The sequence below is a fragment of the Mustela nivalis genome, assembly GCF_964662115.1.
Source record: "Mustela nivalis genome assembly, chromosome: 2".
Taxonomy (NCBI): Eukaryota; Metazoa; Chordata; class Mammalia; order Carnivora; family Mustelidae; genus Mustela; species Mustela nivalis.
Window position 1 is genome coordinate 37502355 of NC_139021.1, and position 129539 is coordinate 37631893.

Below are 129539 nucleotides of genomic sequence, written 5' to 3' on the forward strand. Positions count from 1 at the left end.
ATTGAGTATCCTAAATTTTTTTAATACAAAGGCTATACTGTCAGTGCCGATCTTCACCAAAGTCAGTCATTTCTTTCTAGCCTAGATTCTTTCTGTTACATGGAGATTTCAGAGCTTGCCCATTTGGGGTCAGTGACATGTCAGTTGGTTATTTTTATCTTTACCTGCAGGCAGAAGTGAGTTTACCCTACAAAGAAAACAAAGCAGAAGACGTGCAGTATTGGGCATCGCTGGCTCTGCTCAGAGATGCCCTCTGACAGCAGCTCTGCAGCCAAACTTGGGAACAGACTTCCCTTCCCAGGGAAGTCTGGGTCCTCCAGAGTAATGCCAGGACTATGACCTGGGCTTTGGGTCATTCATAACTTAAGGACTTGCAGAGGGATGAGCCAGAATAAAGCTTCATCTCCTACACAGAATATGCAAATACACAAGAACCAAGAGCTTCTCTTCCATTGTGTCAGGACATCTGGAATTTTATGAGATGACTTTCCAGGTTATGGCTGGATGAAGCACTAAATACCCTTCACAGGACCAGCTGGTAAGCGAACACCACCCAAAGATGGCACCCTAAACTCTGTGAACCTCCCCAGCAGAAAGCAATAAATAATACCTGTGAAATCCTGGGAAATTGCTTTTCTTCCCACTCCCCCTGTTTAAACATGTTCTCCAAGCACCCAAGAACAAAATGGTGGCCATTAGTCCGTGAGTGTTTATTCAACAAGTGCTTGGTGTCCTTAGGAACCTCTCTGTTTGATCTTTTCAGGGCTGGCTCCAAGCTGGCCCCACAAAGGATCTTATTATTTTTCCAAAGCAATGGGGATCATCATTTATACATCATAATAAAATTATTTGGTTAAAAACAAACAAAGCTAACTGGTGAGAAAAGAGGTTCATTTCTCATTGCTCCTTCTGTCTGTAAGTCTGCTTCAGAATTTAGAAGTGAGTTGGGGGAATTCAGAGGGGGAGACAAACCATGAGAGACTGTGGACTCTGAGAAACAGAGGGTTGGGGGGGTGGTTGGGTGAGCCTGGTGGCTCATTACAGAGGCACATATTGCATGGAGCACTGGGTGTGGTACATAAACAATGAATTTTGGAACACTGAAAAAAAATTAAATTAAAAAAAAAAAAAGAATGTAGTACCACTGAAACAAGATGAAACCAGAGAGGGAGACAAGCCATAAGAAACTCTTAATCTCAGAAAACAAACTGAGGGTTGCTGGAGGGGAGGGCACTGGAAGGGATGGGGTGGCTGGGTGATGGACATTGGGGAGGTCATGTGCTATGGTAAATGCTGTGAATTGTGTAAGACTGATGAATCACAGACCTGTACCCTTAAAGCAAATAACATATTTCATGTTAATTTTTAAAAAATAGTTGAGTACCGCGTAAGTCTGTTTAAGACCCATGTTGAATAAACAAGACAGAATTTTAAAATATGTCCATTTTTTTTAACCCTAAAGTTATCAATGAATATCAACCTCATATATCTTGATAATAAAATCATCAGGGTATAGGCATTCTTGTTCTTCTTCTCTTTCTCTTCTGTTTTTGAAATGCTGTTTTAAATTAGAGAAGACAAATGCGGGTCAGCAGAGCTACAGAGTGAGAATAGGACATCTGGAGAACTGAGCCAAAATGAGGGTTCAGAGTCCACCTTCCCTCTTCATCCAAACTAACTCGGGAGCACACAGAAGCCTGGTGACCAACCATATCCACGGCTCATAACTGTGCTTAAAACCACTTTCACTGTAGTCCTTGCTAACAGCTTTTTATATTTCATTTCCTTGATAATATATGAACTGACCTTCTCAGGGGATTTACAAGTTTCAAGAAAAAGCAAACCTGTGATTTAGTTAAGATATCGAGTGTGTGGAACAATCAGGAATAAAAGAGAGAGAAAACTCTAGGACATTCTTGGTTGGTTGTGAGGACTCTGTTCAAACATAACCCAGTGCATTGGCACTGAGATTTGTATTCAGTTCTATTAGCGCTCATCATGTAATTGTGGATAAGTAACTTAAACAGAAACATCTTAGATTGGACAGGACATGCTTTCTGGAATCGGACAGATCTGATTCTAAATCTTGGCTTTGCTATTTAACTCAATAGTGACCTTGGGTACATTAAGCAAGAGCTCTGAACCACTTTCCTCATCAATCCGATGGAGAAGGTGATCCTTACCTCACACTGTTTTATGAAGAACAAATGAAATTTTTGTGTAAAATGGCTTCCACTTTCTCTTGTTTTTTCGTTTTTTTAATCCAGCTTTAAATGAAGAATTATACCTGTGCCTGCTTGTCTAATGATTTGGGGGAAGAATTAGTTAAGATTAGGTAATCCCTAGAAACCTAAAATAAATTAGTTTATAAAAAAACCATTATTATTTAGAATTAAGTAGTGCACATGCCCAGGGGCCTGAGGAGTGGGTGGAATTCACTAGCCAACTCTCACCTACGAGGCCCTAGGCAAGTTACTCCTCTGGGCATCAGTATCCCCCAGAGCACAGTGAGGCTGGATGGAGCAGCAGATTATAGGATCCCTGTATGAACAGGAAAGTCCTCCCAGCTGTCAAGATCTTTGTTTCAATCAATGAGTAACTTTGCAGTTTGTACAATGTATTCCTATAGGAGAACATTCAAGGAGAAGTAAGAATTGTCTTAGAGTAACTTCTATAGCGTCTTCCTTCTGTGCAATTAGATACAATTTTCTGATTTTGAAGGCTTTGTGATGGTACATGAATCCAGATATTCAAACACAATAACTTGGTGAGTTGATTCATGAAATATATGTCACCAAGTTAAAATTCCCTATTTGACAGTATCCAATAGTGAGTCCTCAGCTGTTTGTTTCAATAACTTCTATGCACCAGAGAAGTAATACACGTGCATATGCATTTCGGGGGAGAGGGAGCTCTTTTTGCAGTGAATTTCATAAACATTTTAACATCAGAGGAGATAAGCTTTGAAAAAAATCAGTTATGTTCTCATGAACGAAACTGCAGGAATATCAATGCTTTTATAATAGAGTCCAGGGGTGCCTGGGTGGCTCAGTTGGTTAAGCATCTCCTTTGGCTCAGGTCATGATTCTGGGGTCCTGGGATCGATTCCTGCACCAGGCTCTTTGCTCAGCGGGGAGCCTGCTTCTCCCTCTCCCTCTGACTGTACCTCCCCCTTCTTGTGCTCTCTCTCTCTGTCAAATAAATAAATAAAGTCTTAAGAAAAAAAAAAAAGGAAGAAGCAGAGTCCAAAAGATTCTGTCAAACTTAACTTCCTCCTGTCATAAATGACAAGACTATAACAATTTTTCTCACATTAAACATTCATATTTCAAAGGATTTCTTTCCAAGGGTAAAGCCTACAGCAGTATCAATTTCTGGGATAAAGGAGGACACTTTCATTCCTAAGATAAAATGTGCACTGTTCATTATTCAGCCGGAAGCCTGGAGCTCTCTCACAATGCTGTCCCCAGGGACCATGCCCGGGATGATGCCACAATGAGACTTTATAATGCGAAGTTTCATCATGGACCTCGTTCATGCAAAATTCATTCTTTTCTGAAAACACAGCAAAATGCCAAGGACTTCAAACATTTCTAGGGCTTACAGTTATCAAAATGCACATGCATTTCACAATTAAAGATACAATGTTAAATAGCGTTTAAAAGTTTACCCTTACTGCTCACGGAAAACCCTCCCCCGTCTATCTTGTTGAAGAATGGAGCAGTTGTTGTTTAATAACCACCTACACATTAAAAATCTGACCAGCTTACCAAACCTTTACATTTTTGACCACCAACATCACTTTTGTTATCTGAAATAACATCTCGGAAAGGGGTGGGTGCTCAGTTTAGGTCCTTCCTCATGTCAAAAAAGAAACGCATGTTAAACTCTGAACTTTCTTTCTCAACTTTTTATTGTTTTAATAAGATAATACAGGTAAAAGTCCTAGGACTAATCTACAGTAAAAGTTATCTTCTCCATGAATAAAAAGCCCCTTTATCTCGCTGATAACTCCTTTAAACAGCAAACGCCAGTAAGACATTTCCTTAATGGAGAAGTCAGGTCAATAGGCGAGGGAAAACACAGGAGAGGTCCAGAGTTGCTTGGCGGCGGCTGTGCTGAGTTCCTGTTCTTCAAAATGCTGCTTGAGCTCTCTGACCACACATCGTTTTCGGAGTAGGGCATTCCTACTTTTAAGATCTGCAGTGCTGAGATTTATTGGGAACTTGGGAATTTGGATCTAAACTGAGGGGCCTCTACCATAACATAGTTGATGTTGAGGAACAGGATTTATAATCCTCTTGAGAGCCTTAATTATTTGGCCACTACCCCCCTTTCATTAACTAGAATGAAAACTCTGGATGGCTTTGAGAACTCCGTGGTAATCATACAGGATATACTGACATCTGGTGGCATCGATTAAGCAAATACTCATGAATTAATAAGCAGGGTTGTGATGAAAATTATTGACCACATTGCTTTTAAATACCCAGAACTCCTTCAGAACTTTTCCAAACTCTGTTTTCAAAGGCTTTGTTTTTCCTCCCATAATATTTATCATCTGGCCACTCCATTCATTTAAGCCTTCAGTAAAAAGTTATGCTTTAACTCAAGGTTAATTGATCCTAGATTAATGATGATTGGTGTGAACTGTTGACTAATTTAGGACTTCAGCTTTAATAATAAGGTCTAAATTGTAATCAATTTTTATGGAGTTATTTGGTTTGAAGGAATACTTTAACATGGAATAAATGTGATCTTTCTAGTTTCCTCCTTAGAAGCCAAGAGTGGAGAGCTGCCCACAGTAAAAATAGGGTGTGGTGTGTACAATTTCATGCTACTAAATCATTTGACCTTTTAAAAATACATCTAATCAAATCGAGGAGAGAATTACCACTGTCTCCTTATTAGCATGATTCTCTCCAGAGTTGTCCATCAAAAGAAGTAAAACAATAGTTTCCACCCTGCTTTTCAGAGTAAAAAATGAAGACAGATTTTGACTTGTCCAAAGTCAGTGACGAATCCATGAATAGAATCCGGGAGTTGCTAAGTCTTGGTTCTTGCCACCTTTTGATGTGTGTTTCCATTTAAGATGAGTGACATGTCGTCAGTTGTCATGGTTTTTAAAAGAGCTCTGTTAAGGTCTGGCTTTTGCATCAGATTCTGGACTAAAATCATGTTTAAATTGTGTTTCCTCTCATCTTTTCCTGGTTCTGATTATTTTTTAAGAGTAGTTGATGGTCTCATGACATGAGCCTTCTATTTTGTATTTTGTGTCTCGTGTTTTGAATTTTATGTGAAATTGTGGGTTTGATCTTTGACCTCTGTTTACTATAATACTGATTTGCCACTAATTTGATAGCAAGCCAAAGGGATCTATTGTAAACACGCTGCTCACTTTACACAGCTCTGTTTTACTCTTAAGTGAAGAAATATGTGTGTAGAATATAATTGAGAGGCTCTTGCAGAAGTAATAAAAACCACATAAGTTTTCAACTTCCCAGGTAGCACGCAGATTAACATAATCACTTTCTGTGATAGAAGGATCTGGTAAATTGAGAGGAAGTCATCAATGTAAAGAGGTATAACTTCACATTTAGTTTTACCCGGTCTAGGCTCTCATCCCGAAATGGGGGAGATGTGGCATAGACCCCACAGCCCTACCTAGCTCACTGGGGCTCTGAACCCACAGGTGTGGTCAGCAGAGAAGGTAAGATTAAGCCTAAATCATTATGTGCACTAATTCTGGGGTGGAGAGAGCAACTAAGCAGGAAATACACAACACAGAGACATAGGGGGAAAAGCATTGCCTACGAGTGAAAAGGGCAGAGAGTGGACATCATTAAGGCTTAGTCAAGCCTCACAAACCGGGAAGGTGATACTTTCATGAATTTTATGTCCCATTTATCAGCTTTCCAAAGGCAACCATGTTTAGTTCTTAATCCGACAACCAAAGAGAGATGAGAAGACTTTGGCAAAGCTCCAAGGATGGTTCATCTTGTAGCTGCAACCCTGGGCCCCATCCAGGAAACCATAGGGCAGCATCGGCCTCCAGACGGTAGAGATATGGCAAGGTCAACATTTTGGGAGGAAAACACTATCTTTTCTCTTTCCTATTATGGCAACTACCTGGAGTTGCTGGCCTAAAGAAGAAAAAAGTACAAAAGTGTTGTCATATCAGTGTATATTCCAAGTTTTAATTCCTTCATGGGCTGGTTTACATTATGCCCAGTTTAAGATCACTCAGCCCTTAAGACTCTCCAGGCATCAACTAAACATGGCGCATCAGTGGCTGTCCTTGGAAAGTCCTTAGAATACTTTCATTCAATAGAAAAGAATTTGCTATTAAAAACACATTTGTGATATTCAACCCGATCTCCTTTTTTCAGTTTCATCTCTTTTCTCTTAATCATATTCAGAGATAGCATGAGAATGCAATCATTTGTTTGTCCGACAAATATCTATTGGGCCCTGCCTTCTTTACGCGCCATGCAAGGCATGGTGGAGGAGAAAAGAAATACAGGCACTCCACAGATGGTCCCTCAAAAAAAGCATACCTTTTTTTGAGACATGGGGCAGTCAATTGTGCAAAGCTAAAGAATCGAGAATCTCACTCTACCATGAAAATATCTAATAAGGCAAGAGGCACCACAAAGGCATGGTGGGATTCTGAGGAAAAGCAACAGTTGTCTACAAAAAGCGTGTGGGTTCAGAGAAGGAGAAAGAGAACACTAAATACTAGAGCTCAGGAAAGGTTTGCTGGCAGAGACATAAAAGGAACTAGAAACCAAAAGGTGGCATTCCACAGGGAGCCATTCCACGAGCCAGGAGCAAAGACAAGGTAGGCAAGCACAGAGCATGTTTCGGGAACAAGTCTAACGTAGAGGAAAGGATTCAAGAATATGCTGCATGTGCACCATGCATGGAGACCCGGGTTCCAGCCCTAACTCAGCCCCTTGCTGCTGGGTGACCTCCGGCCCATCTGCTGAGCCAGCTCTCCCAAAGCCTGTTTATCCAAAAACTGAAAACTACCTCCTCCCTTGAAGGGCGTCAGGGGTCCTACACAGATCAAATGAAATAGGCATGAAAATACATTGTGATACCAGCATAAGGGACAGATTAGAATGCCTGAAATGCCAGCCAGCCTTGACTTTAATCCTTTAAGTAATAAGAAGTCACTGAACATCTTTGAAGAAGGGAGTGAATGACATGATGAACAAGGTGTAAGGAAGCTAATTCCTTCTCCACCTCCCTCCCGCAGCCGGGCAATCAGTCTCTCTTCTCTGCTGACAATTTTCTGTGATGTCAATTCAACATCTCCTGCAGGTGCAGAGATGAAAATCCATCCCAGCTCTTGGGAAGGGCTGTGCACGTCTTGAAACAATCATGCTGTGTAAATCAAAGGCCTTGCTGCAGCTGAGTCTTCCCATTCACTTGAGCATATCTATTGTTTTTGGAACTTCATCCAATTTATTCACATTTCAAGATGCTTCATACTGTGTACAGAGCATTCTTGTCCTGTATCACCAACAAGCATCCTTGTTTTACGATGTGCTGTCTCTGGCGAGGCAGCTCTAAAGATCATTAGCCCTTTTCCCCCATTTCTCTGCCTTGCTAAATCCAAACACATTCCTGAGCTCCTATAATCTTTTTAATATTATCCACCTCTGGGAGAGGAATGGATTTGCTTTTTCTTTTATTTGAATATCACTTGAAATGCTGCTAAAATTCATGATATTACTGAGTTTAACTTAGGGATGAGTCATTTTGTAGCAACAAATTAGAAAAGTATTACATTTCCAAGATATCAATCAAATGCAGTTAACTTTAAAAAAAAATACTATCCAACTTAGTTTTTCCTTTCTTTGTTGGAAACAACTAAAAGGTTTGAAGAAAATTAAAAGGCAATATCTATAGCCCTTTTTAACCCCCCCCATGAGTGTTTCTATGATTTTTAGTTCTTACCTGTTTAGATGAATGAATGAATGAATGAATGGGAATCGTTAGATCTGGAAAAATGTATTTCTTTTTATATCATTTCAGCTCATTTAGGAGTCAGTAAAGATTTCTTATAAATCTTTTCAGGTTTGTGGGCTTGGTGGTCTTTGCCACAACTAATCGATTCTGCCACTGTAGCATGAAAGCAGTCACAGACAATACAAAAATGATGGGTGTATTTTGCACTGTTGGTGGGAATGCAAACTGGTATAGCCACTCTGAAAACAGTACAGAGTTTCCTACAAAGAATTAAAAAGAGAGCTTCCCTATGACCCAGCAATTGTACTATTCAGTATTTATCCAGAAGATATAAAAATTTTCATTTGAAGGGACACATGCACCCCAATGTTTATAGCACTATCCACAATAGACAAATTATGGAAAGAGCCCAAATATCCATTCACTGATAAATGGATAAAGAAGATGTGGGGTGTGTGTGTGTGTGTGTGTGTGTGTGTGTGTGTGTGTGAATATATATAATGGAATATTACTCAGCCATCAAAAAGAATGAACTCTTGCCTTTTGCAACAATGTGGATAGAACCAGAAGGTATTATGCTACATGAAACAAGTCAGTCAGAGAAAGTCAAGTATCATATGATCTCATTCATATGTGGAATTTAAGAAACAAGAAACAAGACAGGTGAACGCAGGGGAAGGAAAGGAATGATAAAGTAAGATAAAAACACAGAAAGAGGCAAACCGTAAGAGATGGAAGCTTGCTGGAGGCTTCTTGGAGCGGGATAGTGGGTGGTGATGGCCTAGGTGGGTGGTGGGCATTAAGGAGGGCACTTGTTGGGATGAGCACTGGGTGTTGTATGTGGGTGAGGGATCTCTGGACTCTACTCCTGAAACAAGTACTACACTATATGTTAACTAACTTGAATTTAAATTAAAAAAAAAGAGATAAATTGAAAAAAAATAATGAGTGTGGCTGTATTCCAATAAAATGTTAGCTACAAAAACAGGCAGTGGACATATGTGGCCTTTGGGCTGGTGTCCTTTATTTGTTTTCAAACTATGTGCATCAGGATAACCTGAGTGCCTTGTGACCAAAGAAGGAGGAGGAGGAGAAGGGGAAGGAGAGGGGGAAGAAGAAGGAGAAGAAGAAGAAGAAATAAAAAAGAAAAGAAAAGATGCCCAGACCCCAGATGCTGCTTCCATGGGTTCAGGCTCAGTTTCCCCAGGTTATTCTGAAGTCCCAAAGTTAGAGAACCCCTGTTCCTTTTCCTTAAGAAATGCAGCTCCAAAATGTTATGTTACTACCAAAATTTTGATAAGAAACTCATAAGAGACTCATAAAAGAAAGGTTTAGACAAGAGAATCAAAGTTGGCCCAATGAAGATTAGTATATTTTAAATTGAAAAAAAGACCAATTTCTGCATTTCTAGAAATTTTACATACCAGTAATTTTGATCCATAATTCTAGTTCACATCATTTTCTATATATCATCTAAATGGTGGCATTCAGTAAGTTATGGAACTGTAGCTATAGCCAAATAATATTTTGGATTTAGTCCTTAGGGTGTAAATTGAATTTAAACAATTTCCACTGATTTTAAAAGATTCATCATCAGCCTTCCAGCCTCTCAAATAGTTTACTACTACTATTATTAAAATTATCACAACCAAAAAATTATTCAATAATAAGAGCTTTACAGCCCATAAAATACCCCCATTGTTCTAGCATAGCATCAGCTGATACTTTATAAATCTGGATCCAGACTTTTTCCAAAAGCTTGTTGAAAGCTACTCAGCAAAGCAATGAAAAGATAGAAAATATTTTTTTCCATATAGAAATTGAGAGGAGCATGGATCCCGCCCTGCACAAAAGCATACAAAGAAAAGACACTCAAATTATAAACAGATGGCCAATCATATGACAATCAATTAAAATATATCAGGTGAGGTCTGGTTCCAAATTTGAATTCCATTTTTGTTGGCTAATGCCAAGAGTTTCCTTCACAGTGGGATGAACTGCTATGTGGAGCTGTAGGATCTGGCCACTCCCTGTCCTCCCTCCCTGAATGGCAAGGACAGCCTGCTACATAAGCGGAGAACTTGGCATTGGTGATGGCTTGCATTGAGCCCATCTGCCAGCTGGTGGTGATGGATAGGGGAGTGAACAAGAGCCCTTCTTGGCTAGTGGATGAGTTTCCATTTGGTGCTCTTTTGTTATTCAACTCAAAGCTAATAATTTTTATTATCTTATTATTTTCCTTCTTTTTTCTTTACAGTATGCTCTCTGCCTGACATACTGTACAAATATTCACCGGGTTTAAAAAAAAAAAATCAGAGTTCAATTCTTGAATTCTAACACTGGATTGATGACTATATATGTACAAATTACCTCATTTCCCCACGCTCCGATTTTGACAAAGGAGAAAATTACACTTTTTAATATATTTAATAACACCATTAACAGGTTAATCTTGCTGGAAGGCCGTTGGGTATTAGAACAGTGAAAATTCAATCATCTGATATTTTAAGTTGTTTTTATAAGTGATACCAAGCTGTTTTAAATATGTGGTTAATGATGCAAGACTTTAATGCCTGTATAATTAAGAAATGATTTTTATATTTGCATTTGGCAAATATAAACTAACTTATAAATGCTTAATAACATAGTAATGATCTCTGTATGTGTCCAAATCCTCTTAAACCCAAAGCACCCCCTCCCAATGATGACACATTTAGTACTCTATGATTTTTATTTTTGAAAAGCTGCTAATCCTCAGCTTGTCCTCGCTGAAGTGAATGCCGGTGATCTCATTGGTTTCGTTCAAACCAAGGTGAACCTCACTGAAACCCTTTCTGAAGCCTCTGGTAATGCCTAACAAAAACTCTCAGCCATGAGCGATTGTATGTCACACACCGTAACTGCCACTCCGGTTCCAGGGCATGGTCAATAAAACCCATCGTATTCTGGAACTGATTCTTAGAGGTCAAACTTGTAACCATATTTTCCCCAAAGTTAGTGGAATAAAATGTCTTTATGTTTGCTTGATTGAATTTTCCCCCCAAAGAACCAGCATCATGGCTCAAGAATGTTGGTTTACTACCAAAATGATATTTTATCTTAAAGTCACAATACTCTTAAACTATTTATCCCTCTGGGCTGTATTCCCTGTGTCTCTCTTCAGTTTGAAATCAACCCCTGTACTTCTCTCGTCTTGTGATCCAAGAAGACGTACATTCATATCACATCTAATATACATCTCCCAGACCTCCACTGTATGACTTTCCCTTTTGATCTCTAAATTAAACAATGAGTTGCTTATTCACACCTCCTACTTGTAAAGTGGAGGGATCTTGGAGTGGTTTCTTAACTTTCTACATAAAGTGCTACAACCTCCTTAAGAATAACATTCTTTTGTTTGTTGAAAACTTTCAGGGTATTTTTTTTTCCCAAAGATTTTATTTTATTTATTTGATAGAGAGAGAGAGAGAGCACGAGCAGGGGGAAAGGGCAGAGGGAGAAGGAGAAGCAGGATCCCCACTGAGCAGGGAGTCCAATGTGGGGCTCGTTCCCAGGACCCTGAGATCATGACCTGAAGTGAAGGCAGGGGCTTAACCCACTGAACCATCCAGGCTGAACCATCATTTTTAAAGTCAAATATTCTCTCTCTACATAGTGTCTCCTGAAACCCTGTTCATCCTCCAACACTTGACTCAAGTCCTATACACTCGGAAGTGTTCTCTAACTTCCTCAAACCAGGCAGCTACACTCTTTCTATCCTGGTCTATTTCTGACAGTATATTAGCTGCAGACTAGCCTTCAGTTGTCTTCTCGTGCTTTCATACTGTGCTTTGTGGCTTGCCCAGTCACATAACTAGTAAGCTCCTCTAAGAATATGAGACGCCATGGCTGCCACTCCAAGTTCTAGGACCTTTCTCTCCACATCATGCCTCTCCTTGAACATTGTCACTCTTTACTCAGAAGAAGGAAGAGGTTGTTCTCTCCCCCAAAGGACTGTAACTTGGTATTTTGTGTTTCGTCAAAGTACTTTGTCTCCACAGGTTGTACTCTTCCAACGGGTTCTCTACTCCTTGGATTTCTCCTTCTCTGTCTCCTTCAGGGACTTGTCATCTTCTTATTGCTCTTTCCAATCTTGAAGTTCCCCAAAGTTTATGTTCAGAGTCACCTTTTCCTTTCGTGTTCTCTACATTAGTGACTACACTTACACCCGTGAGTTCAGCGACTGCTCAAATGTAGATTACTTAGTTCGAGTCTCTAGCCCTATAATCTCTCAGATTCCACTACTATATTTTCTGGTACCAGTTTAACATCTGCAGCGTGTTGTTATTATTTTTAAATGATCTCATCAGTTTTCCTTTCACAGCTCTTCTGCCTATCCTACCAAGTTCTCCCCAGAGAGAATCCCAAAGTTCTCTTTTCTTTCTCCTACATCCCTGCTCCAATCTCTAAACAAATCATAGAGGTCTGTCCTCCTCTTCCATTTCTAGTGGCATCTCCTTAATGAGGGCCTCTTCATCCTGCTTCTGAACAAGTACAACAGATACCCAACTCTTCTTCTCACTTCCTATCTCCCCGCTGGGATAAAGCCATGGGATAAAGGATGCCAAAGCAGAGAGGCACCCCTAGACAAGTACCTTGACCTGAAACAGATGGAAAACCAATATTTCAAGATCAAGGCAGGATAGATCAATAGGTCAATATTTTTAAACTACTGGAAAATAAAGGCAGAAGGAGAGAGAAACAGAGAGACAGAGACCCTGAAAGGATATCCTGAAAGGCAAATAGGAGAAGTAGGGAGGAGCCAAGTACCCAAGGGGTCAAAGAGGATATTTCATTATCTCTCATACATTCTACTTCCTTACCATCTATCTTCTTATCATATCCAACAGGAAATAATAATTTACATTACAATGTACATTAAAGCAAAATAAAACATTGATAGCCAGTTCATTTTAATTTTAACAATTAATTGCACCTGTCAGAATAATGAGTCGGAAGCGACTTGACAGAGTATGAAGTCAGAGTAGGAAGCTAGTATTAAACAGGATATAAACCTAGATCCTGGGAAAGTACCAAAGTGTTCTTTTTGTGGGAATAATTTTACAACTATATCAGTCTCAATACAATCTCCTTTATAAGGCTGTATTGTATAAATTTATCCACCAATGCTGAAGAAAAAGTTTTATTTAATTTATTTATTTATTTAAGCTCAGGTATACATTTAGACTTTATCAGAAAAAAATCAAGGAAGTCAAACACGTTGCATCTTTGAAACAAAGTGTTTCTCATTAGAAACAAAGTGTTTCTCCCACACCTTAAAATTATTTGCAACTGAATCAAGAAATGACAGAATAACCAATCATTAACAATGTCTGGATACCTTTAGTCTCCAAACAAAGTAATCAGCCCTGAGGAGGATTTCTAATGAAAGCATCTTTATTTGCCAATTGTGGTTTCCAACCCATTAGCGAGTTGTGAAACCAATTTAGTGGGCGTATGATCAGTATTTTTAAATTTATTTTTTATTTACTTTTTATCCTTTCCCCCAATTTTTAAAAATTTGTATTTAAATTCTAGTTAGTTAACATACAGTGTAATATTAGTTTCAGGAGTAGAATTCAGTGATTCATCACTTACATACAATACCCAGTGCTCTTCACAAGTGCCCTCCTTCATGCCCATCCCCCATACCCTGCATCCCCGCCCCCCATCTTCTCCGACCCACCTCTCCTCCATCACCTCCCAGGTTTTTTTCTATCCTTAAGAGTTTCCTATAGTTTATTTTCCCTCTTTTTTCCCCTTCCCACATATTCATCTGTTTTGTTTCTTAAATTCCACATATGAGTTAAATCAGATCAACACTTTTTTTAAAATATGAAACACAACAAAATAAAAATGTTAGAATGCATCACAAATTACAAGGATGTTGTTTCATGAAACTTTCGTTTCAGTGGGTATATTTGCATACATGTATGCACTAGGTTACAATGTAAACATCTTCTTGTGTGTTACAGTCGAAAAGGCTTGAAAAATTTAGGGCAGTAAAATATGCTTCCTGCTGCCTAAAATCAATAGCAGACAATTCCATCAGCTTATACTGCCTTCCATTATCCTAGCTAGTCCCAAAGACGCTGTTTTAAAACCCCTGCCCTCTGCCTGCCGCTCCCCCACCCTTTCTGGGTCTCTCTCTCTCTCTCTGGGTCAAACAAATAATAAAATAAATCTTAAAAAAAAAAAAAAATTCCTCTGACTCCTCAGCAACACCTTCAGTGCATTCTTACACATGTGATTCTCAAAGTGCTGTCCATGAGTGCCTGGTGGTCCCTGAGATCCTTTCAGAGAGTCTACAAGTTCAAAACTATTTCATTATAAGCTTCGGACATTATCTGCAACTTTTAAAGATATTTTATTTATTTGTTCACGAGAGACACAGAGAGAAGCACAGAGCAGGGACCCTGACGTAGGACTCAAACCCAGGGCCCTGGGCTCAGGACCTGAGCCAAAGGACAAAGCTTAACTGACTGAGCCACACAGGCGCCCTGAACGTGGTTTGCATTTTCAGTGTGTGGACACCTGCAATGGTGGAGCAAAGGCAGGACGGCTGACGCTTCTTGGAGCGCTAGCACCAGCCACCGCAGCGGCCCCAAATCGTGGCAACCTGTGTATATGGCACTGCCGTGCACTTGCAGATTTGTCTTAAAATGCCAATTTCACTTAACAGTGACCTTGATGAAGCAGTAAAAAGCATTCACTTTATTAAATGTTTACCCTTGAGCGCATACCATTTTAATCTTCTGTGTGAGGAAGTGGGAGGTGGTCACAAAGACCCGAACACAGACCGATTATGACGGTTGTGTCAAGGACAATCATTTGTGCGGTGAGCTGAACGAGCTGTTTGTCGGTGGAATGGCATTTTTACTTGAAAAAGCTATGCTTATTCAGATGTCGGTATTTGGCAGACAATGTCTCTAAAATGAACAAAGTGAGACTATCACTTCAAAGAAAACAACTCAAAGTATTTATTGCCAATAATAAAATTCCAGCTTTAGAGCAAAAATGAAAATTTTAGAAAGCTTGACAGTATACCAATATTTAAACAATTTTAGGATGAAGTCAGTGGTGATATTGATAAAAGTGAGTGAGTGATACTGTATCAGGAAATATTTGGAACATTCGGAAGATCTGCATAACTCAGTGAACCAATACTTTCCAAAGGACCAATGCGTGGATTCAAGTAGGAGATAGACCCTTGGATTTTAAAGTGATGGGATGCAAAAAGTCACCGATATGGTTTTAGAATGCACCAATGTTGAAGAAACTAAGCTTTAAGAACTATCACTTGCTGAGTTCTGGTGTCAAATCAAAAGGGAAAATCCAATTATCTAAAAGGGTTCTTAACATATTTCTCCCTCTTCCAGCTACATAGTTGTGTGAGGCCAAATTTTCTTCACCTCCTTCAACCAAAAACGATGTATCACATCAGATTGGACACAGAAGCAGATACAGAGCTACAACTGTTTTCCGTTTAGCTAGACATTAAAGAGGTTTTTAAGAATGCAAAACAATGCCACTCTTCTCACCTCTTCTCATTAAACGTCTCTTATCTATGTTACTCTGCAATGAACTTCTCCGTTTCAGTGAATAAAATAAATTTAACTTTTTTTCCTGGCTTCCATTTTTAAATACAATAAACACTGGTAAATATAACACACATAAACAAAGTTCTCTGGGGTCCTTAGTGATTTTTAAGAGGAGAAAGGACCCTGAGACCAAAATGTTTGAAAATCACTATCCTGGACCTTATTTGATTCCTCTTTCAAAAACCAGCAAATCCCAACAAATGAATGTATATTTGAGCTTCTGAGTCAATAATCAATTATACTGGGCACCTGGGTGGCTCAGTGGGTTAAGCCTCTGCCTTTGGCGCAGGTCATGATCTCAGGGTCCTGGGATTGAGTCCCACATCAGGCTCTCTGCTCAGTGGGGAGCCTGCTTCCTCCTCCTCCTCTCTCTCTCTCTCTCTCTGCCTGCCTCTCTGCCTACTTGTGATCTCTCTCTGTCAAATAAATAAATAAATTGTTTTGAAAAATAATCAATTATGCTGAAAAAAATAATAATCAATTATACTGCTCAAGACCAGCTTGCTAATAGGTAGGGACTGGGGGTATTGAAAGCCACTGCCAGATTTAAAAAATGAATTTCCTAATGGAAGAGTGTTTAATGTACATGTCAAATAGTAGGTAAGTTTCACATAGGACTTCCAAAAAAAACCCTTAATGTTCTCTCTCCTGCTGATCTTGATTTTAAAATGTTTGCTTTTAATTACTGCATTATCAAGCTGGGTATCATATAAAAACATAACCTTTATGCATTAGTAGAAGCCACAATTCTAATCTGGCACTTTAAATTCCTCATCTTACCTGAGCCGTGTGCAAAACACAATGCCAAATGCCTGTCACCAGGCTCCAGACACCATGCTCGAGAACCCATTCCCCCAAACGTCTCCAGAGCACTCCAGAACAGACGTTACCCTGCAATGAAGGTTTGTATGAAATCAACATGACTTAATTACACTCATCATACTGAAAATCAAATTCTATGCCAATGATACATGGCACTTGGAGCTTATTTTACAAACATTAACTAATTAATCTGCAAAACATCCCTGAGAAGCAAGGCATAATGATATATGAGCTGACAACCTAATTATGTCTAATTATTCATAAGATTTTCTCCCTTCCAAGTGTTTTCTATTGCCAGTTCAGAGAAGCAGGCCTGCTACGTGCTTAAATCAGTTGTGGAAATCAGCTATCACTTATTCCATCCAGAATACTCTTGCTACAGAGTGCCCATTTCCTTTTAGAACAGATCATCCTGCACCATTTTCCACTGGAACAGTTCGTAGAAACCCCAGAGCCCCCAAACATTAATCTAGGGCTGAACTCACAGTTCTAGGTTGTACATGGCAATCTTTGCTCCAGTCTTTCCCCCAGGCAATTTTGGTCATTATCCCAATTGCTCTGACTAGTTTTGCTTTACTGTCCTTTCTTCTCACGGCATCTTTTTCCACCTTGAAGGTACTCGGAGACGCGAGACCAATCATCCATGCAAATTTCCTCCAAATTTATTTCCTCCAGATTTCGTCAACAGAAAGCCAATGCGGACTTCTCTATCATTTCTGTCACCTGCTTGACTCGAACACTTGGGGTTTCCTCAAGCTCTCTGCATTCCCCCCCTTTCTCATCCCACTTGAAATTAGGCAACTTTGTTCTAGCTGATAATTCTACTTCGGCTTCTAAATTTTCTCTTTAACAGCAAGTTGGGTCTTGAAAGTCAATGCCATATGTTTAAAAACATTGCTAGAAGACATATTTGTGAAGTGGGTTGTTACGATGTGTGTGTGTGTGGGGGGGGAGGTATTATACAATTCTGAACATGCATAGATTATCTCAGGAGTGGGAAATAAATAACAATTCTTATGAGAGCTGTATTGGGGTTCTCCAGAGAAACAGAACCAACAGGATGTGTGTGTGTGTGTGTGTGTGTGTGTGTGTGTGTGTACAGAGAGAAGAGAGACTTATTTAAGGAGCTGGCTCACACGATCGTGGAAAGCAGTAAATCCAAAATCTGCAGGGTAGGCGGGCAGGCTGAAGATTCTAGCAAGAGCTGGTATTGCAGTCTTGAGTCTGGAAGCAGACTTTTCCTTTCTTGGGGGGATTTCCAATCTTTGCTCTCAAGGCCTTCAACCATTTGGATGAGGCTCATCCGCATTATGGAGGACACTTCTACACGACGTCTACTGATGTCAATGTTAATTGCATCTAAAAAAATACCTTCTCAGCCACATCTAGACTAGTCTTTGACCAGACAGCTGGGCATCATAGCTTAGCTGAGTTGACACATAAAATTAGCCTCACAAATGTTTCAGGAAGCATTTTAGGCAACTGTCTATATTTTTCATCTCCTTGACTTTACCAGCTACCAAAGTACCCCCTATACGAGGGGTTCACTATTCAGTAGCCAAGTAAATAAGTGTGTGTTGGGTTTGTGTTTCCAATAAAATTATAAACTTGAGGGATGATACTTATCTTACATTTCGTATAGCTATGGAAATCATTTGACCCAAATTTTCCAGGGTAGTAGTGATTTCAAATCTCTGTCCCCATTGTCACACCAGTGTCCTCATTTTTAATTATGGAAAACATGGTTAACATCCCTCGAACAAGTAGTTTCATGCAGAGCACGGTCCTTAAATCTAACTAAATACTGACTGATTAAAATGCAAATTCGAGTCAGTGGACATTTTGCTTAAAATATGACAAAATACAACTGAGGGAAATTATTATTTCTCTTCTCATTTATTCATAAGACACAAAGTGCAGTCTGGTTCTTGTGTTTTAAATTTTCCATGTCCAGTACAGGGTGTGGTTATAATGAATTGCCGAGCCAATATGAAGAAAGATGTTTGGTAATCAAGGGCAAGTTTAAACAGTATTAAACATTTTTCTAGGGTGAGTGAACATGCAGGTAATGTATCCAGGAAAGGGCTTGTGTGGAAAGGGAGGGACACAATTAGACAAATAAAAAACCCCTCTTTATGGATTCTCTGTGCGGGTAATACAACTTTACAACTTCAGAAGGAAGGTTGATGATTTTTTTTTAAGATATACGGAGACATTAGAATCAAAAAATAAATAAAACATTTTTTCCAATAAAAGTTGCTTGGGGCATTTCTGGACTGCAGGAATTATTTTCCTACTTTATAATCTGATGTGATTTTAAAAACTGCTGGTTTGTTCCAAAATGATATCTCAAAGGAGTACAAGTTATACCACTTGGAGTTTGGATAGCTCTGGTGAAAATTTAAAGCTATTATAGAAAAATGAGTGATGAATGATCTTCAAGGAAGCCAGAAAGTGCTTGAACCAAAAGCCTTCAGATATGCAGTCAAAAAATTAGTGAGTTTTAGTAATGGTTTGGGTACAGGGGTGAAGATATGGAAGGAAATGAGAGATGTCTCAGCTGTGGTGGGAGACTGGAACTATGCTGATCTCATTATGAGAGACAGAGAAATTAAGGGAGAGAACCGGCTTGGAATATTTAGCAGAGGAGTGAAGGTGATGAGTGATTTGGAGCATGCTGAATTTAAGGGGAACATGGAGATACCCCGTAAAGCAAGCAAGAAATCAGAACCAGAGCTGAGTTCCCAGGATCTTTACAATAGAATTTAAATAAAGCCCTCACTATTAACCATGGTTAATCCCTTGCCTCCTCGACATCTACCCAAGTCACAAATGTACCCTTCCATCCAGCTAGATGGGGTGATTTGCAGGCCCCCTACTTTGAACCTTCTGGGACATGGGATGGTTCTCTCCTTACCCGGAATGTTCTCTTTCTTTCTCCAGCTCCACTCCCACAACCCCCTACTCCAATTTTATCTCAAACTTCAGATTTTATTTTAGATGTTGCTTTCCTAATTGCCCCCTTACACACACACACACACACGCACACACACACACACACACACACTACTGTGTTAGGTTGTTTGCCCTCCTATGAGCTTCGAGCGTACTTAGTATTTATTTTCCCCATTACACCAGGTAGGATCCTGCTTATTCGCCCTCCCATCCCACTCAAGTTTAACGTTCCCAAGGGCAGGCACTGCATTTGTCCTGCCCCTTATAGCATTCCTAACTCCATTACATGTTGTAGGCCCTCGCTAAATTGAATGAACAAATGAATTACCGGAGAGGGTTAAGCATAGGGCAGATTGCAGTGGACAAAGCCCTCCAAACGCATGACTGAAAAAAGAGGATGATCGTGGATGGTCGGTGATAGTTGATATTTCAATACAAGCTTGGAAGTGCTTTGAACAATCAACTCCCTCTTGTATGTGTGCATCTCGTGGAATGGGTGTTGAGGTTATGGTGTTGTATTCTGATGTGGTCTTTCTAGTGAGACAGGGCACCCGTGTCAGGAATGGGTGTATCTTCCAAGAAGCCCGAACACTTTCCCTAGAGTACACACCTGGAAAATCAGAGGGTCCTCAGACAGGAAGTGGAACTGAGGGGTGGGCTTGAGGGTGGGCGGAAGGAGAGACTTGATCATGCTTTCTTGGTCTGGAGCCATACCTTCCAATATAGGGGCCCCTCTACTGGAACTGGATTCCTTGAGGCTGCTGAGCACTTGAAATATGCTATCTGAATTGAGATATGCAGCAAGTATAAAAAACACACTCGGTGTCACACTTAGTACCAAAAATATTGAATAATTTTGATTTTGATTTTGATTGCGTGTTGAAATGATCTTATTTTGGATGGAGTGGGTTAAATAAAGTACATTACTAAAATTAATTTCACTTTTTTTTTTTACTTTTTTTTTTTTTAACAAGGCTACTAAGACTTTTAAAATTCTGTATGCAGTTTACATTATATTTCTTTTGGACAGCGCTGGTCTAGAGTGAAGAGGAGGTCTCAACATCTCCAAATGTCCTCCTGGGTGGTGTTGTGAAGGCAGCAGATGGAATAGGTCTGAAGGCCTGAAAACTAAGCCAGGTCTTGTAAAAGCAGAACGATTTACAAGCATCTCTCTCTCTTGTTTCCACTCTCAGTAAAGGCTTTTTTTCTGGTGCCTGAATGTGCTGGACACCACGCTGGAGGATAAACCAGGTGGAGAGGGTCCTGCTCTCACGAAGCGTGCTGTCCAGCTACACGATTCATTCCATCTCCTCAGTCTGGAGATTTCCTTCCACTACTGCCGACCTCGACCTCAGAGGAAAGTCGGGGGGGGGGGCAGTGTGCGTGGGGGGGAGGGATGAAAGCACAGCAGTTATTATTACTTTTGTTTATTTGTGGTTGTGATTAAATTTGTTGAATGTTTACTCTCTCTTGTGCAGGCTAAATGAATGCCTTGTCTTGCTGAATCTTCCTTCAGAATTCTACAAAGCAGGAACCATTAGGATTCCCTGTAAAGAGGAAGAAACTGAGGCTTGAGGAAGTAGAATCGCTCACCCAAGGTACACGGCTGGTTAGAGACAGAGCCCAGACTGAAATTCAGATCTGCCTTGATTTGGTGCGTGCACCTCACCACCGCCCCCCCAACCCCCCCAGCCCTCTCACACCCCCCGCTAACCACCATAACACCACACTTCACCTCCTCTCGGCTACACAGATGACAGCCACACTGTGTCTCCAGCTTGTGGATATTTACTATGGGTAGGCACTGTCCTGAGGATTTGATACTTAACAGATTTAATCTTCATAGTTACCCTAAGGACTATGGTTGTTGTTGTTGTTGTTGTTGTTATTATTATTATTATTATTATTCTCATTCTACAGATGAAGAAACTGAGTCCCAGGAAAGTGAAGCATCTGCTTCAAGATCGTACAGCTACTAAACTGTGGCATTATTTGAATCTTAGTTCTCCTACATAGAAAGTTCTCTATGGGTTCCATCTCTCTAAAATGCCCGTAAGATACTTTTTTTTTTTTTTTTAATGTGTCTCAGAGTGGGATATTTTTTTAACATGTGTCTTAGGGTGGCTCAGTTGGTTGAGCCTCTAACTTGTGATTTAGTCACAGGTTGTGATCTCAGTCAGGGTTCTGCGATGGAGCCCTGCATGGGGCTCCATGCTCAGTGGGAAGTCTGCTGGAGATTCTCTCTCTCTCCTTCTCCCTGCATCCCTCCACCCTCCCCCTGCTTGTGCTTTCTCTCTCTCTCTCTCTCTCTCTCTCTCTCTCTGGCTCTCTTTCTCTCTCTCAAATACATAAATACATCTTTTTAAAAGATGCATCTGGTAGGTAAAGGCCAACGCTCTTTGATTAGACACCAATATCTCAAGACATTTTAGGGAGAGGAACTAGTACCTTCCAGAGTTGCCCTCTCCTCCCCTACGTAGCCAGGGGAGAAAAACACTGTCTGATATAATTCGAGGAAAATACAATTCCTCCTAGACTCAGGCTTCAGAGTTGAAACATGCCAGAAGGTCATCTACTCCAAACCTCTCATTTTACGAATGAGAAAATGAGCCCCAGGGGGGTGGGTTGTGGAGGGACTTGCCTACAGCCATCAGCTGGGTCATGGCAGAGCAGGACTGGAGCACATGGGTTTCTTACAGTGTTTCACTCTCAGTGACCTACACAACCTCCTGAGGACCAAGGAGGGTCTGGAACAACTGCGGGGAGGAAGGTGAGCTGCCCTACTTGCTGATGGGGGTGAAGCTTACACTGTCTCCTCACACACACAGGGTTTCCCTGTTGTCCCTAAAGCAAACCAAGCCCAACACTGAGCAGGGGCTATGGACCCAGATGAACAAGACAAACCATATAAAAATAGCATTCACTGCACGTGAAAACAGGTAGAGGCTTTTTCTATCGTTGCTTTTTTCTTTTTTTTTATTTAATCATATGCAAATCCAGCCTTTGCCAAGGGAATAAATAAAACTGGGAGAGTCAGGGATATCTGACCGGCTAGACAGGTTTACAAAGTTGTGCTTTGGGGGTGTGGGTAGGAGGGGGGCAGGGAGAGGGTGGTGGAGATGCCTCTCGGAGATGCAGATGACTCTCCCTGCTGATCCTGGAAAATTAAACGCACAGTGAAAAAGTTTTAATTTGCAACCTGGCCCTAAAGCTGTTCCTGGATGCTACTCTCCAAGTATCAAGCTGTTCGGTGGCTCAGGAAGGAGCCCACCCAGCCTCGCCCCGCTGTCTCTGCACAGTCACACTTTCCACGGTCATCCCGGGGGCTCTCCATCGTTCCTGACAGTCTCTCTCATTTTGGATACACCCTTCCCTCAGGCCCTGCCCAATGGTCACAGATGCCTTGAAGCTTTTCCAGACCACTCTGAGCCTACTAATCACTCCCTTTTTGTGACATCTGAAGATGAACGTCCTCCTGCACTTACCCCTAGTTAACTCGTTTACAGTCGGTTTGCATTTATTTATCTCTTTATGTGTCTGTTCTGTCTCCTAAACTATAATTAAGCCACTCAAAGCAAGGGACAGATCTAGTTTCCCATGTGAGTTCTGAATTCCTTCCTGGTACAGAGCCATGAGAGCAGAAGGCACCCGGTAAACCTCGGATGCTGTCGATGACGGCATGGTGGTAATGACGGCGGAGAGAGAGAGAGAGAGAAAGTAAATCCTATTCAAGTAAAGCGGTCATAGAAAACCTACAGCACAAATTGGATTAGAACAGAAACTAAACTCCAAGCTAAAGAAAAATGGTACAAATAATGAAATTCATGTCCGTGAAACTTCTGCCAGTCACATTTGTCACACCTGGTTCCATAGGCCATTTCATTGGTATTCAATGCAATACGGGACTTTGTATTTCCCTCTTTGAGGCACTCACTGTGATGGTTCATTCTGTATATCAGCCTGAGTGGGCCACAGGGCACACAGACATTCAGGGCACTCAGACACTATTCTGGGTGTTTCTGCCAGGGGGTTTCTGGACTCATCCCGAATCCAGAGTCTACCTAGTGCTTGCATCGGTAGACCCAGTAATGCAGACTGCCCTTCCTAATTTGGGGAGGCCTCCTCCAATCAGTTGAAGACCTGAATAAAATAAAAGATTGAGTAAGAAGGAACTCCTCATCGCCTGACCAATGAGCCGGAACACCAGTCTTTTGCTTCCTTCAGCCATGAACTGAAAAGCTGACCCTTCTTGGGTCTCAAGCCTTCTGACGTTGAGACTAGAACTTCCATCAGCTGTCCTGCATCTGTAACTTGCTGGCTACAGATCTTGGGACTTCTTAGTCTCCATCATTTCATGAGATCTGTGTTCATACCTACATCTACATCTCCTGTTGATTCTCTCTCTCTCTGGAGAACCTGGATTCATTCTCCCATGTAGCAAGACTTCTTAACAGAGCAGCAGAAGTCCCAATGCCACCTCAGGCCAGAGTGAACATTAGATGAGCACTTTAGCTTCCCTAAGCTGAAATCTTTTGGTTTTGTTTTTTGTTTTATTTTATTTTTTTAAAGATTTTATTTATTTATTTGACGTCACAAATAGGCAGAGAGGCAGGCGGCGGGGGGTGGGGGGAAGCAGACTCCCTGCTGAGCAGAGAGCCTGATGTGGGGCTCAATCCTAGGACCCTGAGATCATGACCTGAGCCAAAGGCAGAGGCTTAACCCACTGAGCCACCCAGGTGCCCCGGTTTTGTTTTTTAAAATGACTAATTTTTTAAATGCTTTTAAGAAACACAAATGCCTCACCTAATTCACAGAGCTTTTGTGAGGAACAAGTGAAAGAACAGATGTAAGCCTGGGGGAGATATGAACTGGAAGAAAAAGGTTAATGCTAGGATATGGGTAACTGTACCTTGACCTTGGTGGCCATTCAGCTAACCCTGTAATTCTCACATCAGGGCATTTTCATTTAGCAATTACATCTAAAATCTGTCATGTTGGGGCCTAAAATTAAATATTTTATTTCTAAAATTAGGGTTCTTTTTTTTAATTAAATTTATTTATTTTCAGCATAACAGTATTCATTATTTTTTCACCACCCCCAGTGCTCCATGCAATCCGTGCCCTCTATAATACCCACCACCTGGTACCCCGACCTCTTATTTAACTTCCCTCAATGCCTTCTCCAGTTTGGGACAAGCCTCATCAATGACAAACGTATTATGAGGTAAGATTTAAGAGGCAATTTTACACGCCCCGTTTCCATCTGTCCAATTCTTACTCCTTTGACAGAAATACTCCTTTGGGTTAAGACGTCAGGGTACAGGAGAGTCCATTTGGAAAGCAAATAATCACGGAAGAAGTTAATATCTTGGCATGGATCCATTCCCAGATGCCTCCTTGAGAGTGGGGAGCAAAGGAATGAGACATGAGACAATACAGTTTAAGAGGAGGCAGAGGGAATGATGTTGGGGGTACCGTCTGGGGAGGACCAGCCTGGGCGGGACACAGCCTTGGGAAGTCATACATTGTCAGACGTCAGTAAAGGCAGGCGGGATGGGGTGGGACATGTCCTCATTAGGGAGGTCAGGAAAGAGGACAGGGGCTAAGGAAAGGGGCCTGAAAGAAGTCAAGACAAGGTCAGAGTCCCAAAAAGGGGTGGGCACTAGATTAACCTTTTGCCAATTGGATACTTGTGCGATGGCTGGCTCAGATACTGTTTCTCTAGGCCTGAGACCAGATCTTCTTATCAGCTCTCTCCTCCCTTGGCCTCTCCCACCTCCCTCGTGACCTCTCACTAAACCCTGCTATTTTAATTTCCGCGTTGCTTGGATCCTGCCTTCACATCTGGTTCCCAAAGATACAATTCTGCGGCTGCAGGCCCTGAGGGTCACTCCAGGACTGTGCTCCACCTTTCACCCTGGTTCCCCCGCTTAAGGGCTGCATCTCCCCCTTCAAGAATCTTCTCCCTCTAGTGTAGATGACCCCAGCACCCCCTTTCCCAGGAAGCCTCCCATGGCTTCACAGTGCTTCGCTAATTAATGAAACTCCTGACCCCCAGCTTGCAGACCTCTAACCTGCTCCTAATCTAGGGTCCTTCTTAGGACTAGCTAATGCTCCCATAGTGAATTGGAGTTTATTGAAATATAATCTTCAACCATCATTTGGCGGGCGCCCCCAATACTCAGCTGGAACTGCTCAGGCAAAGATCACTAAAGACTTTTATTGTCATTATTGCCAAAGCACGCATGAACACCTTTCATTTATTGTCACGGTGTCCTCTTGGCCATCTGTGGCCCTTGCTCTTGCCTGTGTCCCTGGCACGACTCCCCACAGCGATGACTACTGCTTTGGTCTGCTCGGCCCGCCTCTCCTCGCCTTGGTAACTGCTCCCACCTCCTTCAACGAATGAGCACAGGATCCAAATCCCTCTGCCCTTGGTAACTGGTCCCGAGATGGGTTACACGTCCCCAGATCAGGCTAGTTTTCCACCAGGACTTTCTAAATGCAGCTGGCTGAGCACACCCTTAATCAACTGGTGTTGCTCTGTAACAGATACTCTCAAGATCTCAGTGGCTTATAACAACCAATACATATTTTCTCATCCATGAGTCCTCGGGCCAGAGGTGGCAAGGGTTGGCTTTAGGTGGGCTCTGCAGGTGTCTTCATTCTCTCTGGACCAGTGGCTACCTAAGGCCCCTCTTCTCAGGATAGAGCCCAAGTATACAGAGCAAGCAGAAACATGGGATACCTCTTGAGGTCTCGGCCCAGAACTATCACATTTCCAAAGCAAGTCATGTGACCAAACCCAGCATCACTGAGAGGCTGTCTCTGGTGGGAGGAACTGTAGTCATTTGGCAACTGGCTGGTAGGGGGTAGGAGGGTAGCGGGGAGGAGTTGGGGTGAATAATACATATATTCCTGCATTGGGGGTGGGGGGGCATGAAGACCTGGGAACAATAACCCACCTGTCACACTCTCTTTACCTTTCTGAACCCAGGCTCCAAGGACAGACACCAGGAGTTGCTGTGGCCATATCCCCACCAGGTGAAGCTGCCCTGAGGATGAAGCCCAAACCCAGAAATCAGGTTCCTGGATCTAGTGGTCTGGCTCCATCCCGGCCGTCCCAGGTTTTAGTTACGAGTTACTGAACTTTCTTCTGGTTTGGGACCTGTCGTTCATGTGCCAAGAGGCCTAGCAAACATACTCTCTTACCTCTCAAGTGGTCCTTGTTGGCCTTGGGTTCTGCATCAGCTCTTCTCTCTCTAGAAAAGGGGTCAGCAAACTATGGTCCGTGCCAGCCACCTGTTTTTGTAAATAAAGCTTTATTGGGACGCAGCCACGCACTAATTCACATGTGGTCTGCTGTTGCTTCTGCATTACAACAGCAGAGCTGAATCGTTATGGTAGGAGACCGTATGGTCCACAAAGCCTGAAATTTTTTTTTTAAGATTTTATTTATTTTTTTGACAGACGGCGATCACAAGTAGGCAGAGAGGCAGGCAGAGAGAGAGGAGGAAGCAGACTCCCTCCTGAGCAGAGAGCCCCACGCGGGACTCGATCCCAAGATCCTAGGATCATAAACCGAGCTGAAGGCAGAGGCTTTAACCCACTGAGCCACCCAGGCGCCCCCAAAGTCTGAAATATTTACTCTCTGGTCCTGTATAGAAAAAGTTTGCCTAGTCCTACTCCAAAAGACAGGGGCTGTCTGCTCTCCCTGGTCTGTCTCATCCACCTGCATGCTGGTGGCTCCCAAATCTCCCTGGCCCGGGACGTCACCCCTGCATCTTAAGATAATCCAGCACATGCTTTCTGCTCAGATGCCTCACCAGTTGCTCAAATTCAATGAGTCCTCAACTCAACTGAACTCACCCTCTTCCCCTAAATGCAATCCTCTTTCCTAGTCCCCGTGTTGGTAAGTGGTGCTGCCTTAGCACACATTAGTCCAAACTGAAACACAGCTTAGACCCTCTCTTCTCTCTGTCTCCCCTGCATCACACCTCCTCCCCCTCCTTTCCTCTCCCTTCCCTGCCCCATCCATGGGTTGTGCTGGCTTCACCTGGAAACATTTCTGAAATCTCTGCACTCTCTAGCCTTTGTCACGTGTCCTCACTTGAGCCATTGTTGGCTCTTGGCTTGGCTCTCCCTCTCTGGTATGGTTCCCACCTAAACCATCACTGCTCTTCGAACAGGAATCTTTTAAAGCATCTGTCCTGGGCACCTGGGTGGCTCAGTTGGTTGAGCAACTGTCTTGAGCTCAGGTCACGGTCCCGGAGTCACAAGATCGAGTCCCGCATCGGTCGCCTAGCTCCATGGGAAGTCTGCTTCTCACTCTGACCTTCTTGCCTCTCATGTTCTCTCTCACTGTCTCTCTCTCAAATAAATAAAATATTAAAATAAATAAATAAATAAAGCACCTATCCTGTATATTGGCTAATTGACCATAATAAATAAATAATAACACATCAACCCTGTCCTCCTGTTTCCTTATGTAAACTTGTTCAATGGCTCCCATTAAGAGTCAAGTCTGACCTTGATAACCCAGCACACAAATTTTCTTTTCCCTGGCCCTACTTGCCCTTCTGTCCTTATTCTCTGGTAGATCTCATCCCAGCCATGACTAACATAGAAACACGCACACTGCACTGTTTCTGGCCTCTGGCCTTGGTTTCTGCTCTTCCTTCAGTCAGCCCTACTCACTCCCACCTCCCTTCTGCCGTGCCTAACTCATCCTTTGGGATTCGGTACACTCAGCACCCATTTCTAGGTGGCCTTCACAGGCTGCATTGGCCTTTGCAAACTGAGCTGAAAACAACTAGCTTGTTGTCTCCCCACTCTCACGCTAAAGTCAGTTGGAGTCTACCCGTTTACCTGCCTGTCTGCTCAAGTCGGTGTGAGCCGCTGGGCTCAGAGCCTGGGCTTCATTCGTTCTGGTGCCTTCGGCTCCTGGCACCAAGTGCTTGGGGAACGGAGCTGAACGATAAAGTGTTTTTCACTCACATTACCCTGTAGTGAATGTTTACAACAGTTTTTGAAACAAAATTACTATTCCCAGCTTTATGAATTAGGAAACAAAATCTCAGAGAGTTTGTCTAAAGCCACGCAGCTGATAAGGAGCAGAAGACCAAACTTAAATCTGGGTTCTACCAACCTTGAAATTTCAGAAACTTTGACCACAAAACCTTGCATTTTATTCTTCATTAATCTTTTGTATTAGTTATAAAATACACTACACTTATAAAAATTATGTCATGTGAGACATAAATGCATATCTTTCATAATAATAATAATAAAATAAATGCCCACGTAGTCCATGACTCAGTTTAGGAAGTAGAATATTGCCAATACCTTTGAACCGCTATCCAAATTTTGTGTCTATCATCCCCTTGCTTTTCTTTAGATTTTCCTACATATGGATGTACAGTGTATTGTCTGATTGTGCATGCTTTTGAATCACACTGTATATAATCTGTGGACTTGCTTTTTTAACTCAATACTATGCCTAGTGTGGCAATTTCATTGTTGTTTAGTAGTTTATTGTACAAGAGTATCAAAGTTCACTTGCCCACTGTTTCTGTGGATGGACACTTGAGGTATTTTCAGTTTTTTTTTGTTGTTGTTTTGCTTTCACAAAGAGCAGTTATCCTTGAACGTCTCTCCTGCTATCCATGTTTCTCTGGGGCATATACCTAAGAGTGAAGTTCAGAGAAGCACTTTTAGCTTTACCAAATCATGTCAAACTGTTTCCAATATCAATAGCATCAACAGTGAAAAGAAATTCGTTACTCCACATCCTTACCAAAATTTGTATGTGCTGTGATCTGAATGTTTGTGTCACCCCAAAATTCATGTGTTAAAATCCAAATCTCCCCAAAGGCTGATGATATTAGTAGGTGAGGCCTTGGGAATTGGAGCCCTCATTAATAGGATTGGTAACTTATAAAAGAGCCTCCAGAGAGATCTCTAGCCTCTTTTACCACATGAGAACATTGCAGGAAGGTGCTGGCTGTGAATGAGGAAGAGGGCCTTCCTTGAATGTGGCCACGCTGGTGCCTTGATCTTGGACCTCCCAGCCTCAGAACTGTGAGCCATGAATTTCTATTGTGTATAAGCTACCCAGCCGGTAGTATTTGGGGAGAGCAGCCCAAATGAACTGAAACGATATATAAATTAAAAAAAAAAATTTTTTTTTTTTTTGCTAACTAGGTGGGTATACATTGATTCTCATTGGGCTTTTTAATTTGCCTCTTTCTGATTATTGGTGAGATGGAGACATTTTATATGTTTATCAGCCATTTATACTTTATTTAATGGAATATGTTTATTTATGTTTTTGCCCATTTTTCTGCTGGGCTATCTGGCATTTTCTTATTGACCTATGGGAGTTATTTACATATTTTGGATGTGAACCTTTGTCAGTTACATGTCGTGACAAATCATGTTCCCACTTTGTGACTTATCTTTTTATACTTTATGGTTGACTGATATGCGAAAACTCTTAATTTTATTGCAGTTGTGTGTATTAATCTTATCCTCTGTGCTTTGTACTTTAGTGTGTATTTGTTTGTTTAAAGAATTCTGCCCTCCCCATGGTCATCAATAGTGAAAGACAGCACTGACTGAGTACTTTCTATGTTTCAGTACTCATTAGCTCCCTTTCACAGAGGATGAATGCAAAGCACAGAGAAGTTATGCACCTTGATCAAAATCACGCAGCCAATCTGCAATGGAGTCAGGATTTAGCTTCAAGTGATGTGGCACCAAAATGGGATTCCTTGAATTAACTGTGGAACAGACCTCCACCATTTCAGCGCTCAAAACAGGCAGTTGATCAAAGGCTTTTGGCATCCTGTAAAGTGAACAGGATATCCCCTGAAGAAACCCCACAAGAGGCAGAGGCCGTCATAAAGCCCTGAACAGCCTCCAGCAACTCCTACGCTGCTGGGACCAAAATAGCTCACGCAGCATTCCTGCCGCCTCCTTGTGAACTGTGTGGAAAGGAACACTGGTCACGAATTCTTTGTTCCAGCCACCCCCACGCACGAGGACAGCCACAGGGACTGCGGTGGCATCTTGGAATCTGGAGAACAGCATGTCACAGGCTACACATCATACTTCTTCTGTACCAAGTGTTGTCTTCCTCCAAAATTAGAGGGTTTTAAACAAATGCAAAGAAACAGAAAATGGTCTTTTTAATTAAGAGATAAAATGAGAGTGATTTGAGCTTAGCAGAGTATGGGGGCCAGATCATAAAATATCTCATATGCCAAGCTTAAAAAGTTGTGAACTTTATTGTGTCTGTGGGGAGGTTTGGTAGTGTTTGAAACAGGAAGGTGACATGATCCACTTATTATCTTGCTTGTTAGAGACCATGTGACTAGTTACAATCTGGCTGATAGAATAGACTGAGGAGTGGCGGTGCCAGGCTCTGCTGATAGTACCCTCCCACCCCATCCTGGTTTCTTCTTTGCTGGTAGAACTCTCCTCCCACTCTGAAGGCTGGAGATGCCTGAGAGTCACTTTCCCTGCTTCCCTCACATGTAGAGCATGGATGAGCCTGTGACCCAGTCCTGGCTAGTGGGACCTGAAGGGGAGTCTGCTGGGGGATTCTGCAAAAGGTTTTCCTCCAATCAAAAGATGCATAAGAAGAAATCCCGCTTGGGCACCGGGGTGGCTCAGTCTGTTAAGCATCTGCCTTTGGACTCGGGTCATGATCCCAGGGTCCCTCCCGCTGAGTAGGGAGCCCACTTCTCCCTCTCCCTCTGGTTCTTCCCCTGCTTGTGCGCGTGCTCTCTCTCTCTCTGTAAATAAATAAATAACATATTTTTAAAAAGAAGAAAAAGAAATGCCTCATTCCCCCCCGCCCCCCCGCCCCCAGATGTTTACATGTAATGCCTGGAGCTGGCACCACGAAAAGGTAAAAGCCTGATGGTAGAGCAGAAAGATGGAAGTAATGACATCATTGAGCCACACAGAACAAAATTCCCTCCGGGGATAATAGATGCTTGTTTTCTACGCCACTTTTACTAGGATATTCTGTTACTGGTACCCTAAAGCCGCTCAGCTGAAGGAAGCATTAATAAAGTCACCAACACAAGTTAATGTGATATTATTAGAAGATATTTTAAAAGGCACTTTTCCTTCAGGTATTTATTTGAAATAAATGAGCCTCTTAAAATTACAAATAATTAGCTACCATATTAGCTGTTCATTATGCATTTTGGATGCTCAAGCAAGAAACTACACAGCTTCCCAGATAGCATGTCTTATTCTCTACTTAAAATGATATTTTTCTCATTGTCTTCTCGCATTCGCACGCTTCCCCTAGTAAACACTGAAAACTTTCTCCCAGTTTTTCACTAGGCGGCAATTCTCTTTTGGTGAAGGTCTCTCTGTAATAAAGTCCTGACGGTCAAAGTACATTATGTAAGGAGAATCTCGGCATTGTGTAAACAAAAGAACTGCAAGTTCCGGGGCTTCAGACAACAATATAGAATCACAGGATTCTCAAGGTCGGTGATACCTTACAAGCCATTTGTGTAGTAACAGTAGAATTTGAATATAGACAAAAACAAAACATCTAGAGTTCTCTGAGGCCATTAACAATGATCTCCCGTTCCAAAATCTGATATCCAGCAGCTGGCAACGTTTCAGCAATTCCTTCTGGTTCCACCTGAAGGAAACCCCGTTTCTGAAGGAGACGTTGGGGTCCTCCAGCTACCACCAGGAGATTCCTTCCTTCCTTGCGGGAATGATTTACTAAGGACCTATCAGTCCTTGACACTGAGATTTAGTGGATCCACCTTTGTTCTGGAGTTGCTTATGTTATTTTCGGGAACATGCAAACAACTTCGCAAATTCAAGTGATCGTGAGCTGGAACTGCCAGATCCAGACGGGGTGAAGGGGGCAGCTCTGGGCTAGACAGAGGGGGTTCTCTTCCATTCCCTTCAGTGCATACCGACCGAGCGCTCGGGGTGGGGTGGGGGGGCTGCAAGCGCCTTTGGAGGCCCCGCCCCCTCGCCCCAGCAGGTGCGGCCACCCGCGCGCACGGGAATCCGGTCTGGCCGGCGAGGACGCCGAGCGCCCAGGCCCCGCGGCCCCGAGGATGCGCCGCAAACCGGGCCGCCCCGGGAGGCCGCAGACGGCGGGGGTCCCCGCGGGTCGCTGGCGCGGGAGGAGCGGGGTCGCGCCGGGAAGGCCGGGGTGGCCGGCGAGGCCGGGGTGGGCGGGGCGTGCGGGCAGGCGGGAGCCGCACCTGCGGCCGCGCGGGGGCGGGAGCCAGGTGCCCGCGGCGATCCCGCCGGCCCGGGCGCGGAGCAGGAAGTGGCCTCGGCAGGGCGCGCCTCCTCCGCGGCGCCGGGCGGAGCGGAGGGGCCGGGAGGCAGCCGGAGCCTGAGCCCGCGCGCCGGGAGCGAGCCCCAATGGCCGCCGCCTCGCCTGCGGTGGACGAGCTGTCCCGGAACTTCACGTACTGGGCGCTGGGCGCCGCCAACGGCTCCCTGTCGGGCGCGTGGTACCGCAGGAACCAGGTAAGGGGCCGGCCGCCCCCGTCGCCCGCTGGGGACACGGGCGAGGCCGCGGCGCCTCCTGCTCCTCGGCCGCCCGCCGGCCGGCTCTCAGAGCTGACGTGACGTTTCCACACGTTCACTGAACCGCCCCTCATGTGCGAGAGCGCGGGGCCCCCTCCGCCGGCCTAACTCTCCCCGGCATCCGCCCCTGGGAGTGGGGCGCCTCCGACCTCTGCGGGGTCATTCCTGGGCCTCTGGGACCCGCACGATCCCGCCTCTCCGGCCTGAACCCGCCTTCTCCCCCGAAGGATTCTCGGAGTGTGGGGTGACTCCCCTCCACCCGTATTCAATCCCCCTCCATCCCGATCGTTTTACAGTGCAAATACGTGACACCCCGTTCTCGGAAGCAGGGAACTTGTTAAGGGCTCGCAGATGTCACCTCCGCGCTCCGCAGATGCTCTGCGCGCGCGTGTGTCCCCGCTGGCTCAGCAGGGCGCTTCCATTTCCGTGCAAAGAACACCCATATTCTTGGGGCTGCAACTGCATGACTCTCTCCTTCTGTTTCACGGATCGTCAGCCTAAACATTGCCAGTTTATGCTGGAAAGATACACCGAAGGGGAGATCAAAGGGGAGCGGAGCTGCCCATTTATTTTTGTCTTGGTTTAAGATCAGAAAAACGGCCCTGGCCAGCCCTTCCTCTAGCCGCCTGTATATTCTTTTAAGTGGGAGCTAGCGATCTGCATGGAGTGGACCCCGAGCCTCCTCCTGGGTGCATAAGTGTGTTACTTTTTTCTTGCTCTTTAATAAATCCGTGGGCCTTTTTGGTTCACAACAAACTAATAAAATATTTGTTACTGTTGAGCTAAGTCGTCTTTAACCAATAATCAAAGGTCTAGAATTCCTCTAAGAACACTTGAAAAGTGTTTTGAATGCTAATTTCTAAAACATTAAAATTTTGTTTTCAGAAATTTAACACAAAATTATTTATATAAAGACAAAATAAGCATGTGTCCACCTTATGCGTTTTCAGCAAAGGAGATGGTATTGCTTTAAGTCTGTTTTGCCACAAAACGCACTAACATAGGAAAAATGAGGGGACTCAGAGCCTCTTGGTGGCTGTGCGTAATCTAGTCCACCTCTTTCTTGACAGGATTTATGAAGAAAAGAATTGCTTCTTATGGAAAGCTCTTTGTCTATCTGTTAAATTATGTTTATGCTAGTATATATTATAAGCATGCTCTAATGTGCTCATGCTAGAAGCACTCCCAGGAAAGGTTTAAGAATGAACTTTTTATCTTTTGGTAAAGAAATTAGAGGCTTAGTAGTTGTGACTTAAAATGGCATCATCTGAAACAGGAGAAAACATTGTTCTCATAGTTGAAACTCCTGTAGTCAGTTTTCCTTGCTATTTCCTGGAATTCAAGATTGTCTTGGCTCTCTTAACATCAAAACAGATTACCACGTGACATAAATGTGGGGACCTAATTTGACGTTTGCAAGGCCTAACTTGCCTTTGACAGTGTATATTTGTACAGGTTTAAAAGGGTGTATCCAGAATATGCTAATTGAAATTACTCAGCGACATATAAACTACAGCTAGTTTGAGATGAGGTTGTATCAACTTTTCCCATTATTATGCAAATTTAGTTTCTTTTTTTTTCCCCCTGCCAAATGTAGATGACTGAAAATGGGAGCAGCTCCAGAAAAACTAAGTTTGAGGTATCAGCTTAGGACTCTTACACTCAAAATTAGCCTGGGATGCTGGGTAGTCATGGTTTAATCAGTTTTATCACAACTGAACTACTTGATGACAGTGTGTATTCACCCAGAACCCAGCTCTCTGGATCTTTCCACGTGAAACCATCAGACTGATAAATTAGCCTTACTCCTAGAGAAAGACCAATCCTCTCACATAACAGCTGGATATTTAACAGTAGTCTCTTCGAACCAACATTGTCCAAGGCAAACAGTAGTCTCTTCGAATCAACATTGTCTTCTATAGGAAGAAATCCTGAAGCAGATAGAAAGTGGGAAAAATGTTTTGGGAAGCCAGAGAAGTGAGTGAGGTCTTTGGCCCTTTATTGTTACTCAAGTGTCTGTCTATGGAAGCACAGGCACAGGGGAGTTCTGCCAGCATATTTTCTTCATGTTTGATCCACAAGTTTTCAGTATAAAAGGGTAACATTTCTGAGATAGTTGTCGAGTCCCCTGCCTAGTATGAAACACGGGTATACATTCACTCTTTTTTCCAGGAGTGTTATTAGATGGTTGGGTAAATGAGCTATGCTGCTACCTTCAAAATAAGGCAGTATGTTTTAAGTATCATGTGAGTGATATAAAGTCCTGTGGAAATTTGGAGCAAGGTGGCTTTGCACAGGGGCCATCAAGGATGTTTTGTGGAAAGGTGGTATTTCAGCTGTGCACTTACAGGTGGACAGAGTTTCACTCTGGGAGTGCACAGGTGGAGGAACGTCTGGAGACTAAGGATAACCCATGTGGCCTAGAGGTGACTTTCTGACTATTTTTGTATCTGATGTGGAAATTGGGCCATTCTGGTTGCAGTGGAGAATGGAGACTGTAAATTGGAAATATAATTTGTCTTAAGTGTCTTAAGTGTATGCATGGTTTGCCTTGAAGGACTGGTTAAGAAGTTTGGACTTTTATCTTGTAGGCAACAGGGAGCCCTTTTTGTTTTTTGTTTTTTGTTTTGTTTTGTTGTTGTTGTTGTTTTTGGCAAGCAGTGTGAGAATCAAATCAAATTAAATAAAAGAAACTTAACTTGGGGTTAGCAAAGCTGATTCAGAGGCCTCAAATTGGCTAAATCCGGCCCACAGATGTGTCCTGTTTGACCTGCAGAGAGGGTTAAAAAAATGTGTAATACATTGCCAGCATTTAAAAGCAAGTAGATCATATATAAAGTTTCAAGTGCCAGTGATGTCTTTAAATGTTAAAAGTTCTAGGAGCACTTGGCTCTCTCGCCCACGTGGTAACTGTGCTGAAGTTCAGTTTAGAACAGCTGTGCTCCCCACCTAAACCCCTCCCATGACTCTCCTCTCTAACCTACTAGCCTCTGTAGGCACTTAATTTGCAACCAGTGTTAGGAGCTGTTCTCTAGTCTCTGCTGTGAATTAGTGTGTGCTTGGGCTTCAGTTTTCTCTGCAGGAAAACAGGGTTGGAATAAAGGATCTCGGGTCTCCCTTTTGCTATCTGCTTGATTAAATAGTGCCAAACCAAGATTGTGGAGAGAACGGACAGGATAGGATGAACGTGGTAAATATTGTGAAGAAGGGGTTTTGTCCCTGGTTCTTAAAATTTAAGGATATTGCTAAGTACCTAAATTCACAAGCACATTGTCAAAATGGTTTATTCTGCATAGGGTAAAATGAAAATTTGGAATTTTTTATCTCCCTTATTTGAACTTTTGATTTTCAATGGTTTGAGTGTTTAAAGTCAAGGTATTTAGAACATTGATACAAACTTGGCCAGGAAGAGGCAAAGTCAAGAGACTGACATTTGTTATACATTTACTATGTAACACTTTGTAGCTATTATCTCAGTGGAGCCCCCAACAACACCTCTTGTAAGGTACATATTAGCCTCACTGTTCATGTAAGGAAACCCTAAATAATTTGCCCCAAGATCAAATAACAAGTAAGAGTAATTACACAGCTCTCCTTTTCCTAGGCCATTGCTTAGAAACTATGGCTTGAAAGAATGTGGTGGTGAGAGAAAGGAATGAGTGTAACTTACTTCATTGCACTAAAGAAAATCATACTGAGTTTTATATCGCCCTTTTATTGATTTTGCTTTGCTATGTTACTATCTATTTCTTTTCTGCTGGTAGCTGCATCTCTGTATCTTAAAGAAAGAAAGGTGCTAGGGGCGCCTGGGTGGCTCAGTGGGTTAAGCCACTGCCTTCGGCTCAGGTCATGATCTCAGGGTCCTGGGATCGAGTCCCATATCGGGCTCTCTGCTCAGCAGGGGGCCTGCTTCCCTTCCTCTCTATCTGCCTGCCTCTGTCTACTTGTGTTCTCTGTCTGTCAAATAAATAAATAAAATCTTAAAAAAAAAAAAAAAAAGAAAGGTGCCAAAATTTGCAGATAACCAATGTGCTGGGTAGAGATTGCTGGTCCTTTCCATTTCCTTTCCAAGGAAAAAATCCTTTTTTTGTTTCATTTATGCTTATTGATTTTTTTTTTTTTTTTTTTTTTTTTGCCTTCCTTATATATCCAACATGGCATTTTCCTATTACCAGATTTTCTACAAGATGTATGTATGGGGCAGCAAGAGGAAGGAAGAAACAGATTACCTCAAAACAACTATATCAAAGCTTTTCTAAAAACAAAATAAATCATCATCATCATCATCATCCCACAGTTTTTGTTAGAGGCAAAGAGTCTTACTGCTGCTGTGAATTTGGCAGACAAGATGTTTGCATTTCATCCTACCTGATCTCCTCCTTATGGCTTGATTTATACTAACTAGTTATAATATTTGTATTGATGCAATCAACAAAATTCAAGCCATGGGAAACTTTGCCATTTTACAGGTTGAAATGGCTCCATTTCTTTAGAAATCATTTTTACAAGAAAGAAAAGGGAGAGAATGGAGAGGTTGTAAATTAAGAGACCTAAAAAACCTATAGATTAAAAAAAAAAAAAAAAAGCCTTTAACTATAGTGTTGAAGGATGCCCACTTGGGTGATGAAACTATAAGAGAAGGCAAGAAAATGATTGCAATAAAGTTGAGCCAGTAGTTTCTTGTGGGAACGGAGCTGGTGTGATGAAATGGGGTGAAGGAAGGGCTTTGGGTAAGGGCTTCATTTCTTTTAGTGTCTTGATTTGGATGGTGTTATAAGGGTGTTTGCCTTATAATAATCCATTTTAGTGATTTATTGATCTGTATCATTCTCTTTGCAGTTGTTTATATCTATTTTCTATAATTTTTTTCATTTTATAAATATTATTAGCATTGCAATAACTGTTCAACTTGCATGTTTTACCCAGGTAGATAATGGTATATACCATATTCACCTTGTGGGAAGTCTGCTTAACCAAGCAATTGAGAATTACTTAAACAATTTCTTTTAAAAATGATGATGACTGTTCAAGTTGGCATTTGAGAGCTTTACCATGGAAGGGATGGTGTTTCCCCAAAGCCCTCCTTTCTGTTTTTGTAGAGTGCAGTTTTAAAACTCAGCCTTTTTACCAGAGGTGTTGAAAAGTTTCTTAATTTCTCCAAATCTTGGCTGTCTCTATTGAAACGGTAATAATAATAATACATACATACCTTGCAGAGTTGATGTAGGAATAGAATAATGTGACATATGTCTGAAAGTTAGCAAAGTGCCAGACACAAAGAAAGTGCTCCAATAAATACTAGCCATTATTACTAGTAATATTACAGTCAACCTAGTTTATAGGAAATGTCATAAAATAATATTTCTGATAATTAGTAAATATTGGATTTAGCTCATTGCAAATGGAAATAAGAGGAATCAAGTCAGATGTTTGATGTAACCTTTCTTTTTTTAACCTAAAGCTGTGATTTCTCTGTATCTAGCACCTTCCTCACTCCCTTTGGTGTTTCCCTCCCCGTCACTCTGCAAACACATTCACATTCCGGAGCACTTCTTAACTGCAGTACTTTCCTAATTGGAACACTGGTTATTTTGTAGTACTAAGGGAGGGATTCTTCCTCTGTCTTCTGCCACTTCCCAGACTACTGGGCTGGGGAGATGGGTGTGTGGCACTGGGAACCATGACAGAGAGCCTAGGTAGCAGTAGTGTGATCGTATTACAGACACTGATTGTAACTTAACCAGCAAGACCAGCACTCCCAGCTTGGGAGGGCTCAGATGCTATTAATGTTGAGATTTCCATGGCATTTTATTTTAGCTTGGGTTTGCCTGTTTGTTTATTTGGTTTTTTTTCTGAAGGTCCAGTATCACTCTATTCCAGTTACACCTCTTTATAACTCATCTCCCACTATGTTCCAGATAGACTTATATTTTTCCGTAAAGTCAGAGCTCATCTTCCAGTCCTTCCTGGTTCTCCAGAAAGCCCTGATGGCCTGGCTGCTGACAGATAACATTCCACTTTCCCTCACACAGTTCTTAACATATGCCTTCTCTTGTCACTTGCCCTGCCCTTGGTCATTCTTCCAATGGCCTCCTGTCATCTTTGGCACCTGTCAAGAGGTGTGGACTGTCTCCTTATGTAAATACAAGCTAACATATGCTTAGTCCTGAGTGCCACACCTCATCAAAGATTGTGTTTGTCCTGGCCGCACTCCTTCAGAGATCTTGGCCTTGACACATCCTCCCAAGGTCTGCCCGCCTGCAGCCTCAGCCCTGGTTTCCGAAGTCCCCCACCCCTCTTTCTTCATACCTCTCCAACTGGCTTCTTCTTGCAGTAATTTGGACCGCTGGCCAAACTAAGTTTCTATAGGAGTCTGTCTGTCTTCCAGCTTAACTTCGTTTCCCTAACCAAGAATGCTTTGTAATTAAGAGGCATTAGTGTGCAGGTCACAGAAAACCTGACACTAACTGGCTTACACAACGAAGGAAATTAACCAGCTTAACATGAAAATCCAGGAAAAAACCAGGTTCAACCAAAGCCTGACCCAGAGGTTCTGACGACATGGTGCAGGCCCAGTACCTCACTGTCCTCTTCACCTTTTGTTCCTTAGAGTTTGTTGTTTCCACTTTTAGAGACTCACCCCACTAGCCCACGTTCTTCCTTTCACTTCCAGGAGAGGAAGCTTGACTTTCTCCACCAATGAAAAGAAATGGGCGTTAGCCTGACTGGACAAGATTAGGTCCGTGGCCTTTCCCATACCAGTCACGAAGGCCAGAGTTACTGGGTTTAACCTCCCCAAAGAACACGGGCACCTTTAGGAAGGGCTCGCCAAAAGAGGGGTCCTGTAACTAAGAGAAGGGCATACTGTGTGGCCCTAACAACAATGTCCTCCTATGGATTATTGTCGACTTGGGCAACTCTCAAACTAACACCCTTCTCAGCTCATGTAGGACCTTCCCTTTTTGTCTCCTGCCTCACATGGGCAGCTCTGAGAAGTTGCCCACTATTTAGCCTGCCTACCTTTGTGGGTGAGACCAAACAGGATGATCTCCTTAAAAGCTCAGCTTATGGGATCAACTTCTGAAATATTTTTATTAGCATCATGTCAAGTAAGTGGTGACTTATTTCTAAATTCTAGATTTACCCCCTAAGATATCACCCAAAATAAATAAATGAAATAAATAAATAAGTAACCTGAAAAATAAAAACCAACAAGCAATCTTCAAAGAGTTCCTGTCTTTCCTACTGATGGAAAAGTCAAAGGAAGTCATCTGGCTGAGGTAGTATCCCTTGCTTTATCTCTACCTTGCCTATACTTGCTCAGAAATTTTTTTTATCATCAACCTCTTCAGTAACTTGGAAACTCCTAAAAGTTTAGTGGATTTAGATGGAAAAAGTATCGTGTATGAGTGCAATGCTATATGGGACCCTAGAAGCCGTGTTAGCATTTCCAATAGTTTATTCAAGTTTAAGGTGAATCCTGTGAATTCTGGGGTTGCGGGGGGGTCTTTATTTCTTCTTCAGCCTCTGGGCTTGCAAATCTCTGATTGTTCCAGGGATGTTAGGGACATAGCTGCACTGTGTCCCCTGTTGTCACAGCCCATGTTAAACTCGATCAGCAGATCAACAAATGAAGGCCTAAAATGCAGTCAGCATTTCAGACAATAAAAATCACAAGCAGAGAGCTGTTCTTAACAGATAGTGTTAGACAGTGATATCACAGAAATCAGAAAACACGGACTGTGTCCTCAAAATGTAGCTATATGTATGTGACATACATTGTGTGTGTGTGTGTGTGTGTGTGTGTGTGTGTGTGTGTGCGGGAGAGGGACAGGGAGAGAGAGAATTCTTTATAATTACTTGATAAACAATATTTGGAGGACTGGCATGAAGCTATACTATCTGATAGACTATTTCCATTAAGCTTCCAGACTAACAAAGCCCAGGTGTGTAATGGTAAATAAGAACACCAAAGCAGAAGAGGAAACTAAAATGCACCTTTGGATGTGGCTGGCTGAGTCACGGCAGTGGAGAAACGAGTGGTTCTTTGTGGGCAAGGTACAAGCAGACCTCGTGTTATAAGCAGCTGCTGCAGCCATAACGTTGAGAATAAAATCATGAGTTACATGTAGTGTTTTATTAATCTTTGGAACAACATTTGCACACCCAAATCACCGTCACCATCACTGGCCTGGAAGGAGGAGCTTGTGGATAGGGGAGATTATCTGGGCTACGAGGACTGGCCCTTTGGAGGCGATGGAGAGTGCAAGTCACAATACCTAAACGGTGTAGAAAACTTGATTCCTGCTTTGCTGTCAGAAAGATCTGGTCTAATGGGTGGCAAGGGCCGCAGGCGTCTTGGCAGAAGTCTATCAGAGAGCAGCAATGTCATTATCTCTCCCTCCTACTGAGGCAGAAACTCACCCATTGGCTGATGCCTGACATAGACCATAGAGTTCAATCTCCAGGGGGGATGGAGAGCTCAAGGCAGGCATCCCTCTTGAGAAGGACAGAGACTCCAGAAACCCAGGCAGGTGTGAAGGAAGGACTTAAAACTACAAGAATTCTCAGGTTCCCAGCTTTCGGGTAGGAAGCCTCTTTCAGCCTGGGCTAGCCCCACAGAAGGCAGAGTACAATCCTGCTTCTTCAAAAACAAGGGATTACAGAGTTTTTTAATTATTATGAATATGCTCTTCCAAAATTTGAAAGTTATGGGACCTTTGATCTATCTGGATAGAAAAATAGCATTCTTTGTGTTTGGCATGTCTGCCCTTGTTTCAAAATTCCCCTCACAACCTTCTAGGGGCTTGATTTGTTTTATAATAGAACCAAGTTTCAAGACTTCCTGAACCAGTATTTCACCTTTCTTGACAATTGTTGCTCTCCTTTTAACAAAGTGTTAAAGGTCCCCAAAGAATGTGTTGTTAAATATATTACTTTTCCCATAATTTTTTTCTACTGAAACTTAAATTTCTCAAAAGCAAAAGGTTTATCCTTAATGGAGTTTATAAAAATAATGAATGCACAATTATGTAAGTCAGTGTGTTCCCAAGCAAAAGACAAGATGTAATAGTTCTTAATTGTATGGGGAGGCAATATGTTGGGCTTTTTCTGCCTAGGTTTTAAGGTTGATTACAAACTGGCATGGAACCACTTGTAAGAATAGCAACAATAGACTGTGTTATGTAACCCAGATCTATTCTGTGGCTTTAAATCACCAGATTTGGATCCAGTGCCATGAGATTTTCTCAGGATGGAAAGGTAATAACCTTATAGCATACAACAACCGAGATAACGAATTAAAAATCTGTATCTGGACATTTTCTTTCTTTCTTTCTTTCTTTCTTTCTTTCTTTCTTTCTTTCTTTCTTTCTTTTTTCACATATGGTATTATGGTTTTAACTCAGTTTGGGTTAGTATTGCAGACAACTCAATTATCTGCAAAGGCAAAGGAAATTAGTGGTAAGAATAGCCAACCCATTCAGTAATCCAAAAAGCATTCCATGTTTCAGGTTGTCTCCAATGTTTAACCACGATGAATATGAATATTGATTCTCCATGGCCCTGTTGTAATTAACTCTCCCTTTGCCCCTACTTCTCTGAACTCCTGACATTGTCTCCCAAACGGTTTTCCTGTTCTCTGGTCTTGCTCCACGCCAGTCCATCCCTCACACTACAGCCAGGAGGAAACTTCTTCCAAGTCAAATCTGGATCTGTCCTCTAGTTTGGAGTCTTTTGTGCCCCTTATAGATTCATGGCAGATAACGGCTCCTGCCTGCCTCTCCGGTCCAGCTCTCCTGGCATCTTCTACTGGAAGGCCCTTCAGGTACCCTGTTGACTGCAGATGGGATTAAGTTAAAGATCTTGAGATCAGAAGACTATCCTTGATTATCTGGATGGACCATAAATGCCACTTTAATATAAGAGGGAGACAGGGAGATTTCATACCAAAAAAAAAAAAAAAAAAACAGACGGTGATGTGGCCATAGAGATAGAGATTAGAGTGATAGAACCGTAAACCAACGATAGGCCAGCAGCCACCAGAAAATGGGAAAGGCAAGAAACAAATTCTCCTCTAGAGCCTTCAGAGGGAATGTAGCTCTGCCATCTTGATTTCAGCCCAGCGAAATTGATTCTGGGTTTCTCGCTTCCCAAACTGTGAAAGTATACATTTCTGTTACTTTAAGCCACCGAGTTTGTGGTAATTTGTCATCACAGCCACGCCTGTGACTAATATACGCTCCAAGCTAGGCAGATTCGCACTCTCCGCCCCTTCCATTCCCATGGGTTCTGTAAAGCATCTACCTCTGTGACAGATTTAACAGGTGGTAGTCTGTTATCAGGTGCTTTTTCTTCTTCTGAGCTCCTTGAGGATCCTTTGCATCCTCAGGTCCTGACATAGAACCCAATATTGGGCCGTTTGCCAAATAAACCCCAACTGGATGCATGACCGAATGAATACCTCCTTTGTGAGCATCCTCGTGTTGTCTCTGCCGTACTTACCATTTTCTCTCCGACCCCTTGCATTTCGTGTCCTTTTCCTCCACATTGTGTGTTTCTCCCAAGCAGTATCTGCATGTGGTTTTCAATCGTGCACTTGTTTTATATTCCCCCCGTTTAAGATCGTTCCTTGGTTTGGCCGGCTTGCTTTATATTTCTTGCTTTTCTTATTATCATCTCCTCTTTTAACTCTTTTTAAATGAATCCATATTCCCTTTAACATCATTGAGTCTGTAAAGCAGGTTTTTTTTTTTAACTTCTTAGTTTGAAAATTTTCCAACTCATAGAAAGCGAGGAAGGGTAGAGCAGTAAATACCACGTGTCCTTCAGCTGCAGATTCGCCAGTTGTTAACACTGGGAAACATTGGTTGGCTCTTTCTCGCTCTCTGAATTTTTTTTTTCACCTTGTACTGTAATATACCATTTCAAAGTAAGTTGTGTACACTATGAGTCGTCACGCCTAATATTTAGGTATTTTAAAGTATTACCAAGAATTTGGATGTCCTCCTGTCCCTTCCTGCCTGGTCTGGAGGTGAGGGAATTGTCTACCAGTTTACAAGGTGCAAAAGCAAAACAATCCCAGCTCATTCCTAAGAGTTTCCTGTGACATGGGGTGAACTGAACACCCATTTCTCAGACATGTCATCTCCTTGCAGATTGAGGTTCTTAGGGTCATTCCCGCAGGGACTAGTTGACCTAAATCACTCAACCTGTGGTATTTCCAGAACTAAAACTAAATCTGTCACTTGCGTGCTCAGGCCTATTTTACTGCCTGAACAGGAGACATAGCATTATTCCAGTTGCAAGGTGAATATGACGATTACAGCATTCCAGACTAGCTCTGAATCTATGGTTCTTTTGAACCACACACTAGCTCTTATTGGGGTCGAATTTATGTTCTGAAGGCAGAGCCAGGAATATGCTTGAGTTCAAAGTCAGAAACAGGACAGACTACTTGCAATTCCACACACCCGTGTTATACCCCACCTCCATCTGGCCAAACCACCCCACCCATGGATTATAGGTCAATAACTTTATGCAAAATATCTAAAGAACACTCTTGGCACAAAAAGTAGGATAGAAGATTGTTATTCCAAATAAAACAAAAACATCCTTGATACTTATCAGCGCTGATATTTTGAATCTCATTCCAGATAAATTGTTTGCTCTGGCTCCCACCATCTGTTTGCCAAGACATCCTGGAAACGTCAGGAATTAGCTACAGTGGTGACAAGAGAGAGCACTGAACAAATTCAGGGCATCTTTCTGTGTGTCCGGCCTGTACTTCTAACTGCATTATTGAGCAGTGGAGAAACTTTTCCTTTTGATTATTATCTTTGCTTTATTTGACTTGCGCTGAGAAAAAGAAACAGATTTTGCGATTTTAAAATTGTAGTAAATTGACAATGACTAGCCAGAAGGTTACTGATTGCAGTCGGTGAAGACATAGTGATTCAGGCATGAACGGGATGCCTTGGGGCCAAAATTTGCCTGCTTCTAGCTATGTGAATTTGCACAAGTCCCTCTTCTGTGGCCTTCTGTTCTTTCCTGAGCAGTCTCCAAATCAGCAAGGGGAGAAAGGGAGTGGGGGAAGGAGAGGAGATCTCAACTCCCATTAATTCTAAAATGCTAGAGAACAGAGAACACTGAGTAAAGTAATGATGTAAATGAGACATCTTTAATTTAAATGGTGTTTTATAAAGGTCTTCTCACTGTATGCAAATGATACTCCTGACTACAGATGAGGATTTTTGTAGTCATTAAAGTACATTTACCCGAGCCTCTAATTGGAAACAGCGTTTAATACTGGTTACTTCAAGTTACTGTACGTTCTTGAAGGTAATTAAACCATCTTCTTTTAAAAATATTGCAGGGCGCCTGGGTGGCTCAGTGGGTTAAGCCGCTGCCTTCGGCTCAGGTCATGATCTCAGGGTCCTGGGATCGAGTCCCGCATCAGGCTCTCTGCTCAGCAGGGAGCCTGCTTCCCTCTCTCTCTCTCTCTCTGCCTGCCTCTCCATCTACTTGTGATTTCTCTCTGTCAAATGAATAAATAAAATCTTAAAAAAAAAATAAAATAAAAACATTGCAAATTTGAAGTATCCCTCCCCATCAATTAGGGGTATTAATGAGGATTTACTGTATTACTACTATTTACAATCATGTGTGAAATGAATTTAATGAGTATGCAATTAACCTTGAATAATTAGGGAAAGTTTCAGAAAAATGAGAATAAGATATGCTGAGTTTATCAGGAAACTGTTTCTGACACCTGCTTCAATACTATATATTACTTGTTTGTATGATACGAATTAACTAGATTTTAAACGTTAACAAGCACCTTTTTATTGCATACTAGTGGAAACTCTTCATTGTCAAAATCTGATTTCTGGGACAAGCTTGTGTTCTCACAAAAGCTGAGAGCTTGGAATATTTAAACTCCAGCTGATTACAAAGTATTTCCTTTGATATCCTCCTAGGACCAAAGACCAAAATGTACTATTTCTAGACAGTTTATAATCAGTTCGAATAACATTTAATAAGCAACTTCATTCTGTCAGGTCCTATGCTAGTGATTAGGGTTACAAAAATGAGTTGACAAGTAAGTCATCACAATATTGTAGAGTATATGTAGACACAGAAGTAGATGAAGATTCAATTCAGAGGAGGAAAGTCAGAAAAGCTCATTTAGAACTGGTCTTTTGTCAGAGGGAAGTCAGAGGAAATTGTCTGGAATTCAGTATAAAGAGATAAAGAGTTGGAAATATGATATTAATAGGAAACAAGGAGGGAGTATTTAAGGGTCTAACATTACTAATAACAGGAGTTCTATGTGGAGAGAATAAAACAAAAGGGAGAGGACATTCAAAGAGATAATAGTTGAGAACTTAGTCAAATTGGTCAAAGACATGAATCCTCAACTTGAAGCGTGAGTCCTAAGCAAAATGTAGTTCACACACCAAAAAACTGTAGTGAAACTGCTGAAAACCCAGGACAAAGAAAATCTTAAGAGCATCCTAAGAAAAATGACAGACCATTTGCAAAGGAACAACAATTAGGTCGACAACCTTCTTCTAAAAACAAGCCGCACCAGGAGACAATGGAATAATATTGTCAGAGCACTGAATGAAGCAACTGTCAACCTGCACGTTCAAAGGGAAAGGTGACATAAAGGTATTTGGAGAATAACTGAGAACTAGAATTCAAGGATTTCATTGAAAGAGCTACTAAAGATTTCTTCAGGAAGGACACTGAACCCAGAAAAAAATTAAGATGTCAGAATATAATATCCAAAAAGTAGGAACAACCCAAATGTCTACCAGCGGATAAATACATAAATAAAATGTGGTATACCTTATCATAGAATGTTCCATAGCCATACAAAGGGATGATACACTCTACATACTTGATACATGCTGTTACATGTTACAACATAGTAAGCCTTGAAAACAACATGCTAAGTGTAGAAAACGGGACACAAAAGGCCACATATTGTTATGAATAACTTAACATATGAGTCAGCTTATATAAATTGTCTACAATAGGCAGATCCATACAGATGGAAAGTAGATGGGTGGTTGCTAGGGACTGAGGAGAGGAGGGAATGGGAAGTGACTGTTAATGGGTGTAGAGTTTGGTTTTGCGGTGATGAAAATATTCTGAAATCAGTGGCGACAGTTGCATAACTCTGAACATTCTTAAAACTATTAAGTTTACTATTTAAGTTTTAAAGGATGATCATGATGGTATGTGAATTGTATCTCAATAAAGCTATTTTTTCAAAAGAGCAGTGATGAGCAAAGCGATAAACATGGATGAATAAAGCAAGTATTGATTGTATGACACAGTCATAACAATGATTAATTTGAGGATCTAAAAGCAAGGTGGAACTAATATGCCATCAACACCCTGTAGGATAGGAGAGGAGAGAATGTAGTTAAAGCAAAATTTTTTTTGTAGTTAAAGCAAAATGTTCAGGAGGTTAGAAATATTGATTAACATTAGAATTTATATCAAGAATGCAAGATAAATTTAATAGAGAAACTGCATTACTCATATATTGCTTTGGGGGTTGTAAAATGGGACAGTTACTCTGGAAAATAGTTTGGCAGTTCTTTTCAAAACTCAAAATAGACTTACCCCATGGTCTACCACTTACACTTTTGGCATTTATCCCAGAGAAATGAACTTATTTTCATACAGAACTTGTACACGGTGTTCATAGCAGCTTTATTTATACAGCCCAAAACAGGAAACTACTCAGAATGTCATTCAGTGGGCGAATGGTTAAATAAATTGTGGTACACCCATACCGTGGAATGCTACTCAGCATTTAAAAGGAATGGACTGTTGATCCAACAACTTGGATGAACCTCAAAGCTAATGCCAATTTTAAAAGTGTATAAACTGCGTGGTTCCATTTAAGTAGCACATGTAAATTAATATAATTCTAGAAATGGAGAGCAGATTAGTGGTTGCTATAGGTTAGAGATGGGGAGGGGAAGAAGATGGGTATATCAATAAAAGCGTAACACAAAAGAGAATCTTAATGGTAATAGTACAGATGAGTATCTTGTTCTCACATACATCCACATACAAGTCCTAGCATAAATGGTAACATTTGAACAAGATCTTTACCAATGCCGATTTCTTGATTTTGACGTTTCATTATAGTTGTGGAAGATGTTAAATTTGAGGGAAGGCTGGGGAGGAGTACACAGGACCTACCTTTACATTTCTTTGCAGCCTACTGTGAGTAATTATTTAAAATAAAAAGTTTTTAAAACTTACAGTAATTACTAAAAGAAAATAAATAAAATGTATAACTTCCTAGCCAAAAGAACAGGGGAAGGAAAAAAAGAACAATCAACCAAGATCCAACAAGATTGAGGAAAGGAGAAAATAGAAAGCAAAGAAAAAACAAAATAGCTACAAATACAAAGATGGTGAAAACAAACGAAAGTGTATTTATAATCACAATAAATAAAATGGACCAAACTTCCCATTTAACAGAAAGTCTCAGGTTTTGTTTTTTTAGTTCAGTTATTTTCAATGTGTAAGAGGCCTGACTAAATATAATGACACAGAACTATTGAAAGTAAGTGATGTGGAGGGGCGCCGGGGTGGCTCAGTGGGTTAAAGCCTCTGCCTTCGGCTCAGGTCATGATCCCAGAGTCCTGGGATCAAGCCCCACATCGGGCTCTCTGCTCAGCAGGGATCCTGCTTCCTCCTCTCTCTCTGCCTGCTTCTCTGCCTACTTGTGATCTCTGTCAAATAAATAAATAAAATCTTAAAAAAAAAAAAAAAAAGTACGTGATGTGGAAAGTGGCTAATATCCAAAGAAAACAGCTATATTATGACAATAGCAGATAAAAGAAACTTTAAAGTGAAAACGTTATTGAGATTAAAAGAGGCAATATATAGTGATAAGAGGAACAATTAACTGAGAAGATAAAACAATACTGATCTTTTATATACCAATATATAACACTTTACATTTTTTTAACACTTTATATTTTTTAAAGCAAAATTCAATATATTTAAAAGGAAAATGGATAAATCCATGTTCATAGTTAGATTTTTAGTATACCTACATTAGTATTAAGAGTAGAAAAGATCTGGGGCGTCTGGATGGCTCAGTGGGTTAAGCCTCTGCCTTCGGCTCGGGTCGTGGTCTCAGGGTCCTGGGACCGAGCCTCGCATCGAGCTCTCTGCTCAGCGGGGAGCCTGCTTCCTCCTCTCTCTCTGCCTGCCTCACTGCCTACTTGTGATCTCTCTCTCTCTCTGTCAAATAAATCAAATATTTTAAAAAAAGAGTAGAAAAGATCTGAGCAATGAATTGATGGAGATAGGTAGATGGATGGAAGGATGGATAGGTAGATAACAAAATATATATCGAATGTATTAGCCCAACATACAAGCATACATGGAATACTTAATAAAACTTGACCATTCACTATTAGGTCACAAATAAATTTCAGCTTATACCATATAGTAGGTCAAAAAGCAAGTGTTACTTTATACACAGCTTGTTTTCTGCCTACAATTCAATAAAATTGAAAATTGATAACAAAGTAATAACCAACATCCTCATTCATTTTGAAATGTTAAAAAAACATCCCTTTGAATAAAATCAAAGAAAATTGCATGCCAAAAGTTCAGCATGAAGCTAAAACAAGAGAGTGTACTTATGGAAAACTGTAGAGCTGCGCTTGCATATATTATTAGATAGGAAGAAACAGGAAAAACTAATGGGTTACGTGTCTAAATGAAGATGAAAAAAAATCAGTAAACAAGGGTAAAAGCAAATCTAGGAAGGAAAAAAATTGACTCTGTCAACTTGAGAAGAACATTATCTCTGGAAGGGAGAAGAGACTATAAGAAAGTGAGCTATATTGGTGGTATTTTATTTCTTTGGGCCAAAAAAAAAAAGTGTAAATACTCTGTGTATTAAAAATAATTCTTTGGGGATGGCTGGGTGGCTCAGTCGGTTAAGCGCCTGCCTTTCGTGCAGATCATGATCCCAGGATCCTGGGATCAAGTCCCACATCGGGGTCCCTGCTCATCGGAAAGCCTGCTTCTCCTTCTGTCTGCTGCTCCCCCTGCTCACAGATACACTTGCACTTTCTGTCTTTCTCTCTCCGACAAATAAATAAAATCTTTATTTTTTTTTAATTTATTTGACACAGAGAGCGAGATCACAAGTAGGCAGAGAGGTAGGCAGAGAGAGGGGGGAAGCAGACTCCCTGCTGAGCAGAGAGCCCAATGCAGGGCCCGATCCCAGGCCCCTGAGATCATGACCTGAGCCGAAGGCAGAGGCTTAAATCACTGAGCCACCCAGGCGCCCCTAAATTTAAAATTAAAAAAAAAAAAAAGAATCCATGGCCAAATCCAAGATGATATAGATTTATTCCTATGTTTCTTCCTGAGAATTTCATAGTTTTAGCTCTTAACTTGGGTCTTTGATTTGAATTAAATAGTATATATAGTTTATGATCAGCAGCTGTACCATTTAACCTCCTCTTCAGCAGTGCACCTGGGTTCCAATTTCTCCACATCTATCCAACACTTGTTACTTTCTGTTGTTGGTGGTTTTCTTAAATTGTAGACATTCAAATGGGTGTGAAGTGGTAGCTCATTGTGATTTCAGTTGGCATTTTCCTAGTGATTAGAGCTGGTGAACGTCTTTTCATGTGCCTTTTGGCCATTTGTGTACCTTCTTTGGAGAAATGTCTATACTTGCCCATTTTTAATTGGGCTTTTAATTTATTGTTGAATTACAGGAGTTCGTTATGATGGATATCAATCTTTATGAGATACATGACTTGCAAATATTGATTCCTATTGTGTAGATTGTCTCTTCACTCTATTAATAGTGTCCTTTTAGATTTTGTTTATTTATTTGACAGAGATCACAAGTAGGCAGGGAGGTAGGCAGAGAGAGGAGGAAGCAGGCTTCCTGCTGAGCAGGGAGCCCAATGCGGGGGCTCAATCCCAGGACCCTAGGATCATGACCTGAGCCAAAGGCAGAGGCTTTAACCCACTGAGCCAACCAGGCACCCCATATAGTGTCCTTTGTTGAACAAACAATTTTAATCTTGGTGAAGCCCAGCTTATGTGTTCTTTCTTTTGTTGCCTGTGCTTTTGGTGTCATATCTGAGCAATCATTGCCAATTTTTAAACAGCCTGGTGGTGTTTAAACTACTCAGTGAATGATTTAAAGAACTGAAGTAAGTTATTTCTATTCTACGATTTACTGTTATAATTATGGAAGATTTCATCATCATCCATTCAATCCCAAACTTCTTCTGAATCTTTATTTTCCTGATTACTGCCAAATGCATTCGATTATAAATTGAAAGCATGGAAATAGCACAATTGATTATGATACAGTTTTTCCCCATGAGGAATAGTGATCAAAATTATTGCCAAGTGCCTTTATTAGGGAAAGAAAATTCTTAACTGATTAAAGGCTATGCATATTATATATCAACTATTAAATGAGTTTTCAACTTTTCTGCTTCATTTTTTAAAAACACTGAATTTCACTTCAGCACATATAATAGAGTTCTAAAACTTCAAAGACATTTTGCATTCTGAAAAGGGTTCCTTGTGGTTATAATATTCATTTGAAATTCAAATAACTCCTTGGAATTTGAAGCTAGCTAGGAGTTTTGTATTTTTTAAAAAGAGAGAGAGAGAGACAGGGAAGATCCCTGATACCATTGCTAATTTATACTGCTGTCAGATGTGACACATTTGTACCTAGATAGGAGCAGCAAACACATCTTCTGAAGTCATCAGATAATACATGCATTCTCTATAGTAAACATCTTAGACAATGTGTAAGAACTTATTTTTAAACTCTTTTTGTTCTACTTTTAAACCATTATATACTTTTTCCAGCAAGTATTTTTCAAGAGCTCTTAATTTTGTAAAGTAGATGATGTAGATGATCCAATAGAAGCCTAAGACTTGGTCCTCTTCCCCCAACTTGCCATCCATCCATCCCTAGAAAGTAACGATGCACAAGACAGTATAAAAGAAGAAATACAAGCATTTACCATGTAGAGTCTCAGAAAGTAAGGACGGACTGCAGTAGTATGAACAGGTCTCAAGGAGGTGGACCTCAGCAGGCCAGGAGGGTGAAGTAGGCTGGATGGACCAAGGAAGGGCCTGTTCTCTCTAGGCGAGAGGGGAGATAGGAGCCAAAGTGTGACAGACTGGAGAATGTTGTGTGCTGGGTACCGGAGGTAGAGGGTACATTAAATAGGCTGCGGCCAGTTGTCAGGGCAGAAAGAGGACAGATTATGGGGAGCTGGTGTGGAGTTTTATATTCGATGCAGCTGACTGTGGAGAAACACTGAGTTCTTGATCAGAGGAGTGGTGGGAAGATGTAGTCTCTCTCCATGGAGATCACAGAACTTTAGAAGTAAAGGGATTTTGAAAACATCTTATTCAACATCTTCTTGTTTCCTGAAGCCAGGGAACTGAAATAACTTGCTCAGAGTCACCCATTAGAAAATAGCAGATCTGATTCTCAAACACATCCTTTCTTCCAAGGCCAGCGATCTTTCCTTCATTTCGCCCTCCTCCAGAATCTAGGCAGAGAAAGGAGTGAGGGAGACCAGATGGGCAACAATTATGAAGTCCACACTTGAGGCAATGAACACCACAATCAGAGGCGTTGCTGAGGAAAGTCGACTGAAAGGGCAAATAAGAAGCACCCTAGTGAGAAAAAGTCAGAACCTGGTAACTGTTTTCTTTATTTGAGCCCAAATAGGCAAAAATCTAGAGAACTCAGTACAGGATTGTGCTAGTTCTAAAAAATAATATTTGACTAAAGTGAAAAAGACAAATCCTAGTAAAACCACTATTCATAATCCAAGTGGCCCTAGCAAATGGGTGTTAAGTAAATATTTGCTAATGAACAAATAAATAAATGTATCAACTTAAATTTTGTTAGTTTTTGTTTTGTTTGGGGTTTTGGTTTTGGGGGGGTGTTGTTTAGGAAGTAGCTTACAAGTGTTATTTTAACAAGAAAACATTTTCTTTTACAGATTCACCTGTTGGGAGTTTTGCTAGCCATTTTAGGAAATTTGGTAATGAGTATTTCCCTAAATATTCAGGTAAGAAGTAGTTTATTTTTCTAACTCTGTAGTTTGATCCAGGAACACATTATGACTTCAGGAGGCCTCGGGTACTTCCTGGGATCCTTCCTCCACAAAAATAAACAAGTATATCTGATGACCTCATTGATGTAAAGACAAATAGAGTCTAGGATAATTGCATTCACTTTCTTCTTCTGATTAAAATTAAAAAATTTTTAAAAAATCAAATGTTTCTGTGGACCTGTTAATAATATCACATGGCCAAGGCCACGTGCTTCAGTGGCTTGTGAATCTATACCACAAATTTGTACCTAAGAAGTTCACAGTCTTGGCACAAACCAAGATTTATTTTTAATGTTCTGTGCTTTCTTCTAGTACTCTTATTATTTTTTTAGTTTTTAAATGTAATGTAGATGGTACATATGTATTAATAGAAAGTACGTTCTGTAATGTAATGGTACATATGTATTAATAGAAAGTACATTCAGCCATCATCAAATCAATAATGAAATAGAGCTTTATTTAATGGCCAATTTTCCAGGAATGTAGATGTTTCAAATACAAGGAAATACTCAAACCATGTGTAAACAAGAGTCCACCACCCGACCCCCTACTAGCAAAGCATCTGCCCTGCTATGTTACTATGGTAGCTGTTTGACTCATCCATTGAAATCCCTTTTCCAAGGGGTTTTCTTGAGTAACTTATTATTTTCATTTCATCAATGTTTATTTTGGCATCTGGACTTTTTTTGACCTTCTAAAGGAAGTGCTGTGGTGTGGTGGACTAAAAGGGCACTTAATTCTTTAGCACACTGCTCATCTTTGGAGAGCAATTAGTAATGCTAATTTTACAGTTATGAGAATTAAGCAACATTCCTATATAAGGAAGGCCCTTTCCACACAAAATCCCCCATCAGTGGCAGTGACTTCTGCAGTTAATATGTTTGGAACAAGCAGAAAACCATAATAATTGTTCTGTAATAATCAGTAAGTAAATTGTAAAAACCATGATGCAAATGCATAGGACCAAAAATGTTCAAGGCAAGTTTTAATTGGATAGAATATGTTCTTACTTACTTTCTGATTTACTTCCAGAAATATTCTCATGTCCAATTGGCGCACCAGGAACACCCAAGGCCATACTTCAAGAGCGCGTTGTGGTGGGTTGGGGCTGCCCTCATGGCTGTGGGTGAGACGGGCAACTTCGCCGCCTACGGATTTGCTCCCATTACTCTCATCGCCCCATTAGGCTGTATGTCTGTCACAGGTGAGCCATTTCTCTGTGTTTTAACAAAAACAAATGTTTAGAGATCAGAATAATTGGCAAAAAAAAAAAAAATCCACACACATATAACATGAACAACACATGAGTAAGAGAAGAGAGTCGACTTCCTGTTTTCTTAGCACTTTAACTTAGAACAATTACCCTAACTTCACTGATCCGCAGTCAGGCTGCCCCCTTACCCATGAAGGAACCTGCACTTTGTAACTGTAGTATTTATGTTTAAAAGCCTGATTTCCAGGGGCACCTGGGTGGCCCAGTGGGTTAAAGCCTCTGCCTTCGGCTCAGGTCATGATCCCAGGGTCCTGGGATGGAGTCCCACATCAGGCTCTCTTCTCGGCAGGGAGCCTGCTTCCTCAGCTCTCTTCTCTGCCTGCCTCTATGCCTACTTGTGATCTCTGTCAAATAAATAAATAAATATTAACTTTTTTTTTTTAGAAAAGCCTGACTTCCAGTGTCGGCATCTTAATAAATTAACAGGAACAGTAAATGTTATATCATGCTTTTTAAATTATCGATGAATTATCTAAAAGCGTTTGTGATACATCATGCTTTCTTCATATGTGAAACTGACATTACATGTACTTAGAGTGTTTGATGCCTGATCCTGACTCCATAGTTCAGTATCTCTTTTACATTAAGAATTAAATATTGTCATGTGTGGGGGGACACCTGGATGGCTCAATCGGTTAAGCCTCTGCCTTTAGCCCAGGTCATAATCCCAGCATCCTGGGATTAGGGCCTCATCAGATTCCCTACTAATGGTGGGGCATGGGGGTCTGCTTCTGCCTCTCCCTCTGCCCCTCCTCTCTGCTTGTGCATCATTTCTCTCTCTCAAATAAATAGATAAATAAATAATTCTTTAAATAATCCTTTTTTAAAAAAAAAAAAAGAATTAAGTATTGGGGCTCCTGGGTGGCTCAGTTGGTTCAGCATCTGCTTCTGGATTTAGGTTCAGCTCATGATCTCAGGATTGTGGGATGGAGCCCTGTGGGCTCCGCCCTAGGCCTAGAGCCTATTAAGAAACTCTCTCTGCCCCTCCCCCTGCTCATGTGCTCACATCCTTGCAGACTCTCCCTCTAAAATAAATAAATATATCTTTAAAAAAAAACAATTAAATATTGGTTATTCTATGTTACTATAAGAATGTGTAATTTTATAGTACTGCCAGAATTAACCTACTTTCAAAATTTATGACTTACTAAATATGTCTAGAAAAGAGAATATGAGATGTTGCTAAAGACTAAAAAATAAAAGAGCAAAAATCACTGCTAAAAAAATGAATAAATTTTCTAAGCCTTGTTAAAATCAATAAAATCTTTTTAGATTTACTCTTTATTTGCTGCTATGGCAACAGCATGTTTTTAAATGTGAATTTGAAGCCTCCACTGAAGTAGAAAGGAGTTGATGGTTATTGTCTGCTAACAACTAGATCAAGTGTAAGATGCACTCATATGCTCCAATTTAATATTTCTCCTTAAAAAAATGATATTCTTAAAGAAAGCATAGTTTAAACCAAAATAATATATATTTGAAAAGAATGTAATTTATTTTGATAGTAGTTTCCCCCTCTTAATCACTCAAAATATTGTATTTAAAATATTTGCATGGTATACTGTAGTAGGATATCTAGCAAAGAACACTTTTTCAGCTTTCTAGGAATTGCTCACTTAAAATTGCCATCCTGTTATTACTCTGAATAGGCACACCATTTATGTAATCATTGCTGTCTTTAACATTCTAATAAAGTGAGCATTTTAGCATATCTTCTCTTTGCTATACATACCATGTACATAGACATTGTGGATTTCTTCTTTCTTCTCAAAATCTGAGAAATAATAGATAAAAGTTCTAGTTATATTGTAACCTTGGGACCTCTACAGGCCCCAATTATTCTAAAAATGTTGTATTATTCTTCATAATGACTATATGTTTAGAGCTGGTTTTCATTTTTATTTCTTGTTTTGCTTCATGCTTAGCTTCCATGAAATAGGCAAAAAAGTGTCTAGGAATATAAACAGACACCTGGGAGGGTTGAGTGTACCATATGATAATGAAATTTTCCATTTATCTTGAGTCTCCCAGGTACTGGTAATCCTTTTTTCTGGGAACAAGAAAAAGAGAGCTACTCCAACTAGCCCAAAGAAAGGGGAGTGTGGCTGGATTTATTGCAATGATCAGGGATTTCACAGAAATAAAATACAGCCAGGCCCTGTTGGGACCTAAAGTGAGAATTTGGAAGTTACCAGAGATTTAAGGATCCCTGGATACCCCTCACAGACCTTCAGGGAAGCTGCCTGTGAAGCTGCTCATCTTGGCCGGACTTGCTCAAAGCTCCCATTAATAGTAAGAAGCTTAAGTTTTCTCACTCACCTTAGACAGTGTCCTGTCCTCCCCAAGTCCTCATGGGGCCAGTCTACCTACTTTCAAACTCTGAGCCCACTGGTTTGACAGATGGGACTACTTTCAAACTCTGAGCCCACTGGTTTGACAGATGGGACTTTCTCATTGTTACAGAGCATTTTTCGTTCTGTGCTCTTGGCCCCAGTTAATATTTCAGTGTTAGAACCTTTTCAGCAACCTCCCTCTCTGCCCATAAAATGATTCAAAGAAGTAAAAAAAAAAAAAAAAACAAAAACAAAGACAAAAAACTTATAGCTTCAAATACAAACCATTTCCTACTTTACAATCTTTGCAAACAGCAATATATGCTTATAATATTCCCACAGCATTCCGGAGCCGAATTTAGGTTACTGTGAAGTGTTTTGGGTGGGTTATGGGCCATTGGTGATTGGCAATATTCCCCAGAACAAACCGCTACCACCCTGAGATTCTTTATAAAGATTCTAGAAACTCTGAAGGACCTGAAGCAAAAAAGGAAAGAATTTTTAAAATAGCCATATCATATGGCTCTGTGTACAGATGAGACAGAAGAGTGTCCATGTTTTTCTGTGCTGGAATTTTTCCTCTTATTATTTCTTGGGAGATTCATGAAAGAAATCAGACTTCCTTCTGAATTTTAAGAAAACAGACCAAAAAAGATACTGTATTTTGGATGGCATGGGAGCTTGCATATTCTTTTCTGGCCTTTCTTCTATTTTTTGTTGTTTTTATTTAAAAAAAAAAAAAAAAAGAAAGAAAGAAAGAAAATTTTAAAAAGCTGGACCTCCAAAGTAGAGTAAGTGTTTTCTTTCGTCTTCCTTCCTCTGCTTAAGTGATCTGGTTCGCACCAACCCTGTGTTCCTTTCACCCTTCCAGAAGTAAGGAGAGATCCTATGGAGGTCATCCTGTGCTCTGATCTCACTGCACACAATATGCCAGGCCTGCTAATATGTCAGACCCTCTGTCTTGTCTTCAATCATCAAAATTCTTTTTCCCTTTGTAACTTCAGTTGAACAGATTGTTCTCAGGACTCATGTAGAAGAAACACTATGAGAAGCATTATGGCTCTTTCAGTTTGGGCTCTTCCCACATGGCGGTCTCCAGCCATCTTCCTGTCTGTCCTTTCTTTCCCTTTCTGTGTGCGTGTGTTCTGCTGACCCCGCTGCCACGCTCACCTTGAAGCAGCCAGTGCTCAAACGCTATTTTACCGGTGGCTCCAAAGGTGTTCTGAGAAACAAAGAGCTCCACGATCAGAAAGAACTCTGCCGTATTGGATTTTCAATGTTAGACCGGTTTCGTGAGAGCAGGGCTCAGCGGGGCTCAGCCCAGGACAGACCCACGCACACTGTGAGTCTCCCAGAGACAGATGCAGTAGGCCAGGTTTCCAGAATTTGCTGACCACACAACATTTTTACATGAAGCACCGCAAAGGACAGCAGTTCTGCAGGAAACCCTGTAAGGAATTCTTAAGGCAATGCTCACGTGAGTAATTACCCAATCTCCACTGCCTGGCTTGGGCGAGTTATCCAGCCTGCCAGAGTCTCAAGGATTGGGTAACAGGCCATAATCCTGGCAGATTTGAATGCCCAGGCCTGGGTCTGGCTTTTGGAGAAAATGCCCTGGTATCCTTGTGTCGCCTTGCACTTGGAATCTGTTTTTCTCACTGAAAAATCGGTCCAAAGGCTCATTCTGACTAATACGCTCGTTATGCTGGCAAGGTGGTTAATTCTGGATGTTGACTTGTGTCTGTGTTTCCATTAATTAAGAAAGCTTAATGGATGTTTTTCCTTTTTCTTTCTTTTTTTTTTAAAGATTGTATTTATTTATTTATTTTAGAGAGGGAGATAGAGCAAGTGAGTAGGAGGAGGAGAGAGGGAGAGGGACAAGCCGACTCTGCGTGCACTGAGCAGGAAGCCCAACACAGGGCTTGATCTCACAACCCCAAGATCATGATCTGAGCCGAAATCCATACTCGGACACTTGCTTACCCAACTGGAGCCCCCAGGTGCCCCTTAATGGATGTTTTCAATTTCGTCTACAGCCTAGGCTGGATATTTGTCCCAATAAAACAGGGCAGGTAAGTGGTCAGGAACACACGCTCTGGGGCCACACAGCCCAGCTCTAGGATTCACATCTCAGTTCTGCCGCAGGAAAGCTCTGTGACCTCACACAAGTAGTATCAACAGGTTGAAGCCTCAGATCCCTAATCTGCAAAATGGGGAGAGAAAAGAGTTCTTACCTCAGAAGTTGTGCTGGCGAGATGAGGATGGCAGGAACAGAATAAACACAAACACCTAGGAACAGTGTTGGACACAGACTACAGTGTTTGACATAATGACAGCTCTAGTGGTTGTCACTGTGACTTACAGTAATTGTGATCACTCAGAAACAAAGCATGTTATTCTTTCTAAGGGCATCTGTTCCCCAGCCCCAAAAGATGGCTGATGATTAAATTCTCTAAAATGGAGGAGCCAGTTTAAGAAAAGCTCTTTATTGTTCTTACCCATGTAATAGTTAGTTTTCAGGGAGTGGAAAAGTAGGATCCTTGCAGCTCATGGGTCCAGCCATTGAACTGCAATTACCCTTTGACCTCTCCACATCCTACCTGTCAAAACATGTTGGAAAATACCAGAATTTCTGAATAACCAACCAAGACAAAATACATTAAACACACACAGATATTTGTCAGAGGAAAAGCATGGCAGCCTGAGGTGTGTGTGTGACTTCGTGTCTTTTCACTCTGGCTTCATAGCACTTTTGTGAACTTGCTAATTGACTTCAGAGAGGCTGAAGGACCGATTTCTTTCAGGCCTAACTGCAATTTGGGAATGTGTGTTTGGAGAAACTATTATACCAGAAATCGAGTGAAAAGAAAGAAGTTGGATATTCTGTGCAGTTTGTAATAAAATTTTAAACTGCTGCTAATCCTTCCCTCCTCAGAAGGCCTTTCTTGGCTTCTAGACTAAATTAAACAGGCTTATTCTCTATTCCCTTAACACCCCACGTGGGCCCTCTTCTTGTCCATGTGGTGCCTTTTTGTGACTAGAAAAAGGTAGCCTTTCTCGTGCTGCTTTATTTCTGTTTGTCTGGAAATTATTATAGTATGGTGATGTCATTAGTAAAGGACACTTTGGTACCACCTGTCATAAAATTGTCCTGAAAAATACACAAATCGACAAAATAGGTGATGTGCTTCCTCAGACGTTGTGTCTTTGTGCACTCTGCCACCAGCAGTCCTGGTCCTACATTTCCCCTCCGTCAACTTTTGTCATTCTCATAATGATCTGCTTAATGTCTTTTCCTCACCATTTAACTGAGACCCAGGGGACATGGCTGTGTATGTCTGCTTGCATTCCATCTTTTTTTCTCCAGGAAAGCAGAGTGCAGGGAAATCATATAACACAGCTTTGTAGACCTGGTTTGAATTTGAAATTTGATAAAATGAGGATAGGATGTTCTGTTCTAGGGTGTTAGAAGACAAAAACACTTACTTAAAAGCATGATAGCTGAGCATTTCATTGCAAGGAGCTCATGGAAATTCACTTCTTAAAAGTTTATAAGCTTGTCCTCTGGGGGTTAAGTTAAATTATTTATGCATCTGCAAAGTCCAGCCTTACATTTAATCTTTTCCTTTTCCCCCTCATCTTCATGATGTATCTATGCTCTGCTTAAGCATTGAAAAAAAAGATGCAGCCATCAACAGTCAAAAGAATTGAAGTCCCATGGAATTAAGGAGATTCATGGTAGACCTTAGTCAATATAAAATTAATTTTTCTGGGGGTGGCAAAGGAGATTGTTGCAGGGGCAAGGAGAGTAGGAGAAACAGAACATAATGAAAACACCAATGACAATTTTCAGTTCTAATATCCCTGAGTGTATTGACTTAAAGTAATCAGAAGAGAGCTCACAGAATATACCACCTCCTTCCAAGTTAAATTCAGGCAGGACTTGAGAAATAAAGGTAAGAAACGAGTATGGAACGAGCAGCCACTCTGTCGGTAATGTATGAGACACATAAACCTGCTATTTTACTTCATTCTTGCCCAGATGACTAGAAGCTGGTAATGGATAGATTAGGCTTGAGATGAATTACATGAGATCAAACACTTGGAATCTTACATGGAATGATAGAATCAATAGCAGCAAGATCTCTTTGGCCCTGGAAAAATTTCCTAAGAGAAGTAGTCACCGTGTGACTGGGCTAATTCAGATGACGGCTGGAGAGCCAACTGCACGGAGAGAATGAGACCTATGACTGATAAGGCTTTTCCGTCTCCATTTTCCCCCAACGTACTGGCTTCAGCTCCAGTGGAAATCCATGGTGTGAAATATATGTTGTTTCATGTATCTGTCTTGTGCTGTGATGGAACTCTGAGCTGAAGTGTGTCTGTAACCCATTAGGCGATGGTCATAGTGTAGCCAGAAAACCCTGGTGAGGCCTTGGGAACTCTAAAGAAGTCATCTCAAGCAGAAACTTCGGTCTCCAAGATTTTTATTAGAAACAAATGAAAGGAAACCTAAACAGACCAATAAGCAAGTGACCTGTAGCATTCCACGAACCTAGATGCTGCGAATTCTCCCAGACCTCCGAAGCCCCGTGCTTAGTGCCAGGCTGGATGAGATCACTGTAGCTCCAGACCACAGCGGCTGCCTCTGGGCGCTGCACATGGGCATTTATTTTAATGTCGGAAATATACAGAAAAAAATCCCTTTTTTTGGTGGCTTGCTGGGTTGTCTGCTTTAGCAGATTTGTCCCCAAACTTCAGAGCACAAGATGAAGCCCTGAAGTTCTCATTTTATGTCTGCTCATGCACTCAGCTGAAAGCATCCCTAAAACCTAAAAAGCTCTATTCGTAAGGTCTTTCCCACTCATGCTGATTTTTTGAGGACGCCATAAATATTTCTAGAGAAATTACTCCTGCTGAAATAATACGCTATTATATAAATTTATAATACAGAGTTAATCTTCTCAATAATGGAGTTTTTACTTTTTTGGAGTCTTTTCAAGTGTAATCACTAATGTGTGTCAAGAAAAATGTAGAAATGAAAGAATGATTACTCTTAATCCAGGTGAATTTCCTTATTTGAAATTATACAAATTACCTATGAACTATTTCTGTAGTATCTTCAATAAATGACAATAGCAATTTTTTTATTAACATGAATTACTTGACACTTGTATTCCTGCCAATATGGTAGAGCACCTTTTTTTTTTTCTCTACAAAGAAACATTTCTCAAACCTTCACATCCTCAGACTTTCAAATCCAAACTCCATGGAGTACGTTGTAATTGACATACGTTCCCCCTACAATGCTACAACTAAGAGGGAATAATAATTTGGGGGTAGTCAATACCGCCATACGGTTATAGTTGATTGAGCCTGGGAGCACGCTGAACATGTCCACATGTTTGAAGCTTGATTGTGAGTGACGGGAAAGTGCTTTCGTGGTTCACTTTTTAGCAGTGCAATAAAGTTGCCATTATAAGTGGTCAGAAACCACAAGCCAGATATTTACATGTGAAGATCTGTTTATAGCATTATTATATAAATATGTTCTTTTCATGTCAGGGACTATTTTTTTACAAAAGGGTTTCCTTTACTACTTTGTCTTCTGCTTTCCCATTGTGTAAAAATATACCCCAGTTTCTCTTCAGATCATAGAGGTTAAACAAAAAATTAGATGACACTAAATGAAAATTGATGAAACATTCACTGTGGGCTAGATGAGATTCCAAAAACTGGTGTCCTGTAGGTCAGATCTGAACTTTGCTGTGTTTTGTTTGGCTTAAACAGTGCTTTGAAAGACTATAAACTAATTTCCCATGTTTAAAAATTGGACCATGACACACAAAAAGTGGTTTGCCTTAAAGAATCAGATGTGGTAGTCCTGGACTTGCATTTGGCTAGGGCTGAATTACGGCTGTCACCTTTCACTGGTGAAAAGTCACTGGTCCTCATAGCTACAGCAACCCACCCTCGTCACACCAGTCTACCATCCACAGCCCATCCCCCTTCATTGCCCCAACCACCACTTTCATTATTTTGCCCTCTGTAGAGGATTGCCTAATTGGACCCCTAAACATTTGAATTCATAACCCATGGACCAAAGGTTTTTTGGTTTTGTTTTTTGCAACTGAATCAGATAAGAATATTATATCCATATCAGAGTTGAATAAAGTGTAATCGATCGTTTTAGTTCAGGGTTAAATTTGCCTTTTGAGGAATAGTCACAATTGCATGAAAAAGAATAAAATACCTAGGAGTAAATTTAGCCAAGGAGGTAAGAGACCTGTACCCTGAAAACTATAAGACATTGATGAAAGAAATGGAAGAAAACACAAATAAATGGGAAGATAGTCTGTGCTCAAGGATTCGAAGAATTCATATTGTTAAAATGTCCATACCCAAAGCAATCTACAGGTTCAATGCAATCCCTATTAAAATTCCAGTGGCATTTTTCACAGAACTAGAAAAAACAATTCTAAAATTGTATGGAACCACAAGACTCCAAATAGCCAAAGCATCTTAAGAAAGAAGAACAAAGCTGGAGGCATCATGCTCCCTGGTTTCAAACCACATTACAGAGCTATAGTAATCAAAACTGTATGGTATGTCATAAAAACAGACCCAGATCAACGGGTCAAAAGAAAGAGCCCAGAAATATACCCAGGAATTTATGTTTAATTAATTTACTACAAAGGAACCAAGAATATATATTGGAGAAAGGCCACTCTGATCAACAAATTGTGTTGGGAAAACTGCACAGGCACATGCAGAAGAATGAAACTGGTCCACTATTTTACACAAAAATTAACTCAAAATGGATTAAAGACTTGAATCTAAGACCTGAAACTACGAAACTCCTAGAAGAAAATGTAGACAGTAAGCCCCTTGACACTGGGCTTGGCATTTTTTTTTTTTTTTGATTCAACACCAAAAGCAAAGGCAACAAAAGCAAAAATGAACAGGTGGGACTATGTCAAACTAAAAAGCTTCTGCACAGCAAAGGAAACTATCAAAATGAAGATGCAAGCTACTCAAAGGGAGAAAATACTTGCCCACTATATATCTAATGGGGCATTAGCTTCCAAAATACATAAAGAAGTCAACATAACTCAATAGCAAAAACAACAAATGACCCAATTTTAAAATGGAATCTTTTCAAAGAAAGCATGCAGATTCCCAACGAGCATGTAAAAAGATGCTGAACATCATTAATCAGTAGGGGATGGCAAATCAAAACCACAGTGCGGTATCACCTGGCCTGTTAGAATGGCTGTCATCAAAAGATAAGAAGTAACAAGTGTTGGCAGGGATGTGGGGAAGAAAAGAACTCTTGTGCAGTATTGGTGATAAGGTAAATTGGTGTAGTCACTTTGGAAAACAATATGGAGATTCCTCAAAACTTAAAAATAGAATTACCATATTATCCAGCAATTCTGCTTCTGGATATTTATCTAAAGAAACAAAAACAGTGACTTTAAAAGATAAATGCATCCCCATGTTCATTGCAGGATTATTTACAATAAGTAAGATACAGAAATAATCTGGGTGTCTATCAGTGGGTTAATAAAGAAAAATAAGGTATTAATACACCATAGAATATTATTCAACCATGAAAAAAGAATGAAATCTTATCATTTGTGACAACATGGATGGACGTTGAGGGCATTCTGCTAAGTGAAATAAGTCGAAAAAAGACTAATACCATATGATCTCACTTCTATGTGAAATCTAAAAAAAAAAACAAAAACCAAGCTTATAGATGCAGAGAATAGACTGGTGGTTTCCAGGGGCAGGGAGGGGGGGATGGGTGAAATGGGTGAAGGAAGTCAAAAGGTACAAAGTTCTGGTTATAAAATAAATAAGTCATGGAATGTAACATACACCATGGCAACTATAGCTAATAAAACTGCATTGCGTATTTGAAAGTTGTTAAGAGTAAATTTTAAAAGTTCTCATTATAAGAAAAAAATATTCTGTAATTATATTTGGTGACTGTTGTTAACTGGACTTAATGTGGTGATCATTTTGCAATGTGTCAAATAGCGACAGAAGTAATGCAATTCTAATCAAAATACCAGCATTCTTCATAGACCTAGAATAAATTATCCCAACATTTGTATGGAGCCACAGAAGAACCTAAATAACAAAGCAGTCTTGAGAGAAAGACAAAGCTGGAGGGATCACAGTCCCAAATCTCAAGGTATACTCAAAGCTGTAGTCACCCAAACAATATGGCACTGGCACAAAAAAGGACACATCAATCAATGGGATAGAACAGAGAGTCCAGAAATAAACCCATGCTTATTTGGTCAGTCTATGAAAAGGAGGCAAGAATATACAGTCTTTTCAATAAATGGCGCTCACAAAACTGAACAGCTGCATGTAAGAGAAAGAAATTGGACCCCTTTCCGACACCACACACAAAAATAAACTCAAAATGGATTAAAGACCCTAAAGTGTGAAACCTGAAACCATAAAAATCTTACCAGAAAACATAGGCAGTAATTTCTCTAACATCAGCTGTAGAAAAATTTTTCTAGTTATGTCTTCTAAAGCAAGAGAAACAAAAGCAAAAATAAACTGTTGGGACTACATAAAAAACCAAGCTTTTGCCCAGTGAAAGAAACCATCAACAAAACAAAAAGGCAACCTACCAAATGGGAGAAGATACTTGCAAATGATATATCCACTAAGGGGTTAATATCCAAAATGTATAAAGAACTCAACTCCAAAAACCCCAGCAATCCAATTAAAAAATAGGCAGAGGACCTGAATAGACATTTTTCCAAAGAAGACATACAGATGGCCAACAGACATGAAAAGATGCTCAATATTTTTAGGGATACTTAAGGGAATCCCCACAAGTGGAATCTAAAAAAACAAAATGCATAAACAAAGAACAAGCAGAATCAGGCCTATACATAGGGAGAACAAACTGGTGGTTCTGAGGGGAGGGAGTGGGGGTTGGGCAAAATGGGTGAAAAAGAGTGGGAGAAGGGGGCTTCCAGTTATGAAATGAGTAAGACATGAGAGTAAAAGGCACAACATAAGGAATATAGTGTTTATTGTAATAATGAAGTAAAAGGATAGATGGTAGCTACACTTGGGGTGAACATAGCATAATGTATAAACCTGTCAAATCCCTGAGTTGGACACCTAAACTAATGTAAGATTGTGTGTCAGCTATACTCAAAAAATTAAATTTTAAAAGAGTACACTAACCTTGATGAGCTCTGAGAAATGCACAGAATTGCTGAATCATTACATTGTATCCCTGAAACTAATATAACACTGTATGTAGTTATACTTCAATAAAAAATAAAAACAAAAACAAAAACAAAAATCCATGGGTGCCTGGGTGGTTCAGTCAGTTAAACTTCTGCCTTCCACTCAGGTCATGATCCCTGGGTCCTGCGTTCGAGCCCCGCTTTAGGCTCCCTGAGCAGCAGAGCATCTGCTTCTCCATCTCCCCCTCCCCCACTCGTGTGTGCATACTCCCCCCCCCCAAATAAATACATAAAATTTAGAAAAAGAGGGGAAACCCCAAATACAAATATCAAATCATTATATTGTAATGTCTGTCAATTATAAAGTATTTTAAAAGATTTTAAAAATTAAGTTGTCATAAAGGGTAAAAAATGAGAAGTAGTAAATGTGAACAAAATATTTTTAAGTGCCATAGTATGACACATTAAATAGTAATCAAACTCTTCTGTACTGTTAAACCTTTAGCAAAAAGAGAGTTAAGGGGTGCCAGGCTGGTGCAGTGGGTTAAGCCTCTGCCTTCGGCTCAGGTCATGATCTCAGGGTCCTGGGATCTAGCCCCACATTGGGCTCTCTGCTTGGCAGGGAGCCTGCTTCCTCCTCTCTCCCTCTCTCTCTCTGCCTGCCTATCTGCCTACTTGTGATCACTCTCTCTGTCAAATAAATAAAATATTTAGAAAATAAGAGCTAAAATTACACATATAAATGTAAAAATGGAGTCCTCAGTTCTCTATTCTGCAGACACAGAGATCTAAACTCACCTGTAAAAATCTACCTATGAGTTTTATTGTTAACATATAGAAATATGATGCTTAACTTCTGATTTATTAATTCCTATAGCAATTATTACAGAAGAAACCCAAATCAAGTTCATGTGACCTTTCTGAATTCCCATGCCCCAGATTATTTTATAGTTATCTTTTTCTTTCACTTGTGGCCTGCTATGGATCTTAGAGCGTCAACCCTTGACCATGTTAAGTGAAATAACTCTTCCATAATAACAGCCAGTCCTTGGACAAAGTCTCTGAGATGTTATAGAGGAGGCAGAGAAAAGACAAACAAACTTGGTGTTCATTTCGGGGAGCGTTATGAAGCTGAACACCAGGGCACGTGGCTACCGCTGGAACTGGCACCCTCCCCCACATCTAGACTTGGTTCAGCAGAAGCCACCAGAATCTTGCTTGGCCTTAATCTGTTTTCATCTGGTAACCTGATTCAGAATTCCCGCATGTAAGCTTCTCCGTGTCAACCTTGACTGGAAAGGACCTCCATTCTTTATATTTTTTTTAAATATTTTTTTAAAGATATTTTTTATTTATTTGAGAGAGAGAGAGGTCACAGGCAGAGAGGCAGACAGAGCGGGGGAACCAGGCTCCCCACTGAGCAGAGAGCCCGATTTGGGGCTCCATCCCAGGACCCTGGGATCATGACCTGAGCCAAAGGCAGAGGCTTTAACCCCCTGAGCCACCCAGGTGCCCCAAGGACCTCATTCTGATTGCTGATCTGAGTGACACCTGAATGGCTAAAAATAGAATAGTTGACTGTCCTATAATTGTTGAGAGTCTTCCTGACAGTGAAGCATTAGAACTTTAAGGCCTAGTGAATACATTAATAAAATGCCTCATAGGAACACCATTTTGCACCAGAGAAAGTACTAGAAGCTTTCTTATTTTTTCCCCTTACAGAAAATATTCCTGGTGTCTTTTTTTTTCCCCCACCATAAGTTCTACATAACCACTGTTTAAATTTTGGTATATTATCTTACAAATGCTACCTCTCACTTTTTCTTTTTTAATGCATTATGTTCATTGGGGTTCAGTGTCTGGCTCTGGAGTCCCTGTGTGACACCGTGTCATGAATTCAACCCCAAGTGCCCACAGATACGCTCTTCGTAGACCTGTCTGTGAGCACTCTGTTTCGGTCTGCATCCGTATGAGGGCCAGAACGGAAAAGGGTTCTTGAACCTCCGCCCAAATACACCCCCAGTCAAAAATCTACACAAAACCATGAGTGCTAAAGTGAATGCTCAGTAGTCACTATAGTTTAATCACACCTAGCACAAATCTGTTTAATTCACAACTGTGGTCTGTGTTAATGCTTTTTAAACTATTGGTCTTGAAATGCTCTATTTCTGAATATTAACTTTTACTATAGGAGTAAAAGCAGAGTAGTTCTTTCCTCTTCCTAGGTGTTTACTAGGCAGTAGTGGTTGTTACAGCAGCAATGAGACAGGGTTGAGCTTGACAAATCTCTGATTGCAAATATATACATGGCACATTTCAGATTATTTATTTTTTCTCATTTTAAAAATTTACTGCTCCCCTTAGAAGTCATGTTATAAGCTGTTGCTCAGATACTGTCTTTTTGCACAGCACAGCTCTCATTTTAACCATATTTTGAAAGATAAATGAATTGTGTTTCTTAACAGAATGTTCTTTTTTATCACTTCCTTCGCTAGATAAATAAAACTAAAAATCTAATTCTTTCATCTAACAATTTTGTAGAAAAGTTCACATTCTCTTAAAAAAAATGAGTACAGAAGTGTATTAGACATAAGATCTTTCAGAGAGTAAAAGTAGCATATTTATGTTCATAAAATGCTGACAACTTTTATGGCAATTGATATCATTTCGTGCATATGGTATATTTCAAGTTTATTGTTACCAATCCTGTCCCTTGTTAGCAATGAAATTGTCCCCTACAGAGCAATTCCCCCATCCCTTCTAAAAGTGAAATTATTTACGAAACTGGTTTAGCAGCGAGAAGAGAAGAACAATGCTGTTCTCCCTTCCAGGGAGGCAATGGAGTGTAGTGTCTGTGCAAGAGCCCTGGACCAGGGTTGAGGAAATGTGAGCTTTGGTTACAGTTGTGCTATAATACAAATGTTTGTTAAATGAATGGATCAGTGAATAAACAGACCACTTCTGTGGACCTACCTCCCAAATACCATGTTTAGGACCTGGAGTACATTGTCTCTGTATCTCCCACCAGCTCTAAGTTGTCCCCATTCTGGGTAAACCATGTCTCCCTTCTCCCTGGACTCATTTGCTGTGAGGCAGTCGTCTCAAGGATTGTTGTCACGGAATACTTGTGGCATGTGTTAGTAGTGACTCTTCACCTATTTCTTATTAATCTACCTCTCTCCACTTGGACACATTCCTTATGTAATCACACAGGGAGTCAGTGATGGGATGCGAACGCGGTCTTGGTTTTGATACCTTCTCTAATTCCCTAACATATGAAACTAGCTTCCCTGAATTGTTTTGGTTCAAATATGAAATGGAAAACTTTCCGATGTTTTTACACCTGTCCCAAACTCAATTCTTCATATAATGGGCTATGTGTCTGTACGGAAAACATTGCTTTAGTGTTTGTAAGCCACACCACCCAATTAAATTCATGCTTGGCGAATGTTTTCCATGCTCTGTTTATTCTGTGTAAAACATCCATTCCGATAAATAACTCGCCCAGGAGAAGTTTGCAAGGACACAGCTCAGCTTGAATAAGAGAGCTAGTTGAGAAAAAGATGGAGAAAACATGAGAGAATCCCAGCTTATCTTGAATGGGGGTTTCTGGTGTGGTTTTGTTTTAAATCAGTTGTTAGAATACCAAATATAGTGATATTCAAATTTAACTGATTTAATGAATTATTATACAGACTCATTAAAATTTCTATCTATATAGAATTTTAAATGACATGGCAAGTGTAATAATATGCTAACTAAGGAAACTGAAAAAAAATTTGCATTACAATTTTATCTCAACTAAGGTAAAATAAACACGCCAACATATTAACAGCAGTTTTCTCTAGATGATGAGTTATTTTTATGATGACTTTTCTTCTGTATATTTTTACTTTAAAAAAATCAACTTAAAAACATCGCTAACAATTTCTGTTAAAAATTTAAAATACAGGGGCGCTTGGTTGACTTCATCGGTTAAGCATCCTACTCTTGACCTTGGCTCAGGTCATGATCTCAGGTCGTGAGATAAACCCTACATTGGGCTCCATGTTGGGTGTGGCGCCTACTTAAGATTCTCCCTCTTCCTCTCCCTCTGCCCCTCCCCCAAATTTAATTAAATTTGTTTTTAACTTAAAAATCTAAATACAAATTATGTTGTGTATTATTTTGTATTATTGCAAGTTTGGATTTTCCCAAGCCTCTACTCACAGAGGAATGGCTCCATGAGAGGAAACTCAAAGAGATTCAACATATCCTATATAACCTGATGCCATAGTAGGTCATGGCTCGCTGAAGGTTGAGGGTTCAGTAGCATCAGTCATGGGAAAGAGGATCTTATGCCATGAGGGCCAGCAAATAGCAGGGCAGAGATCCCACAAACTCTCTTCTTTGTGTGCTAGGCAGACCCAGGAGATCTTAGAAGACATATCTCAGAGTCAAGGGAACTGATGGTCTTTGAGGGGAGACAGGCAAGTAAACCTTCGGTGTAATAAGAAAGCTATATTGCAGGGAGTAAATACACAAAAGGGTGGTTTGGTCATTGGTCTAGGAGAATCCAGAGGTGATTCTTGAGTCCAGAGCTGGTCACAAGAATGGAGGCAGAGTTGCAAAGGGGAGAACACAAATCAAAGTCCTTTAGAATGAAACTAAACGGTGTTTCTGGGAATTCTGATGATTTGAGTAAGGATGGGCGTAGAATATAAAAGAGATCAAGAACAAATATGGTGAGTAAAGTGGCAGGAGACGGAGGTCTGAGTCTGAGGTGAAGCTGGCCTGAGCAGCCCAGGGACACGGGACTGAAGAAAAGGGGATGGGCTGGACGGAGGGTGAAATTCAGACCCAGCAAACCCGAGATCCTGTTGGATGTGTAGTGTGGACGGGGGGGATGGCAGGAGTCCTAGGAGTCTGGGGCTCCTTAGAGGTAGCATTAGAATAGGAATTATCAGAGGAGATGAAGGCAAATCATGGGTTTCAGTCTGGTGTAGATTTAAAGTTAAAACGTCCTTCCTTCCTTCCTTCTACTCTTTCGTTCCATCTCTTCTCGCTCTTTCTGCCTTCCTCCCTGACTCTCTCCCTCTCTTCCTCCCTCCCTCCCTCTCTACTTTCCTTCCTTCCTTCCTTCCTTCCTTCCTTCCTTCCATTTATTCATTTAGTTACTTAGTAAGCTTTTATTATGCCATTGCTGTCTGCAGGGCACTAGCTCAGCCAATGTCCTTGGTCCATTGTAAACCAGGCCAGTTTCTATGTATCCTCAAGCACCAGGAAGAGAAAGTTGTTCTCACAGCCACAGCTACTGGGTGCCTCTGACCAGGACATAGCTAGTCCAGGTATAAGACACAAAGGGCTTAACTCCTTTCAAACAGCACCACATAATGTATGTTTTTATACTGGAAAAGCCACTAATGGCCATTTTCTTTCTAGGTAGCGCCATTATTTCTGTTATGTTTCTGAAAGAAAACTTAAGAGCTTCAGATTTACTAGGTAAGTAATTGGTTAATTCATGTAATTGTAGCGCTGCTTAATCAGGAAACAAATAATACTATTGATAAAAAAAAATAGGTGCATGAAAAACTGGGGACAAATTACTGAAATGGGTAAATCCGGAGATGAATGGTGTTTTCCTGGAGCTGCCTCTCCTCCTTCTCATGAAATAGTTCAGTTGTCATCATGCCCGTGGCTCATGCTATTGGCCACAGTGAATTATTATTTTACATTACTATTATTATGAATGTTATGAAATTTTCATGAGCCCAATAAAATCCAAGAAAACATCTGTGTTACCTAATAGAGGAACTCCACTTCAAATGCTGTATTTGTTTGACTGTTACATGGAAGAACTACATAAAAATGAAAACCACACAAAAATCAGATGCACCAATTAACTACCTAATTTGTATTTCGCTCTTTCCAAAAGTAACACAGAACATTCCCCCTTCAAAATTTTATTTAGAAATACAGCTACTAGTGGAAAAGAACAGCAACCTTCCTGACAGAAAGATTATTCTTATATAGCAAAACCATCATGTGTTGGTTGTGTCTTCCTCCTCTTATTGGAAATATCCCTTGTGAGAAGAGTTCTGGAACTTCATATTTTCTTCCTTGACAAAATGCTCTCTGAATTGCTGCTGACATCCGATAACAAATATGATACTTTAGGCACTTTAAATAAAGGCAATGTCTGCTCACTTCCAAGGAGATCAGATTTTTTGTAAAATCTGAGCTTTAAATGTGACTCCAGTTTTGGTATGTTGAGAATTCGTTTTCCCTTATTGTGTTTCCCTTGAGCCCAGTGTCTTGAACGTGTTTTCACTTCTTCTTCCTCCTTGGTTTGAGATTCTGCTAGTAGAGTTTTTAGTCATCATCATCAGATTTGTCATAGTTACAATGTTTTCCCAAATATAGTCATATGTGCATTGTATCTTTTCACATATATTATTGTTCTGTATTCTTTTTTAAATATATCACGGCTTATGGAATCATTTGGGGAAGAGGCATGAAATCAGAAAGGAGAATGAGCATTTGTCTGAGTTTTACGAATTAAAAAAATTAGGTCCTGAATCACTTTTCTCATTTATCAAATGTCTCCAGGAAACTAAATCATTTTATCTAACATATGTCATCTTTTGTAGTTAATGGTTGCTTGAGTTTAAATGAAGCTGAGGCATTTAATGAGGTAGTACAGGTGGATATGTAGGCAGACTTGCTAATTATTGTGAACACTGGTGATAAAAAGATGATGGCAACGGCATCTCTGCCCTCAAATAATACAGTCAATGATACAATGTATAGAGTAGTAAGTTTTTTAAAAGCAGAAATTAATATGTGTCTTAATGCCTTGAAGATTTAGTTTAGAAGAGGGTTTCTAAACCTCAGCACTGCTGCCATTTTAGGCTGGAGAATTCTTCACTGAGGGGGGTTGGCCTGTGCATTTCAGGGTGTTCAGCGAGATCCCTCCTCGCCTTTACCCGTCAGATGCCAGTAGCACCGTCTGCCCTCATACAGCAACCAAAAATGACATCACATGTTGCCAAATGTCCCCTGGGGGATGGAATCAGCCCCAGTTGAGAACCGCTAGCTTAAAATAAATAGAGGTTACTCTAGCTGAGAAACTCAGAGAGAATGTTTTAGAGCGGGAACATTTCAGTCAGTTCTGCTGGCTGGATAGGACAGGCATGGGCCATTCCTAAGCATTTGGAGGGTGATGTACAAAGGAACTAACATGAGAAGTATTAACAAAGGTATAAAAAGGCAGGGTAAGTTTCTACTTAATTCTGCACTCTAACTGCTGCCAATCAGCTTAGGGAAAAAAATCAAGTCACAACTATGGAAAAGGAAGAAATAGAAATATCAATGTGTGCAGATGATTTGCTTATGTACTTGGAAATCCCAAGACCAACAAAACATTACTAAAACTAGCTCAACATCAAAGGGTATAAATTAAACTCACTTTCATAGGTTCAAATCTGGATTCGACTTTTTCTGTCAACTATGTGGCCACGTAATACTATTAACTTCCCTGGGCCTCAGTTTGTTGACAAATACAGAAGACTGTTCGAAGGATCAAAGTGGATAATTTGTATAAGCACATAAAGCCTTGTTACTATAATTGTGGTCATTTCTGCAATCAACTTCATTCCTGAGAGGTAATACTAAAAATGTAATATTGGCAATAAGAAACACACACACACATATACACACATACCAAAAGACAACGATAATATAAAGAATTAAGCCTCTGTTAACTCTTTGATTCTTTGCTAATTTCTCCTATTTTAAGAAGAGCTAACATTTACTGAATAGTTCCTCTTCCCAGGTGCTATTAGTGTTTTATATGAACTATCTCATTTAAATGTAGGAGCAACCTATCTACAGAGCTGATACTTAGAGAGGTTAACTAACTTGCCCAAGGTCCTGTAACCAGTGAGTGGTAGACCAGTATTCTAATAGTGGCAGTCTGATACAACCACAACATGATGGGTAAGGGTGAGTCTCTAGTGACAGCTGTGTGACCTTTTAAAGTTACTTCATCTCCTCTTTCTCCTCACCTTTCAAATGAAGATGATATTACCTACTCTGTAGGATTAAATGAGTTCACAGAAGCAGAACTCTTAGAACAGAGCCTGTCACGTAGTAAGCGTTCCGTATTATGACCGTTATCACTGCTACCTCAACCCCCCACCCCTACATGTCCTCCCGTGGTTCATAGGAGGAAACCTTGATTAGGATATCTTTGCAAACTTCAGTAATCCAACTAATATTTTTAATAATTCCTGTTGGGTATTTTTGCTTTCCTAATTTAATGCTTTTTAGGTAGGGCTGTATAACTGATGTCACATTCGTTTCATACTGAAGTTACAAGTGATCGATTCTTAACTTTAGTGGTGTAGGAAGAAGAAACAAGGGAGCCATCCATCCCTTACCCACACCTCCCACAGCAATGTCACAACATTATCGTGACCTGAAATGCAATAACCCACTTCAGACTAGGGGAAAAGGACTTCTCCCCAACCTCACTCAGTAATCTGCTAAGTCACAGGTATTTTCTTTGGGTCTGTATTGCTGTTGCCTTGAGAAAATTTTGCTCTTTCTATAAAGAGCTAAAAATTCAGGCTATTTTTTTTTTTTTTTATTCTCTACAGAGACTAAAACCAAACAGGGAAAAGAGTACTTAGTGGCTTAAAAAAAAAGATTAACATACAAGCATGCTAAAAATTAAATTGTCAAAATGTGCAAAAGAAAATCATTTATTTTTCCCTGCTTCAAGCAAATGAAAGTTTGTTTTTCATGATGGAACAAATGAAGATTTTGGGGCCATGTGGAAACAAGCTGAACTAATTTATTGCCAAATGTTGCTCTGTGGCTATGAAGGTTTTCACCACTAGCCTCAAAAAATGACCTCACAAAAGCTATGTCTGAAAGGAATCGCCAACTATTATTAACTCAATGACAGGCTTTGGACTGTGCTCTGATTCTTAGTGGACTAATAACTTTAAATTATTTTAATGATTATTTTTCCTTTAAAAAGCTCCAGATTTCTCTCCCCTTCAATCAGCCAAAACCTATATAGTACTTTCCCCTCTCTTCTCCCTTAGTCATCAAAAGTACTAAATCCAATAGAATGTGAGATCCTAGTTGACATAAGTCCAAATAGTATCATCATTTAAAAAAAAAAAAAAAGTCAATTCATCAGTACTCTCCAGAGACCAGTAACTTGATTACTTCAAGTGACCTATAAATGGTTTCCCCAGATAGAATGTCAAGAGATTAATAGTGACACAAGGACCATCTCTTTCCTTCCTTCTCCCACACCAAATGGTCAGCTTGGGTAAGGGCCAGTATTGAGAATACTGATCTAGCCAAAACAAACATCATTTCTGGTTGAGAGAACAGATTGGCTCTTTTGGTTTCAGACCTGCCTCAAGCAAAAAGGTGCTTTCACGATAGCGCAAGACGGGACCCATGAGCAGAAAGAGCTGCCAATTTTCAATTAAATTTTAAGCATAACTGAGATAGTTTTGGACTCCTAGTGGTCAGTATCCTGAGGTAGCTCTGTGTCAGGGCCCTCTGTCACATCAGACCTCCAGGTGAACCTTCAAATCCAGTCAGCTCTTCTTGTCCAACCAAATTCCTGGAATCTAGCAGGTGTGGCAATTAATTTGTACCTGGAGAGGAAGAGACTAAGTCACAGAGAGATAAATAACATGCCTAAGCCTTTGCAGCCGGCAAGCAGCAGTGAAATTTGAATTCTGTGGGGGCAGTTTCAGCATGGTTTAGACTTTCATGATCTAAGTTTTGACCTGGAATTTAATCATTTATGTGGGCAAAGAGCAGACCAAGTGCAGCTTCCCCTCCTTGAGTATCTTAGTGTTTCTAGATGACTCTCTTGGGCAAACGGACCAGTAGAAGGTAAACTAGCAAGTTTGTGTCTTTCCAAAGAAAGAATATTTGTGGCTTTACTGAGATAAAAATATTAGGAAAAGACATCTCATACCACTTTTAGAAAAATATGGGGTATAAATGCATTTTAAGGAAATTTATATAAGGAGCTGCTAATGAGTGTCTTCAACACTTTTAAACACTCAGGAAACCTGGGCACGTGATCCATAAAGGAGACTGTGAGTCACACAGACAAATACAAACGACACCCCGTAAACAAACATGTAACAGCCGTTCTCTGGAATTACCTCTGTAATTGTCAGAGGAACCTGAAATTAAAGTTATTAAGAAGAAACAATGGGTGACCTATTGATCTGCCCTAGAGTCATTAAGTAGACCCACAGTGAAATGGGGCTCCGGTGATATAAGGCACGTGCAGAAGGACTTTAAAAGTATAATTGCAAAATCGTGAGTCATTTTATTTGTTTTCAAGGAGTTTTGAAACCCACTGAAGATCTATATTGGTAGAAATGGGCAGAGTATGCAAATGTGGAAGCAGATGGGAAACAGGGACCCCCTGTAGGAAAGTTAAGTTAAATAACACTCCCTCCAGAGAATGGGACTTCATGCTGATTTAAAAGGAATGAGGCTGCCCTAGATACACTGATGTGAAATGTTCTCCAGGATGTTCTGCTACATAGAACAAAAGCAAGGTACAGAAGAGGGTATGTAATATGCTGCCATTTGTGTAGGAAACTCAAATGCGTGCTCTCTCTCACACACCAGCATAAAACACCTCTGAAAAGGGAAATCAAAGAATTGGTGGCAGTATTAATTTCCAGGAGGGGAACTAGTGGGCCATGAGGATGTATGAGAGATTTACCTTTTTACTCACAACCCTTGTGTGTCTTTTGAATTTTTTACCATATGCTCATGTTACCCAATCAAAACTCAATTTTAAAATAAAGAAATGTAAGGACACTAGATACAGTTAGTGGAGATTTTTTTAAAAACTCACTGGCAGAGGAACTCAATAAAAATAAGAAATTTGGATTTCACAAAAGTAAGCTTGGAAGTCTCCAAGATTTTTAAGTTGTATTCAATCCATTTATTCTACATCACCATACCAAGTTTAGAAATCTGTTTTTTTGTTTTTTTGTTTTTTTTTTTTAGAATCCCATCCTCCTAGCAACCCTATATTGAACAATTATAAGATCTTTTTTCTTCTCCAAAGAAGAGGTGGGGCTGACCAGTAGTTTTGCCCAAGTTCTTGGGTACCTGTAAAAATTATTCTTTTCCTTTTATTGCAATGCTTAATAATATATGTTGGGTTTTTTCATTTTTAAAATTCTCGGTAGAAGTAGTTTTTAAAATTTATGTATATGAAGGAATATGCCAGACAAACGTGAAGATGTGTGAGCTGTTCATTTATGTATTCAGGGGGAAATGTATTCAGGGGGGAAATGTATTCGGGGGGAGAATAACAATGCTGAAAAAATAACAAATAGTATTGAAGCGAAAAAAAATTTTTGTGTATAATTTCTGCCTTCACAAAGTATTACAAAGTAAGCTCTTACATTAGAGGAAGGTTATTTTATAGTTTCTACAATACCTTGAAAGCTATCATCTAGCTTTTGTGAAAAGCCAAATGCTGTTTGTTCTCAGAAATAAGAGTTCAAAAACCTTAAATCATTGGTTAAGAGGAGCAGGAAGTTGGTATCTTCCAGTTGTGAGATTTTATAGATAAACCAGATTGCTTCAGGTTGGAGTCAATGCTGGTTGTAAATTACACACACAGCAATGCTGACCTTAGTGATGAAACCAGTTGAATTAGGTTTTCAAGGGTGCTGTCTGAAAAATCCTACTTATCTCAGTTTTTCCTCTGCCGATTATTAGTAAATAAGCAGTTTTCAGTGTTATTTGGAATGTCAAGGCCCCCCTTTACTCCTCTTTACGTGACCCCTCTTCCCACACAGATTCCTTTCCATTATTTTAAGTACTGTGAAAAGGATGACAGAAACACATTCTTTACATAGGTTTATAATGTGGATATTTTACTAAGTTACCCCTAGAATTCTAGATTCTAAATGGAATGAAATAAATCTTTTAGCAAAGCCAACACTCACCTTTATTATTTCTGCTAAAAGGACTTCAAAACATGGCAGTGATGAATGAAGGTGATCTTTTACCAGTTTCAAAGCGTAAAATTGTGTGTGTGTGTGTGTGTGTGTAAAGGCTTCAAAGATGAGGAAGTGCAGAGTAGATCATCAGGTCATCAAGTGGTGGACTTCCCTACTCTCTGGGCTCTGATGGATCTAGATCTATCATGCACTTACTGGTCCACATAGAAACAAACATCCAGCTTGCATATGTTTTCATGTGTCCAAATACACGTGTTCTGATCTTTCCCACCTTTGGGGAAAGGTTTTCTGAAGAGGCTAGGATTCATCTGGAACAACAAAGAAAAATCAGAAGTTATGACCCACCCCATCCTTTCCCTGGCCCTTATCCTCCTTTTAAAGACAATGTCATCAAGTGAATGCACAATGCTATCTAGGGATGGCTTGATGAATTATTTTATTTTATTATTTTTTAAGATTTTATTTATCTATTTGATAGAGAGAGAGAGCAAGACACAGCGAGAGAGGGAACACAAACAGAGGGAGGGGAGAAGCAGACTTCCTGCCAAGCAGGGAGCCAGATGTGGGGATCCAACCCAGGACCCTGGGTTCATGACCTCAGCTGAAGGCAGACACTTAACAACTGAGCCACCAAGGTGCCCCTGATGCATTGTATTTTAATAAGGAGGGACTATAGGCAGTTTTATAAGTAATTCTCCGTCTGCAGGTAATGTTTGCATTGATGAAAAGGCTCAAATATCCCTTTTCAACTTGGTTTGTCTTTTCAATTTTATTTAAAGGTATGACATTGGCATTTGCGGGAACATATTTATTGGTGAACTTTGCTCCAGATAGAAATCAGTCTATCTCTGCAAGAACAGTCCAGTATTACTTTGTTGGCTGGCAGTTCCTGATCTATGTGGTAAGAATCTTAAACATTTTACTATCCCAGAAGTTATATTATCTAGGCCACTGGTAATGCAGACGTTAGCAAATGAATCAAGTCTTGTCTTCTCAGCATTAATAATCTCATTAAATTGTAAATATATTTGACCAAGACCAAAGTATTTGAAATACTAAATCAACAATAGAACACCCCCAGTTTCCTGAGTATCCTATTCCTGGGGGTGACTTGTCACTGAAACAATTTCCACAATATTTAATCCAGCAAATTCCAGAGCAGCATGTTTTAGGACAACTCAAAGTAAAAAACAAACCCAAAAAACTTTCTTCCTAGGTCAAAGGGAAATGCCTGAACACACATTTAACCTCACTGGCTTTTATTCGAGATAGAGATTTTCTTCCAAAAAAGTATTCATTGAGACCAATGCAACAGGTTGTCTGGGGAGAAGTAGACAGCAGTAGGATAATACTGGGAGATGTGTAAAAGAAAGAATGGAATGAGCTCATGTAGAAATTTGAAGGCACTAATTGGGGTATTTTATTTGACTCAGTGATTGTATTCAGTGGGTATAGTGAGAATGTGTTGGATGGAGGTAGTTGGTTTAGGGTGAAGAATCAGTATGTTCCAGGAAGGGCAGGTGGTGAGAAGAAAACTGGGGTAGACAACCTGACCATTTAACCAAGAACCATATTAGTAAAATAACTGTGAATTCAACAAAAAGAATCAAAGCACAGAGAATCACACATCTTTAGGATTAGAAGAGACTTCAAAAAGCTATCTGTCTAGTCCTCTGCCACTATAACAGGAAACTCATATGATCCTACTTCATACACCTATTGTTCTAGATGTGACATTGGGATTTGTAGGGACATGTATTTTTGGTGAAGTTCACTCTAACTGTAACCCAGAATACTACAGTGGAGACTATGTAGTACTACATTATTATCTGACAGTCTTTAGTCTGTGTGACAGGAATTCTATGTATCTTGCCATCTCTGATATAGAATTCTGACCACTGGAACACAAATCCTTACAGGTATTTTCTCTTTCTAGCCTCCCACTATGTTCCTTTCTTATTCAACAAAGATACTTAGGTTTCTCTGCTTTAAAAAAAAAAAATCATTTAAAAATCCTCATCTTTACACACTCTGTCATAAACTGTCCTGTTTCTTGTTTCCCCTCATTCCACTCTCCCCTCTACTTTCCCAGCTCCTAGTCACTCTTCACTCATTTTAATCTGGTAGATTACCCCCCGCACTCACAAATTGCCAAGTGGAATTGCTTTTTTGGTACTGCTTCTTCTTGAACCTTGTGCAACATTTACTCATGACCCAACATCTCCTTGAGGCCCTCTCTTTCCTAGCTTTCTGTTTGTTTTCCCTATTTCTCCTCTTCCTCTCTAACCATCCATCCCATACTCTGGGTGGGCACCTCCTTCTCTTGTGCCAGTCACTCTTAATCTATTCATGCTACGTACTCTTCCAGGGTTTGCTTGGGTGATCCCATTGCCAACCCCATAATCCTATAGGAGGACCTCTAAATCCAGACCTACACCTCTTTCCCAGTCCTCCTCTGAGTTGCAGATCTATGTTCTCATCTGTCCACTTATGACTCATCTTGCCTGGATGTCTCATAGGTTCCTCAAATGTATCATCTCAAAAATTGAACTCAATGTCTTCTCCCCTGGGCTCTCTTCTTTTTTGTACTAGAAGACTTCCCTTCCTCCTGCTCTCTATCAACCTTTAGGATTAGACTTTCCAGCTCAGATTAGCCTTCCCTGGGCCTATCACACTTTGTGCCTCCCCTCTGCCCCATTGTAATCCTCCTGCTTATCCACAAGATCTAACCTTTGAACAGATTTCATCAATCAAATCCAAGGCTCTAGAAGCACTTATCAAGTGTTTCATAGTAGCCTAGACTTGAAGTCCTATTGACGTGTTATTATTCTTTGCCTACAAGGCAAAACAAATTCTTAATCCAGTAAGAAAAGGGTCACATACTCTGTGACCAGAAAATGAATAGCCTGAGTCGAATCCTTTGGAGATTAAAGTTGCATCAAGACTTAATTTCCTGAATAAACAGCATTGTTTGATGATGACATATATTGTTTTAATAACAGAGGAAACATTAAAAAGAACAAACCAACTTTTTATTAAACCTTAAATTTCCATTAAAAAAACCCTCTGGCATTACTTGCATTTTTTGCAACTTTCCAAAGTCAGCTCTTAAACTCATTTATTCATTTATTCACTAATTCATTCAACTGATTAGACACCCAGGGTCTAGAGAAGAATTCCTGTAATAGGGATTTTAGAGTCCTGGGAGAGGCCCGTATTCCTATAAAATAATGAAAGTATATTTGAAAATAAATGTCACCCCCAAAATGTAACTAATTTCAGATATTTATAAGATAGCATAAAATAAATCTGTAATAAAGTCACATTTGATTTAATTTTTTTAAAGATTTTATTTATCTATTTGAGAGAGAGAGAAAGATCACAAGTAGGCAGAGAGGCAGGCAGAGAGAGAGGGGAAAGTAGGCTTTCCCTGCTGAACAGAGAGCCCGATGCTGAGCAGAGAGCCCGATGCGGGGCCTGATCCCAGGACCCTGAGATCATGACCTGAGCCAAAGGCAGAGGCTTAACGCACTGAGCCACCCAGGTGCCCCAATGAAGTCACATTTGAATAACACTATTGGCAGTAGATTCTAAAGGGAATTATCTGCGTTATCTTAATTTGGAATTTTAATCCATTATATTTTGCATCTCTTAAGACTCTAGAAGTTATCAATTATATGCTAAGATCTTGAGCTGGAGTTGGATTTGAATCTGTTAAGCATTGAAGTAATTAATATTTAATCCTTGGAGGGGGAAGTCTCTGTGCTGTTTCTCCCAACCATGACTGCAAAGATCATAATTATGGCCATTAAGACCCTTCTTTGAAGTGTCATTCATCCAGCTGTTCTTGGATTATACCAAGGATAAATGCAGTACCTGAAGTGCTTTTCAGGACGGATCAAATAACTAATACCATGAGTAAAAATATTTTAAAGTCTGGATAAGTTTTCCATTTCTCAAAAGCGGACCATTAAATCATAACCCAGCAGGCCAATAGCATCTCCTTGATTCATGGGCTTACCTGTCCCAGGCGGATGTCCAGGTTACCTTTCAGGCATGCACGAGCTGGAGGCCTCAGAAACAAGAGCCCAGGAGCCTATCCTCTGAGCTCGTTCTTTTTCTGGAAGGAAGAGGATTTGAGAAGCCTGGTGTCAACGGGCTGGCGAAGAATGATGCATCTTCTGCTCACCCACGAACATGGCCTTTCCCGGCCTGTATTCATAGATGGGCGGCCCCAACCGCTGCTTTGTCAAAAACCAAAAACAAGTTCATATTGGAGCTTCAACTTGCTAGGGAAGCGGCTGCATAACATGGCCCTGTCTGAGAGATTCACCTCTGTTAACATGTTCAAAGCCAGAGGTCCTTTAGGAAGGCAACAGACTTGCCGACCACGGTGTCCTTTCCTCGAAGGACCTCAACCTTTGGTTGAGTGACACCCGTCTATGCAGGATGCAGAACCGGAGTGAGGAAATTCAGCCCTGACCCTCATTTACTTCGTGTTCTTTTGCAGGCTTGGCTGTGGCCCTTTTGCCCACCCAGACTTTCCAGCAGAGCATTCAGGTGGAAACTTGGGTCATAAACATAAGATCCTTCACAAAAGAATCTCCATGGTGCTCACTTTCCCTCCATCGGACAAAAAACTAAATCCGCAGAAGCAGCGGCGAAACGCTATTGCTTGGAGTAATTCTAGACTGTAGCTGATTATTATTAAGTCAGCCTTTCCAGCAGAGTTGCTTCAGAACCCACCACCAAGTGTCAAAAACCTGAAGGGAAAAAGAGCTGTTTTCCGCAGACATCACTCTGTATCTCATGAGGTTCATTTGCTTTGCTGTCAGGATACATGCACGCTCACGGAGCAGGCCGAGCTCTGTGCAGAGCTCTGACTCCCTTCTTTCCTTTTCCTCCGCAGCAGATCAGGAAACTGAGGCAGGTAATTTGCCCAAGGTCCCATAAGAACTAAGTGGCAGAACCAGAATTCAAAACCAGGGAGCTCACCTCCAGGGTGCATGTTCTAGTCCATTTCAGTACAGACCCCTCTATGCAGAATTAGTAAAAGCTGACCACTGAGAACCACATCTTTGTCCTCACTTGATCCTAAGGAGAGCCTTGGCAGAGCTCTTTTTTTTCCCCCCCAAGGAAGTCATCTCAAAGTCTTGACTTTCAAGAAAGGACTTGGTGAGAGAAGATGAGGTAAACATGGGCTCAGATTTTTGTACTGCAAGTGGGGCACCCAGCGGTGAGATTTTGTGTCTCTCTTTTGTCACATCATCCCATTGGCCAGTGCTCTTTTCACTGCCGAAAACAAGAAGGTGAATTGCCTTTAAATCTAATGAGATTAGAGAATCCATGCAGAAAAGCCGGAGTCAACTCAGAAAATTCATCCCGAAGATTCTATTCCCCTGGAAAGATGTCAGACAACAAAACCTCAATTCGTTTCCTCTTATCTCCGTAACAAATTGTCACAAGCTTCGTATCTTAAAACAATACAGATTTATCGTCTTATTTTTGAAGGTCAGAAGTCCAGTGTGGGTCTCACTGGACTAAAATCAAGGTATTGGCAGGGCCATATTCCTTGCTAGTGCCTCTGGAAGAGAATCTGTTTCCTTGCCTTTCGCAGCGGCTTGAGACCACTAATATTCCTTGCCTCTATTCTTTCTCATATTACCTCTCTCTCTGACCAGGCCTGCTAAGGTTCTCTGTTTATTAGGACTCATACAATTACTTCAAACTCACTCAAGGTTCCCCACCTCAAGGTCCGTAGCCTTACTCACATCTCCAAAGCCCCTTGGCCACATAGAGTAACGCACACACATGTTACAGAGATTAGAACGCGGGCGTCTTTGGGAGGCCATTATTCTGTGTACCAGACCTACATCACTTAACGCTTCTGAGCCTTGGTTTCCTCTTCTGCCAAACAGGGATAATAGTGTCCGCCTCCTGGAGCTGTGAGGATTCAACAAATTAATGCAAGTTTAGCGAGTGGTGAGCCTGCTGTCAGTGCTGCTGTTATCTCTGACCTCTGAGGTAGTGATCAGCAAAGCAGCCTCCTCCTGGGTCACAGCAGCCTGTGGAAATCACAGCTGTTTTAATATTGATATTTTCAGAGAGGGGGAAATAATGTTGCACGCAGGGAAAAAAACTAGCATGAATTCGTGCCGCTTGAATATTTTCTTCCTGGGAGCTCCATGACCTCTTGCAACAAGACAGAACAGAGGGCAGCTACAGTCATTCTGAGTCACAGGAGCTCATGTTTTATTTATCTGGAGCCAAAGAGATGGAATTTGGAAAAATGTCATATGTGATATTTGAACTGATAACCACCCTCATTTTCCCCCACCTCCTCCTGAAAGTAATCATCCTCTTGCTAATAGATTTAACTAACACACTCTGTGCATTAGGGCAGGAAGAGCCTCCTCTCTCCAGCAATGAATACAGGGTCCCTAACACTGCTGTGAGTCGTTTGTGATCATATCACGTGAGAAATGGAAGCCTGGGGTTGAAGCGGGGGATGAAGCCGACAGGGATATTTCTGTTAACAGTTGGTGATCTGTACAGGCATTGAGACATCCAACGTTTTGATGGCAGCTTTGGGGAAAGCAAAGTGATAGGAGTTTAATAGCTTTTGCAGCATGATTTGATTAAATTAAAGGCCTGGCAAATAAATCCTATAAGAAAAAGTTTAAGTAATTAGTTTAATTAACCAGGAAAAGACTGAGGGATGACTTAATCTCCCATATGAGATGAAAGGTTTTTAAATGAGGAAGATATGGTCCTGCTGCTTTCCATGCCCACAGAGGATTAAAGGGGGGGGGGGAGGGGACAAGCAAACCTTGAACTGAAACAGTAGAGATTTATGTTGAATTAGAGAGGGCTCCATAAGTAAAATGCAGACCTAAATGTAGTGATGTCCCTAACTCTAGTACTTTAAAAAAAATATGTGTATATATAGCCGTGGTGTTTTTACTTGTCTGACATCAGAAAAGTAAGCATTTGTATTTATGATTTCAGTCCAGGGTTCCTGCATTCTTGGAAAAAAAAAAATGCTTAGCTTTAGGTTATCTTAAGGGCTTTAAAAAAGAAAAACGTTAAAACCAAAATAAAATTGAGAACTCAAAACTACATTAGTGTTTTCTTAAGGGTAGGGAAATTTCAGACATTCAGTCAATTAATATTTATTGAACACTCAGTTTATTAGACATTAGGTCTGTTTTTCAGTAAGTTGCTCATAATAAATATGAAGTATAATTTATTCATTAATTCCATAAATACGTATTGGGTGACCGACAGTGTCCCAGCACTGAAGTCCATGGTGAAGAGGACAGATGAGGTCCCCATTCTCACAGAACTGGTGTGCCAGTCTGAGAGACCGAAAATAAACACATAAGTGGATGAACAGGATATAGTCCAGATGATGATAAAATGCTCTACGGTAGATGAGGGGTGGCTCTGTTAAATCAGAGTAGTCAGAGAAGACATCTTGGAAGAGGTGACCTTTAAGCTGAAATTAGAGTGATTGGAAGGAGCCATTGTAGGGAGATCGGGGAAGGAGTATTCCAAGCAACTCCAGTAGTTAGTGCAGGGGCCCCAAAGGCAGGTGCCATCTGAGCTCTGCCGAGAACTGGGGTGAGGGGTGTGGGGGGGAGAGGCCCTCTGTGACTGGATCATGTGGGCCATCCCGGATTTTATTCTTAATGGGATAGGAAACCATAGGAGGTCTGAGCAAAGAAATGATTGGATTTAACATGTATTTCTACTACGTGTATCATCCTGGATAGACCTCATAAACAGTGCACCGTGAAAAGCCAGGAAGTGAAAACAAGTATGATTCTGCACCTATGAAGTCCGAACATATGCAAAAACAAACAGGGTGCTATTTGAGAACACATAAAAGGTAGTAAACTATAAAGAAAATGACTAGTAAACACAAAAATTCTTTGGAGTGGTTGCTGGAGGGATCGTAGAAGGAGTAGAGTACAACTGGGGAGAGGTGTGCAGGAGACTTCCAAGGCTGTGGTAGGTTCTTTCTCTCTGGCTGGGTGCAGGGCATGTGACTACTCGACACACTATGTAAATACCTTATGTGTGTATCATATATGTTCTGTACGAATGACATATGTCATTATTCAAATTCTGCTTTGAAATTATTCCTCTGGCTGCTTAATGGCTGGATGGTAGAGGCAAGCGTAGAATCAGAGAGAAGTTGGAAACTCTTGCAGTGGTTAGAGAGAAGGTGACAGGGAGTCGGGGAAGGGAAGGAGTTACTGGCTGGTGCAACGAGGTATGTATTGATGCCATTCTTGGGTGGAGGTGAAGGCCCCAGGAGGGACAGGTAGGGAAGGAAGGCACTCAGGAGTTTAGCATTGCCCATATCTGTGTGATACGGCTATGAAACACGCATGGGGAGATGCCTAGAAGATAATTGGATAAAAGAGACTGGAGTGGCCCATCTCAGGGTCACTGGCATATCGAAGAGGGGAGAGCTCTGGGTCTGGATGGCTGAGGCTCTTTCTGTTGTTCTTACATGTTTATGATTGTCCTCAGGAATGCCAGGCATCGTCAGATCTCACAAAATCAGAAAGAGAAGTGTGGCATTCTGAAGACTTCGTATAAAATAATTTACAGCTTACTCTTTTTCATCTTTTTTTTTCATTTCTAGATTTTAGAAATATTAATTTTCTGCACTCTGCTGTATTTCCATAAGAGAAAGGGAATGAAGCACATGGTGATTCTGCTAACCCTGGTGGCACTTCTAGGTAAGGACGTGCGCTGTTTCCTAATCCTCTAATCGAGCCTCACAGAATCAGGAAAGAGACTCAAGCATTCTATTCCTTTCTCATCGTTTCTACTTTTGAACTCTGATCTGTTAAAAAGAAACCCAGTCTCAATTATGCAAGTTCTATTTTGAGTGTCACATGGCTAGAATTGGTCTGTTTAATTCTTTTAAAAACCTATGGAAGGATCTTTACTTCTTGGTAATTTTATTTGCTCTCTAACAATTTGAGGATTGTTTTTCTCAGTATATAATTGAAAATTATTAAAAGAGGAACATATGAACCATCCCAACTGAAATTTTTGTATCAGGAATTACTTATCAAGACCTATCTTGTTTATAGGTTTAAAAAAAAAAAACGTTAATAAAATATGGCTAATAAGAAATGTAAATGTAAGCAGTATGATTTTCTTAACTACAACATTTCTTTCATTCATTGTTGATCTGCCCATCTCCTTTTCTTTCCAGAGGCACCTTCTAAAATTTGAAAACGGTTGCTTCTATAAGCCCACCATGTATTTTTAAATCTACGTCCTTTCCTCCTCTCTCTCATACACACACACATACACAATATAAATCAACACTAGGAGTTTTCACTAATCATTGGAAAATTACCTTTTAAAAAATTATTTATAATTCTTCTTTTGCCTCTTCTTTGCAGAGAAGACGATCCACGCGTCATGTGTTGTTTGCTATGACTCTATGATTATGCTTATACTGCTGGGACAGGTAGCAGCCCTCATGTTAAGGAAGGGCTGGAGCTTTCTTTTTTCTTTTTTTTTCTTCTTTTTTTTTTTTTTTTTCCATTTCATGAACTAGTTCACTCCTTTGAATCAGAAGATTTGTATTTCTGATAGTTCCTTGTACAAACAAATTTATACTATGTTTAAGTATGCTGTTGATCAAATGAAAAGAAAAAGAACTCTATATTTGTTTCTTTCGAAAGTACCAGATAGGGAGAACAAAAGCAAACAAGAGACAAAATGTACATTATATAGGAAAATACTTAAAAAATCAAGGAAATTTTATTTATTTTTTTAAGGAAATTTTAAATAGGAAAGTAAGATAACCATATTAAGATCTGACACATCAGTTATGATCGTAGATGTAAATGGAGTACATTTACCTAATAATAAAGAAAGATTGCCAAATTGGATTGTAGAAAAATTCCCAGATTGATTTTGATAAAGGTTCTGAAATTGGATTCAGCCAGTGTTGTCTGGTTCAGATCTGGGAGAGATGTAGAAATAGTGCCCTTTCTAACTGCCCCTTGCTGGTTGTTAAATACTTTGGCTTCATACAGAACAATCATCTAAAAAAGTAACTCAGTTTGAAAGTAAAAGAAAGCAGAAGGCCATACTATGACGATCTAAGTTAAAACCAAGGTGGGAGCATTAAATGCAACAGAGGCTCCTAGAGGCCCCACATTAGTATTTAGCTGCTCAGCAGGGTGGGCCCGGGGCTTGGGAGGGGGAGATGCCAACACCAGGAGGCCTCAGGAGACTAGAACAGCAGCTCTTTTGAAAACTACATTCCCAGAAATAGGACAGGAGTAGGAGACTTCTCTTAGCTCATGGAAGGTAGGTAGACAGAAAGGTATGTAAAAATAGAGGAATGAGTCCTTAATTTTGATCTAATGTTGAACTCTAAATAAATCCTGAAAGCAGACCATACACCTGCTTCAAATGCCTGTGTGACTTTTACAGAAGTTAATCGTATAATTGGCCACAAAGAAATCCTTGATGAATTCCAGGAAGCTGAAATAGTACAGACCACATTCTCAGATCACAGTGAAAGAAAAACAAAATAATAACAAAAATAGAAACGAGTAAAACCGTAACATCTGGAAACGTTAACACTACTCTTAAACTGCAGCTGGGCCCAAGCAGAAACCAAGATTTCATTGCAGCATGTATTTTTAAAATTATTATGAAAACATTTAGTATTAAACCTATAGTTTATGATGAAAGCTGTATGCAGAAGGAAATTCATTGCTACAATGTAAGTCAAGCATTCCACTCAAAAAGTTAGGGAAGAAAAACACTGAAATAAAGCTGAGGCAAGCAGAAAGAAGCAATTAATAAATGTAAAAATTAATGAAATAGCGACTAGAAAAGCAATGAATTGATAAATAAACCCAAGAATCTATTCTTAAAAGACATTAAAATAGATCCTCCATAAGACCAAAAAAAGAAAAAAATCTCAAATACCCAAAATTAGAAATAAAATTGAAAACAGATATGAAAACTTGGTTAAATTGTTAATTTTTAAAGGAAAATAACTATGGAGCAAATAGAAGCTACATCCTGAAAATAATAGGACTATGTACTTTACTTTCAACCTAGATGGTGATGCATTTAAATCTTTTTTTTTTTTTAAGATTTTATTTATTTATTTGTCAGAGAGATAGGCAGGCAAAGTGGCAGGCAGAGGCAGAGGGAGAAGCAGACTCCCCGATGTGGGACTTGATCCCAGGACTCATGACCTGAACCGAAGGTAAGCTGCTTAACCGACTGAGCCACCCAGGCACCCCAGGCCTTTAAATCTTTAGGAAACAGATTATTCTGATGCTGTTCACACTATTTGAGAACCTAAGAAGAAAGTTTGCACCTGTTTTTTTTTTTTTTTTTTGGTATAATCAGTATAAATACTGACCCCAAATAGCACACATAAAGAATACCGTGGACTAATTTCCCTACTGAATATTAATGTTAAAGTCTCTAATAAAAAATTAGCAGGTAGAATCCAGAAAGGAAAATCATTCTTCACTTAACACCAAGTGGTCTTAATGAAACTAGTTCTTTTTCTTTGTAACACTTATAGTAATTTGTACTTGCATAGTCTACTCATATGCTTATATTCTAGTTATCTCCCCCACCAGATTAGTCATGTGTTACCCTGTATATAATTACCTAGAACTGAGGACAGTGAGTACAAAGTAAACATTTTGAGTTAACTAAATTAATTACGGGAATGAACGGATGGTTCCTTAAGAGATCCATTAACATAGTTCATCATGTAAATGACTCAGAAGGGAAATATCATGTAAATCGATGCTGAAAAGACATGCTGAAGTTTAATATCCATTCCTAATAAAGAATTCAAAATGCAGGGGCGCCTGGGTGGCTCAGTGGGGTAAAGCCTCTGCCTTCGGCTCAGGTCATGATCTCAGCGTCCTGGGATCGAGCCCCACATCGGGCTCTCTGCTCAGCAGGGAGCCTGCTTCCTCCTCTCTCTCTGCCTGCCTCTCTGCCCACTCCAGCCCCCGACCATCACCATTCTCCTCTCTGCTTCTGTGACACTGGAAAAAACCTATTTCTCTTAACCCAGAAGCTGGAGCACACCCATTGGTGAAAGCCAGGAAGTGTTCTCACTACAGTAAGAAAAGGGAAAAAGACACCCACTCTTTGCTTTCTGCCTACCTGTGCTGGCTGGGCATTTTACAATGATCAGCAATGACTTTTACAAAAAAGAAGTGATTGTGAAAATCCTGCAGCAGCTTTGAAAAATATGTAGAGTGTCAGGTTAAACAAAAAAGTGGCACACAGCTGCATGCCTACCTCTGTTGTGATTAAAAGCATGCACAAGGCGTACGCTGGAAATGAATGAGAGGCAATAGGCAGGTGGTTTTTGTTTTTGTTTTTTTACTTTATTGTCATTATTGTTTGTGTAACAGGTTAAAAAATGAATTAAAAAAGAAAAGAGAAAATGAGGGCTACTGGGAAGAAAGAGATTTGGTGTCTGGTGGGTAGCGCCCAGACCCGTGGCTGCAGTCTTCTTCCTTAAAGGAATCTTAAGACTCCCGGCAGAATGCTTTTGGCTCATCAGGAAGCTAGGAAATCTTGGAAGTCCTTCTCTCTGTTCTGCATACTCAGATGTAGAGAAGCCAAATTAATAAATGAAATATTAATGGCTCTAATAAGGAGATGTTGATGGCATTTGGGAAAGTCTCTGGAAGGAGCAATTGATGAAGTAGGAGGGAACGGAGAAGGCCAGGTTTCAAACGCAGGTCAGCTCTGTCAGGTAAAAACAGCACGGCTGTCATGTCTGTTGTTGAGAATTAAGAAAATGGAGAGACCCATCAAGAAAACATATAAAAATCCATGTAACTGAGCACTGCCGCACGGTATGATGGAGTGTGACTGGTATTCTATAGAAGGCAGCATATTTCAGTATATTTCAGAGGAACAGCAGCTGTTAACAAAGTCCCCTCTAGGTGATTTTCCTAGGCAGTTGGCAGAGTGGTATGTAAAGATTTATGTTCAGGAATATTCATCACAGCCTCATTTTTAATACCAAAAAAGAAAAAAAAAAAAAAAGATGCAACCTTCACATGCAAAAATAGGGAATTGCCAAGATAAAGTATATATTGATGGAAAGGTATACTCCACAGCTAATGAAAATCATGCTTTAGAAGAATATTTAATGACATAGAAAATACTTAATGGCAATGGAAAATAGGTTCCTAAATAGTATATACTGTATGATTCATATATTATAATATATTCATACATAGAGATGGAAAAATAGCTGTAAAGAAATACTCCCAAATGTTAAAAATGATTTGGGGATGAGTGTTGAGATTACAGGGGATTTTCTCTTTTTTTTCCAGGCTTTTTCTGCATTTTTCCAAATTTTCTTAAAGGAACATGTAAACTTTTATAGCTTAAAATAATGAGGGTTTTTTTTTTTAAGATTTTATTTACTTTTTTGACAGAGATCACAAGCAGGCAGAGAGGCAGGCAGAGAGAGAAGAGGAAGCAGGCTCCCCCCTGAGCAGAGAGCCTGATATTGGGGGGTGCGGGGTCAATCCCAAGACCCTGAGATCATTGCCCAAGCTGAAGGCAGAGGCTTTAAACCACTGAGCCACCCAGGTGCCCCAAAATAATGAGTTTAAAGATTATTCATAATCCAAGTGCCTAGAGATAACCACTGATAGTGTCTGGATATAGTTTCTTCCAGCATTTTTCCTAGCTTCTTTTTCTGTATATAAAAAGAGAAGATACATAAACACTTTATATATATATATATATATATATATATATATATGCATTTAAACTTTGTATTTTCACCTGTCCTCATTAACCACATGTCCACCCGAAATTAAAACGGAAATACTTGTCACCAGCCTTGAAGTAACTTGCAGAGTTCCAATAAAGAGTGATTAATCAGTTGATGACTGTACGTGCTTTGAAAATACATTGATTAACTGTAGCAAACCGATAGCTGGTGTAGCTGTTGAATAAAGAAGTCTAGTTTTGGGCAACCTTTTTAGGTCCCCTCCCTCTTCGGGAGCTTTGTACTATTGCTCAATAAGCTTTACTGTCGCTCAATAAACTTTGCTTTGCTGCCCACCACTCTTCATCTGGTCTACTTCCTCATTCTTCCTAGCAAAATGACCAAGAACCACAGGCACTGAAGGAAAAGAAACCCTGCAACAATGTATTCTTGTGAATCTATTAAGAGCAATGTTTTCTGGGATGCCTGGGTGGTTCACTGGGTTAAGCGGCTGCCTTCAGCTCAGGTCATGATCCCAGGGTCCTGGGATTGTGTCTGGCATTGGGCTCTTTGCTCAGCCGGGAACCTGCTTTCCCCTTGGCCTGCTGCTTCCCCTCCTTGTGCCCACTCTCTCTTTTTCTGACAAATAAGCCAATAAAATCTTAAAAAAATAAAAATAAAAATAAAAATTAAAAAAAAAGAAGTCTAGTTTTGTTTTTGTTTTACAGTTAAGTATAATTTAACATCAGATGGTAGTTGAATTAGATGACCTTGAAGGGCCTATGCAATCCAGAGGTCGTGAGGCTAATGGAACAGTGTGTTCAACTCCTTCTCATTAATGATCCCTTTGGGAAACCTGGCTGTTCAGAACGCAAGGCCATACACACATTGTGCTCTAATTTTAAGCAAAATTTTGAGGAGGAAACCAAGGTCCCTCAAAAGCTAACCTTACAAACTTAAACCATCAAATGACACACATCACAGTCCATATTTCAAATTCCTGGATTAGCTAAAGTATGACTATTGTCATAATCTGTAGAAAACATGTAAAACGATGAGGTCAAAAGACATTTTAAGATGAAGAGGGGCCTGGTTGGGAGGGCCTCTTTGTTCAGACTAGGGGTTTGTTTTTAGAATTTATCACCTGTTCTCCTCTGTTAATTATGACTTTTAATGGAAAGAAAATGCCTAACTTGGAAGTATGCCCTAGTACTCTTCAAATTAAAATATATTTTCATTTTTTTGAAAAGGAGATGAGAGGCTTTCCCTTGTTAGCCATCAGCTATTTTAACACACACACACGTATATACATATACGTGTGTGTGTGTGTATATATATATATATATATATATATATATATATATATATAATATTCAAAAGCTTAAAGGGATAAAGTCCAGATATATTATGACCTGGTAGAGCAACAGCACCAAAGATAATGTTTCTCCTTCTCATTGCCTTTGACTTACAGTTATTTGATTTCATGTAAAAATCATGTTTTTATTTTCTGTAGGTTTCAGCTAAGTTATGGAATTACATGCAACATTAAATGACCAAAAACAAAAAGAAAACACTATTTTCTTCCTACAGAGACATGGTGCTTCTAGAAAATGCTTCATTGCTTTCACATTATAAACTTATCAAGTCACTTCATTGCTATTTGGAACCTATGAAAAATTTTTTCTCCTACAGATAGTTACCTCTTTAGCATAGAGAACAGATGTTGCTTGTGTAAATCTTAGATTTATGGTTGACTCGGAGAAATGCATACTCAGCTCTGGCCCCTCTTCCTACCACCATCTTTGTCAAAAGAAAAAAAGTTGTTATTTCATGAAACTTCTAGACATTTATGAACAAAAAGGCTCATATGGAGACTCAGTACAACTCTTAGTAAACTCATAGAGTGAACTGACTTCCACGTTCCAGTTTTCTCATCTGTTTGGCTTTCATTTTTTTTCAGTATAGTTTAATAGTTATTTTCCCTTCCGTGTCACAAGGACTGTCTGACTTTTCTTCTGTGCCCACTTCATTGTTTTCTACTCTCCCATCTCCTAGTAATTATAACCTCTGCGGCATCCTTTCAACAGTTGGGGCTGGAAAATAAGCATCTTGCTGCAAAGATAAAAAGCACCCCTTCCCACAGCCCATCTTTAGCTGATTTAAGCAAATTCAGGGTCCAGCGCAGCTTCTAGAGAGAGCTAGAGCGCCCCGTCCCACCACTGCCTCACACGAGCCTGCATTCCGAAAGCCTAACGGGGGTTATCGACTGCTCCACTGTGTGAACGGGAGGTAGTTCTGTGTCATTCTATCTCAACAATGTTTTTTTTAATTTGTGTTTCTTGTTTTCTTTTTCAGCCTCGCTGACTGTTATTTCGGTAAAAGCCGTCTCGGGCATGATCACTTTTTCTGTGACGGAGAAAACGCAGCTAACTTACCCCATCTTCTATATCATGTTTATCATCATGATCGCGTCTTGTGTTTTCCAAGTCAAGTAAGTTAGCTTCTGAGAACTCACTCACCTTTCAACCTTCCAGGGCTTCTCTGAGCATTAATCTTTATTGGCGTCCATTGATAATTAACATGAAGTGTAACTGGTTTCTAAGGGTGCCGGGTCTACAGCTGATCCTCCGCCAGCATGCCCTGTTTTCTCCTTCATGCCCAATAAGAAGCTTTTACTGAGCCCTGTCTTCATGTCTTGTGAGTTCTAAAGTATGGCCGTAATCTAGTGAAGTGCACTTTGATACTTTCCTGATGCTCTTCTGCTTGTAATTAATATCCATCATATGCAGGTTGTCATTAGCAATAAATCAGAGGGGCAGGTCCACAGCCAGGATTTCATTCTAAATATAGGAAATGCATGAACCCTTCACCTTCATCCCTAGCTCAGGCTCATTAATTGCCCAGGGATGGACAAAACCAGACATTTGGCCGGGAGGGAAATCCTTTCCCCAGAACCCTGCATGCTTGGCCAGAATTTTCTTTGTACCCCTGGGATCGCGGAATGATTGTTTTATGTTTCTCTTGGGGCCTAATAGTGGTGACATGGAACTTTTGAGATTTCTGTTCTTCTCTCCCCCCACCTCCATCTGCTCTAGTCACTTCTCCTCCATCTCACATCGTGATTATGCCTTTGCCTGCAGAGGCTGTCTTTAGTCAGCCAGGAAGTTTTCTGTTTATCCCAAAATGCTATGCAAAAGCACTATCCTGGTACCAGGAAATCAGAACCTACCCTCCAAAAGAAAGAGCTTCCCTCCATGGGCACCCACAGTCAAGTCTAACCTCCACGGGTCAGACATGGGCAAGGACCGGGGAAACTCAGTGTTCGGTCACTGCTTCCTTTGTCATTTCCATATGGGAATGAGTGTGTTTCTCATGCTTGACCCTTGCTACTTTGTTTTAGCTCCCTTCCTTCTTTTGAGTTCATCAGCAGAGCTAGAGTATCTCTTGAAGTTTCGTGACTAACATCGTTATCTTTCAACTGGTTGTACGAATTTCAGTGGCAGGCACACGGGAGGGTGCCCCGCACTCCCATCCCCCTTCTTCTAGTCCCTGCCCCTGCCCCGCTGGAGCTGCGGTGAACACACTCCAACTGTAGGACTGGCCACTGGGCAAAACCGCCCGGGGCAGTGTTTGTTCATAGATTTGTGCATATATGTAAGTGTGTGCACGTGGGCACCTGTGTATACACATCCTCTCAGGTACACCTGGGCTCTATCCACAAACATTTTTTTTTTTTCAACTGTGCTACGATAGGACCGAAGCGTTTTAGTTTGGGTTTTTTTTTTTTTTTTCTTTTTTTAATTGTCCAGTTGGTGTCAGTGACAGGGCAGCACGACTTCCTGGTGGGGGCTGGAATCACACTGGTGGCCAGAGAGAGACGGCGAACTCCCACATGTGCTCTACAGCTGGAGCCCTGAGCATTGTTTTCGAAACGTTAAACATTCCCTCACTCCTCCATCTTCTTTCTTGGCACGTGGCATGTCAATGGATAGCTACACTATTCCCCAGATATGATATTTAACAGATTCTAGGGTCTATCCTCATGAATCAGCTCCAGTGTGATACTGGTCCAGCAGCTTGAACTGCTTCCAACTCAAACTTCTGTGGCCTCAGAATATGATTAATTGCTTTTCATTGTTACTGTTGTTGGTTTAAACAGACCATAAAACCTGACATCTGATCTCATCCATCAGACGCATATAAGCTATGACTGCTGATTGGAAATGCCCTTTTACTGCACTTCCTCTCCCTTTGTAGTTGTAGCTTAAGGACATGCGTTTCTTGATGTTATTGTTAACTTATTGCTAAGCGTTCCTTAAAGCCAGAGCTCCAGTCAGTGCCTTCTGCTCTAGGTTCCTGAGTCAAGCCACGAAGCTCTACGACACAACGATGGTGGTGCCGGTCAACCATCTTTTCTTTACGACCAGTGCCATTACTGCAGGTGAGCCTTGGTTTCCTACCCTTCGGTGACTCCACCCCCACACCAGGCGTCCATCAAGTTTCTCTCAGGGTAGACGACACACTCGAGGAATCTTCAGGTTATAAGGAATTGTGTAGGCCACGTCTCATCATCCTCCCCTTCACCCAGGACCGAATTTCCTCCATGACGTCGTTTAGGACAGTCACTCTGCTTTGTGTGAAGTCTCCCCGGGGCTCTTTGTCTCCGGAGACAGCACAGCCCTCTTTTGGATCACTCTAATTATCTGGAGAGCTCAAATTATTGGGAAGTGTTTCCTTATCCTGGACTTGAAACTACCCTCCCTGTGAGTTGGAGACTCTCATCTTAGTTCTGCTTTCAAGAGACTTCTCCTTGCCAGCCCTTCTGATAATCAAAGCAGCTGAAGGGTCCTCTCGTGTCTTCTCTCTGAACCAAACATCCCTATTCCCATGAACGCTTCCCTCCATGTCCCTCACTGCCCCGATCAGAGAGAGGGGTCCAAAACTGAATCCAAAACTGAATCTGCTGTTCCAGGGCAGGCCAGGCAGATGACAATAGAAACTGCCATCTTTGCAGCTCTGGCCTCTATTTTTCTACTATTATAGTTCTTTGGTATTTACTGACAATTTACTGACAATTGGTATTACTATATATATAGTGTTCTTAAAAAATCGTAAATTTGAAACTTGATCCAAATCAAAATACAGTAGATACCAGTATCTCACTCCTAAGTCTAGTACTTATGTAGCCTGGCTTATTGGATGTATTTACTACCTTCTCAGATTGGACGTTCATTTCCCAAAGCAAAATGTATGCATTTTGGAAGCAGTTAAGGATTAGGTCTCCTAATTGGCTCATCTTTCTTATTTCATGGCAGACAATGTGACTGCTAGTGGGCAGTTTTTAAGAGTAATTGATGCCTTTCTTTTATTTCCTAAAATTGAAACTTAAAAGAAAGATCGTATAGCAAGACATCTGATTTTTTTTTAGCATTTGATGCTTGTTGACAGAAGAAAGTAATAAAAGATTGCACATTTGTGTGCCCTAGAATTACTAGAAGAAAAAAAATAATAGGGCCAAAAAGAGTTACAGGCATGACAGACAGCCTAATAGTTAATATTAATGTTGTAAAGATGTGTAAAAAAATGTAGTTCCCTTGAAAAGAACATTTTGTAGGAGGACCAACAGGGTTGGAATGTCAATACTCAGCACACCAAGTAATTGATGAGTCAGGGAGGCTGGAACTTTCTGGGAGCAATCATTCATCTGCTGTTGCTGAAGTGTGGAACGGAGGTGAAGCTTCTTGACTAACTTTCCCTTTTTGCCCCCATCGAAAAGTCTAGCTTAAGATTAAAACTCAGTACCATATTTTGCCTGCAAACTAGTAGAGTTTCTGTTTCATTCTTTTTATTGCACTAACTGGTAGCAGCAAGCTATCACAGGTGTACTCGTGGAGCTGGGCGGCACGGTGCCGCCCTCCCGGAGCTCCGTTTCACAGTCTTTACTGAGAGTCCGAAAAATGTTTCTAGTCTCTGATCGATCCTACAGCTTACCACCACCAACAACCCAAATAACCCAATCTAAAACTGGGCAAAGGACTTGAATAGACATTTCTCCAAAGAAGATGTACAAATGACCAATAAGCACATGAGAAGATGTTTGACATCCCTAACCACTAGGGAAACCTAAGTCAAAACCACAAGGGGAGGGCGCCTGGGTGGCTCAGTGGGTTAAGCCGCTGCCTTCGGCTCAGGTCATGATCTCAGAGTCCTGGGATCGAGTCCCGCATCGGGCTCTCTGCTCAGCAGAGAGCCTGCTTCCCTCTCTCTCTCTCTGCCTGCCTCTCCATCTACTTGTGATTTCTCTCTGTCAAATAAAAAAAAAAAAAAAAAAAAAAAAAACCACAAGGGGATACCACCTTAACACCTATGAGGATGGCTACCAGCAAAACAAACAAAACAAAACAAAAACAACAAAATTAACAAGCACTGCTGAGGATGTGGAAAAATCTGAATTCTGAGCACTGTTGGGAGTGTAAAATGGAGTAGCCACTATGGAAAACACTAGGGCAGTTCTGCCAGACATTAAACACAGAATCACCATACAGTCCAACAATCCCACTTCTGGGTGCATACCCCAAAAAATCAAAAGCAGGGACGTGAACAGGTATCGGTACACCAGGGTGGTAGCAGCATTATTTACAATAGCCAGAAGGTAGAAACAACTCAATTGTCCATCAGTAGATGAGTGGAAAAGGAAAATGTGGTATGTCCTATGAGGAAATATGATTCAGCCTTAAAAAGGAAGGAAATTCTGGGGTGCCTGGGTGATTCAGTGGGTTAAGTCTCTGCCTTCGGCTCAGGTCATGATCCTGGGATCGAGCCCCACATCAGGCTCTCTGCTCTGCAAGGGATTCTGCTTCCCTCTCTCTCTCTGCCTGCTGCTCTGCCTACTCTGCCTACTCTGTCAAATAAATAAATAAAATCTTAAAAAAAAAAAAAAAAGAAAGAAAAGAAATTCTGACCCATGGCGACAACGCGGATGAACCTTGACGACATTATGCCGAGGGACATAAGCTGGTCACAAAAAGACCAGTGTTGTATGATTTCTCCTATATGAGGGATCTGGAGTAGTGAGACTTACAGAAGAGGGAAGCAGAGCGGTGATGGCCAGAGGCTGGAAAAGGGGCAAATGCAGAGCTGTCCGTTAATGGGGGTATGGACTTCCATTGTGACAAGGTGAGAAAGTTCTGGAGATAAGTTGCTCAACAGTGTGAATATACTTCACACAATGACTGCAAACTTAAAAATGGTTATGACATGGTAAACTTCAGGCTATTTGTATTTTACTACAAACTTTTTAAAAGATTTTATTTATTTACTTGTCAGAGAGAGAGAGGGAGGAGGGGTGTCAGCAAGAGGGGGAAACAGGCCATCCCAGGACCCCGAGATCATGACCTGAGCAGAAGGCAGACACTTAACCAACTGAGCCACCCAGGTATCCCTTTACTACACATTTTTTTTTTTAAAGAGTCATTTCTACTCTTTACAAAAGAAATTCTTCTTTAAGCAGCAATAACAGAAAACAAATCCTAAAATACTGAGGAGGAAAAGAAATATGTACAAAGAAGTTTGTTGCTACTTGACTAAAGCAAAAAAAATTCAAAGCAGCTTAAAATGCTCTTAGAGAAATGAATATTATGGTGCATCTGCTTAGAATAACATGGAAACGTTAAAATGATTACAAGGAAGTATGCCATAACATGGAAAAATGCTCTCAAAATGTTCATCTGCTCAACCAGTATTTCTTAGAACTGGACGTGGCTTCTTCCTGGGCGAAGTTTATTCTCTAGGTGAGGAGGCAGGCTTGTGAGAGCACTCCTGGCCATAGGACTCTGTCTTGTCCATCATGGTAGGCCCAGCACCTCGCACAATGGCTGGCATGCAGAACTCAACAAATATTTGTTGGCTGATGAGCCAAGCTAACGCCACACAAACACACACATGCACACACAAATTCAACTCCATGTGATACAACATTTAAAGATAACTTTATTTTTTTAATTGAAGATTTTACTTATTTTTTGACAGAGAGATAGCAAGAGAAGGAACACAAGCAGAGGGAGTAGGAGAGGGAGAAGCAGGCTTCCTACTGAGCCAGGAGCCTGGTGCAGGGACTTGAACCCAGGACCCTGGGATCATGACCTGAGCTGAAGGCAGACGCTTAATGACTGAGCCACCGAGGCACTCCTTAAAGATACCTTTGAAAAAGAATAACTCTCTGAAGGCTTTGGGATCTTAGACCAAGAGGTCGTCATCAGGATCAACAAGGAGAGAAGACAAGTTTATCAGAGTAAATAACACATCCAGACTTTCCTTTCCCCAAAAGGGAAGACCAGAAGGAAGCAAAAGGAGAGGGTGTTGGCAGTGAGAAACGGAGCTGGAGAAAATGGCTCCCGTGTCCTCTGGGGCGTAAGTGTGCATGGAGCATTGCCAAGAGTGTCAGCCTGGGTGGCCAGCCGCTGAGCTGAAGGAGATGCTGTGTCCCAGGCCCCAGAGTCTGCCCAGAGCCTCAGGTCAGGCCTGCTGACCCCTGGCCTAAAAGTGTAGGTGGGAAAGGTCACTAGAGGTTTTTTTTTTTTTCCTTGCCTGTTCTGGTGGGACAAATCCTAGACTGGATAGGTATTTTCTATTTCCAAAAGTTATGTCAACTCTGTTAATTTTAGAATAATAATACATCATATGAAGTCTACGAATCTGTGTTCTTTTTGAAATCATGAAAAATAGAAGTGTGGCATGCACATATTTTTAAACATAAGCTACTGAACGTGCATTTTAAGGGTAACTATCCTTAGAAAAAATAATACATGACCATAATTTGAAAAACCATGTAGCTAGTATATATGTATTCTTTCCCTAAAATCACATTTGTCTTTTGTTCTGGTTACAGGTATCATATTTTATCAGGAGTTCCATGGTGCAGCTTTTCTAACTGTATTTATATATATTTTTGGGTAAGTAGATGTCTCATAAGTAAGGAATGTGAAATCCTATTACTTTTATGTGGGTTTTGGCATTCTACCTGAGGTATAGAAAATTGGAAGACAATATAAGAAACATTAGTTCCCTGAGCTCTTAAAAGAAACCTAGTTTTCATTTAAGATCCTCCACAGGACCCCATGTCTTTGACTTGGTAATTTGGGTCTCTCTCTGAGGCTTCTGAACCTGGGGATTTTCAATCCCAGCCATGGTCTAGAAAAATCCACCACTGGCTGTTGTAGCTACTCCATGATGTCTCTCTGCTAAATTAGACCTACCTCGCTCTTGGAAATTTCTAGGTTAGAACCCAGCCAGGAACCACGGATGCCTGTAGGATCCCCTAGAATAAATGTTAAGTCTAGGGCAGATTATTAGCTTTGGACCTAATAACTTCAGATTGGAAGTATCCCTTTCTTGTGTCTGGGTGCCCATCTTCAACCCTTTCTAGAGATCTGGTAGGCATCGTCACTGACATTCTTGCAAACAGAGAGCAGACCGTGGACCGACTATCGTCCATGTATCAGATCGTCTGCGGGATCTGACTGGCACTCCATTCATGCTTAGCTGCTTCTTGATCTCGTGTTCTGCATGGCCATTATGCAGACTCGAGCCCAGGCTATTTTCAGCATAGAAAACCATCTAGCTTGAAAATCCAATTTCATAAGATACTTGGGCAAGCCTAAACTTCTAGGATCTGGAAACTGTGACTATTCTTATGGCCAAGGACAATTAAATTTCTTAGAAAATTAAAAAATATATATATTTTTGCTCATGTTGCATGCCAGTAATGGGTCTGGGCATGCATGGATAGAAAATGAGACCTAGTGTCTACCCAAAGGGTTTAGAGCCAGAATTAGCCTCCAGATGGTAAAAACCTGGGGCAGAGATTTATTGGAAGCTGCCCAGGTCTTGGTTCTGGGGAAAAAATATAATTGGCTGCAGCAATTAAGACAAGTTCTAGAAGCTTACCATGAGAAACAGGAAAAACAAAACCAGTGGAATTTATGTCATCATGTAGACTATGGAGCTGGTATTTAACACCACGGGTTGTTTCAGTGTTGTGTTCTTTATTAATATCACTCTTACAGGTGTTTTCTATCATTCCTCGGTGTGTTTTTGGTCACAAGAAATCGAGAAAAGGAGCATCTGCCACAGTCCTACATTGATTTTGGAAATATTCCGGGTAAAACTGTATATTCTTTAATTTATGATGGGAAACTTGATCCTTATAAATTAGTAGTTGCTGGCATTACTGGGGTGTTAAAATTAATATAAAACATAATTTTTATCCTCAAGAAAATGTCTTTTTAACGATGAAACCAGAGGCAACGTTTTAACCGTCAGTGTTAATAATCATTTATTTGAACGTCAGTTTTGCACAGACCACTGGGGATATAAAAGAACTGGCCCCATTTTCTTGATTTGGGGGATGTTGCAAATTTCTTTTTGTGTTTCCTTAAACTGAAAAAGGGTGGGGATAGGAGAAGGGAATGGCTACCAGGAGAGTCTTTGAAGGAACATCCCAGGAGAAGAGCTTAGACTGGTAAGGACCATTGTTCTGGAAAAGATTGCAGAAGCCTGTGCACGGTGGGGCCGAAAGGGACGTCCTTCACGGTCACCTGAACACGGAGAGCTTCTCCCCCTCCACTTTGCCTTCTTCATCCCGATCCATTTCACACCCCCCATCTTTTCATTCCTCCACTCTCCTTGGGAAATAACTTGCTGTTGTCATGTAGACAGCAGAAGCGTTGTTCAGAACAAAGCCAAGAGTTGGCTGTATCTTCACCTCCTCCCCAGCCTACTCAGTATGTCCAGTTTTGCTAGGCATTCGGGGCAACCTACGGGTTTCTAGACAGAAGTAATGATGATCTGACAGCTTCCTCTTCCACTCTGTTAGGTCCCCGACTTTGAAGCAAAAGCCATTAACGCCTCATCCCTACAACTGAGAAAACATGACCTAAGGAGCTCTGTGTTCTCTTCCCTCTTGGGCCCTCTTATCCCCTAAGAGCATTCCAGGCCAGAACTGGCTCTGGTGGCAAAGGTGGACATTGTGAGTGACTTGTGTGGTCAGAAGCTCTTGGGTAGAAAACACCATTTAACTCGATTTTCCAGTTCACAAAGCCCCTACACAGGATCAGCAGCAGCTTTTAGAAGCTACTGTGGAAGTCTGCTTTTCTTTGTTGTTACACACATTAGACCAAACACGGAAAAGGGGAAAGGACACTGGGAAGGAAGGTGTGGAGATGAGTGGACGCTTCACGTTCATCTCTTGACCGAGCCAGCCCAGTTTCCGTGCCCCGCAGAGGAGGCCCTGTGTGGGGGGAGCCCGCTGTCTCCTGTGGAGAGCATGTGGTCACCACAAGGGACACAGAGTTCCAGGGCCCTTTCTTCCTGATGTTGACCTCTTCTGTGTAGAGGGTAACAACAGAGCACTATAAAAAGGGACTAAAATGTGGCCTAGAGAGAGGAGAAACCATTATTAGACGCATTCCTTTCTAAGAGCACAAAAGATTTTTTTGTGTGTGACTATTATCTCCACAGGGAAACAAATGTTGGACAAAATACAGCCAGATTCAAATGGCTTATCCTACGGAACCCTGCCTGATGGAAGTGACTCAACAAAGAGCCAAAGTGGAGAGAAGAAAGAGGTCTGAGCTGCTGAGAGGTCTGAGCTGCTGAGAGAAGAAAGAGGTCTGAGCTGCTGGCCTGTTATTCGATCCCACCTTTAAAAACCCTCCCCTTGTGTCCCAGCTAGGTCGCACTGATGTGCACAAGCATCACCATCTCCGGGCCCTCCACCCCACCTCCGTCTGCACGGACAGCTGGGGCCTTCCTAAGCTTTGACAGTCTCATGTCTTCACAGAAGGGGATTTGAAGTGTTCCCACACTCTGGATGCCCCCCCTCGTGAACATCGACCCAGCTAGATCTTAATTAGAGCCTGGCTTCCTGAGCAGGACCGTCACACAAAAATGTGCATTCACGATTTGGCTACAGAACACGCACAGGCTGCTTTTCCCACACGACTTCGAGCATCGGCTGCTTGGCTTTAAAGAGTCAAGTTCATCCCCCAACCTCGCTCCAGTACCAAAGGTTTGAGAGGATCCGTTTCTCCTGCGACATCTTTTATGAGCCTTCGCCGTAAGGATCTCACCTTTCTAGTCCTGAGTTAGAACGGTGAATCATCTTTTTCTGTTCTAACTGCCCTTTGAAAATTAAGACTATCTTTAAAATGAGAGTCTGTAAGTGGCCTTCCGTGATGTGTATATCTTGACTGGTGAACTTTTTCAAATGAAGAAAGGAACAGTTTAAGAATTAAGACCAGTTTTTCAAAAAATATAGAATGATGAGCATTTTCTTCAGCTACATGATCTGATCATACTTGAATTGAGACTGAAAACTTCATCTCCTATGCCGGTATTTCTGTGGGTCTTATGACTTACCTAGCAGGTTTATTGTATATTTTAACTCTTGACACAAGTCTCAAAAATTGTATTTAAGTTCTAAGTGTTATTTTCACGAGCACACCATTTCCTCCCCCAAGTTATTATCCCAAGCTTTATAAATTCTTCTCGGCAAGAGTACAGCTATGAGTAGAGAATTGGATTTTAGCCATTTAAGTCTGTAGATGTAGCCAGATGGCCCAACCTGCGTCTAGAGAGGAAGGCCATGCGCTCCTGGACCTGAATGGCTTTTCTTCTGTGACTGGTCACTTATCTACCAAGATTCATTTGCAGATAGAGTTCATAATCCTATATGTTAGTTATGATCTACTAATATATTTAAATGACAAGAAAAGAGCTAGCCTTTACGGTAAACAACATCAAGTCAGAAGCCCTATCCTTAAAGACATGTCAAAAGCTTCCCCTCACTTCTGATGTGCCAGTCCAAGGCTCTTCCAACCAGCTGTCTTGCATTTGTGAAGGTTGTATAACTCAGAGCTATTGAGACTGTAATCTTAACTGCTTTGGGTCTTTGAGCGTTGTTCTTTGTCATAACCTATATTGCTGGCCAAACTGAGCCACAAAGGCGAGATTTGAATCCATCGCCAATGTATGAATAATAACCTAGAGCCCATGTCTGGCTTTTGAACTCCACTATTGTGGAATGTATCCCCTAATTCAAATAAAGCAGTCCTATAATGTATGGCATGTTTTACTGAATTGGTCCAACATGTTGGCACCGGAAGGCTCTGCTAAGAAATGCGTCTGGTGTCTTAAACTGCAGATTTTTGATGACTCTCAAAACTGGTTTCAAAGATGGCAAAAATATTTAGACTAAAGAGTTTCACTTGAAGTAGGACTACACTTATAGCTACAGCACGTGGTTTTGAGCATTGTAGAATTTTGTGCAGACACAAGCGTGATGCCAATATTTTAGTAGTTGCCAACATCTGCATCTTTTAAAAAGTTTTGAGAAATGACATCGACTTACACACTTTTAAGCAATCCAGCAGTGTTTTAGAAGTCCAGGCAACATATAAAATACATTGAGACCTAATTTTACTTTCCATACTGTTTCTTCAAAGCAAGGTGAAGAGGAGTTTTAGTTGTACTAGCTCGTAAGATTTTTTTAAATTACAAAGTGCATGACAACCACCAAAGCCAACCCCGTACTTCTCTTGGCATTGTGAATTGGGGACCTTTAGCCAACAACTTGACTCATTGGACTATTTGTCTAGACGAGGGGTCTGCAAAATTTTCCTGTAAAGACACACAAAATAAATATTTTTAGGTTTATTGGCCAGTGTTGCCTGTCACAACTACTCAACTCTGCCATTCTAGCATGAAAGCCAACACGGCTGATATGTAAACGAATGAGCATGGCTGTAGGCCAGTAAAGTTTTATTTACAAAAACAGGTGGTCAGCCTTAGGACTGTAGTGTGCCAATCCCTGATCTAGATTCCTTTGCTCTTGCCATGCAATTTTGTTCTTGCTCCTTGGGCATTCAGGAGTTGAAAAGGTGACACTTCATGATTCGTGACAAACAAGGATGCTATAGGATTGTGGAGCTGTGTCTTGATATTTACATTAGGATCTTGTTGTTTACATAAGATATAGATGGAAGTGATGAGCTTGTTTCTCTTGTAAACAATAGTTCAGAGGTACCTGGGTGTCTCAATCAGTTAGGTGTCTGCCTTTGGCTCCGGGCATGATCCCAGGGTCCTGGGATGGAGCCCCATGTCGGGCTCCCTGCTCAGCGGATGGGGAAGCCCGCTTCTCCATCTTCTCCCTGCTCATGCTCTCTCTCAAACAAATAAATAAAATCTTTAAAAAAAAAAAAAAAAAAAAAAAAACAGTGATTCTTTTCTGAGCACCCTTGCCTATATTGGAAGAGCTTTTCCAATCCCACATTGCAAGTTGATAATAGCTTCAGAAGTGAGTACTAATGACCTCTCATTAAAGCAGAGGACTTTACTACCCAATTGTTTTCAGTTTTAAGTGTTTGCTTGTTCTATACCCATAATACTTTCACTACCAGAATCACTTGGAGGAAAAAAAAAAAAAAAACAATAAAAACTTCTCAAGCGGTGACTCAGAATGTATTTTTCAACACCCCCTTGCCACCCCCACAAGCTCCTGGAAATTCTGTTTCGTGGCAGAGAAAGACTGGGCAAGGACAGATTTCATAGATTATTGCAATTTCAGTGCTGTTGAAGAGTAATGGAGATGATGTGCAGGTCTGGCTCCGAAAGGAGCAGGTGTAATGGTGGACACGACTCAAAGGGGATTGAAACCCTGAGCCACATTCCCGAAAGCCAAGAACCCTCGTTACGCTCACTCCTCGTTTCCAAGCACACAGCTCATCCAGGAGTGTATACGCTCCGCCACACTCAAGGCTGCTTCGTACTTGCCAATTTAATAATGATCTTGTGGACATAAATATAGCAGTTACTAAAATGAACCTTCCCAACACCCCTCCAGACTGCTTTACTTAAATTCCATGGCTAGTTATAGGGACAGTCCTTGCACCGGGCAACCACAATCGTCACACACGTGTCTGGCCCTGGTGGCTATGAGTGCTTCCGTGAGGTTGCTAGATAAACACCACGCATTTTAAACTTTTCAAATAAGATCTCAGAATTGAACCTACCACGATTGTGTGGGAAGTTTAGGAGCTGTTTCTAATCGTTAGACTCATCAACAGTCTGGCTCTTATTATGGCCATCTTGAAATTAAAAAAAAAAAAGGAGAATTCCACACAAACATGGTTTCCATGCAAATATAGACCAGTCTTGGACTATTAAACCTAGTGTTTTAGCAATTGTGGTAAGCACAGGGAAAAGCCTTCCCACCCAGGAATTCTAGATCCTGTCTCCTTTCTTACCAGCCTCAGGGTACCACACAACACGCAGCCCTGTGCCAGGAGAGCAAATCAGTCACAGGAGCTATGTCCTGTCCAGAGAAACATTTTTTTACATTTATTTTTATTTTTTATTTTTTGTGAGAAAGGGAAGAAACTCCTCCTTCGATGTCGGTCCTTATTGGGAGTTCATGAGTCCCAACCACAATGTAAAAGAAATATCAATTTCGATATCAAATGAATGTGGTGTTTCGGGATGCACCCAGCTGAGCCGAAAGCTGCCAACAGTTTCGTGGAGTTCTAGGCAAGATGCAAGATAGTCTCCGTGTTCCAGGAAAGAATCTCCTTCCCAGGGAACTGGCAAGTGCCTGATGGAGAAGGAGGCCATTCTTTCCCGATGTGACCGGCCCGCATGAACCCAAGCCACTTTGCACATCTGAGCGGCTGCTACCCAGACGCGAGCTAATCCTTCCAGCGTGCACGCATCCCACTTTTGGAGCTGTTTCCTTCATGGTTCTAATTTGAAAACCAACCTCAGCAATTTTCTGAGGTTTGGACTCTACTCCTTCTGTCCAAAGCTCCTCACCTAAACCTCCTAAATGCTCAGCGTGGACCAGGAAATGACCCAGCTCAAGAGCTGACTCGAAGTTGGAGCTGGCTGCCTGATTATCGACCCGACCCGGTCACCACATGCCTCAAACTTAGCAGCTATTAATTCACTTCAACATAATTAATCACATACTATTTTCAATGCAATGTGTTTAAAGTTATTAGGATTATAAAAATGAATTAGACATGAAGACCAGCTGTCCAGGCACTTACGGTGTGGTGGGAGAGAGCATCGCTGTCCTCTCTCGAGCCCTTCTAATGCGCCAGGCATGAGGCTAAGTGGCTAAGTCCCGTACTTGTGTGAGTTATTGAGTCCTTACGCTTTCTCTATCAGGAACGTCACTGTCCCTATTTTAGAGATTAAAAAACCAGGACAAGAGGCAGGGAAGGAGAAGAGAGGCATGGAATTTAAGGAAGCTCGTGGAAACGTCCCTGTCAAGGTAGTGAGAGGGCTGCCCCTGTACCCATTGGACCCCAAGAGTGAATAGCTCCTGACACGTTGTGCCCTAAGCACCTCATGGCATCCTGGCCCTAGTCAGAAAAGGAAAATGGTTTGACCAGTGTCATTCAGCTGGCAAGTGGCAGAGCTGGGATTGAAATCCAGGACATCTAACTCTGCAACCCTCACTCTTACCACCAGTACCAATATGCCTACACTACACAAGAGAACATCAAGAGTGCCCTGGAACACTTGGGTGGCTCAGTCAGCTGAGCGTCTGACTCTTGGTTTCGGCTCAGGTCATGATGTCAGGGTTGTGAGATCGAGCCCCACACTGGGCTCCGCGGTCAGCATGCAGTCTGCTTGAGATTCTCTCTCTCCCTCTCCCTCTGTCCCTTCCTCTGTTCTCTTAATTAATTAATTAAAATCTCTAAAAAAAATTTTTTGGCGGAGGGCTCCTGGGTGCCTCAGTTAAGTGTATGATTCAGCTCAGGTCATAACCCCAGGGGCCTCAAGCCCTGTATCAGGCTCTCTGCTTGCTGGGAAGACTGCCTCTCCCTCACTCTCAGCCCCTCTTCCCTCTGTTGTGTGCTCTCTCTCTCATGTATATAAATAAAATCTTAAAAAAAATGATTTTTTTTTAACTTTAGGTGCCTTCAAAGACTTAATAAAGGGCATGGAAGCCCTGAAGAGAAAGAGGTCATTTTTGACCAGGAGGCAGTCTTCAGAAAAGAACTAGGGATTATAGTAGGTTAAGGCATGCTCCCCCCAAAAGATATGTCCACCTCTTAACCCCCAGAACCTATGAATGTGATCTCTTTGGCCAAAGGGTCTATGCAGATGTCATTAAATCAAAGATCTCGAGGCGATATCATTCTAGAGTACATCCTGGATTACCGGATCCAGTAACAGGGGTCCTTGGAAAGGACACAAACACACTGCGGTGGGGGCGGGGGGAAGCCACATGAGCACAGAAACAAGAATCAGAGCCATGAAGCCACAAGCCAAGGAATGCTGGGAGGAGGCAAGAAAAGACTCTCTCCTAGAGCCTTTGGAAGGGGCACAGGCCCGCTGACACTCTGACTGCAGACTTCGAGTTTCCAGAACTGTGAGAGAGCACACTTCTGTTGCTGGAAGCCGGCCCGGTGCGGTACTGCGGTATCTTGCTGTGGCAGCCCTAGAAAACGAATGCAGATCCTGAGCTGGTCTCTGACGCTCATGTAGAATTTAGACGTAGAAGAGAAACTGAATAGCTCAGAGTAAGCCTGGGGACATCTGCGACATGGAGTCACGCAAAGAGAAAGGCAACTGGTGGGATGAGAAAGGCAGGTTAGAAAGACTTGAGTGGCCAGCTCTGACACAGAATGAAGAGTTTGGGTTTGGTTTGGGAGGTACATGATGGCATTAACTTCAGTTCTGAGGGCTGGGGGATGGGTGGACCTAGGCACATTAAAAAAAAAAAACAACAACAAAAAACTTGCCAGTCAGAATTTAATGATATTCCCCTTTCTCTTTCTTAGTTGTTCACCATCGATATTAGATGGCATCAAAATATTCAGAAAGTCATGGGGCGCCTGGGTGGCTCAGTGGGTTAAAGCCTCTGCCTTCAGCTCAGGTCATGATCTCAGGGTCCTGGGATCGAGCCCCGCATCGGGCTCTCTGCTCAGCAGGGAGCCTGCCTCCCCCTCTCTCTCTGCCTGCCTCTATGCCTACTTGTGATTTCTGTCAAATAAATAAATTAAAAAAAAAAAAAAAACCTTAAAAAAAATACTCAGAAAGTCAAGGCTGAACTCAGACTCTGCATCGGTGGTACATCACAACCTGCCAGAAATGTCCTGTGCAGCCAGGCCATAAGGTTGGGCGGTGCCCTCTGGGATGGCTTCAGGCAGAAAAGCTGCGCCCCAAGAAGGATGCACTGGGCCAGCCAGAGCTGCACTCCCCAGAACCTGAGCTGAGAGATGTGGAGTCAAGGGGTCAGGTGGGGAGCAGAGACTGGAAGTTTCCTGGTGGGGTGGCTTGGGGGAGGGTGTGAAGGTAGAAGGGGCAGCAAAGGCATAGCAAGCCACAGTGGGTGGGACATTGAAGTTAGAGGGAAGAAGGAATTATAAGCATTAAAGAGCCACATTTGTTGGCAGTGGAAGGGGAGTAAGTAATATTGTAAGAGAAGGAGACATACAGCGGGGTTGACCAGAGAGCTGAGGAGACAGACTGCCACAGCCCAGGCCCGTCCTGGGAAGGCCTGGGTGTGTGACCTTACCCCCCTCCATTCGGGGGCTTACAGTAACAGCCAACACCTTCTCCAGCTGGCTGGAGAGACTGTGTGTTCCTGGCCACCAAAACAGTCTGATTTTCCCAAGACTCACGGGGTTTATAGAAAACCTCAGTTAGATGTTTGAGAACAGTAGGAGACAGTGTTCAGGTAGGGGCCCAATAAACAGACCACAAGTGCCTGGGAGATCCTCGGCTTAATCCTAATGAGCACCAGAAACCTGTTCCTTTTTTATTTTTTATTTTTTTAAGGCGGAGCAATCCTGAATATACGGTAATTTAAGGATGGCCGAGGCATCTGCTGAGAGGGAGGATGAAGACAGGTGTTCAGGGGAGCCGAAGACACACTGGGAAACCTCATTGTGGAGAGAAAGATCAGTCACCCCTAACCATACAGACAGGGGAAATCCTTGGAGTTCAAGGGCAAAAGAGGCTTATAAACCCCTCATTCCCTGACTCCACCAGGGAGAGCAGATGGAAACAGGGAACCCACGGCCACAGCAGAAAAGAGGAAGGCGTCTGTCCGAGCAGTATACCTCAAGGCCAAACAAGCTTATGGTGCACGGAGCCCATCTTATGTGCAGGACCAGCCTGCATCCCTGCAGACCGCAGAGCCACGACCACCCTCTCTCTGGGGCCCGGAGGTCTCCGGCCACAAGCTCCAGGCTGACTCGGGTTGGGGGGCGTGGGGGGACAGGGGCTGGGGCGGCCCCCTCCCCCGCGGCTGCCAAGAAATCAGGCTTCTGCGGGGGAGACCGCGATCTGTCACCGGGGGGGTGCCCCTCACTGGCCTTCTCTAAAGCAAGCCACCTGCTTCCTGCCCCGCGAGGCCCCAGCCTCCAAGGTCTCCGCAGAGGAAACGGGTCCAAGCCACCGCTGAGGAATGAGGGCCTTGGCACTGCCTCCGTGTATATTTGCTGTTCGCTACGGAGTTCTGTGGAATCCAGACTCGTTTTCCACTGAAACAAGGGAAAGTAAAGACAGCACCAAATAAAAATAGATTTCTGGCGTTTCCTGTTTACCCAAGGCCGCTGCTCTCTGCAGGCTGGGGGCTTCTCTGGACATCTGGAGAGAACACCCCCCTCCAGCCCCCCCCGAGGAACATAAAAGTGATGACTTCTCTTCTTCCATGTTTCTATTTCCTGTTCTTTGGTTGCTAGTAGGTTTACAGGGCGGCGGGCCGGGGGGGTCTCCTGGGGGAACTCCCAAATATCCTCTCTCTAGCCCTATTTGGAGGAAAACCAATTTCTGGGTGCCTGTCTGCCTCTAGTGACCCCTTCCCCCCGTTTACCGAGTAGAGCTCCTTATTCTGGCCTGCTGGACCTCAGCGAGAAGACACAGGAAAGGGGGACGTAAGGCCCCGGCACAAAGATCTCAAGTTCTGCTTCAGGATAATGTACACAGTGCCCAGAGTCCACAGCAAAGGCACAGGTGACAGGACAGGAAAATCTCATCCAGAAGGACCGGGCAGAGATGCTGTGGATATCAGGCCTAAGGACACATGTGCAACTTCATGTCCTTTCAGAAAACCATGGGGATGTCCAACATGTTTGGGGAAAAGGTCTGAGTGGTGAAGCAGAGGTTCCCGGGTGGGCTGGGGGTGACAGGTCCTTGCTCAGAATCGGTATGTGGCCCCTTGGCCCAGCCCACGTGCTGCACATGTTTTCCCCATCCAAAAAACAGTGAGAGCGGCCCCGCTTCCCTGACTTGAGTTTTGCATCACAACAATAAAGTTAATAATGAAAAAAACATTTCCCCCGTGGCCAGGGGCGCTCTCCTCGGGCAGACTCTCCTCAGGCAGAGCGTTGGATCTCCAGTCTACCAACATCAATTTTTCAGAGCAAACCAGAGCCTAGTCACTGATTTTTATGAATGATTGAAACAACAAAACAGATTGATTTCATTTCCGTAATTTAGCAATTGACAATTACATAAATATCTTTCTAAAGCCATCAGGATGAAAACCGTTCTGTTCTTCAGCGCATGGGAAATGAAGTTAGAAGAAAGCCAAACCAAGACGCTACTGGAGGGAACTGTTATGGGCTGAACTGTTTGCCCCCCACCCCCCGAAGTCCTAACCACCACTACCTCAGAATGAGACTTGATCTGGAAACCGGGCCGTTAGATTACCCCCTATAGAGGTAATCAAGTTAAAAATGAAGTTGTGAGGCCAGGCCCTGCCCCAGTATGACTGGTGTCCTTTTAAAACCGGGAAATTTAGACACAGAGACACATGGAGGGAAGACGATGTGACAATGAAGGGAGAAGATGGCCAGCTACACCCCAGGACACACGCAGGGCTCCCGGAAGCTAGGAGGAAGGCACCGAACAGAGTCTACTTTACCGCCCTCAGAAGCGACAGCTCTGCTCAGACCCCGATCTTGGGACTTCTGGACCCTGGAACCGGAAGCTGAGACATTTCTGTATTCCGCACGTCCAGTCTGTGGCACTCTGTTGCAGCAAAACTAGCCACAGGGACTTTTGTTTCCGTCGATTCCCAGCATGTGGTGCCCATGATTGGGGTGATTCCCAGCATGTGGTGCCCATGATTGGGGCACCTCCGTGGTACTAACCTTCTGCATGGGAAGCAGAAGCCCCCCAACACCACCACCACCACCTCTCCGACACATTCCCACTATAAAAGCTGGAAAAGCAGGATTCCCTGTCCCCAGCCTGAGATTTCGCACTTCTTCCCACAACATTGATCCTGGAACTGGAGGCCATTAAGCAGTAGGGGGCATCCAGCATCTGGTTATCACCCTGTGCTCCCGTAGGGGTGATGCCACTCAGTGTTGGCCAGAACCCAGCCATTGGGTTTCACTTGGTTCCTGCCCCCTCTCCAAGCCCAGTCCTACAGTCTTCCCACTGATTCTGCGAGCCATTCAACGAACAAATCAGCGCAGAGCTGCAGAGAGCTGAGTGTGGCCACAGCGTCTTGACCTGCATTTCCAACCCCTGCTTGACCAGTGTCCCTCGGACAGCTTGCTCTCAGTATGTCCAAAAGCAAAGTCATCACCCTCCTCCTCTTCTCTTTGCTCCAACCCTGGCACCAAACTGCACCCCTGTTCTCCCTGGGCCCAAGCTGGGCCTCATGGCCATTTCTGACTCCTCCCTTATCTGCCCCCTAATCACTGGACAGATCACGTTTGACCTCTCTCCCAAGCATCCCACTCATGCCTCCCCTTCTTCCTAGACTCCCAGCTTTTGCCTTCATTTTAGGTCCTTCTTCCCTCCCCCAGCTCTCCCACCAGTTCACCCCACGGTCCCCGTGCCCTCAGATTCCGCCGCGTGCTGCAGGCTGGCACAGAAGGGCAGGCATGGACTCAGGACTCAGCCTGAGCCTGTCTCTCTCACCTCCCCCTTTTGCCCAGGCTGTGACTCCTGCCCTAATTGTCTTCCCACCCCTTGCCCTGGATGAAATCTTCCACCCTGCAAAGCCTAAATCGAACACAGAGATTTAATGATTTTATCAGCCAGATGTACTCCTTCCCTCCTTAGAATCCCTTCTACTTTTGTATGTGGGCAGCTCTTAGATTGTTCCACTCTGAGTTAGTCACATGCATGCCCATCTGATTCCTGCTAATTTCGAGTCTGTGAAATAAGATGGGCCCTGGACTTGTCACCACCTCCACTGCCATGACTTCTGTCTCACACTGGATCATTGCTCTATACTTCTGAGTGGCCATTCAGTAGAAAAGCCCAAGTCCAAAAACCTGATGTGATCCAACCTCCAGGAGGTTGCCCTGGAAGACAACCTGTACCCAGGCTCCTACCTCCTTTCCTAATTCCTTTCCAGCTTTGTTGCCTCCTTGAACATACCACATATACCTCTGCCACAGGGCCTTTGCACATGCTGCTCTTGCTGCCATGTTAACGGTGAAAGTTCTCTAAATCTTTGCTCAAATGTCACTGACCACCTTATTTAACATCACAAACCATCCTACCTTCACCCAGCACTCTTAGGCCCCGTCACCTTTTCCTCTTCTTCCTCTTTCTTTCCATAACATTACTCACCCCTACAATACTGTATGATTTATGTAGTTATTATATTTATTATTCACCGTCTGCCTCTCTACCCTTACCTGCCACAACAGGAACTCCCCCAAAACAGGGATCTGTGTCTGTTCTGTCCACTGATGCCTGGTATGTGGTAGATGCTCAGAAAATATTAGTTACATAAATGACTCTCTGTGTGCTGCATACACAGAGCTCTGACAATCACTGGGTTCCCAAATCATACTACTTTTTTTTTTCAAACATAACTGCCTGGTTGCTTGGCTGCTCTTCCTGGCGCTGCCATGGAAACCACCAGCCCAGGGACAAGTTGCTTCCCATCAAGTCAGGCAGTGTGTATCACCCCCCGCCCCCTGCCCCCAAACACACAGAGGTGTGCCGTGCCCCCCAAAGCCCGGGTACAGGATGCCATGGCCAGCCAGCTGAAAGTATCCAGGATGCAAATGACCTAGGACCAGTACCTCTACTGCTGGGGCGGCCTCGGTCTTTCTCCAGGACCCCGAGCAGTGAGCCGTGGAGGATCTCAGGAGGACTCGCCCCTGGCTGACATCTGCCCACACAGACCACACATTCTGTTCTCGGGAGATTCTCCAGTCCGAAAGTGCCCATCGCCTCCCCCAGGAATCGTTTTTTTCTCTATTCCCAATAATAGCAGACATCTACGAAGCACTTTCTAAGGACAAGGCACTTTACGGGTATTATCTCCGCGCCTAAACACACTGCAAAGTAACCATTATTATTCCCCCATCAGAGCTGAGGGGCTGAGGCTCAGAGAGACTGAACAGCGTGCCCTGGGCCACAGAGCAGTTCTGTGGTGGGTGAGTCCAAGGCAGAACCCTGAGCACACTGCTCCCGCCCTCCGGGTTTGCTCCCCTCTGCAACCACTGTCTCAGACGGCACACCTGCGGCGGCGGGGGGGGGGGGGGGGGCAGAACCCCTGGAGCATGCGCATCCCACACACATGCACACACATGCACATACACACGCGCATGCACACACGTGCACAGCGCAGCAACACGGCCTGGGGAACACGCTATCACCGAAGGGTTTTCCGAGGGAGGCCCAGCTCTCTCTGGAGGTCTTTAAAAACTAACAACAAAGAAAAGATCACTCCTTCTCTCTGGAATGACTTGCGCACGGTCATGCCTGAGAGCAGAGATGAGCTGACCCCTAATGGTCCCGCTTGGCTTTGTGACAATGACAAACCATTACTGGACAGGCGGACTGACTGCCCGGAGCATTACTAAATCTGTTTTTAATAACATTACCAACCCAGGACCAAACCCTAACCCGGCCCTGCAGTCAAGTCCGTCATCGCTGGGGAGAGAGAGAGAGAGAGAGAGAGCACTGGGTCAGGGAGGGCAGAGTCGGGGAGACTGGGGACAGCCTGTTTGTTCTGAAGAATGGTTGGGGCTTCTTGAGTCATAGACCAGCTCGGGGAGGAGAGGAGGGCTTGAAGATTTATCTCAGAGGAGGGCTGGGGAATGAGAAAGTCAAGGGCGAGGAGACCATGTGGGGGCCGCAAGGAGAACGGCCGGCCCGGCTTGAAGGTGGCCTAGGGAAGGGGCGCAGAGACGGTGCGGTGGGCGGACACACAACACGTAACATGTGTGAGTCAGGAGCACAAGGAGAGCACCAGGTGTGTCTAAGATTATCAGGCAAAGTGTGTCTGATGAGCTGATTGCATGAGTCAGACCTTAAGTACTGCCTTGGAGGTCCCCCACGGGTCAAACCCGGTAGGTGCTGAAGAAACTGATGGGCCTTGAGGGGAGGACAGGAGCCAGCCCCAACCTTCCAGGAACTACAGGGCAGTCATGGGGACCCGGAAGGTGACAAGGGGAGAGGAGGGTAGATGGGATCTCAGGGCAGTAAGGCCAGCCTCCCAGGGCCTCTGGCCTCTGGCCCAGGCCCTCGGACACCGCTGGTGTTGACAGCCCTCTGTCTCCTCCCATAATGCCAGCATCTGGCCTTTTTGTGTCAAAAAAGAAAAGAAAAATAAAAAAAGGACAGTGTTCATATTGGGCAAAAAAATGCCAGACTGAGCAGGAGAAAGTCCTGGCTCCTGTGTGTGAACTCTCAGAGAGCTGAGAGCGAAGCTGTGGAGGCTGCTGGTGGGGACATTGAGCTGCCCTGTCCCCTAGCAGTGTGGCTGGGCCTTACCACAGGTGACACAGGCAGGGCAAGATGGCCTCCTTTCTGCCCCAGCACAGGACCTGCCCTGGCTGACTCCAAGAATGCAGGGACTAGGAACATTTGCATCGGTGTCCCCAGCCGACAAGCCATGGTGTGGCTCCTGGTGGCTCCTGGGAGAGCGCGTGTCTGCGATCCGGGCGTGCCTGCAGCCCTGCAGCCTTGCAGCCCTGGCCGAGGGCTCAGAGTGTGATACACCTGATGCCCCCTTAGGAAGGAAAGGTGAGACCCTTCATCAGCAGACGGGGGCTGGAATTTTAGATTCCTGTCCCCATCTATCGGAGGACACCCAGGGACAGGGGACACAGGTGGAGGCCACACTGCGGTAAGGAGCTCCGGTGCTCAAGATCCTCCCATGGCTACCCAGCTCGCTTGGAGTAAAAGCCAACGTGCTTGGTCTGCCCCCTCGCCCTGTGACCTCGGCCCCCACTTCCCCTGCTGGTTCCCGAGGCAGCCACGCAGCTTCCGTGGTCTCTCAAAAATTCCTGGCCGCTCCTGCCTCAGATAGGATGCTGGCTGCTCAGGCTTCTGCCGCCACTGCTCCTCCGTCTAGAACATTCTTCCCTAGGAGTCACAGCCCTGGGCCCTTGCCTCCTTTGGGCCTCGACTCAGATGTCCCCTGCTCTGCCAGCCCTTCCTGACTCACTCACTAGACCCACAGCCTCTCCTGACACTCACGCTGCCCCTTCTTTTCCCCACAGTACCTCTTGCCACCAAATACCCAACTGAATGTCTTTTATTTTTTGCTTATTGTCTACCTCCCCAAGCAGAATGCAAGCGCCCGGAGGGCCGAGATTATTGTCTGTTTCATTCCTGCCACTCTGTCCAGGGCTCACCATGATGCCTGGCAGCTAGGATTTACCTGTGCATTGTCGAGAGGAGGAGGGCAGGGAGGGAGAGAGGCAGGGAGGGAGAGAGGAGTGGACAAATAAGAAAAACAAGAAAAAGGCACACAGCCCCTGCTTCCAAGGCCCTTGCTGTCGGGCTGAGTAGGTCCTTTTGCTTAGAACATCTTAGGAGCAACACAGCTCATTTCTCTTATCCAGTGTTTAAAAATGTCACTGCCTTTGCAGCCCTGCCCTGCCCATCCCAAGCAGAAAACCCTATCGATCTCAGTCCTTTCCTCCTAAACGTTTGGTCATGATCCCAGCCTGAGACTCTGAAGGGAACAAAGAGGAAAGTCATCTGCTGCCTTGTGGTCCTCGCCCCAACCTGCCGGCCTGGGGGCTGAGGCGGAGTACTGAGCATGGGGCCTCACTGAGGAAGGTGGGTGCCCCCCGGGCGTGCTGAGCAGCACTGAGGCTGCAGAAGGGGAAGCCCGGCAGTGGGGCACAACCCGGAGCATGTAATTTTAATTTTAAAGCTCTGCGGGGCTGCACAGCTCCACCCTTAGTGCCGAAAGTTTTCTCCAGAGCACATGATTCAAGGCCCAGGGCAAAGGCTGCAATGCCTTTTTTTTTTTTTTTTTTTTTTACCACTTCCACTGTCTTCTGTTCAGCCTGCAGGCCAGCCCGCCCTGATTCAATGTGGGGGAGGGGCTTCCCAGGGCAGGGATGCCCAGAGGTGAAATGTACTTGCTGCCTTGGAAGTCAAGGAGCAGCACTGTCTCCTGTGACCTCAAGTCATGGCCCACAGTTGGGTTACAGGGCCTCTGGGAGAGGCAGCAATTAAATCTTGTCAACCCACTTCTGATCCTACTGGAACTGACTTTGTGAGGTTCCTTCCAACCAGGTCTTTTTATCAACCCCCAGGCCGGAGGCAAAGTCTAAGAGGAGGCTCAATGGACATGACAATGAGGGACAGTGGGAGAAGTAGGAAGGGAAGTGAGAGCAGGAGAAGCTGGGAAAAGCTGGATAAGGGTCCCCCCCCCCCACATGTCCAGGGCTCCCCTGATTGTTCATTCATCTCTAGAACAAACTACGATGGTACCTTTGCAGTGCTAGGGATCCGGCAGTGACCCAGCCTACCCATCCGAAATTCAGAGTTCCGAAATTCATGCTCCCATGTGGGGATAGTCAAGATCTGTGCAAGGAGCACAGAGAAAGAACTACATGGAATCTGTAGTGGGGGGTGGGGAAGACCAGGAAGGCTTCACAGAGGAGGCATCACTATACACACCAGTGAAGTGAGCTTTCCCAGTCCTTGTCAGTTAGAGAAATAGGCACAAAAGACTGAGCATCTCATTCACTGTCAAAGCAGGGTCGCAGCCAAGTCTCCTGACCTCTAGCAAACATACGGCACATTGGCAGGCTGTCCTGTTTGACATGGCTCTCGGCTGTCGCCAGGGGTGTGAGGGCGCCTGGGTGGCTCAGTGGGTTAAGCCGCTGCCTTTGGCTCAGGTCATGATCTCAGGGTCCTGGGATCGAGGCCCGCATCGGGCTCTCTGCTCAGCAGGGAGCCTGCTTCCCTTCTTCTCTCTGCCTGCCTCTCTGCCTACTTGTAATCTCTGTTTGTCAAATAAAATAAATAAAATCTTTAAAAAAAAAAAAAGAACAGGCAGAGGGCTGGGACCGAGCAGAGACCCCACGGCCATTTACCAACATGAAGCCCAGCAGGACCAAAGACGAGCGGCTGTCGGTAGCACCTTCGTCCGACTCCATCTGGGCACACAGCCCTCGCTGAGGTGACAGTCTTCCAAACACCCCGTGCCAGCCTCGCTGGCTGGAGGTGGAAGCTAATTCTTAGCATGAGAATTGTAATTGTTACTATACAGTGTTTGCCTTTTTGTGCTGACTTGTTTCACTCCCCAAAACGTCTTCAGGGTTCATTCGGGCAGCGAATCCCCTTCCTTTTTAAGGCTGAATAACATCCCATTGTATGTCCAGACCACATGGCGTTTATCTGCTTATGCCTTGACTGATATGTGGGGTTGCCTCCCCGTCTCCATGGCTGTGAATCACGGTGCTTGACTCTGTTCAAGTCCCCGCTTTCAGTTCCTTTGGGTGTGTCGGGCAAGTGGAATTGCTAGACCCTACAGTAATTCTGTTTTTACTGCCTGGAGATGGCACCGTATCATTTTCTGAGATCGTTATTATCTAACAGCTATGAATAATAGAATCATTAGTGAAAGCAGCCTCAGGCAAAGCACCTTCACTGGGTCTCCATCCCACAACTGGTCGTCTGGGCTCAAATCCCAGTAGAGAGCCTTCCCTCGCTTGCATTCAGAGCTGCTGCCGTACCTTAAGCTTTCCCAGCTCTGCTCACTTCTCGCGCGAACAGTCTGAGGAAAGGAGACTTGCCAGGGCAGGAGGGTAAAATGTCAGGATTCAGACAGAGGCTGGCACCTGGGCGACGCAGCGCTCCCCTGGCCCTGGGAGGCACGGTCCTGAGCCGGGGTTAGAACTGGGGCTGGTGCGGCTGTGCTGCCCAGGTCATGTCACTGACATGTACACGTCACATGTACCGACCTGGGCATTTAAGGATTAAGTTATGTAACTATCTGATCCCTAACAAAATACTACAGCCCGGGTGGCTTCAACAACTCAAATTGATTTCTTATCCTTCTGGAGACTGGAAGTCCCAGATCAAGGTGTCAGTAGGGGAACTGAACTCTCAGTCTGAGGCCTGTCCTCGGGGCTCCGAGGTGGCCGCCAGCTCACTGTGTGCCACGTGACCTCTTTGTGCAAACGTGGAGAGACCACTAGCTCTCTGGGGTTTCTTCCTAGGAGGAAACAAATCCCATCTTGGGGGCCCAACCTTCATGAGCTCATCTGAGCCTAACCACCTCCCAAAGGCCTCAGCTCCAGAAGCCACCACTTCGATAGACGAATTTGGGGGCGGGGACAACATACTTTCGTCCATCCCAACATCTCACCCCGAGGTGTCCCTGGGTGCCAGGCGTGGCACTGAAGGCTTTTCCCCATTACCTCACTCTGCCCTCACCTCACACGGCTGCGCAAGGCAGAAGAACTTTGTGGCTAACGGGCCCAGGAAACCAACAGCCGGACGGAGGGTAAGCGCTCAACCAGGATTTGCCATCGCTTGCCCCCACTTTACAGATAAGGACACTGAGCCTGAAAAAGTCTATAAACTTGACAGAGAGGGGAGCTGGGCAGAGATCCAGGCTCCACGTGGACGGCATGCCGTAGGCTTCCTGGCCCTCGGTAAACGCTCAGGGGACAGTAGGCCTGGCCCCGGATGAGGGTCATGATGTTTCCTTCCAGTTCAGACAGCTGTCCTGGCTGCTGTTGCCTGGGTGTGGAGGGGGAACCCCACACAGACAAGCCCCTGTCCCGGAGGCCCATGCCCCCCTCCCCACACTGATGTCTCAGCCTCCGAGCCTTCCCCCTCCCATGAGCCATGACCTGACTGTAAGATGCAGCTTCCTCCGTTGAACTGGAGCTCGCGTGGGGATATTTATTTGAGAGAGAGAGAGAGAGAGCGCACTTGTGAGGGCACGAGCAGTGAGGGGAGAGAGAGTAGCAGGTTCCCGCTGAGCAGCGAGCCCCACACAGGGTTCAATCCCAGGACGCCAGGATCATGACCTGAGCCAAAGGCAGATGCTTAACTGAGTGAGCCACCCAGGCCCCCAGTGCGGGCTTCTGATGGCCAAGGGAAGTCATATGTCCCAGCGTGCACCGCAGCTGTGGCCAGTGACTCCAGCCTCCTCCCCATCCTTCCCTTGAACTTGGCTTTGAGAGTCCCCTGCGCCCCACAGTGCTTGAGAGAGCTTCCGTGGGCATGCGCGTTAGTCTTTGCTCTTCCCAGGTCAGAAGGGTGAGTCATAGCCCTGCTCCGAAGCCTGGTCTGAAGACACCCACACACCCTCCCCCCTGCGCACCCGCGCAGGCACGCGCGCGCGCACACACACACACACACACACACACACCCTGCAGCCACTTTATCTTAGCGTGTGTTATCTTTCTTCCAAATTGCAAGCTCCCTGCGGGCAGAAAGCAAGAGAACATTTTGTCCGGAGTCCCCTGGGAGGCACCGAGCTCCACCTGTCACTCCAGGAAAGCTGATCAAACCAGATTGAGTTGCTGGAGTGAAACCAGAAGCTCCCTGGGCATCTCATCATCACCCCAGAGGGGCCAGAAATGTCCTGGTGAAAGAATGTCTTTGTGTCTCAGACACTCATTCCAGGCCTCCCCCGAGAGGGAGAGGGAGAACTCAATCAACAAGAAGGGCTAGAAACGTTTGCTTTTTTCTCTTTTTCCTTTTAAGGCATGTTTGTTGTTATAATTGGCCCAAATATTTTAATTCCCACAAAGACGTGTCACCTCCAGGCTCCATAATGTTAAAATGTCATCGGGTAACCTCCCTGAGGTTGCTTTCCACCTCCCCCATCGGCTGTCCACAGCCCCCTGGAGGGCACAGCACAAAGCCGGGGTGAGGCGGGAGGGGTAGGTCTCTCTCCTGCCACTCCTGCTTCTATATATATGCAAACTAGGGATACGCAATAAAACAACTGTCTCAGATGCTCAAGCTAAATCTTGCAAGGATTATGTCTTGCTCTTCTCTGTAAACCGCCCAAGAACTGCTGTCTCCAGAACTATTGTCCTCAGACACGGAGAGAACATCATCCTCTCCCAGCGGCAGGAATCACCCTTTCGCCTGCGGCTCTAGGAGTTTTCTCCCACCGCATCTTTGTGTTCTCAGTCCTAAGCACACTTTGCTAAATAATGGTGCGGGGTGGGGGGATCTTTTATTGCTCTTCAGAACATTCATCTAAGCCCTAGAATCCTCAAACACGACTTTCAACTGGGGATGACCCACCCTCCGTGAGCAGCCAGGGGTGGACAAGGGAAAGCATCAAGTTTTTCTGGTCTTGGTAAAGAAAATTCAGGTTGGTTTTGTTTGTTTGTTTGTTTTGTTTTTTAAGATTTTATTTATTTGAGAGAGCACGCAGGCATGAGTGGGAGGCAGAAAGAAGCAGCCTCCCCACTAAGCAGGGAGACAAGGGGCTCAATCTCAGGACCCTGGGATCATGACCTGAGCAGAAGGCAGATGCTTAACTGACTGAGCCACCCAGGTGCCCCAAGAAAATATAGGTTTTCGTTCTTTTTTAAGGCTGTGAAAAACTGTCCTGCTTTCTTCGTATTCATTCTGAAGACAGCGACAATGTGCTCCTCTGCCTCCGCAGGTGGGGTGTGTGCCCACCCCCGGGGGGCGGGGGGACGCCAGGGACAGACCTGTTCCCACAAGCCCCTGGGCTCCCCAAGGCCGAGGCCCGGTCTGCGACTAGAAAACTCCACAAACACCTGCTGAGTCCAAAGGAACCTAAGGCTCAGCCAGTTCTTGGGGCAGCAGCACTTAACTACAGAACCCAACGCCCCCCTCCAGGGGCTACTTTCCTGGGCCTTGGAAATCTCTCCGGCCACAGTCCACCGCAGTCCCGGGACTGAAAGGCGGCTCCTCTCCCTGGGACCTACGAGGTCTCCTGTGTCGGTCCACAGCGCCACCCCGCGGCCAAGCCTGGGAACTGCGCCGAGAAGGCCCCTGTCCCCTGTCATTGCATCATCCTCTGGGGCCCTGGGTTTGAAGAAAACCCAGATCCGGAGCTGCTCTTCCTCAGCCCCACCCTCTTCCCCTATGAGGTCTCTGACACTGGACAGGCGCTGCTTGGACCAATTATTTTGATCCTTATACGTTAAGCCCTTGTTTAACCAGATACTTAAAATGGGTCACTGTGAGAACCCAAAATGTATGAGAGAGACACAGGGGCAAAGAAAGGGTGCCGTGAACTCTTACCAAAGAGCATGTCGGGTAAGGATGCTGACAGATGCGGGCTCGAGCCCAACCAGCTGTGTGACTCTGGGAAGCTCTGTCACGTCCCTGAGCCCTCAGCTTCCCTCTCTGTAAAATGGGGACGGTAAAGCTCATAGAATTACCTTGAGGATAAAAGAGCAGATGCCAAGGCATCGTACACAGCAAGTGCTCAACAGACACAAACATAAAACATGTGTGCTTCTCTGACTGCTCTGACTCTCGACTTCGGATGGTGAGGTGGACAGCAACTTTAGTTTCAGTTTATGGACAAGAACACTGAGGGTCAGTTTGCTTAAGTGACCTGCCTGTTGTCTTTCAGCCAAGGAGGGACAGGAGTTGAAGGCAACTTCGGTTCTTGCCTCCCTTGAAAGAAGGTGGGCAGAGGGCAGAGCCCCTGAAGGAAAGTCAGAATGGTCGAAAGACAGTACGGAAGAGGAGACACAGAACTTGCACCCAGCAACCTCCTCTCTTCCTTCCTGGATTTTAGATTCTTTCTGGAAAATTCTTTCTTCGAAAGTTGGTCTTGAAGAAGCCCAGTCAGGAGATGTGCATTCTGGTGCTAGCTCTGCTGAGGGGCAGCTGTGGGACTGGGTGAACTTCCTCACCGGCCAGTGGGACTCCCCTGCTCCGGGCCTCTCGTCTTTCACTAGTCACTCGTCAACGGCCTGTGCCTTGCAGGTGGGAAAGCTGCCCAACAGTCACCCTGCACTGTCCTTGGGCAGGAGTGTCACCATTTGCCCTCAGAGACCTCGGGGAAGGAGGAAGAAAGGACACAGAACTCTGGCCTGAGGGACGACAGATGGAAAGAATAATTCTTAACTCAATCACATGAACAGGAGATTAGCATTAATCCTTGCTGGGCCTGAGTGACCGCCCGAAGAGGCCGCACCAGCAGCCCGGGGGAGCAGCAGGCTGAGCGCGATGCAGGCCGGGGAGCCGGGCCCCCTGATTTATGGGCAACAGTCAGAAAACGAAGTGAGCGGAGGCTTTGGAGACCAACACGGGGCAGAGCAGGAGGAGAGGCAGACTTCATGCAGACTTTTCCGGGTTCAAAAAGGGAGGGCTCCGTGGTGTACCCGCTCCTTTCTGGGGAAGGGGTGGCCGTGTGTGTGTTTTCGTGTTTTGCTTTTGGCTGATGTTTCAAACATGAGCGGGCCAACTGGGAGACGTAATCACAGGCCTTTCATAACTGCCTAACGATGGCAAGATGAATGGTTTGGGTGGTGCTGGAGTCATAAATAACAGCAGCATATCAGGGCAAAACTAAAGAGCGAGAAAAGGGAGTGAAATAAATCTACTGGGATTCCAGGGCCATCTTTCCCAGGAAAACATCGGGATGAGAGACTTGGTTCCTGTGCCAGACCGAGAGCCAAAATCCTCAACACTCTTCACATGGCACCAAAGCAGCGCGGCATTGACCTTGAAGCACTTGAGGGCAAGTCCAGGCCTGATCGAGGTTGGGATCTAACCCCTCTGGTGCCTGGCCTGGGACAGCAGACTCGTTGTGCCTAGATGGATGGCAGGAGGCAGCATGGCCTCATCGCAGACCAGGATGAACTCAACCTTGAAGTCAGCTGCCTTGTGCTTACACCTGGAATCTGTGTCTTTCCAGCAAATGATTAAGCCTCTCTAACCCTCACTTTCCTGGTCTGTAAAATGGGGACAATAATAGAAATCTGGCTTCCAAGTTTAACTAGAATATTGCACACAAAGCCTAGCATATAGCGGGGTACCCAGTGTTCCCCCTTTATCATTACTAATGACCGCATGAAGTAGCTGGAAACTAAAAGAACCATTCCACTGGCCAAACTGGTGAAACTTATTTTTCTTACACCTCGGGGAGATGCAGGCTGAGGAGCCATGACCATGATAATGGAGGTGTCCTGCTGGGGTTGGGGGCTCCCTAGCCTTCCCTGCTCTTGGCCTGACTCTGTGGTTAACGCAGCCCCCTCCTCCCCCTGTCCTCTCGGCCTTGACTAGGGGAAGTATCCACAGATCAGGACTGGGAATAGGGTGGATACTCTGTCCACAGCCATCCTCATCTCTGGCCTTTGGGGAGGGCCGGGAGGGACAGAGCCCTCTGTGACAATGCTGCCCCAGGAAAAACAAAACCCCAAATTCCAGTCCTCACTGACACCACCCCCACCCGCGTCCTGAGAGAGCTCACTTCTCTTTCGTTACCACTTCGTTCCCAGCCCTGGTATGTTTGACAAGCTTTCGCGGCAGCCAAGCTCTGCCCTTGGTAAGAAGCAATTCCTAAAATTTCCAAAAAAAGGACAGCTCTACAGACCCTTGACAGAAAACAATGAACGATGCATAAAGGAATTTCATGGCTTTGCACAAGAGCCCAAGTTCCAGGCCTTTCTGAGGAAATCTTTCTTTTGTTCTGGAGCCTCTGGCCAGCTTGTCACCTCTCAACCTGGTGCGGGTGCCCCGAGGTCTTCGGCCTCCCTTCTCTTGCCTCCCAGGGCTCAGTGGTCCCGGGGCCAGCTCAGGCCAAGTGCCCACTCGGCTTTTCTCCACATAGACGTCCCAGCCACGGCTCCCAGGGCAAAGGAGAGGAATGCTCCCTCAAAGGCCACTCAGGCTTGCGCGGGCATGATGTGGGTAGACAGGAATGACTCGGGGCCATCCAAAATGCTGGGTGAGACCAAATACCAACACACTCTGACCTCTCTCTGGACACACTTCGGGCTCCATCTCTCAACAGGGAGTCAGGACCTGACATCTCAGACACATCCCTCCAGTGCCTAACAGCTGAGGGGCGAAAGCAAAACGCCATCCCAGGCGCCACTGAAGGATCCCCTAAGTGCGAGGTCGTGGGAGCTTGCAGGGCCTGGCAGAGTACCCACAGATGGCTTAAAGGGACATCTATTAAATGCTGGAAGAAACTCAAGTTCCTGACAGAAGAGTCAGCAGCCAGAAACTAGGCCTCACTATTAAAACAAACACACACACACACTTCGGCCCCATAAATACCTAACTCCCCAAAAGGGTAACATTCACATTTGTGAAAAGTCAGTGTCAAAAATACCAGAATCTGGGTGCCTGGGTGGCTCAGTGGGTTAAGCCGCTGCCTTCGGCTCAGGTCATGATCTCAGCGTCCTGGGATCGAGTCCCGCATCGGGCTCGCTGCTCAGCAGGGAGCCTGCTTCCTCCTCTCTCTCTGCCTGCCTCTCTGCCTACTTGTGATTTCTCTCTATCAAATAAATAAATAAAATCTTAAAAAAAAAAAAATACCAGAATCTTTGGGGGCACTTGGATATCACAGTCGGTTAAGCGTCCGACTCTTGGTTTTAGCTTAGGGTCGTGAGATCAAGCTCTGCGTGGGGCTCTGCCCTGAACACAGGGTCTACTTGAGATTCTCTCTCCCTCTGTCCCTCCCATTCGTACATTCTCTCTCTCTAAAATAAATAAATCTTAAAAAAAAAAAAAAAAAAAGAATGTTAGGAGTGGGAAAAAAAAACCCAGAAGATGCCTATCCTGGTGATCCTCAAACACGATCCCATGATTGGCCTGTGTTGGAATCATGTCGGGCGCTTAATAAAAATTACAGATTCCAGGGCCACGCCGCAGATGCTCAGAAACGTGTGTCTGTAGCAAGTTCCCCAGCTGCTTTGGGTGATATCCAGGTTTGGAAGCCACTGACTCAGTCCACACCGCTCCTGCAACTTTTCTGTGACTAGAAGCCCCTAGCGGTCTTACTCAAATGCAGACCTGTTTCAGGTCTGGGCTGCAGCCCGAGAGGCCATGTTTCTCATGCTGATGCTGCTGGTGTCAGGCCCACCCCCTTCCCCAACCTCCTCCATTCCAGCGAGGACACAGGTAGACTGAGTGGCAGACACGGTGCGGGGTGGGGAAGGGGTTAGAAAACAATGAGGCGGGCAGGGGGCGCGCACACGTGCCCCTTGGCTCCTAGAAAAGTTGCACCAGGTAACAGCCCGTCTCCTGAGGGCTCGGGTGCAGGTATCTTTTATCCCGGCTCACGTTCCCGCAGGACACTTCTTGTCCAGCCCTCTCTGCAGCAACCAGCCAGCCGCAGGTGTGGCCCCAAGGCACCTTGCCTTCGCTGCTCCTCTTGTTTCTGCCCTTGGGGCTCCTGGGGGCCCTTCCCTGCGGTGCCCACATAGCCGACTCAGCCCTTCTAGCACCTGTGCGAAGATGCGAGGAAATGAGCACTCCCTGGGGCAGCCCTTAACCGGGGGGCCTGCAAGCTGGTAAATACAGACTGTCTCCTCTCTCAGAGGTGCGTCCCCTGTCTCCATAGGTCAGCAGCTGAATAAAGCTCGCTTGGATCGGCTTCCACGCCTTCTCAGTTCGCTCTGCCAGGCTCCACATTCCCATCTCCTGAGGTCACCTGAAATAAACTACCTGCAGGTCCGCTATCCGGGCTCTGCTTCTGAGAACTACCACGCTCACGCTTGCCTCAAGTAGTAGCTGCGAAACCCTGCAGAGCAAGGGAAGAGGAAGCTGGAGACTTCAGAGAGGGCCCCCGGTGACCCAGAACATCTGAGACTCCCTGAAGCCAGAGGCCCTGCCCGAGGCTCACGCAGCTGTGCAGGATTGTTCATGGAACAAATTATGCTGCGTCCAAAAAGTAAATTGAAGATCCTCTGTGAGATGTTGGAAACCAGAAGGAAAGCTAAAGAATGAGGATTGTTTCGTTCTCCTGGAGAGGAGAAAGCAAAACCCGCTTCCTAAAATTAGGGGCTAAGGGGCACCTGGGTGGCTCAGTGGGTTAAGCCTCTGCCTTTGGCCCAGGTCATGATCCCAGGGTCCTGGAATCCAGGCCTGCATCCATCCTGCTCAGGAGAGGGTCTACCTCCCCCTCGCCCTCTGCCTGCCTCTCTGCCTACTTGTGATCTGATAGCGCGCTCTCTCTCTCTCAAATAAGTAAAAATAAAGAAATAAAATGTTTAAAAATGAGGGGCTAAAAGCCCTAAGAAAGGGCTGGCTCTCAGTCTGAGCTGACAGAAGTAAGGATGAGGGGTGATAGGCTTATGCTGGGGCTGAAGGGGCTGTGCAGCCATTGTACAGTGCCGAGGGGAGACTGTCTCCCTGTCACTGGGGGCATTCAGCTTGGAATGGAGGGAGGGCAAACTTACCAGGGATAATGCGGAGGGGATTCATTTTTCAGAAAAGAGCTGAGAAATTGTTTCTTATCTAGGACCCTCTTTTAAAAATCCTGGAGACTAGGGTGCCTGGGTGGTTCAGTCGGGTAAGTGACAGCCCTGGGCTCAGGTCATGATCCCAAGTTTCTGGGATCAAGCCCTGCATCGGGTTCTCCGCTCAGTGGGAAGCCTGCTTCTCCTTCTCCCTCTCCCTCTGTGATCTCTCTCGAGTTCACACTCTCAAATAAATAGATAAAATCTTTTTTAAAAAATGGAAACATCTCAAACCAAGTCTTTTTAAAAAGATTTTATTTATTTGACAGAGAGAGCTCAAGCAGGCAGATCGACAGGCAGAGGGAGAGGAAGAAGCAGATTCCCCACTGAGCAGGAAGCCTGATGCAGGGCTCTACCCTAACACCCTGGGATCATGACCTGAGCCCAAGGCAAATGCTTAACAAATGAGCCACCCAGGTGCCCCTCAAATCAAGATTTTTAACAGTATGTTTCTGCCCCAAAAGAAGGAATATTGACTGACCCATAACTTCATAACCCCCCACACCCCAATGATGTACACAACTGAATTGTATTTTAGTTCTGATGTTTTTCCAAAGTGTCTGTTTTCTCATGAGGTCTTGGCACCACCTAGTGGCGAATTAGTCCATTGCAACACATGCCTGGGTTAAAACAGGCTCATACAATTTACTATCAACACGCTCTTTGATTAGCACAGCAATGCAACAAAAATAAATGCCAGGCATAAGTTAGGGACTCAGCTAGAGCCTGGAGTGCAACAGTAATCAAATAAGACATAGTAGCCACTTCATGAGGCTCACAGCTGTAGACAATGAAAAGTAAATAACCAAAGTATTATAGCTTGTGATGCCCTTCAAGAAATAAACCCTTCTGTGATAAAAAATAATGTAGGCAGGAGGAAGCCTCTCCGAGAAATATGAAATCAACTAGGAAGGATGGGGTGAGAGGGGACAGGGGTGCAGCGAGCGGGGAGGAGGGGCTCTTCCACAAACACGGCTCGGTCTTCCAAGTCCTGGGGGCACCAAGGGCTTAGCTGTTCAAGAAGCCAAAAGAACAGCGATTGGAGGGAGAAACTAAGAGGATCCGGTGTTTATAAACATTTCCTGAAGTGAA

At 42.8% G+C, this 129539-nt stretch overlaps 1 protein-coding gene and 1 long non-coding RNA gene across 2 annotated transcripts; one reads left to right on the forward strand and one right to left on the reverse strand.

Moving 5' to 3' along the window:
• Positions 1–22356: 22356 nt before the first annotated feature.
• LOC309860566 lies at positions 22357–28335 on the reverse strand. The gene is made up of 3 exons (XR_014309451.1): positions 28263–28335; positions 26607–26696; positions 22357–22551 (listed from the first exon to the last, which is right to left on the reverse strand). It is a non-coding gene; the product is annotated as an uncharacterized lncRNA (long non-coding RNA).
• Positions 28336–32642: 4307 nt separating this feature from the next.
• On the forward strand, positions 32643–106282 carry NIPAL2 (NIPA like domain containing 2). The gene is made up of 11 exons (XM_082722805.1): positions 32643–32921; positions 53039–53107; positions 54185–54356; positions 71410–71469; positions 78785–78906; positions 86662–86758; positions 94129–94264; positions 96126–96214; positions 100661–100724; positions 101838–101932; positions 103291–106282. The coding sequence occupies exons 1-11, from the start codon at positions 32814–32816 to the stop codon at positions 103401–103403; spliced, it is 1125 nt and encodes a 374-aa protein (XP_082578931.1). The 5' UTR covers positions 32643–32813; the 3' UTR covers positions 103404–106282.
• Positions 106283–129539: the final 23257 nt, after the last annotated feature.

Coding starts and splice junctions, on each gene's coding strand:
- NIPAL2 (XM_082722805.1), top strand. CDS start 32,814: ATGGCCGCCGCCTCGCCTGCGGTGGACGAGCTGTCCCGGAACTTCACG. Junction 78,907..86,661: donor GGCAGTTCCTGATCTATGTG/GTAAGAATCTTA, acceptor TTTCATTTCTAG/ATTTTAGAAATATTAATTTT. Junction 86,759..94,128: donor AACCCTGGTGGCACTTCTAG/GTAAGGACGTGC, acceptor TTTCTTTTTCAG/CCTCGCTGACTGTTATTTCG.